The 115219-nt window shown below is 49.9% G+C and overlaps 1 protein-coding gene and 2 pseudogenes across 2 annotated transcripts; 2 read left to right on the top strand and 1 right to left on the bottom strand.

Annotated features, from left to right (window-relative positions):
* Positions 1-8634: 8634 nt before the first annotated feature.
* On the top strand, positions 8635-21942 carry ANHX (anomalous homeobox). 2 transcript variants are annotated; one of them, XM_060029322.1, is made up of 9 exons: positions 8635-8883; positions 11064-11191; positions 13143-13266; positions 14152-14365; positions 14787-14907; positions 16060-16352; positions 19701-19848; positions 21511-21595; positions 21856-21942. In XM_060029322.1, the coding sequence occupies exons 1-9, from the start codon at positions 8635-8637 to the stop codon at positions 21940-21942; spliced, it is 1449 nt and encodes a 482-aa protein (XP_059885305.1). The 2 variants fall into 2 exon arrangements, with proteins under 2 accessions (XP_059885305.1, XP_059885306.1); XM_060029323.1 differs by lacking the exon at positions 16060-16352 and having other exon boundaries at positions 19720-19848.
* Positions 21943-30883: 8941 nt separating this feature from the next.
* On the top strand, positions 30884-32251 carry LOC132436389 (zinc finger protein 384-like; annotated as a pseudogene).
* Positions 32252-32817: 566 nt separating this feature from the next.
* LOC138414251 (zinc finger protein ZFP2-like) lies at positions 32818-66211 on the bottom strand (annotated as a pseudogene).
* Between the last annotated feature and the right edge of the window lie 49008 nt (positions 66212-115219).

Raw genomic sequence — 115219 nt, 5'->3', positions numbered from 1 at the left:
TAATGTTAGATTGAGAAATTTCAGAAATTAGGAGATATTTTTACATAAATGATGGTAAAATACAATGGTAAAAAGTGAAGGAAAATGTATAGTTTTAATGTAATAAGAAAAAGGTTGAAAACCAATTATCTAGCCTTCTATTTCAGGAAGCCACAAAAGAAAAGCAAATTAAACTTAGAGAAAGTAGCAGGAAGGCAATAATGGAGAGCAGAAATTGATTAAATAGGAACCAAATGTACAAAAGAGAAATTGCCACTGAAAGTTGATTCTTTGATTAATAAAATTCACTTCTGATCAAGACAAAGCAAGACAGGGAAGCAGCCGCATAGCACAGGGAGATCAGCTCGGTGCTTTGTGATCACCTAGAGGGGTGGGATAGGGAGGATGGGAGGGAGATGCAAGAGGGCAATATGGGGATATATGTATATGTATAGCTGATGCACTTTGATATAAAGCAGAAGCTAACACACCATTGTAAAGCAATTTTACTCCAATAAAGATGTTAAAATAAAATACTGGGAAAAAAAAAGAAAAAGCAAGAAAGAGGAAAAAAAATACATTGCCAGTATCCAATATGAAATGGGATATCACAACAGATTTTACATGAAAGTAAATAAAGTAAACGTAAAAGAAGGTTATATAATAGGCAAACACATTTGACAGTTTAGATAGTAAGGACAAATTCCTTAGAAATCACAACTTAAATTCGATAAAAGAAGAAATAAAAAAACAAATCAGTCCTAAATCTATTGAAGAAATTGAATCCAAAATTAAAAACCTTTCCACAAAGAAAGCTTGAAGTCTAGATGTCTTCCCTAGTGAATTCTTCCGAAATGTAACGAAGAAATAATTCCAATTCTATAAAATTTTCCAGGGAATAGAAAAAGTGAGAGAATGCTTCCCAATACTTTTTTTGAGACCTGCATAACTTTGGTGCCAAAATTCAACAAACACACTAGAAAAAAAGAAAATGTAGACATTTATTTCTCATGAACAGAGATGCAAAAATCCTAAACAATGAATTAACAGATGGAATCTAGTGATATATAAAAATTATATCATGATCAAGTATGGTTTATTGTATCCATGCAAGGATGGTTTAATGTTACAAAAACAAACAAACCCAAAAAACAGGGGATTTCCCTGGTGGTCCAGTGGTTAAGACTCCATGCTTCCAGTGCAGGGGGCACGGGTTTGATCCCTGGTCAGGGAACTAAGATCCCACATGCCACGTGGTGCAGCTAAAACAAACAAACAAACAAACAACCCACACACACTGAGATCCATCACAGTTACAGAATAAGGGAGAAAAACCAACCCGAGACGCAGAATAAAAGTAAGTGATGAAATTAAACAGGTATTTACAGCAAAAGCTCTTAAATCTAGTAATAGAGAGGAACTTCCTTAATCTGATAAAGCATATTTACAAAAGAAATCTATCACAGACACTTCATGTTGCAGACATGAAATCATGATTTCATTTCAGGTGAAATAATGCTCTCTCCTTGCATATAAGAATAGAAAAAATTACACTATTACTTCTTTAATTCACCATTGGAAAGAAAGAAAGAAAACTTATCCATTCCTATACAATATGTTTATGTACTTAGAAAACCAAAAAAAAAAACCCCTGAAAATAAACTGTTAGAATTAAGTAAATTTAGCAGAGTTGCTAGGTAGAATGTCAGTATACAAAAGTCAACTGTATTTCTGTATATTACAAAACAATTAGATAATTGAACTAAAAGTACCATTGACAATAGCATCAAAAATATTGAATGATTAGAAATAAGTCTAAAGAAAGGTGTGAAAAGCCTCTATACAGAAAACTGCAAAATATTGCTTGAAATTTCATAAATAAGATCTATTTTGTATTTGTGGATTGGGAGACTCAATATTCTCAAACATTTCCCAGGGACTTCCCAGTGCAGTGGTTGAGAATCTGCCTGCCAATGCAGGGGACACGGTTTGAGCCCTGATCTGGGGAAATCCCACATGCTGCAGAGCAACTAAGCCCATGCACCACAACTACTGAGCCTGTGCTCTACAGCCCACGAGCCACAACTACTGAGCACGCGTGCCACAACTACTGAAGCCCACGTGCCTAGAACCCGTGTTCCACAAGAGAAACACCACAATGAGAAGCCCGCAGAGCACAACGAAGAGTAGCTCACGCTCGCTGCAACTAGAGAAAGCCCGCGCACAACAACGAAGAACCAAGGCAGCCAAAACTAACTAACTAAATTTATATTTAAAAAAATTCCCAAATTGACCTATAAATTCAGTGCCATCTCAAAGTCCTAGTATATGCATTTTTGTCAAAATTAACGAGCCAATTCTGAAATTCCTGTGAAGATGCAAAGGGTGAAGCATAGCAAAGACAAAGAGGAGGAAAATTGAAGGATACACACTGAATATCGACTTATCCCATGATTAAAATAGTATGGTTTTATGTAAAGCAAGACAAACAGAACAATGGAACAACAGATCAGAGAGCCGAGAAGCAGACCCACACATGTACCATCATCTGATTTAAGACAAAAAGTGCCACTGCAATGCAATGGTGAAGACTCTTCAATAAATCAGGTGAATTGGATGTCCTATGGGGTGTGTGTGGGGTTAACACACCCATACCTCGTACCATAAGTTAAAATTATTTCCAGATTAATTGTACACCTAAATGTAAAGGGGGAAAAAATAGACCTTCTAGGGTTACATGGGGGAAATTTTGTAGCATTTGAGAAGGCAGATCAAGTGCCAAAACAGGCAAAGCTAACATTTGGTGACAAGTCCAGGGTGGTCACCGTGGGGGGATAGTGACTGGAAACCAGCATGACAGAGCCTTGAAGCATGCTGGAAATGGTGAGGACACAGTATCTGCATGTATGGGAAAATCAGAGGAAAACCCTAAAGATCTGTGCACTTTATGTAACTTACAAGGATAGAAAATCAAAATCATCAAGAACTTTCACAATGTGCTTTCATTTTCTTGGACTTGTATGTTTGTTCAAGTTTTCACATGTAATATTATATTAATTTAAAATGCTTTAGGTTAAATATCTATTTAGGTTTTTTTCAATGACAAAAATAGATAAATAGATTGAGGTTTTTTCCTGCTCTGCATAGAGTAGGCAATCAACAGGTCCTGAGAGGATGGATCCCTCAAACGGAGGGACACTCACTCATCTGTGATGTCAGCGTCCAGCCTGGGCCTGGAGTGTAACAAGCATGGTTACTGAGTAACGAGAATGTAGTGCGCAGCGAGACCTCCCTCCTTCTCTCCCACCCTCTGAGTCACTGTGCTGCTGGGTGACGTGTAAACCAACACTTGGGGGCCAGATGGGAGCGGGCTAACCTCAAACCCACCCTCTACCAGTTCTGTGACTAGACCAGTGACTTAACCTCTCTGACGGGCATCTTGTCATATGGGAATGATGGCAAAATACCCACCTCACAGAGTGCCGCATGCTCAGTAAATAGACCCTGGGCTCTGAGTCCCTGTCCCCCCCCTGCACCTGACCTACCACCAGAGGGAACGAAGGTTTGTAGCAGGTGAAGTGGGTCTTGTTTGGGCACAGCACCACTGCCCAGCCACCTTTGAGCCTGAAGCAGAAGGAAAAATCGATAATACTCATCTCATCTTTAAAAAAATTTTTTTTAATATTTTCTCTAAAAAAAAAAAAAAAAAAAGCATTCCTAGTGCCTCTGGGTCAGTATGTTGGGAGGGTTTTCCTGTGCCCTGCCCCACCTGCATCTGCCATCTTCCAAGAAAGGAAGGACAGCTGAGCCACTCTTTCCAGCTCTTGTTTACGTTCCCTCTGTCCTTCTCATCACTCTACCCAAGACGTCACACATCCCCTCTCTTTTTCTGTCAGGCATCGGTTTCCCAAGGGTGTTCCCCAGACGGCCTGCTCCCCGTAGTTCTGTGAACCCACGAACGGCCCAAAGGACTGGTCTCCCATGGCTACAAGCACCCCAATATACAGACAGATTGGGCTTCGAGAAGGCTTCCTGGGGCAGTGCAGGTGGGCAAGCAGCTCCCTCAGGGGGACCTCTGGGAACGAAGGTAATTCCCTGGAGGGAAGAGGGGTTCAGGGTGAAGTAGAGGTTCTTAGCAGGCTGTATCTAGATGGGCTTGCAGCCTTCCGTGGATCAGGGATTTTTAAAAATGTGTTCAGCTACTCATTATGGGGGAAAGTACATGAGTGGCCAGGACATTTCTGAAAAGGAGAAGTCCTAAGGGGGAAGTTCCCAGATTTTGAACGTGTTAAAAGTGAACAACGCCGGTAAGAAACAAAATGGTAAAGAAGATAGCGCGTGCAGAGTACTGACTCATTTAATGATCTCAAACCAAAGAGGAAAGAGGGCCTGTTATTATTACAAATCATAAACTTTACCAAGAGGAGAGAAGGTACAGGATCAGTACCTTGTCCAAAGTCACACAGCTATTAAGCAATTAAACTGGGAGTCCGCCCCAGGTAGCCTGGGTCCAGAGAGAATAGAAAATCCGGAAATAGCAGGTAAGTATGCCTTAGGGTGCTTTATGTGGTAATGATTGCATTTCAGACTAGTGAGCATGGAAGAGAGAGGCAGCCTCTATTTACAGTGGGTGTTGGATAATTACCTTTTGGCCTACCTTTTGTTGGAAGATCAGACCTCTATTAAAAATGAAGCTTATGGGGCTTACCTGGTGGCGCAGTGGTTGAGAGTCTGCCTGCCGATTCAGGGGACACGGGTTCCTGCCCAGGTCTGGGAAGATCCCACATGCCGCGGAGCTTCTGGGCCCGTGGGCCATGGCTGCTGGGCCTGCGTGTTCGGAGCCTGTGCTCCACAACGGGAGGGGCTATGGCGGTGAGAGGCCCGCATACTGCAAAAAAAAAAATGAAGCTTATGAAGAGTTTCCCGATTTAGAATACTTGAAATTATTATGTGCTTACGTTAAGAACCTATGCTTTTGAGTCTGACAGTTCAAGGAGGCCACTTATTGGTTGGAAGTGTTTTAAATGCACTTGGACCTATTTCCTTTTTAGTAACAAGGGAACATAACTCGCTCAGAGGTGGCTTGGGAGGCTCAAATAAGACAATGTGTGTAAACAGTGACTTCTCACCTGGCAGCCAAAAAAAGTAACTGATTTTATAACAATGAACTAGAATCATAAAATTTGTTGAATTACATTTAAATTTAATAACGTAGGTACTTGGACATTTTGGTTTCCATTGAGGTTTTAACTTCATTGATGCTTCATGGGTGGAGTGCAACCAGGAATATTCTCACTGAGCACCAGCCGGTCCTGGAGAAAGGGCCTGTGATCACCTTCCCACAACAGGAGGGTTTCCTGCAGCAAATCTCCAATTTCCTCTCTGTTCACCCATATCCGCCTTAGTATACTTGGACGGTGGGGATTGCTTCCCCCAACCCTGTTGTCAATGTTTTTTCTCCCATTTCTTGAAAAGAACCTTAAAACGAGAAAAACAGAAGATTGTCTTTTTATAAAAATTAGGAAACATGGACAAGCAAAAGAAGAAAATTTTAAAGCCAAATAAAAGTAATACAACAATAATTTTGTCACCCGGTGGCAACCAGGGTTTAACGATGTGGCATACATCATTTTGTGTCTGTACTTTTCAAACGGGCTCGTCTCACTCACATTGCTTTGTAACAGCCGTTTTTATTGTACAATGTATCACTAGTCCGGTCAGGAAGCATTCTTTCTCCCGGCAACTACTAATCACCCTCCAGGAGCCCATCCTGTTTCTGAAGGGTGATGTGTTTAGCAATATTCCACCGGACTCTTGGGTCGTTTCCAGATTTTCAAGTGAACAAACGCTGAAATGTTTCTCTTTCTGCCTAAGTCTTTTGCATACGTTCAGGCATGAGCTTTGACGTCAGAGAATTTTTGCCCTGACCACCCTTTCAAAAGCAACTCGAAACCCTCCTGGTCTCCTCTCTAGAGCGCCTTCCGGCTCGCTGTGTGCAACATCTCCCCAAACTAAACTGCACAGGGGAGAGGCCAGACCGTGTCCGAGCCAGGACGGCGGCACTTCAGAGGCTTCCCCCGCGTGGCTGACCAGGGTCACCGAGAACTCGGGTCCCCAGGCCTCCACCGTCGCGAAGGCCTCTCCGCCGCGCGCAGCTGCGCCCCAGGGTCAGGCGGGGGTGGGATCACCGGGGGCCTCCGGCTGGGGCTGCGGGGGCACGGGAGGGGCGGGGGTGTCTGCCCCCTGGGCTACGACCCCAGCCGGGCTTTGTCTCCGCAGAGCTCCAGGGCGGTGGCGTGGGGTTAATCCAGGGTCACAGCTTCCTCCTGCTGCAGGGGCGGGGGTCGTGGCGCCCTCTCCTCCACCCCAGCCCAGGACCCCCAGGACCCCGGCTCTGCTCCTTCTGGGGCCTGAGGACGCGCAGAACCAGGCTGCATGGCGCCTCTGACGCCCCGCCCTCGCCCCCCAACCTGTCGGCTCCCGTGCAGCCCCCCGAATGCCACGGACCCCCGAGAACCTCTCGGCTCCCCAAGAACCACCGGAATGCCCCGAACCCAGGTGGGCGGAACCGCAGGCCCCGGGACTTAGGGGGCGCAGGGCACGGGCGGGGGTCATCGGGCGGGGCCCTTGCAGGGATTGGCGGAGGCCTGGATACTCTGTATCAACCGCGCCTTCCCGCCGCCTCCCCGGACGTGCGGGCGGAGCACGTGCGCGCCGAGCGCGGAAGCGGCCCCGGGCGCCTGGCTGGGGTGTGTTGGTGGCGTGCGGATGAAGGTGAGTGAACGAGGGGGTCGTCCGGGCGACGGTGACTGAGTCCGGCGTCCGGGGCCGGCCGCCGGGGAGGCTTCTCGGGCCCCGCGGGGAGAAGGGCGCCGGGAGAGGTCCGGTGGCGCAGGGCCACGGCCAGACGGAGGTGTCCGGGCAGGACGCAGGGCATAGCCGCCTGCCCCCCGCCCCCTCTGTCCCCGCCGGGCCGGGTCCCCTCAGTGTTCGGGGTGCCCCCCGAACCCACTTCCTTCCCGAACTCCAGGACCCTCTCCATGAGCTCGGCCCTTGGCCTCCTTCCCGCCCTTCCTGGAGCAGCGTGGGGCGGGGCTGTCGGCGCTGGGGGACACCCGGGTCGCTCGAAGGGTGCGGGGTCGCGGGCCTCCTGCCAGTCGCGACGGGAAGAAACGTGGGGCCCCGAGGCAGGAGCCCGTGACGAGGCGCTGAGGCTCGGAAGCGGCGGCGAGAGCGCGTCCCCTGGCGGGCGCCCTGGAAGCCCTGCCGGGAGGAAAGAGCTAGAAGCGGGCCAGACCCTCCGCCGGGAGCGCGGCAGTTCTCTGCAGGTTGTCTCAACCCTTGCGGACGGCGGTTTGGCAGCATCGACTGAAAACGCGCCCTTACCCTCGCCTCCAGGATCCTGTTCCACAGAAGTGAGGTAGTTGTGGACACAGGTCTGCACGTGCTGTTTGAAAAAGCGATCGCCAGCCGCCTCAGCGGCCGCGGCTGGCAAGCTGCCGGCGCCCGTTATGGCCGCGCCTCGCACGGGTGCTTTGCAGGACCCGGCGCAGACCGGGAGTCATGCCTGCGGTGCTGGCCCGACTGAGTATCGCCATAAAAAAAACTCCCAATGCTGTTAAAACTTGGTGTCAGTTTGCATAGTTAGACGGTAATTTTTTAGAACACTGCAAAGCCTTCGGTCCAGCTTGCCGTGGCTCACCTGTTTGTGTCGGGGTGGGAGGGCAGCAGAGCGGGCTTTCGGGGTGCAACGGGCCGCATGGAAGCCAGTCTGGCCAGGCCCCCGCCCTCGGGCCTTTGCAGGTTACCTCAGCACTCAGCCTGTGCCCTCACCGGGCAGAGCGGGAAGCTTGGTGCCCGAGGCGATGTGAGGGCAGGGAGCCCAAACTGCAGCAGGACTGTGCCGGAGGCCGGCACGTGTTCGTTTCTTTGTCTCGGTGCCTTCCCTCCCTCCATCCTTTTCTCTTTCTCTGTTTCCTTGTCTTCGTCCCTCCTTCTTTCCTTCCTCCCTTCTCTTTCTAATTTTATTAATTTTTCAGACTAGAGCAACCCTTAAATGTTTGTGGTTTTCAAATATAAGGGTTTTTTTCCCCCCAAATTAAAATAGTTAAAAGCGAATTTTGCTGGTCCCGCCTCAGCGGGCCTCTGACTCCCCTCCGAAGGAGCGCCTAGGGCGTCTGCACAACCCCTGGCCCGCGGCTCTGCCCACCCGCTCCGAGAGGCCTTGCTCTCCGTCTGGCAGATGCTGGGGGGATCTGATGACCCCAGTGCAGGTGGGCCTGTCCCCCATAGACCCTGGAGAAGGAAGGAGGAAATGCAGTGACAAGCGGTGTGAGAAGTGGGGGAAACAGAGAGGTGGCGCGGCGGGTGAGGGGCACGAGGGCACCAGATAGAGGTTCCAGGCGTGCGGAGTGAGAAGTCTGGCAGCGAGCTGGGCCTTGGTGCACCGCCAGGGTCTACGCTGTTGTGGGGACTACAAGGAAGGTCTGGCGGGCCCTGACGCGCCGCCCTCTCTCACTGCTGCCATGATACAAGTACCTGTGGCGGGAGAGGCCTCGCGTTGTTGGTCTGAGGATTGATGTGCAGTCAGCCCATCAGCGCTGGTGGTGGTCCTGACTTTCGTCTTGTTTTCAGAGGAGTCCAACCCGACTCGGGATGCAGAGCTTCCTGCAGCTGCTGAGGGGAAGCGGAGGTGCTGGCCTGCCCTTGGCGGACCTGGTGACCCTCGCAGGCAGGCTGTGCCGGGAGGTCCAGGACGATCCCGCCCAGGTGCAGACCTTGGTCACGGCCGTGCTGGACAGCCAGCTCCGCCTGTACCTCTTGGACAACGCGGATGTGGCCCTGGTGTGCGCCAGCATGCTGGCCCAGCAGGAGCAGAACCGGGCTGCCTGCCAGCTGCTAGAGGTAGGACCGGGGTGGGGCGGGGAGAGGGGCAGCAGCCCACAGCAGCCTGAAGATGACAGAAGTGCCCAGGAGTCAGCAGGAGCCTGGGGAGAGCTGCTATAAGCCGAGCCAGGGCCGTTCACTCTCACTGTACTAAGTTCTAACTTGCCTGCTAACCCGAGACAGAACTGACCATCTGTCGGATCCCTCTGGTCCTGGACCAGTGGTCCTGGCTTGGAAAGTTGGCACTCCGGTTAGTGAGGCAAGCAATCAAACAGACCCAGGACCGCAGTCCCTTAGCTGCGGGTCTGCATCCGGGAACTCTGAGACCACAAGTATCTTTGTCACTCCTCCGGTGGTACTTTGAACCTCAACTCAGTTGGCATCAAACCTGAGCTGCATTGATGGGAAACTATTTTTGTCTTTATTTATCCACTTAATGTTACTGCAGTACGTTTTGCTACCCAAATCCTGGGGTGTTTGCTTGCAGGATGCTTCCAGCCCTAGATCGTACTGGGATAGTGCAAATTATGTAGTATATGCCTGTGTTACTTCCTAAAGTGTGAGGAATTCTGAATTCCAAAATACATCTGGCTCGAAAGGTTTTAATAAGAGATTTGGGGGCCTGTTTTTCCCTTTTTCGCTCCATAATACAGTCCATAATACAGTCCATGCATAACTCATGCTGAGTTTACCTTCAAGATACTAAACTCTGCCCAGTTCTTTGTTTTTGCTCCCTCTCCCCCAAGCCCTGCGGCACCCTCCTGGCGCTCACGCCCCGCCACCGTGTCCTCTCCTGCCCCCTCTATTAGTCTTCACGCAGCAGCCAGAGGCAGTTTTAAAACTGCAGATGGGACCACGGTACGCACCGAGGCGCGGGCCCAGAGCCTGCCATCCCGTCCTGGCTCCCGCACAGTGGCTGTGCTGGCTGCTTGCCGTTCTCCTGGAGCTCCCGAGATCTTTGTCTTTTGACCTTTGCGCATGCCGTTCCCTCTGCCAGAGGCTGGACACCACTCTGTGTGGCTGGTGCCTTCCTACCTGTCTGGTTTCTGCTTTAAACGTCACCCCGTCGAGCTAGGACTTAAGGGAGCCCTCATCCCCCTCTGTGGCTCCTTCCTCAGCTCACGGTTAGAAACCTGTCTATTTCTCGATCTGTGATCCACCTCCCCTCCTGCACTGCAAGCCCCAGGAGCAGGGGCGTGTTAGTTCTGCCCATTAAAGGATCCCCAACACCCAGCATAACACCTGGAACATAAGAGGGCTCAGCCTTCCAAATGTCAGAATAAATGGGTGAACACACAGAGTTGAAGTAGCTGCCGGGAAGGCAGTCAGTGATGGAATGTGAGCGTGACATCAGTGATGAAAAACTCCCGGGATGGGAGTAACTCAGGATGGTCCAGAAATGTCTCTGAGGAAGTGATGTGTTCTGAGACCTGAGAGGAAGGATGGGGCTACCACATCAAGAAAGGGCATTTCCCGCCAAGGGCCACTCCTGCAGGTGGGGAGGCTCCAAGTGGGTTCCCTGTCTGACAGTTGTGCTGACGTCTGCATCCTGGCAGGAGACTGCAGGCCTCTCAGCCCAGCAAAATGGGCTTTTTCTGATGCTGTTGAGAGGAAGCTAAATGATTCTCAGCACCTCCCTCACCAAGATGGGCCTGAGAACACTGGGGTTAGAGGCACGAACCACATACTGACCACAGGGGCTGTGTCCAGGGGAGGCCCTCACTCAGCGTCCTTGGCCATCGCTAAAGTCTGCTTACATGACCAAGCCACACTGGGTTGGGGAGCTGTCACTGGCACAGACCGGGACCCCTTCGTCCCCCTCAGCTCAGATTGAACTCACTGAGCCCCAGGGGCCCGCCCTGCTGGTGGGAGAGAAAGGCCTTTCACGCAGGATGGGGATCAAGCCTCAGGCCGCTCAGACCTGACCACGTGGTTCTCAGCATGGCTCGGCCTCTGGGTGCTATGGCCACAGCCCGAAGTTGGCCTTCCCCTTGCCTGGCCCTCACCTGGGGGGCGAGGGAGAGCCGTGCCCACCTCCCATTCGTGGGAGGGCCTGCTGGGGACAGGAGCCCGGCCATGGGACTCGTGCCCTCGCCGCGGGGCACCAGCGAGCGGATGTTCTTAGCGGTCAGTCTGGGTCTACGGCGGGGCTCCGGAGCAGGCGAGCGTGCCGGGTCTCAGCAGGCTCTTGTCCACAGGGATGCCGGGTGCCGGGTGGCAGCCTGAAGCTGGTGCAGCTCTGGAATGACATCCACTACCGTCTGGTCATGAAGAGGCTCGGCGTGGCCACGCTGACCCCGGTGCAGAAGTTCCGGTGCAGGAAGAGGTATGCACCAGCCTTTACTGGTGCTTATTCCCCGGGGCTCCCAAGGGATTTGCCCTCCAAGACCACAGAAGGACTTAGGTGAGTAGAGGCAGGGAGATAAGAGGAAGCAGTGATAGACAGAGGGTAATAAGCTCCACAGCAGCAGGTGCCCTCCTCTCCACCGCTCAGCTGGCTGTGGGGACGCTTTCCGACCTGTGCCCGCAGGGCGAGGACGGGGAGCTGTTCCCAGGACCCAGGCCGAAAGCTGTAGCTGCAGCAGGAGCCACTGCCTGTCGGTGAGGGCCCTGCAGTGAGGGAGGCAGCAGGTGGGCACCCTGACCTCGCTCGCTTCCTGCAGGATGGGTGCCCCTCAGCTCAGCTAATGCCCATGGTCAGGCTCTGCAGGTGCCTGGCCCGGATCCCAGCACGGCCCCTCAGGGCTGCAGGACCATTAAAAGAGAGAGAAATGTGAGGGTCTGCAAGCACCACATGAGATACACATAGCGCTTAGAAGGCCGTCTGGTACACGGTGGCTGCTGGATGGATGTTGATAATAATTACCACGATGACCATTATCAGCACTAAGTACACGTTACGACTACTAGTTATCATCATTACCATCATCACCGTTCGTGGATGAGGACAGCAAAGCACAGAAAAGTCAGTCACTTGCCTGGTTACACACTACAGAGATGCAAAGGCAGGATTCCAGCCTAGACATCGAGACTGGAGAGCCTTTGTTCTTGACCTTGGGTGTCCCCCATTGGCCAGGAGGAGCTGCAGGTCTTGCTCTGAGCTCCTGAAAGCCCAAGTGACAGGAGTTTCTGAGCCATGGGCCTGGTTGATGGAAGAAGAGATGGATTCCTTTTGGATCAGACGGAATTTTTCTCACGGTGCGCGCCAGATATGCCCTCAAAGCCCAGCAGTTAGTCAGCCTTGAGGTCTTCAGGGATGCAGTCAGGTCCCTCCATATAGGCTCTGACAGCCTGCCAGAAGGTGGCTCAGCAAAGTAAATGCCTTGGGGACCAGCATGCAGTGTTTGTGAAGAGGCCCCTGGTTGCTGCGCGTTACTAGAGGTGCTGGGGCCCTGCTGTCCTGGAGCTGCCCGCGGGTGTGGATGATGGACAGTAGACCAGGAAACAAAGCAGATCCTGTAATTCAGAGCAAGGAATGCTAGACGGAACTCGTTCAGTAGAGGACTGTGACTCACTGGTCCTCTGCTTGTGGTCGGGCTGCAGCACAGGGCTGAGCCTGGGGGAGGCCTGAGCACAGGGAAGGCGTGCTCTGGGCATAAGGAGGGGTGACACTGGAGTCACAGCAGGTGGTTAGTGCAGGAGCAGAGGTGGGAGGTTCTTGGAGTTTCTGGGAGTGGCCATGGCTGGGGAAAGGGTTGTGTCAGGATTGACTCTAGAGGATTTAACGATAGGTTGAATGTACTGGAGAAGGTAAAGAGAATAAACCTGGCTGCAGGGCTCTTGGCCTGATTGGCAGGGACGTGGTGGTCTCTCACTGGGATGCGCAGGATGGGCTGGGGGACGGTGTGGGGAGCAGGAGATTGAGCTCCACTGGGATGTGTGGGGTGTGTTTTCGATGTTCATGGGGGTTTGTTCAATTGGCATTTGGCTAGCAAATCTTGTATAGACGGGTGCTGTTTGCTTATATGTCACTTTTTTCTTTTGGAAAAATTCCAGTATACACTCAGTAAAGAGGGTAGCATAACCAACCTCAGTACCCTCATCCCCCAGCTTTAACAGCCATGGCCACTGGTCAGTGAGTGGTACTGGAAACCCTGGTGAAAGTGTGGGGTGTGGGCCCAGGCGACACGAGACCCCACCCTTGTTCAGGGGATGGACCCGGGGACTGCAGCACAGAGTCCTGCAGGGGAGGCGGGTGGCCAGTGAAAGGACAGGAAGTCCAGGGGAGCACAGCAGGTACAACAGAAGAAGCCAGGGGTCTCACTGTTCTCATCCAGGAACCCACCGCCCGCCTCCCTCTGCCCTGACGGCCTCAAGAGCCGGAACTTCCCCAGAGAAGTTCGCCAGAAGCTGCAGGAGTTTGCTTCGGGTGTGAGCACCAACCCCAGCAAGGCCGAGCGGGTAAGAGCAGATGAGAGCGAGGCCCGGCAACCCTCCCCTTAGCCTACCCTCCCCGGTCCTTAGGGGACTCCCACCCTTAGGTGACATCACCACCCTTAGGGGATTGACCCGCATCCTCAGCCGCACCTCCCCGCCTCCCCAGTGGCCTATCTGCCAGGGCGCTGGCGCTCTCCGCCTGCCCTGAACTGCTCTGGGGACGGCGCTCTTTGGCTGGCAGCCGCCTGCACACGTGGCGGGGTTAGTTTCATCACGGGAGTCTTAATACCCCGTCATCCAGTGTGGCTTCAGCAGGTGCTCACTGAGCACTTACCGCGGCTGGGACTCCAGCCGGAGGGATGCACGGGTGAGCTCTCGGGAGCAGGTGGAGGGGGCAGCAGTAAGAGCCTTGCCGCTCATAAAGCTGGCGTGCTCCCTTCTCTCCCGGTCCAATCAGCGGGGCTCTCCCAATGATCGCCCCGCCCCCTCTCTCCCGGGTCCAATCATCAGCAGGGCTCTCCCAGTGATCGCCCCGCCCCTTCTCTCCGGGTCCAATCAGCGGAGCCCTACTGGAGCTCCGTGCTGTGGCCCGTGGTGGTTCGGATCTGGCTCCTGAGGAAGGACAGGTGCCTGATCACAGGGTCGGTCGAGGCCGACGCGCTCTCGCACCGGCCCGGCGGGCGGGCGGTCAGTGGTTTGGTGGCGCCTCGGGAGGGTCCGGTTTGCAAGCCCTGCCGAGCCCTCCCGGCTGCGAGTGGCTGTCGGCCGGGCGGCGGCTTGAGGAGGAACAAGGCCAGAGGCCACGGCGCCGGCCCGCATGATGCCCCGGCCGCCCTGTGTCCCGGCCCGCTGGTCCCGGCCCCGCGTCTCAGGAGCGGGCTGGGCAAGCGGCGTGTTGTTTCGGCGCAGGAGGACCTGGCTTCGGAGACGCGCTTGACCACTGAGCAGATCTACAACTGGTTCGCCAATTACCGGCGGCGCCAGAGGGCCCTTGTGCAGCGCGCGGCGCTAGCCCGGGACTCGGCGGAGGACCGCACCGCGAGGGAGGCCGGCCCGAGCCCCCCGCAGCCCACAGGCCAGCCCCACCTTGGCTCTGGGTGCGTGGACAGGCCTCAGTGGTCGGGTGAGTGACCCCTCTCCCAAAACCTGTGTCTAGGGCTAGGCCGAGGTAGGGTCACTGGTTACAGGACAGGGTCCTCTCCGCCAGCCCCAGCCTGCACGTTTGGTACTTCACCCTGTGGGAAGCGAGATCGCTGAAGCTGAGGGTCAGGTTGGACTCAGGATGGGCCCAGGTGGGGCTGCAGCAGCGTTTTGCGTTGAGAGGTTACTTTGCGGCCAGGGCCAGGAGTCAGTGGGAAGGGAGCCAAGCACTAGAATTTAGGGTGTTCTGGGTTCCTAATTACGGGTGTTGGTTCAGACCAAAGACAGATCAGGGGACAAACAAAGAATACTGGGCAGCCAGCGTGGCTGTTCTTAACCTGCTGGGAAGGAAGCTGGGACCCTGAGCATCACCCAGCTTCTCCTCCTGTCTGATCGGCTTTTAGCAGGACCTGAGGAAAGTGGGTCTGTACAGACCCAGGAGACCACCCAAGGGCCGTGGGAGCCACTGGTCCTGGCCCCAGACTTCTCTGGAGACGAGACCATGCCAAAGTCACTGGCTCCCAGGTACTGCCACCCACGTGGGCCATGGGACCGTTCCCTGTTCAATTCCCCATCTTCAGTGGGAGACCAGGCCTGGAGTGGGCGTAGGAATGCCTGCCGGGCACTGGGACCAGCTCAGTGATGGCGGAGGGCAGATTCAGCTGAGACCCCAGGTACAGGGGAGCCACTGGCAAGGAGCCCACGTCATGGACTCCAAACTTGTTCCCTGGAGCCTGACTCACAGCCTGACTTCACGTAAATTTTGGTGACTGGGGAAAACAGAAAGAAAAACGTGCAGACCTATCTCCTAAAGGCAAACCCGCTGTCCTCGTGGTCTGTGTCTCTCTAGCGTTTGGTATGGTTGGTATATCATTAGGTTAGTAACAGCCGACATTTCTTGAGTTCCTGCTACAGACCAGGCCCTGCCTAACCGCTTTCCCTCACCCTGCTGCCCCTGTGGTGCCGCACAAACTGCTGTGAAGAAAGTGCCGGCCGCAGCGGGACTGAGTCTGAGTGTGGGACCAGGTCCACGTCTGCGTAAACATCAAGCGGTGCCCACTTTTTCCATTTACACTTGTGTTTTAAGCATCTCTCCTGACACTACCTGGGCTGGCACCTCACGTCCAGGCTGGCACTACCCAGGTGTGTGGCCTTAGGCAGGTTCCCGTGACCTCTCAGTGTTGCTTTTTCTCACCTGTGAAATGGGGATAGTGATGGACCCTGCCACGCATGTCATTACACAGATTACAGGGGCGGGGGGTTGTTAACAAAAGCCCAGGAGCACCATCTGAGACACAGGGAGCATTTGGGGAATATTTTAATTCTTTAAATTATTGACTGCTGCCTAACACTCCTTTAAGATCCACCTTCATTTAATCATTCACCTATTAGGTTCTTGCTAATCATTTTCAGCCTTCAATATTGTGGAGCAATGTTTCATTGAAGGGCTTTGTAAATAAACTGCTAATGTATCTTAGGTTTCCAGGGATAGTATTTTTTGTGTCTCTGGAACCCTTGTAGCCCCAGGGAGAACTGTGGAGGCAGCGTGATTGGGGTAGACCCCACAGCCATCTGTGGCTGCGTTGAGTCCGGAGCCCAGATTCCCAAACTGGGCTGGAATCTCCTCCCAGGCCCCACTACCCCAGCCTGAGGGATGGTGTTCACTTTGCTCCCCAGGTCTCTGCAGGGTGGTGAGATGTACCAGGAGGGGCCTAGCCACGATCCTGCCACTCTTCCTCCCGTCTTCCCTGGCTCTGGTTTCTGCCCTCTGGCTGCTGGCAGCGACATGCTGGACCCCTCTCTGGGTGCCCCCGTGTCGTGGCTGACATCTCTTGCACTGGAATCCTCCAAGGAAGTTTCCTTCCAGACTAGGCCACTGATCCATAGTCACGGGCTGGACCTCACGATGCGCCCTGCAGATGCTCCTCTGGCTGTGTCCATCACCGCCCTTGGTGAGGCCAGCCCCACAGGTGGGTCTATGCTAGACAGACTATGTGTTTCTACATCAGATGCTTCAACTGCTTGTATGTTATTTGACGGGGAAGAATTTTGAGGGGCCAGGACTTTCTGCTTGAATCTCTTATATTTGATTAGACCCCAACCCAGGGCAGTTGGAACAGGCTCTTCCCACCAACAGCCTGGATAGTTTTCATTTTATTTTTGTTTTCAAAATAAAATGTGCATGTGACTAAAAAAATAAGATGGTGAGGAAAGAGTTAAAATGAAATGAAATGGCTGCCACCCCTGTACTCCAGTCCCTGTAACTAACCAGTCAACATCTGCTACAACGGAGGAGGGCTGAGCTGTTCAGACCTCTAGCTCTCTCTTCCTAGTTTCTTCCTTAGTTGTAACTGTCGCTATAAATACCTTTAAAGAATACGTATTCAGGTATATATTTCGTGCACCAAACACGATAGCATCTTGTGACATCCCAGCTTCTGAGGAGGATGTTGGCGCTGAACTCAGCCTGTCACCTAAATTTCTTAGTCTTCTGTGGTCCCATACAGGTCGTCTTGTAGTTTGTCATTGCCTCCCTTTTTTCTTACATTGTCTGCTTTTATCACATTCCTAACTTCTTGCAGTGTCTTAAGCATCCCCTTTGAAGACTTGCTGCCAGGGCCTCCTTCCTGCTCCCAGTCTGGTGTGGAGCCGTCATCCCAGGAGCACCTTTAACTGCTTCCCTGGGTTTGCTTCAGCGTTTCCTTAATTGCAAGGCTTGTTCTTTCTTTCTTGACTCTTGTTATGTTAGAGAATGTCTTTAATTAACTCTATAAGAAAGGGTGCCTGCAAGGTAGTGTCTGTTTCCTTGCATCTTCTGAAATTGTCTTTAATCCGCCCTCAAGTTTGATTAATGACTTGTCAGGGACAGAATTCTGAGTTTAAAATACTTTTTACCTTAGAAATTTGAAAGCAACATAGCATCCAATTATAGCATCCAATGTTGTCATTTTAAGTTAGATGTCATTCTGATGTTCACGTATTTTTCCTTTATTGGAGCTTTTTATTTTTGAAGTCTTGGTGTTCTGAAATTTCACAGTGATGGTCCCAGGTGTGAGTCTTTTGAATTCACTTTGTTGTTAAGCTTTTCGATTTAAAGAACCAGAGAACAAGGTATTCTTTAAGCTCTGGGCACTTTTTGTGATTTTCTTTGATAGTTTCCTCCTTCCAGTTCTCTCTTTAGAGCACAAATGTTATTTGGATGTTGGAAATCCTGGACCAATCTCCCAAAATGCTTACCTTTTTTAAAAAATTTCTTTTTTATTGTATGTGCTTTTGTCTTAAACTTTGTCTTCTGATATTTTGACAATTATACATTTTAAGAGAACTCCAACCTCTCTTTTCTTTTTTTTTAAATTTTATTTATTTATTTATTTGGCTGTGCCGTGTCTTAGTTGCGGCACGTGGGGTCTCTAGTTGTCGCCTACAGGCTCTTAGTTGAGGCATGAGGGATCTAGTTCCCTGACCAGGGATTGAACCTGGGCCCCCTGTATTGGGAGCATGGAGTCTTAATCACTGGACCACCAGGGAAGTTCCCCAAGCTCTCTTTTCTTATTTCTGATTTTCCTTTCTTCATAGATCATGTTACTTGTTTTTGTTTTTTTAATAAGTTTTTAAAAATAAATTTATTTATTTAGTTTTGGCTGTGTTGGGTCTTCGTTGCTGCACACGGGCTTTATCTAGTTGTGGCAAGCGGGGGCTACTCTTCGTTGTGTGCGGGCTTCTCGTTGAGGTTGCAGAGCATCTGCTCTCGGTGCGTGGGCTTCAGTAGTTGTGGCTCGCAGGCTCTAGAGCACAGGCTCAGTAGTTGTGGCGCACGGGCTTAGTTGCTCTGCAGCATGTGGGATCTTCCGGGACCAGGGCTCGAACCTGTGTCCCCTGCATTGGCAGGTGGATTCTTAACCACTGCACCACCAGGGAAGCCCCGATTATATTACTTTTTATAGATGCAGTATCTTATATTTCTCCGAGTATCCTAGTTAGTAGTTTCAGAAAATGTGCTTTCTTGCCTGAAGGGGGGAATGTTGGGGTTGTGGATTCAGGCCCTTCCTTGAACAGAGGAGGAAGAGGTGCCCCAAAGAGGAAGAGCCTGGAGACTCATTTCTCTGAGGCAGCTTTTCCATCTGATCTTTGGTCTTTGATTTCAGAGACCTTTTCCTGTCCATGTTTACTAACAAGGCTGGAGCTGGGATGGGCAGTGGCCAGCCTCATACTGGGAGGAGGGAAGCTGGTCTTCACACCGTGTCCAGCCTATGTGAGGGGTGTGTTCTCTGGGAATTGGAGAGCTCCCTGCTGGTTGCCTGAGCACCTTGCTTTCCCTCCCTCCCTGCAAACCTCTCAGGGTCCTTGGCCCCTGCTTATGCCCCAGCTTCCCTTCAGACAGCCCCCACCATGGGATAAGACCTGTGCCCTGCATCTGCAGAACATGGACATCTCCCACCTGCCAATTACCCTTCCCATGACACTCCCTTTGTTCTAGGCTTCGGGCTTTTTATTTCTGTTTTTCTTGGAGGAAGAAGATAAAACCCACTGATCTATTCTGTGTAAACTGGAAATGTTCAAATTAGCAGTTAACCATATTTCCTGGACCTCAGACTATCTGTAAAGTTCTGCAGGAAAGGGGAAACAGCAGAAGGCGGAGGTAGAGTCATGCACCAAATGGTTAGGAAGGTCTCGGCTCTGGCAGACAGGAGGGAGGACTGTTGTTTGGGGTCTGAGATCGGGGATGCATGCTAGTTTTACCACCTGGATAGACTTAGGGCAGCAATGGACCTTCCTTCTTACCTCACTTTGCTCCTAAACGTCTGTCGACCCAGAATTGATCACGTCCACAGGGGCTTGCCTTTTAGGGTGAAAGACAGACACGCTGAGAGATTTTCTACAATATTTTAAGTAGAGAGAAAAGGCAAGGGAAGGTAGTAACACCTGGCACTGCAGTGAAATCATGGTGAAACCCAAGGTGAAAGGGGGGGGCAACGGCCATGGGCTGGGCCAGCCTGTGGTGAACGGGGACCACCGCGGGGTCTCTCCTCAGACAGCCGTGGTGGGCGTAGGGTGGACTGGGGTGCTGAGCCTTTGTTTGGCACTGGGGCTGGCATGAGATCTAGAATGACAAAGAGAAATTTGAGGTCAGCAAAACTTGACCTTGTTTTGGTTTTTGGGAGCCTGCAGAGGCCACTGAGATCAGCAGTGGTGGCTGTTCTTCCCTCAGCGCAGGAGCCGAGGCTGGGGGCTGCCTCTCCACGGAGGCCTGTGTTGTGCTGCACGTAGACTGTGCTCCCTTCCCCCAGCACTGGGTTGTGGGATTGCTTCCCGTGCAGGATTAGCTGACCCTCCCAGCAGCAACGCCCGGAGCACATACCTGGAGGAGGGTCCAGGTACCAGCGGTGGCCAAGCGGAGCCACAGGCGAGCGGCTTCCTGGTGCCCCGGCTTCCACTGCAGGCTCCCGAGTTCACCCTCACCCAGAGGTAAGCTGCAGAGCCACAGGGCTCAGGTGACACTTCCTACGGGCCGTGGGCAGGATGCCTGGTGCACAGACTCACCATCTCCAACGGTGCAGAGTGCGTCCTTTCCTTATGGATTTCTGGAAACCTCAACAGTCCCCCATCCTACATCTACTGAAAGAAGGTGGTACTCTCTCCCTCAGACAAGCGTTGGAGCAGATACGGGCGTCCGTTCTGGGGTGGTGCTTAGGCCTTCACGCGTCCCCAGAGCTCTCCCTGGGCCCCAGCAGCCTCTTTCAGGCATTTTCTTTTCCCCAAAGGCTTTTAGCTTCTGGACAGCATCAAGATCCTGATTGTATATTCCAAATTGGAGTTTTAAAGGGGCTTGGGACAGCCATGGCAGCGTCCAGAGGCTTCACAGGAGGCGATGTCGGGCCAGGGGTCCTCCGGTGGAGAGGGAATCTACTATGGGGACCGCAGGACAGGGTCCCCAGGGTTTGGGGTCTCCCAAGTCTGGGAGCAGAAGGCCAGGTACCCAGTGAGGGAAGAATTACTGGGGGACATGGGAGAGAAGGGGAGGAGCCTCCCAAGTCAGAGGCTCTGCTTGTGGAAACAGCCAGATGGTGGGAAAATTCAGACCATGCTGATGGACTCACTTTTCCATTTATGACCGGGAGCCACACAGAGCAGCCACGGGGCCGCTCACGGCCTGCTGGGCCCCTCCACTGGCTGTATCACCCTTGGACTCCAGTGCCCCAGCTCATCCTTGCTTTGATCTGGTAACCTTGATTCCTTGTTTAAAAACTGCTTCATTGGGATGTAGTTGGCATAAAGTAAACCAACATGTTTAGACGGTGCACAGGACAGTTTTCCGAGCGTGACTTACGTATCCTACAAACCATAGCTGTGCTGCTAGTCATGGGTCACGGGGCTCTTCCCACCCCTGCCACCCCAGGACCGAGGGCCTGCTTTCTTTAGCTGCGTTTTCTAGAGCTCCGTATAAGTGAACTCATACAGCATAGACTCTTTTTTGGGGTCTGGCTTCTTCCACTCAGCCTGACTCCTGTGAGACCTGCCCCTGCTGCCGTGTGTGTCCGCACCCCTTCCTCTTCATGGCGGAGGCCGAGCCCTTGGTGTGGATTGTCGCCACCTGTTGGCGGGCATCTGGGAGCTCCTGGTTTGGGACTGCTGTGCACGTTCCCGACGCGTGGTGGCCTGCGTGTTTGCCCTCGTGTCTCTAGGGATGTGCACGTGGCGGTGGGATGAGTAGGTCACAGGGTGAGTGTGGTCTGACTTTGAGGGACCGCATGATATTGTCCCGAGCGGCTGCATCTGCGTCCCCTGCCGCCTCCCCGGATTTGGTCCTAAGGACCTCTGGGCTCCGTCACACCTCAGGCCTGTTCCTTTTCTTCCTTCACATCTCTGCTTACCATCCCGTCCTCCGTGAGCCTGCGCTGATGTGCTCTCTGACTACCTGAGCCACCTGCTCAAGGTGTCACACAGGCCCCTCCAGCACCCTGCACACCTGAGGGCCCTGCAGGAGGAGGCCGTTCCCAAAAGAGAGTCCGGCACCAGGAAGGGCTTCTGATGGGCAGAAAGCTCTCAGGGTGTGGCGCTCACAGTAAACAGTGTGAGCCTCAAACAGGGCCTGGAAAAGGGCCTGTCCTGACACTGTCCCTTTTCCAGCCCCCCGGAGCTGGCCCCGGCCCCGCCTGCCTTCCCTGGCCCCGTGCCAGCCATGGACCTGGGCCAGCCCATGCCCTCCAGCCAGGTGAGGCCTTCCTATGAGGTACCGTGGGTTTCCCTCCTAACTCCTGGGTCCTCAGCTTGGGACTTTGGAGTGAATAAAATGGACAGAGTTGAACATGGGGCAGGGATTCCTCGAGGCTGGACTTCGGTGGAATGAGAACTGGAGGCAGGTGCCATGGGGCGGAGTCCAGAGGGGACGGGTCCCAGGATCAGGGTGACCCGGATGGGAAGGCAGAGCCCACAGAGGGCACCTCCATGTGTGATGCTGTGTTGGCATTCCAGGTGCAGTGGCCCGATGGCCAGACCTCCAGCGACGCCTTCTGGGGAGCCAGGATGCTCCTTGAGCTTTCAGGGGGCAGCCTGGGCTGAGCTGCCCCTCGGGAGCCTGGCCAGCGCTCCAGGGGAGCAAGTGTGGAATCTGGTAACACAAGTTGCAGAGCTCTGTCCCTACAGAAGAAGGAGGCCCCCAGAGTTCCCTGGGGGTTCTGCTGAGAAGCACTAAGGGCTGCCATGTTTGAATAGTTTGGTTGGCAACTCCCTGTGCTGCAAGAAGCATCTGAGGAACATTTGTGAAGTCAGAAGTCCAAGGTGGGTCTGTTCTCCTCAGGCAGCAGCAGTTTGCAGTCAAGCTCCTGGGCAGGCAGGCCCCTCTCCAGAGAGGAGGGTGCGGCACTACAGCCACCCTCCCGCCCAGCCGCGTGGTGAGTGCGGCCCACAGGCACGCGCACCGCAGGAGAGTGCTGGGTGGGGCGCGGCGCCTCCCCTCGCTGTTGTGATCCGTTGTGTTTGCCGACCAAGTGTTCTGTTCAATTAAAGTTTATTGTTCTGACGCGCCCCTCCCCCATTCACTTAACTGTCCCGGACACCTGCCCCTGCCAGGCCTGGCCCCCATTGCACAGCGCGAGGGCACTACTCCACACATCAGGACCTGGTGAGGGATATTCGGCTCCTTTCCACCAGCTCCGTGTTATAAGCAGCGTCCCGTGGGCATCTCTGCGCTCTGCCCCTTGCCTGGTCATTTTGCCCCGGGAACGAGGAATTGCCCCCAAGGTGGAAGCGGTGTGCTGAGCGCACAGGCCAGGGGCTGAGCTTTGGCACCCGGGACTGTCCTCCCCGGGGATGGGCCCTTGACCCTCACCTCCCCATCCTGTTGGTCGACAAAAGTGGTACAGCGGGGAGCAAAGTCAGGTTTGTGCCCTCGGGGCTCACAGGAGAGTGGGGAGGGGCAGAGGACCACGGGGGCGCTTCCAGGTGCTTGCTGGGGAGTGGGATGAAGTGGGAGCAGCTGAGAGCCTGGGACGCCTGAGCGGACACTGAGAGCTCCCCGGGAGCGGTGTCTCAGCTGAGACCACCAGCACTCCTGCATCCCGTCACGCCCCACCTTCCTTGCCAGAACCACAAGCAGGGCCGAGCATCACGAGTGACAGGGGTGCCACGTGGACGGCCACTCACATTCCAGGTTCCCGGAAACTCGGACCTTTCAGTTTGAGAACATTTTCTTATTTTGAAACAATTGAAAACTGGCCAAAAGTTGAAAATGGGGTACAAAGATCTTTTTTCCCTTGAGCCATTTGAGAACAAGTTACTGACCTGCTGCCCCATCATATTCCCCTAATACTTTTATGTGCTTCCTTCAGATAAGGAATTCTACACGTGCACAGCACCTCCATGGAAATCAGGGAATCAGTCCTGGTGCTTTACTGCCTCCTAATTTGCCAGACCCCATGAGAGTTCAGGTCGTCATCCCAGTAATGCCCTGGATGTGAGAGAATCCAAATCTCCCCATAGCACTGGCTGCCTCTACTCAACAGGGCGTTCAGTGCCCTTCAGCCTGGGACAGTCCCTGGGTTTGCCTGGCCTTCCATGACCTCGGCTTGAGTATTGCAAGCTGGTTACTCTGCAGAACGTCCCCCAGAGTGGCCATGTCTGACGTTCCCTTGTGATTTGGGGTTTGCATTTGGACGGAAGATCCCAGAAGTGACGCTTGGTCCTTACTGCGTCTTCTGGGCGGCGCGTGTCCTTGTCACTCACCCCACTGCTGATGGTGCGCATCTCCATCACCTGGTTAGGGTGTTGCCGACCAAGCTTCTCCACTGTAAAGTTCCTCTTTTTCTCTTTGTGTAAGTATTTTAGGGGGTGGTTCTTTGAAGCTATGTAAATAGCCTGTTTCTCATCGAATTTTCTATTAACTAATTCATTGGTTTCCCTCATGTGCTTACCTAATTCTCAGAATTCGTGAACACTTTACTCTCCCTTTTACCCCAGGTGTGGGATCTCAGACGTCACCGACGTTCCCCGCACATGCACACAGTGTACACCTCGCCGCCAAGAGTCACTCTCCAACTTTATGACTCACCCTTCACCCAAAGGGTGATTGATGTAAATAACTGAGCTCCGCAGTGCGTTGTGCCCACTCTTCACCCGCGTGAAGCACGCTCTTCAGGCGCACTCGCCCTCGTTCAAATTCTGCACGACATGTCGGCACGATTAGTGAACGTGCTTTAGGGTTAGGGGTTAGGGGTTATGATGCCCTGGGCTGCTATAGGCTGTGCCCTCCTCGACCTTCCCAGGAAACATGTAGAGCTCTGGGCCTGTCCTGGTGTCCTGTGGCCAGCAGACCCTGGTTTCCCTGGGTGGGGACTGGTCACAGTCAGAGGCGGGACTCTGGTGAACGGGTCTCATGAGGACCCCCAGGGCATTTTCCTCCCTCCTACCCTTGGCAGACACTGGGCTCCATCCTGAAAGTCCCAGAGTCCTGACTCAGCCAGCTGCATCAGGTCTGCTTTGGAGGAAATGGACTAAAGTCTCTGGAGCTGACCCTTGACAGAGCGGACCTCCTGCGGAGGGCCACCCATGCCGCGTCAGATGTAGGGAAGGAGGCAAGAGGCTCGCCCCTCCTCCACAGAGCACCTGGAGGGAGGGGGCTCTGCCCTCCGCGTCCTGCCAATCAGGCCTCCTGCCCACCACTTCCCTTCCTGCTTCCTGGCTTGACCCCAGGCCCTTCCGAGAAGAGGGTGTTGGCCCACAGTCTGTCCTGCTTGCCCTTCCTGAAAGGGCCAGCCTAAGCCAGGGGACATTGGTGAGATGCAGTGACCAGGCAAGAGTGCCTCTTTCTGTGTCTCCCCTACTGAGATGAAGACGCAGATAGCGGCCATTCCAACCTGCTGATGGCTGGGGGAGGGGCCCAGAGGACGGTGAGGGGTGGGGTCTGGCTACTCCCGGGCTTTCTGGGCTCCAGGAACGGGGTGGGGGGGGGCGCAACCAGCTCCAGGGAGCCCCCTCATCCTCCCATGGCCCCCGGAGGCCGAGAGCTGTGTCCAGAGCTCCCAGACAGGGCCAGAGTGACCAGCCAGCAGTGGCCTTGGTCTGTCTGTGAAGGGCCCTGCCTCTACCCTCTACCCTCACTCACCATGGTCTGGAGAGAAAGGGACAGAGCAGAGGGTGCCTGTATCCGTCCCTTAGGGCTGTTGTAACAAAGTACCACAAGGGACTTCCTCGCGGTCCAGTGCTTAGGACTCCACACTGACTGCTGAGGGTGCGTGTTCAATCCCTGGTCGGGGAACTAAGATCCCACAAGCCGTGCGGTGCAGCCACAAAACAGAACAACGAGGTGTCACCAACCAGGTGGCTCAGAACAGCAGAAATCTGTCGTCTCACGGCCCTGCAGACTGGAAGTGTGACATCTGGGTGTTGGCAAGGCCTTGAGGGCACCAGGGGCAGGATCTGATTCAGGGCTCCCTCCAGCTTCTGGTAGCTCTTGTCTTGGGACAGCATAGCTGCGGTCCTCACTCACAAGGCATTTTCTGTGTGTGTGTGTGTTTGTGTGCGCGAGTGTAGTGTGGATCCGCTTCTGGAGCCGACCCCTGGGGAGCCCGGGCCTGTGTGTCTGTAACAGCATCCGCGGGGCTCGTGCGGCTTGACCTGGGCCCCTGCGGGATTACACAGCTGGGAGCCCTTCTGTGTGGCCGGACCGTGTTCATCTGAGTCACGCACTTGGTGCTGGTGGCGCCTGAGCGCCACGCCACTCCAAGGCTGTGTCGTTGTGGGTGAGCCATGCCTGCCCTCACTCGTGGTCCCGAAGACACCGCAGTGTCCTTCCCCTGAGCAAGATGCCACCCTCTGGTGGCCTGCGGAGCCCGTGCTGTCCCCAGCCGGGACTCGGGGGACAGGGTCCGGGAAGGCAGAGCGCGGGCGTCGGTCTTGGACACGGGCACGGAATCTCGTCCTCGGGGCTTTGCCCCAGGGTTTCTCTTTATTTTCTCACTAGAATTTCATCAGGGCTCCAGTCGACCCTTGAGCCAGCGGGGCTGGGGTGCCGACCCTCTGCCGTCAGAATGGAGTATGACTGACGGTCGCCCTCCATCACCCTGGTTTCGCGTTGGTGGATCCGGTCTGCAGCATTTTCTATTTAAAAAAATCCACACGTGAGTAGATCCGAGTGGTTCAAACCCGAGTTGTTCAAGGTTCAACGGTATTTTACGAAAGCATCCCCGCATTAAGGCACTGTCACTCAGGGCACACAGCATTTTTCGTACAGAAGAGGGTCATAGTGGTACTTCCGAAGGGCGGTGCGTGCTCCAGGGACCGGCCGGCCCCACCAGCCACCCGAGGGCCAGCGCCCCTGTGTTCTTGCCCTCGTGAGTGTTCTGATGGCCCTTTCTTGTTACAGTGTTGATGCCGTTGAACACGTTAATCGACACGTTGAAAAGGAGGTGTGTTAAAACTCACAACATTAAGTTTAAATACAGTCTTTACACCAAAACGAGAATATATGTACATTTTTCCTTTCTGGCTTTAATGGAAGTAAGCTCATTGACAACTTTTTCCTTTTGTTGAGAAAGTCAGTTTAATAGGCAGCATATTTGTAATATTACATAAAGTATGTCTGTTCTGTAAACAGTGACATCCTACACTAAATGAAATACGTAAGCATATCAGACTTTGTTATTAAAATCAGAATTTGTTAAAGGTCACTTAACACTCAGCTATTAACTGTGAACCCAAATGGTCCGGGGTCTTTGCTAGTGGGAGATTTCTAAGCACCATTCCTAGCTTTTCTATGCTAATTGGTCTGTTTACATTGTTCTTATTTTTGGGTCCATTTTGTTACTGTGTATTTTTACTAGGAAATCACCAATTTCTTTTAGGTTTCCAATCTGAAGCAACATTTCTTTTATTTAACTTTAATTTCCCCTCTCTTTCTAGTTTTCTACAGAATTGTCACAATTAATGAGCACTACTGAAACATTATTATTAACTGCAATCCATATTTTATTCTATTCAAGTTCCCTTCCTTCTACCTTTTTCTGTTCCAGAATCCCATCCAGGCACCACATGACATGTGATCATCATGTCTGTTTAGGCTCTTCTGGGCTTGGACAGGTTCTGAGACCCTCCTTGTTTCGATGACCATGACAGGGTGGAGGAGGGCTGGGCAGGTACTCTGTAGGCTGTCCCGCACTGGGAGTTACTTAGTGTTTTTCTCATGGTTAGAGAGGTGTTATGGGTTTTGTGGAAGCAGATCACAGAGGTCAGGGGCTTTCCCATCACTTTATATCAAGGCAGTAGGCTCTCGAGACACGTATCACTGTTACTGTTAACCTTGGTCACCTGGCTGAGGTAGTTTGTCAGGTTCCCGCTGCGTTTTGGAGCCTTTCCTGACAGCTCCAGCCCATCCTGACCACTCCCCTCTCTGAGTTTCTGTAGCTCTGATCTTCAAGTCACATGTTGCTGGTCTGCTTCCTTCCTGTAGTATCTGTTCTCTTGGAATCCCATGGCTGGGAGTCTCCAGAAAGTTGATAGTTTTCAGGAGGAGAGAATATTCTGCTGTACCCTCCTGTCCCTAGCTCGGTACTGGACTCATGGTAGGAAGGTGATGTATTTAAATCAAGCTTCTGATACCAAGTTCCCCTGCTGAGTTTATGATTAACCTTTCTTTACAAAAGTGTATCCCTTTTCTTGTCCTGCCCCTGTTCCCCTCAGGATTGAGGAGTATCAAAGAAAAGGGGTGGGGGGCGGGAACTGGTCAGGACCCTGCAGAGCCCTTCTGGGTTCAAAAGACCCTCCATGTCCCCCATTTCTTGTTTGCAGAGCAAGGCTTTACTCTCCTAGGCCTTTCCTGAGTTCTGAAGAGCGGACACATGTAGTTACTAATTAGGGAAGATAGGGAATGCAGAAACGAAGTTAAAGCAGGCCCAGATGGTGTCAGAGGAAACACCAGGGGCCAACCAGGAATTAAAATTGCTAAGCCATCACATAGGCTCTAAGTAAATAATAAAATGCCTCAACCGTGGCCTTTGTTCTCTCCTAGAAACAGGTTAAAGAACGACGAGACCATGGTTTTCTAGTTTGCTTTTCAGGGACATGAAGCTCAATCACAATCACCAATGACACATCGAGTCATAGGATGGCGCCGGGAAGCCTGCAACTGAGGTCTCATCAGGAAGCTGAAATCACCAAGACCCCCTCTCATTTACCCTTTTTGCCTTTAAAGACCTTGCACCTGGCTAGCCAGCAAGATGGACCTGAGACAAACCTGCATCCCCCATCTTCTGGACTGGTGCACAGCCCAGGTCTGGCCGCTTGTCAATATTCCAGAGGCAAGTGCTGATCGGAACAGAAAAGTTGCTTTAATAAGAAAGCCGGCAGTCTAGGGAGAAGGCAAACTCATATCCAAAACCAACTCCAAAGAGTTTGCTCAGCCACAAAAAAGGTGAAGTGATCTCAGTTAATCACTGAGGTAGGAGGTCCGAGTCAACCCACACCCCACTGTGTGCAGGCGTGTGGACTCCTTGTGACCTTTCTTTAGATGCTATCCTGCTCCGTTTGCTCGTGAGGTTACTGAAGGCCAAGCTGGGGAAAAGGTCCAATCATCTGTTGATTACTTATTTATTTATATTTCTTTAATCTAAGGAAAGAACCAACAGGTTAGGCAAAGTATTATGTGATCAAAACATTTGGAAGATGTGCTTGGGTTAGTGAGAATATAGCTTTGCTGAAGTGGTAGGACAAATGGGGCCTCCTGCAGAGAGCTCTTTCCTGACAAAAGCTGCTTAAGGTTAATAGAACTCTCTCTGCTCCAAACGCGGGTGTTCCCATTTGTTTGGCCTCATTTGCGCGTCAGGCACACGAAGTTGGGTCCAACACTTCTGGGTCAGTGGCTTTTGACTAGGAGATGGCACGCTTTTCTCATGTCATAATCCGAGGGCATGGAGCACGTCTGATAGGCCAGAGACCAAGAGGACAGATTGGGCAGGTCCCTTTGGCAGATGTCGTGCTTTGCTTTCTTTTAAGCAGAATCTCTTCCTGACCCTTAGCACCTTTACCCCACTTCGCTCACTCTGCCCGCAAAGGATCTGCCCGGTGAAATCTTTGATCAATTGTTTGGGGACAGAAGGGCGAGAACCTTCTCTTGGTGCACACGACCCCCCAAATGCTGATAATCCCAGAGCAGCTGTCTTTGAAGCAAGGGCATGAGGAAGGCCAGCCACAGAGGGCTTTGTTTTGTTGAGTGGAGTTGACGTGGCCCAGCAGTGGGCTCGTACGTCTGTGGCACAGAAAGCCCAACCCCTGCAGCGGGAGTTTGCAGCAAAGTAAGGGCTTATGGCACCAAGCAAGAGAGTGGGCGACAAGCCTCGGATCCACTCCAACTTGACCGTTTTTAAAGGGGAAGAAAGGGGGTTAATTATCATCTTGTGACACATTTTTAAAAAAATATTTTTTATTTAGCTGCTCTGGATCTTAGTTGCAGCACACGGGATCTTCGCTGCGGCCTGCGGGATCCTTAGTTGCGGCCTGCGGGCTCTAGTTCCCTAACCAAGGACCGAACCTGAGCCCCCTGCACTGGGAGTGTGGAGTCTTAACCACTGGACTACCAAGGAAGTCCCCTTGTGACAGTTCTTAGTCGTAGTTTCGGGGCTCAGGATGTCTCTGGTTTGCCACTCTGGAGATCCATGGCTTGGCCGTCCGTGAGCTCATCTTGCCCTGGAGAAAAACAACCACGACTTTGTATGTTGATGATGAGACCTCATCTGACTCTGGGGGGTGAGTGCTCAGTGAGCAAAGGATTAGGTCAGAGGGGACAAGAAAGGGAGTAAAGTTTTGGACAGAGAGGCTTATCATCAGCATGGCAGGGGAGCTCGGTTTTAGGGGGACTTGGTTTCACAGAGAGCTGCTTGTGAGAACAGAGATGAAGGGGGACTGCAGGGGAAGACAGAGGGAGACCCAGGGTTCTGGTAGTGGGAGAAGAACTTTTGCAGGTAAGACCTTGGAGAACTAAGGAGGAGAATCTGAAAGCTTCGCTGATGTTGTGGAGGGAGGAATTTCCCTCTACGCTTCTAGGTTCTTCTGGCTGGTCTAAGATTTAAACTGACATGAGACAGATTAACAGGAGGAAGTCACACAAAAGTTTAATAAAACGTATGCTTGGGAGAGACCCAAGAAAACTGAGTAACTCTCCAAAATGCTGGAAACCATCACCTTTTTTTTTCCCCCAGAAATAATGTATTTATAAACACAGAAATGGTTACAACAAAGATGGCCGTGACGAGTGGGTACGTGTGTATATATATATATATATATATTTATTTATAAATAAATCCTTGTCCAGCAACTGACTGTGGCACCTAAGGAGGTAAGTCCAGTCCTTGCATTTGCCCCAAACCCTCCCTTCTCTGCAGCCCCCCCGGTTGTGGGGTTTCACAAAAAACCCGCAGCTCCTCAGGCTGGGGACGGGGACACTTAGCACAGGGCCTCGGCTGGCAGAGAAGGGGAGGAGCTCCAAGGAGAACCATCACCCACACTTCTAAGCCACCCTTGACCAATTTGGGGATCTCCAGCCCTTGGGGACCACATCTCAGCCCTTGCCCCTTTAAGAATAAAGGCAGTCTGACTGCCTCCATGTCCTTCCAGCATTAGGTAGGAAGTGACTGGAGATCGCGAGGGGAAGGAAGCGGCTCCCAGGGACGGGCACAGCAAGAACACAACAGGAGGCTGCTTGCATTTAGGGCTCCCTCCTCTCTGACGTCTGGGAGTGCCAGCCTCTAGTCCTCCATCAGCCCGAGCTTGGAGGATTACGAGGGTGAGGAGAGAGAAAGCGCCCACGCTGGAAAAGTCTCTATGAGGTCACAGCAAACCCCTCCCCTGAGCACCAACCCCAATGTTAAAAGCCATGCTTGGGCGGGGAGGCTGCCGGATTTCCCTACCAGCTCAGTACTCCACAGCCATTCAGGAGGGCTGACGTTCCTTCTGAGAGAGGCTGAGAATAAGGATGGTATCCTGTGGGGGAAGGCCGTGCCTGAGGCCCAAGGAGATGGAGCCGTGGCCTGTCAAGGAAGAAGAGGACTTTTCCCACCGAGAGGAGCTGCAGAAAGAGGGGACCAGAATGGCTTTCCCCTCTACCTGGCGGACGCAGCACAGGTCTCCACGAGCTGGCCAGGTGCTCCAGCTGGACGGTGCTGCTGGTGACAATGAGGCAGAGGTCCTCGTGACGCTCCGCCGTCTTTAGGGGGTTGGGTCAAAGGAACACTGCGGGGAGGGTTGGGGGGCTGCGGCGCTGCGAAGCCTGGGGGGCCTGGGCCTCAGGGCAGGGCGAGAACAGATGTGCATCAACAAGGGCGAGGTCAGCTGTCCCCGGAGAAGGGCTGAGGGGCTGGCTCCACTCCCTGCCCCACCTCGCTGGCTGTGCGGCCTCGGCGCGCCTGCCCTCGGGCATCAGCGTGGACAGAGTCCAAGTCAGAGCAGCTGACCCCACAGAGCCAGGCGTCCGTTACCCAGAATATCACAGTGGTACCCGTGCCGTGGACAGGACTGCGGACTGCTGGAGTCTTCTGTTCTCAGAGGTGGAGGAGAGAAGGGGGTCAATCAAGGGCTCCCGGTTTGGTCATCACGTCCCTCTCAGGATCCCTGCGACAAAAGCCTCGTCAGCTCAGACCTCCCGAGCTTCAGCTCCCGTGAGTGTCTCAGCTCTTGCCCCGCTCACAAGCCCTGCAGGTGGTCCCTGACCTCTCTGAGAAGACAGCATTGACCCTCACAGAGGAAGGAGGTGGTGGTGGCTATTGAGGTGGCCCCTGGGGCCGAGAAAAGAAGCGGATGCTGGAACCAGGGCTCCCTCTGTCCTCTCCCCGGACGATGACGACGACCGTCAGAGACAGCCGGATGTGCTCCCCGACGTTCTACTCGAAGGCAGAGATGCGGGTGCCCTCCAAGTCACACACCGAGACCAAGCCCCACAAGTGCCCATGCTGTTGCAGCCCCTCGCCAGGAGCTGCTACCTGGCTCAGCACGCGTGTATCCACTCAGGGACCAAGCCCAGGGGTGTCACTTCCGTGAGAAGTCCTTCCCGCAGCCCTCTCACTCCAGCCGCACGCCCGCAGGTGTGCACACCCAGGTGTGCACTGCCAGGATGTGAGAACACCTCCACACAGCTCGAACCTGCAGTCCCACGGGCCGCGGCGCGACAAAGGTAAACCCTGCCAGGGCCACAGCTGTCACCGGGCGCGCTCGGACACAGCCTTGCTGGAGACACCCCCGTCCACGCACACCGTGAAGCAAGGTGTACACCTGCGCCGTCTGCAGCCGGGCCTACACGCTGGAACCACACCTGACGCAACACATGATGCGCAAACACATCCCTCCTGATTTCCTCCAGCGGTGGCCCAGGCCCAGGCCCTCACCCTAAATACCATCCTCGGCTAAAGACCAGAGAGCCCGTGGGAGAGGGTGATTCGCGACCTCGAAAGGGAGGAAGGCAATTCACACGGAGATAGAAAAGCAAACGCTTTGTAAACAAACCGCTGGGCTGCACTCCGCAGGCCTGCAAGCCTTGGGCCTGCCCAGCCTCAAGACCAAAGAGCGAGCCTGGAGTCAGCGACCACCGCGGAGACTTCAGTGGTTTACTGGCTGGGGGATCTCACACGTGCAAAGCAAAGTCCGGGAGCGACACCCCTCCGTGTGCAGCAGGCGGCGGGCAGGACAGGCACCAAGCTTCCCGCTCTGCCCGGTGAGGGCACAGGCTGAGTGCTGAGGTAACCTGCAAAGGCCCGAGGGCGGGGGCCTGGCCAGACTGGCTTCCGTGCGGCCCGTTGCACCCCGAAAGCCCGCTCTGCCGCCCTCCCACCCCGACACAAACAGGTGAGCCACGGCAAGCTGGACCGAAGGCTTTGCAGTGTTCTAAAAAATTACCGTCAAACTATGCAAACTGACACCAAGTTTTAACAGCAGAGGGAGTTTTTTTTATGGCGATACTCAGTCGGGCCAGCACCGCAGGCATGACTCCCGGTCTGCGCCGGGTCCTGCAAAGCACCCGTGCGAGGCGCGGCCATAACGGGCGCCGGCAGCTTGCCAGCCGCGGCCGCTGAGGCGGCTGGCGATCGCTTTTTCAAACAGCACGTGCAGACCTGTGTCCACAACTACCTCACTTCTGTGGAACAGGATCCTGGAGGCGAGGGTAAGGGCGCGTTTTCGGTCGATGCTGCCAAACCGCCGTCCGCAAGGGTTGAGACAACCTGCAGAGAACTGCCGCGCTCCCGGCGGAGGGTCTGGCCCGCTTCTAGCTCTTTCCTCCCGGCAGGGCTTCCAGGGCGCCCGCCAGGGGACGCGCTCTCGCCGCCGCTTCCGGGCTTCAGCGCCTCGTCACGGGCTGCTGCCTCGGGGCCCCACGTTTCTTCCCGTCGCGACTGGCAGGAGGCCCGCGACCCCGCACCCTTCGAGGGACCCGGGTGTCCCCCAGCGCCGACAGCCCCGCCCCACGCTGCTCCAGGAAGGGCGGGAAGGAGGCCAAGGGCCGAGCTCATGGAGAGGGTCCTGGAGTTCGGGAAGGAAGTGGGTTCGGGGGGCACCCCGAACACTGAGGGGACCCGGCCCGGCGGGGACAGAGGGGGCGGGGGGCAGGCGGCTATGCCCTGCGTCCTGCCCGGACACCTCCGTCTGGCCGTGGCCCTGCGCCGCCGGACCTCTCCCGGCGGCCTTCTCCCCGCGGGGCCCGAGAAGCCTCCCCGGCGGCCGGCCCCGGACGCCGGACTCAGTCACCGTCGCCCGGACGACCCCCTCGTTCACTCACCTTCATCCGCACGCCACCAACACACCCCAGCCAGGCGCCCGGGGCCGCTTCCGCGCTCGGCGCGCACGTGCTCCGCCCGCACGTCCGGGGAGGCGGCGGGAAGGCGCGGTTGATACAGAGTATCCAGGCCTCCGCCAATCCCTGCAAGGGCCCCGCCCGATGACCCCCGCCCGTGCCCTGCGCCCCCTAAGTCCCGGGGCCTGCGGTTCCGCCCACCTGGGTTCGGGGCATTCCGGTGGTTCTTGGGGAGCCGAGAGGTTCTCGGGGGTCCGTGGCATTCGGGGGGCTGCACGGGAGCCGACAGGTTGGGGGGCGAGGGCGGGGCGTCAGAGGCGCCATGCAGCCTGGTTCTGCGCGTCCTCAGGCCCCAGAAGGAGCAGAGCCGGGGTCCTGGGGGTCCTGGGCTGGGGTGGAGGAGAGGGCGCCACGACCCCCGCCCCTGCAGCAGGAGGAAGCTGTGACCCTGGATTAACTCCACGCCACCGCCCTGGAGCTCTGCGGAGACAAAGCCCGGCTGGGGTCGTAGCCCAGGGGGCAGACACCCCCGCCCCTCCCGTGCCCCCGCAGCCCCAGCCGGAGGCCCCCGGTGATCCCACCCCCGCCTGACCCTGGGGCGCAGCTGCGCGCGGCGGAGAGGCTTTCGCGACGGTGGAGGCCTGGGGACCCGAGTTCTCGGTGACCCTGGTCAGCCACGCGGGGGAAGCCTCTGAAGTGCCGCCGTCCTGGCTCGGACACGGTCTGGCCTCTCCCCTGTGCAGTTTAGTTTGGGGAGATGTTGCACACAGCGAGCCGGAAGGCGCTCTAGAGAGGAGACCAGGAGGGTTTCGAGTTGCTTTTGAAAGGGTGGTCAGGGCAAAAATTCTCTGACGTCAAAGCTCATGCCTGAACGTATGCAAAAGACTTAGGCAGAAAGAGAAACATTTCAGCGTTTGTTCACTTGAAAATCTGGAAACGACCCAAGAGTCCGGTGGAATATTGCTAAACACATCACCCTTCAGAAACAGGATGGGCTCCTGGAGGGTGATTAGTAGTTGCCGGGAGAAAGAATGCTTCCTGACGGGACTAGTGATACATTGTACAATAAAAACGGCTGTTACAAAGCAATGTGAGTGAGACGAGCCCGTTTGAAAAGTACAGACACAAAATGATGTATGCCACATCGTTAAACCCTGGTTGCCACCGGGTGACAAAATTATTGTTGTATTACTTTTATTTGGCTTTAAAATTTTCTTCTTTTGCTTATCCATGTTTCCTAATTTTTATAAAAAGACAATCTTCTGTTTTTCTCGTTTTAAGGTTCTTTTCAAGAAGTGGGAGAAAAAACATTGACAACAGGGTTGGGGGAAGCAATCCCCACCGTCCAAGTATACTAAGGCGGATATGGGTGAACAGAGAGGAAATTGGAGATTTGCTGCAGGAAACCCTCCTGTTGTGGGAAGGTGATCACAGGCCCTTTCTCCAGGACCGGCTGGTGCTCAGTGAGAATATTCCTGGTTGCGCTCCACCCATGAAGCATCAATGAAGTTAAAACCTCAATGGAAACCAAAATGTCCAAGTACCTACGTTATTAAATTTAAATGTAATTCAACAAATTTTATGATTCTAGTTCATTGTTATAAAATCAGTTACTTTTTTTGGCTGCCAGGTGAGAAGTCACTGTTTACACACATTGTCTTATTTGAGCCTCCCAAGCCACCTCTGAGCGAGTTATGTTCCCTTGTTACTAAAAAGGAAATAGGTCCAAGTGCATTTAAAACACTTCCAACCAATAAGTGGCCTCCTTGAACTGTCAGACTCAAAAGCATAGGTTCTTAACGTAAGCACATAATAATTTCAAGTATTCTAAATCGGGAAACTCTTCATAAGCTTCATTTTTTTTTTTGCAGTATGCGGGCCTCTCACCGCCATAGCCCCTCCCGTTGTGGAGCACAGGCTCCGAACACGCAGGCCCAGCAGCCATGGCCCACGGGCCCAGAAGCTCCGCGGCATGTGGGATCTTCCCAGACCTGGGCAGGAACCCGTGTCCCCTGAATCGGCAGGCAGACTCTCAACCACTGCGCCACCAGGTAAGCCCCATAAGCTTCATTTTTAATAGAGGTCTGATCTTCCAACAAAAGGTAGGCCAAAAGGTAATTATCCAACACCCACTGTAAATAGAGGCTGCCTCTCTCTTCCATGCTCACTAGTCTGAAATGCAATCATTACCACATAAAGCACCCTAAGGCATACTTACCTGCTATTTCCGGATTTTCTATTCTCTCTGGACCCAGGCTACCTGGGGCGGACTCCCAGTTTAATTGCTTAATAGCTGTGTGACTTTGGACAAGGTACTGATCCTGTACCTTCTCTCCTCTTGGTAAAGTTTATGATTTGTAATAATAACAGGCCCTCTTTCCTCTTTGGTTTGAGATCATTAAATGAGTCAGTACTCTGCACGCGCTATCTTCTTTACCATTTTGTTTCTTACCGGCGTTGTTCACTTTTAACACGTTCAAAATCTGGGAACTTCCCCCTTAGGACTTCTCCTTTTCAGAAATGTCCTGGCCACTCATGTACTTTCCCCCATAATGAGTAGCTGAACACATTTTTAAAAATCCCTGATCCACGGAAGGCTGCAAGCCCATCTAGATACAGCCTGCTAAGAACCTCTACTTCACCCTGAACCCCTCTTCCCTCCAGGGAATTACCTTCGTTCCCAGAGGTCCCCCTGAGGGAGCTGCTTGCCCACCTGCACTGCCCCAGGAAGCCTTCTCGAAGCCCAATCTGTCTGTATATTGGGGTGCTTGTAGCCATGGGAGACCAGTCCTTTGGGCCGTTCGTGGGTTCACAGAACTACGGGGAGCAGGCCGTCTGGGGAACACCCTTGGGAAACCGATGCCTGACAGAAAAAGAGAGGGGATGTGTGACATCTTGGGTAGAGTGATGAGAAGGACAGAGGGAACGTAAACAAGAGCTGGAAAGAGTGGCTCAGCTGTCCTTCCTTTCTTGGAAGATGGCAGATGCAGGTGGGGCAGGGCACAGGAAAACCCTCCCAACATACTGACCCAGAGGCACTAGGAATGCTTTTTTTTTTTTTTTTTTTTTTAGAGAAAATATTAAAAAAAATTTTTTTAAAGATGAGATGAGTATTATCGATTTTTCCTTCTGCTTCAGGCTCAAAGGTGGCTGGGCAGTGGTGCTGTGCCCAAACAAGACCCACTTCACCTGCTACAAACCTTCGTTCCCTCTGGTGGTAGGTCAGGTGCAGGGAGGGGGACAGGGACTCAGAGCCCAGGGTCTATTTACTGAGCATGCGGCACTCTGTGAGGTGGGTATTTTGCCATCATTCCCATATGACAAGATGCCCGTCAGAGAGGTTAAGTCACTGGTCTAGTCACAGAACTGGTAGAGGGTGGGTTTGAGGTTAGCCCGCTCCCATCTGGCCCCCAAGTGTTGGTTTACACGTCACCCAGCAGCACACTGACTCGGAGGGTGGGAGAGGAGGGAGGTCTCGCTGCGCACTACATTCTCGTTACTCAGTAAGCATGCTTGTTACACTCCAGGCCCAGGCTGCACACTGACATCACAGATGAGTGAGTGTCCCTCCGTTTGAGGGATCCATCCTCTCAGGACCTGTTGATTGCCTACTCTGTGCAGAGCAGGAAAAAACCTCAATCTATTTATCTATTTTTGTCATTGAAAAAAACCTAAATAGATATTTAACCTAAAGCATTTTAAATTAATATAATATTACATGTGAAAACTTGAACAAACATACAAGTCCAAGAAAATGAAAGCACATTGTGAAAGTTCTTGATGATTTTGATTTTCTATCCTTGTAAGTTACATAAAGTGCACAGATCTTTAGGGTTTACCTCTGATTTTCCCATACATGCAGATACTGTGTCCTCACCATTTCCAGCATGCTTCAAGGCTCTGTCATGCTGGTTTCCAGTCACTATCCCCCCACGGTGACCACCCTGGACTTGTCACCAAATGTTAGCTTTGCCTGTTTTGGCACTTGATCTGCCTTCTCAAATGCTACAAAATTTCCCCCATGTAACCCTAGAAGGTCTATTTTTTCCCCCTTTACATTTAGGTGTACAATTAATCTGGAAATAATTTTAACTTATGGTACGAGGTATGGGTGTGTCAACCCCCCACACACCCCATAGGACATCCAATTTATCTGATTTATTGAAGAATCTTCACCATTGCATTGCAGTGGCACTTTTTGTCTTAAATCAGATGATGGTACATGTGTGGATCTGCTTCTGGGCTCTCTGATCTGTTGTTTCATTGGTCTGTTTGTCCAACTTTACACAAAACCATACTATTTTAATCATGGGATAAGTTGATATTCAGTGTGTATCCTTCAGTTTTCCTCCTCTTTGTCTTTGGTATACTTCACCCTTTGCACTTTTACATGAATTTCAGAATCAGCTGGTTAATTTTGACAAAAGTGCATACTAGGACTCTGAGACGACACTGAATTTATACATCAACTTGGGAAACATTTGAGAACAATATTGAGTCTCCCAATTCTCAAATATAAAATAGATCTCATTTATTTAATATCAAGCAGTATTTTGTAGTTTTCTGTATAGAGACTTTTCTTTAGTCTTATTTCTGATATTTATGATGCTATTGTCAATGATACTTTAATTCCATTATCTAATTTTTTTGTAATATATGGAAATACCATTGACTTTTGTATATTGACATTTTATCAGTATCTAGCAACTCTGCTAAATTCACATAATTCTAACAGATTCTGTAGATTTTTTTGGGGTTTCTAGGTACATAAACATATTGTGTAGGAATGACAAGTTTTCTTTCATTCTTTCTAATCTTCACACTTAAAAAAAAACTTACTGCACTGGTTAGGACCACCAATATTCAGTGTTGAATTAAAGAGATAATAGTTGGGACTTCCCTGGTGGTCCAGTGGTTAAGACTCCACGCTCCCAATGCAGGGGGCCCAGGTTTGATCCCTGGTCAGGGAACTAGATCCTGTATGCTGCAACTAAGACCTAGTGCAGCCAAATAAATAAATATTTTTTTAAAAAGTAACACTATTAGTTAAAAATTGTATTTTGCTATCTTGCTAAATTGACTTGTTAAGTGGCTTTAAAAATTCTTTTTATTGGAGCACCGTTGATTTACAGTATTGTGTTAGTTTCTGCTGTACAGCAAAGTGAATCAGTTATACATATATCCACTCTTTTTAGAGTCTTTTGCCATATAGGTCATTACACAGTATTGAGTAGAGTTCCCTGTGCTATACAGTAGGTCCTTATTAGTTACCTATTTTATACATAATATGGTATATATGTCAATCCCAATCTCCCAATTTTTCCTCCACCTGCCCTCCCCAAGGTGCCTTTTTTGGGGGTAAAGTTTTAAAAGGAGTTTCAGTGAAGGCAATCATGCTGTCTCTGAATAAAGTTGTCATTCTTCCTTTCCAATCTGTATCCTTTTTTATTTTGGCCATGCCACGTGGCTTGCGGGATCTTAGCTCCCCAACCAGGGACTGAACCCTCGCCCTCAGCAGTGACAGCACGGAGTCCTAACCACTGGACTGCCACGGAATTCCCACCAATCTCTATCTTTTTAATTTCTTTGTCTTGCCTTATGTAGTCAGCTAAATCTTCCAGTACAGTGTTGAAAGAGAGTGGTGAGAGTGGATATATTTCACTTGTTCTCAATCTTAGGGGAATCTATTCACTCTTTGACCGTTACGACATTAACTGTAGACATTTTTCAGATGTGCTTTATTAGTTTCAGGAAGATACTTCCTATTCCTAGTTTGCTGAGGTTTTTAATCATGAATGTTATGGAATTTGAACAAATGCTTTTACTATGCCTGTTGATGTGACCATATGATTTTTATTTTTTAGTTGGTCAGGTATGAATTAGTGATTGGATTTTGAATATCAAATCAGCCTCAGCTTTGTATTCCCAAGATAAACTCCAATTTGCCTTCATGTATTACCCTTTTATATATTGCTGGATTAAATTAACTAGTTTTGAGGACTTTTACATCTATGTTCATGAGGAACATTTGTAGTTTTTTAAACAATTTGTAATCCTTTTTTTAAAAAAAAATCAGGGTAATACTGACTTCATGAGTTAAGAATTTGTCATCTATTTTCTGGAAGAGTTTGTATAGAATCGGTATTACTTCTTTCTTAAATATTTGCTAGAAATCATCAGTGAAATTATCTGAGCCTGGATTTTTCTTTGTTTGGAGATTTTTAACTGAATTTAATTTCTTTAAGAACTGTAATAGGTTACCCTTTCTTGAGTAAGCTTTGGTAGTTTGTGTCTTTCAAGAATTTAGTCCATCAAAATTGTCAAATCTGTGTTTTGTGATGCTTACCCCTTCCACTGTTTTTGTTTCACTGGTTTCTGGTCTTATCCTTACTATTTCATTCCTATTTACATTGGGCTTTACTCTTCTTCTCCTAGTTCCTTAAGGTAGGACTTTATATTATTGATGTGAGACCCTTATTCTTTTCTAACATAAGCATTTCGTGCTATTAATTTCCCTCTACACACTGCTTTTTCTGCATCTCAAAAATTTTGATATATGTTGTATTTTAATTTGTACACATCATATATAATAATAATTCAAAATATTTTCCATATTATGCTTGAAATTTCTTGGACCCATGAGTTATTTAGAATTGTGTTGCTTAATTTCCAAGTGTTTGGAGACTTCTCTGTTCTTGCTGCAATTGGTTTCTTGTTAAACTGTACTATAGATGGGAGAAATTTTGCATGGTTTCAATTATTTAAAAAATTTTAGGATTAATGACTTAGGACATGATCTGTAATGGTGAATGCTTCACATGTAATTGAAAAGAATGTGTATTCTGCTGTTGGATGTTCTAGACATGTCTACCAGGTCCAGCTTGTTGATGGCATTATTCAGTGCTTCTATAGCCTTGCTGATTTTTGGTCTCCAACTTATATTACTGAGAAATAACTGTTGAAGTGTCCAACTAAAATGGTAGAGTATATTTCTCATTTCACCTCTGTTTTTGCATGATTTTGAAGCTTTCTTGTTAAGTGCATGTACATTTAGAATTGTCTTTTTGGTAAAATGATGCTTTTCATTATATAAGGTACCTATACATTCCTGATAATTTTCTTTGCTCTGAATATATATTTTCTTCCATAAAAGGGCACATATTTTCTAATGTCAGCTCTTAGGCTGGGAGATAGGGTGGGGCTGAATCAATCTGATCTGTATTTCAGCTGTCTGAGCTTTGTTGAAGCTTTTGGTTGATTTAGTGCAAAACTGCCTTCAGATATTTTGAGGGCAAATCAGAATGTTTCCCTCGGCAGGGCCTGGAATCTGAGTGTGGAGACGTTGTAAAGATTTGCTTGTGCTCACAGCCAAGCTGCCAGCTCTCAGAGCTGTGCAAAACATCTCCTTGCCTTACAGCCTGTAGCTTATTTTGGTTTTTCTAAATAGACAATCACATCTCCAAACAAAAGGATTTTTGTTTCAGCCCCAACCCCCAAGTCCTTACAACTTTTTCTTCTCACACATTGGCTAGAATTGCCATTACACTGCTATAATTAAAATGATGAGAATTCTGTAATTTGATAATTTGATTAAAAAGTGGCAATAACTAAAGCTATTCTGGGTAATCTATGTAGAAGGAACTAATTAATAATGGCAGCAGACTGCACAAAGCATATTTTACAGTACAGAGAAAGATAACACCTAAACATCCTAGGTCTTATGATGTAATCCTTATTGTTTTCCTGGTTATTACATTTACTTACACACTTTAAAAAATCTTTATGTTCTATTATGAACATGCATATCATTGACATTTAAACATTTTCTCCATCTTTTCCTAAAAGTTTGGAACATCTTTACAACTTTTTTTTTTTTTTTTTTTTTTTTTGTGGTACGCGGGCCTCTCACTGTTGTGGCCTCTCCCATTGTGGAGCACAGGCTCCGGACGCGCAGGCTCAGCGGCCATGGCTCACGGGCCCAGCCGCTCCGCGGCATGTGGGATCTTCCCAGACCGGGGCATGAACCCGTGTCCCCTGCATCAGCAGGCAGACTCTCAACCACTGCGCCACCAGGGAAGCCCCATCTTTACAACTTTTAAGTAATTTGTAAAGGAAATTATTTTTTCTAAGTGAACCAAAATAATAGTGAAGTAAACTTTTCTGCTGAGGCTTATCCCATTTGAAACATTCATAAAATCTTCTTTTCTTGTATTTTTTTTTCTAGCTTGGTTTCTCCAAGGTATGAGCTTCCAATACGTGCAATTCATTCGTTTTATATTTTCTCTCATTAAAATCCTAATTCTTATTAAATTATGAATTTCAAAGGATTGTATTCTATATTCATTTGCATTATGGGATTCCTCTTTGTGGATGTTAGCATATTAGAAAATGACTTCCTGACATTCATTTCATTCATATTGTTCCTCACCTGCACAAACTTAAAGAAATGGTATGACTTCTTGCTGAGAACTTTCATAGGGTTCACTGAATTGATAGGGTTCCTGTGTACATTTACTGATATTTTTTGGTGTACATAAAAAACAGTGTTCTTTGGATGCCCCTCCACATGCTATACATACACGGTGTACCATGAGATTTTTCCATTTATAGAGTTTCTCTCCTGTACGAATTTTCTGGGAATTCCTGTGAATTGACTTTTTTTAAAAAAATTATTTATTTATTTATTTTTGGCTGCATTGGGTCGTCATTGCTATGCGCGGGCTTTCTCTAGTTGCATCAAGTGGGGGCTGCTCTTCATTGTGGTGCGTGGACTTCTCATTGTGGTGGCTTCTCATGTTGCAAAGGATGGGCTCTAGGCACGTGGACTTCAGTAGTCGTGGCACATGAGCTCAATAGTTGTGGCTTACGGGCTCTAGAGCACAGGCTCAGTAGTTGTGGTGCACGGGCTTAGTTGCTCCACAGCATGTGTGATCTTCCTGGACCAGGGCTCGAACCCGTATCCCCTGCATTGGCAGACGGATTCTTAACCACTGTGCCACCAGGAAAGCCCTGAATTGACTTTTGAGAGAAAGTTTCTTACATTTACTTCACCAATATGTTTCTCATCTGTATGAGTTCTCTGATGCATAATGAGCTGTGACTTGCAACAAAAGGCTTTCCCACATTCGCTGCACTTACAGGGTTTTTCTCCTGTATGAGTTCTCTGATGTGCACTGAGAATTGATTTCTGAGAGGTTTTTCCACATTCACTGCACCCATAAGGTTTCTCCCCTAATCAGTTCTCTGATGTACAATGAGCTGAGATTTCCTAATGAAGGATTTTTCATACTCATTGCATTGAGAGGGCTTCTCTCTTGTGTTCATTCTGATGTATAATGAGCCGTAATTTTTCACTGAAGGATTTCTGACATCGACTGCATTTATAAGGGTTTTCCCCTGCATGAGTTCACTCATGTACAATGAGAAGTGACTTCCAAATGAAGGCTTTCGTGCATTTGTGACATTCGTATGGTTTGTCTCCTGAATGAGTTCTCATGTGTATAATGAGGTATGACTTGCTACTAAAGACTTCCCTACGCTCACTGCACCTATAAGGCTTTTCCCCAACATGAGTTCGCTGATATGAGATGAGCTGATCTTTTCTGTTAAAGGCTTTCTCACATTCACTGCATTCATGGAGTTTCTCTCCTGTGTGAGTCCTCTGATGTATAATGAGGTAGGACTTTATCCTAAAAGCTTTCCCACATTCATTGCATCCATAGGGTTTCCCTCCTATGTGACTTATCTGATGTACAATGAGCTGTGACTTCAAATTGAACGCTTTTACACACTGATTACAGCCATAGGGTTTTACCCCAGTGTGTGCTCCCTGATGTACAATGAGCTGTGACTTGAAAGTAAAGGCTTTCCCACATTCACTATAACCATAAGGTTTCTCTCCCATATAGGTTCTCTGATGTACCATGAGGTTTGAGTTTGTATTAAAGGCTTTTTGACAATCACTGCATTCATAGGTTTCTCTCCTGTATGAATTCTTTGATGTATAATGAGTTGTGGTGATTTCAAACCAAAAGCTTTCCCACGTTCATGACACCAATAGGGTTTCTGACCTGAATGAGTTCTCTGGTGTGAAACAAGCTGGTCTTTCCTACTGAAGACTTTCCCACATTAACAGCATTCACAGGTATTCTCCCGCATGTGAATTCTCTAATGTGTAACAAGTTGTGAATTGAAACTGAAAGTTTTTTGGCAAACACTGCATTCATGTAGTTTCTCTCCTGTGTGAGCTCTTTGATGAACAATGAGGTAGGACTTGCTGCTGAAGTCTTTTCCACATCTACTACCTTTGTAGCGTTTTTCTTCTGAATGAGTTTGCTGATGCACCACAGGGTATGACTTGCTGCTGAAGGCCTTCCCACAGTAACTGCATTCAAAGGGTTTTCCTCCCATACGTATTTGTTGGCATATGAGCTGTGACTTTCTGTTGGCAGTTTTTCCAGATTCATTACTTTCACACTATTTTATTCCAGTAAGAGCTTGCTCATGTTTAGAATGGAAGGATGATTCCCTATGTGCATGAAACCCATTAGGATTCTTTCCAACATTATTATTACTAAAATCTATATTATATTTCAAACTCTTTCCATTTGTGACACATTTATGAAGTTTTTGTCTTTAAAAAATTTCTTTTTTTGGTTGTGTTTGATCTTTGCTGCTGTACATGGACTTTCTCTAGTTGTGGTGCATGGGCTTCTCATTGTTGTGGCTTCTCTTGTTGCAGAGCTTGGGCTCTAGGCATGCAGGCTTCAGAAGTTGTGGCACATGTGCTCAGTAGTTGTGGCTTGCAGGGTCTAGAGCTCAGGCTCAGTAGTTGTGGTGCACAGGCTTAGTTGCTCCACGGCATGTGGGATCTTCCCAGGCCAGGGCTCGAACCCATGTCCCCTGCATTGGCAGGCAGACTCTTAACCACTGCACCACCAGGGAAGCCCTAAAGTTTTTGTCTTGAAGAAACATAATCTGTACGAAGAAGACATAGTTTTCCAAATGCAGTACACTGATAGCATTTTGACATACTTCTCAGCTTGCCTTGATTTTCCTGATGCCATTCCATACAACCATCAATTTCCCAGACTTCATCTAGAAATGAAAATACTCACGATATAAATAGTAACATGATCCTAGTACAGCATAAAATTGCCTTATAAATGTCATGTCCTGATGTTTTTCTTAGTTTCTGAAATCAATTCTGAATGTAAATAAAATCTCAAATGTAAATATACCCAGACTCCTGGGCTCTGGGGAAAACAAAGGAAAACAAAACATGAAAATAGGCAAAGGGAACTGGCAATAAATAAAGGTAGTCTTGAGTTTCAAAATTTTGCATAATGTTTTCTTTAGAAAGAACAAGGAAAAATGAGCAAAATCTAAAGAAGTGGGAAGGGATCTCTGAGCATAGGCTTCATTCGACAAATAATTGTTAAATACCTATTATGTGCCAAACACTGTCTAAGCTCAGGAGAAAGAGCAGAACCATTGCAGATTTGTTTACAGTCCTCCTGGGAATAAAGTTCCACTGAATACTCAAAGAGATGAAAATAAATTCACAAGAAATATCACTGAGATGTTTCAGTACACTGACAGCACCAGCTAATAAAGCTTCCAGAGAAACGAAAAAAGTTTCACATAATGGATCAAAATTTAGAATGGATCTGACTTCTCAGTAGCATCACTAGAAGAGAAAAAACAGAGGATTCAGGAGTAAATTAGAGGCACAGGTCGCAAAATCTATATCAAATGCACCCTTTCAAAGGAAGCTACCGTGAGAGGTGTTCCAACAAAAGAAACCAAGAAAAAAGGTGACACAATAAAAATAGAAAAGAAAATCTAAAAGGAGATTCCAGGTTAAAAACTGTACAACCAGTTCTTGAGAAAAATCAGGTTACACTGGGGCAAGTCAAATAACGTGGGAGTGATGTCACTAGGAAGATGAAATTGACAGAGTCACTAATTTAGCTGAATGTACCAAAAGAATATTTAGACATGTGAAGACGAGTCTGGGGTTAAATTAATTATAAATACATTAATGATAACATAGAAAACTTTGTAGGACAATAAAACAACTCGAGAAAAAACGAGTTATGAACAAAACTAACCATTGTATACTCGCACGATTTGCCCAGGAAAAGAAATTACATGGTCGTAAAGATACAAAAACTGAAGACTGATCTAAGTATGAAATAGCTTGATTAGGATGATGGAGGTATGGGAAGAGAGTGTGTGTATATTGGAGAAGAGGAAATCTTTACCCTTCATACTAAATAATTAGAGGAGAAAATCAAGGTGTAAGAGAATAAGTCGTTTATTTAGAAAACATGGAGGTAAATACCATAAGAAAGAGCTAAAAGAGATGAAATTGTTTTTCTCGGGGTGGGGAGAAATGAAAAACAGAAGGGGCAGGGTGGACAGAATGCTGTTTAAACATAAAAAATCTCCAAAATCCAAAAATACAAAGTGAATAGGGAACTAGACAGAGGACTAAGTCCTCAGTCATAATCACAAATATTTGGAGGTTGAATAGAAGAGAGAATGGGTAGACTTGGCCTAGGTGTCCCAAAGTAATATGCTGACCAAGGCAATGGACAGAAAAGGGTATTAAGAGAACATAGAAGAAGGTCAGGTTTGAAGATAGCAACATCACAGGATCTTAATACCTCATTTCAGGTTTCCCTATATCCTAAATCTGAACCGTCTTATTCATTTTGTACACAACCTCCAAATTATATTTTCCCAAACATCAATTCCCAACTGGGACAGTACCCACACCCATGCAGTGAGAAATGAACATGAGCATGTCTGACCATTACAGTGGCTTTGGAGGGAGTATTACTGGCTATTACTGGATTGGCCAAAAAGTTCCTTCGGTTTTAAAGTAAATATAGAAGATACATTTTTCATTTTCACCAAGAACTTTACTGAACAACATATTCACCATTTTGTTCCACTACCTTCTGCCATTTTTCAGGCAACTTCATAATTCCATCTTCCCAAAACTTTTTATCTTTTTGAGCAAAGAACTGTTCCAGGTGCCTTTTACAGTCTTCCAGGTAATTGAATTTTTTTTCCATTAAGAGAATCTTGTAAAGACCGAAATAAATGGAAATCCAAAGGTGCAGTGTCTGGTGAATATGGCAGATGAATCAGAACTTCCCGGCCAAGATGTAACAGTTTTTGCCTGGTCATCAAAAAAAACATATGGTCTTGGGCTTCCCTGGTGGCGCAGTGGTTGAGAGTCCGCCTGCCGATGCAGGGGACACGGGTTCGTGCCCCGGTCCAGGAAGATCCCACGTGCCGCGGAGCGGCTGGGCCCGTGAGCCATGGCTGCTGAGCCTGCGCGTCTGGAGCCTGTGCTCCGCAACGGAAGAGGCCACAACAGTGAGAGGCCCGCGTATTGAAAAAAAAAAAAAAAAAAAAAAAACCCAAAACATACGGTCTTGCATTATCCTCATGGAAGATTATGTGTTTTCTGTTGACTAATTCTGGATGCTTTTTGTCGAGTGCTGCTTTCAGTTGGTCTAATTGGGAGGAGTACTTGTTGGAAGTAATCATTTGGTTTGAAGAAGAAGAAGCTCATGATAGAGGCCTCCCTTCCAATCCCACCATATACACAACATTATCTTCTTTGGATGAAGACCAGCCTTTGGTGTGGTTGGTGGTGATTCATTTCGCTTGCTCCACGATCTCTTCCTTTCCACATTATTGTACAGTATCCACTTTTCATTCGCCCGTCACAATTCGTTTTAAAACTGGAACGTTTTCATTACGTTTAAGTAGAGAATCGCATTTGGAAATATAGTCAAGAAGGTTTTTTTCCCTTAACTTATATGGAACACAAACATCAAAGCAATTAATATAATCAAGCTGGTGCAAATGGTTTTCAATGTTTGATTTGGATATTTTGAGTATTTTGGCTATCTCCCTTGTGATATAACATTAATTTTCTCAATTAATGTCTCAATTTGATTGCTATCAACTTCAACTGGTCTACCTGGCAGTGGAGCATCATCCAGAGAGAAATTTTCAGCATGAAACTTCACAAACCACTTTTGACATGTTAGATCAGTCACAGCCCCTTCTCCATATACTGCACAAATCCCTTTCTGCATTTCAGTTGCAGTTTTGCCTTTCTTGAAATAATACAGTATAATAGGCCAAAAGTGTTGCTTTCTTCCATCTTCAATATTAAAATGGCTACACAAAAATTCACCAATTTTGATGTTATTTTTTAATGCATGCTGATACGACAGCTGTCACAATACAATCTAACAAAACTGTTTTGAATGAAGTTAAAGACAACTAAGTGCTACTAGAGCCATCTTATGGAAAAAACTGAATGAACCTTTGGCCAACCCAATACATGGTCTTAAAGTCAGAAGTGTTTCCATCAAGAAGAAAACAGGCCAGTGAGTAATTAACCTTTGCCCTCAAATCATATTTGCTCATGTTTGGCTGTCAGTGTTGTCCCTGTAGACTCTGAAAGTTCATGGATACTGAATCTGTCAGTTTCTGTACTTCACCCTTCCAATCCTTCTGTTGCTGGCACCACACTCCTGCTGATTTTCCCTTGGTTCCCACATCTCTGGCTTCCTTCATTTGATTTCCCAGGAAATCTAATGAATTTGCTGTTGAGCATTTTCTTTGCAAAAATAATTGTGAAAAATTAGATCATTGCTGGTATCTCAAGGAAGAGCACAAAGAATTCAAGAAATAAGGACAGAATACCAGAGCCAGTGAGTAGAAGAGAGGAATTCACAAGATTAAAGATTATTTAAATATGATTCAAGACTGTATTAAACATGATTACTGGCTGTGGCCCATCTTGAGTTTAGCCACAGAAGACAATGGAAGAGGAAATCATGCTAAGCCAGCAGAACCCGGGCTCACCAGGCCACGGCCACAGCAGGAAGCCCCGGCACAGCCTGCCCAGCCCGGGTTCCAATGCTTCTCTGTTGTGCCACTCCTGCTGCTCTCCCAGAACGAGGTTCCTGTTGTACCCACCCTGTACTTCTCTCTGCCACTCTACCTGTCTGGCTGGTTGTACGTGGATAACTTATCTTTAATTATAGATCACCAGACCATGAAGAACCACCACGTCTGATTAGAAATAAGGATCCTAGACTTCCATTAATATACTAGAAGAATGACAAGAGGGGTGACAGAATATTTTTGAAGATGAATGGATGGAAAGAAGGGTACGACTGGATGATGCCTAACCAGAGAGGTAGATGGAGGTGGACAGTGCTGCCTACCCAGCCGTTCTGCTGCCCTTTTCCTGGCTGGCAGAAACCTGATCTTATTTCCTACTTCCATTTGTAAGGCCATGTGCTGCAGTTAGGAAAATGGGACCCACTTCCATACCCCTGCCGAGAGTGAAGCATGATATAGCTGAGCCGACAGTGATGGCCCCGTTTCCCTCACCAGAGTCTTCTTTACACAGGGATATGTGATAAAAATCTAGCCTGCTCAACATGTGAAGTCTGCTGGGGCTTCCTGAAATAGACTTTAATGCCTGATTAAAAGGGCCATGTGGAAAGAAACAGTCTTTCTTATTCCACTGCCCACTGGTATATCTGCAGGTGTTGGCTGGAACTGTAAGAGGCATCTGGTGACCATGAGGGGAGGAAATCTGAGAAATACTGACATAGTTAGAATGGCGAGGCAGAGATAGACGTTTGGGGATTTAGTAAGTCAAGCAGTCCCACATCAGGACATTTTGTGATGTGTGGTAATAAATCACTTCTGCCTAAATAGTTTGATTTTGGACTAATCAAAAATTATAGCTGAAACAATCCTAATAATACAAAGATTAACTGTTGATTCATCCTGCCACACTTATGACAGAATATGTAGTTGCTTAGGGAAATATATCTGACAGTAACATCAGGATGAACTCACAGTATAAAAAGAGTAAAAGGTATAAATTTTGCTAATAAGTAGAATAAGCAAGAAATGAAATAATGGAATTCCCTGGCGGTTCAGTAGTTAGGACTCCATGCTTTTACTGCCAAGGGCCCGGGTTCAATCTCTGGTCAGGAACTAAGATTCCATAAGCCGTGTGGTGTAGCCAAAAAAAAAAAAAAAAAAAAAAAGGAAAGAAAAGAAAAAAAAAAGATAATATTGGGAATTATCTCATTCCCAATGAGAAGGAGGTGGGAATTGAGAAGATGGAGGCCTTAAAATACTTATTTTTGAAGGACCAAGATACTAACAGATTATAGCAAGACTAGTGAAGAGAACTGCATAAAAAGGATATTTAGGCTCACGCCCCAGTGCCAGGAAGAACCAGGAGCACAGCAGAACTAACAACCAGGAAGGTGAGAAGTTATCATACAGCTATGGGGCAGCAGAAGAGACATTCCAATTCCAGTTTCTGAAAAATGAGACAAGGGAGTGGCCCATGCAGGGAAGATGCCCGGTGGAACAATCAAACCCAGTACCAAAGGGCAGATGAAGGAGGGATGGGGCTGTCAGTCACCAATACAGAAAGAAAAAGCGTAAATCTTCAGAGTGGAAGTCTTTTAAAACTTACAATATACGAGGAAAGTAGGGAATATAAGAAAGACCCCTTTGGACTCAGAGGAAAGAGCATGCGAGGGCAGTAAAGCATGAGGAGAATAAGCACTGTGTCGTGCAGTGTGAGAGTGGGTTCCATGTGGTTCACTTGGGTAAGGCGTGGGGGAAAGGCTTCAGGCAAGAGAACTGATATTATCAAATGATGCAGGAATACACTCAGAAAGAACAGTGATGACAAAGCCATTAGGAAGGAGAAGCAGAAAGGGTAGAATCTCCTAACACGTAGGTTTCAAGGAGAAGGAAATTGGAACTGTGTTGAATATGAATGTAAGTAATTTTAGAAAAATAGAAAAAAAGTAGAAGGGGTGTGAAAGTCACATGAAAAGAGGTAAAGAGGAAAAGCTTGCTTAAATGCGTAATGAAATGAATCTATCACCACGGGAAAGTAAGAAGGAAGCTGAGAATGCCACAGAGGAGATTAACTAAGAGACAATGGTTACAAATGACCCAAAAGTACAAACACAAAGGGAACATCCCATCAGAACTCACACCAATTCTGAGTAAGGAGGAAAAGATCTAAATGTCCTGACGACTCACCCAGATGGCCCTGAGTTGGGATTTGCATCATCCACAGCTCTTCTTGTTCCAACTGGAAAATGATATTTAGTTTGGTGAGTTGATACCCCGTGAACGGAAAATCACAGACAACCTGGCCCAAAACTGCCTAGGACCCAGGGATTCAGCAGAATGGGGAAGACTCTGTTTTAGAGGCGGCGTGATGAAGCTGCCCTTTTGCACTTTGGCAAAGTAAACACCATTCAACCAGCAGCTTCTGATGCCAAAGGGAGAATAAGAAAATCTGGCCTCTAAATATAAGCCGCAAATCACCAAGCATTTTACGAAAGTGCCCCAGCTTTCAGCACCCAAGAAGGGGAAGCCTGGAGATGACACACACTCCTTTCAGGGAGGTGGTACATACCCAGGGACACCAGGTTGCTATAGTTCTCCAACATCACACTCCTGTACAGGCGCTTCTGAGCTGGGTCCAGCAGCTGCCACTCCTCCCAGGTAAAGTCCACAAACACATCCATGAATGACAATGGTCCCTGAAACAGCATATCTCCATTCAATTGCAAATCATTTTACTGAGTTTGTAGTAAACAAAAGGCTGCTAAGGGTGTCCATTATTTACATTCTACTTTGGGAGAAAAGCAAACGTTTACTGAAAATATCCCATCAATATGCCTTAAATCAGTTAACCTGTCTTTCAGCATATAAGAATACCATGTGCCAGGTATTCAACTAGGAGCAGGTAATATAAAATGGATGAAAGACAGAAGTGTTCAGCATTGCAGAGAACAGCAAAGATTAAACCCATAAAAATGTAACAGGCAGTCAAAGATGCTATGACAAAAGAACATGCAGAGAACATGGGCACAAAGGGGGAAGCAAGCAATGCTGCTTGAATGCACCAGGAGGTACCACTGAGGAGAAGACATTAACATTTGGTGTAATAAAAAAGGCAACAGCTCTAAGTAGCAGCGACTTTGTGGGTGATGGATATGTCCATGAAGATACACAGGTGGTAAATCAGCATATGTAAAGATGCTCAACATTATATATCATTAGTGAATTGCAAATTAAAATAGTGAGATACCATTACACATCTAGAATGGCTACAATTTTCAAAAATGGACACCAAACTTGAAAATGAAATTTCAAATTTATTTTTTTTTAATTTACTTATTTCTATTTTTAAAATTTGGAGTATAATTGCTTCACAATGTTGTGTTAGTTTCTGCTGTACAACAAAGTGAATCAACCATATGTATACATATACCCCCTCCCTCTTGGAGCTCCCTCCAACTGCCACCCCCTTCCACCCAGCTAGGTCACCACAGAGCACTGAGCTGAGCTCCTGTGCTTTATAGCATGTCCCCACGAGCTATCTGTTTTACACATGGTAGTGTATTTATGTCAAACCTGATCTCCCAATTCATCCTACCCTCCCTTTTCTCCCATGTGCACACATCCATTCTCTATGTTTACATCTCTGTTCTGCCCTGGGACTAGGTTCATGTGTACCATTTTTCTAGATTCCACATATCAATACATGCGTTAATATACGTTATTTGTTTTTCTGTTTCTGACTTACTTCACTCTGTATGACAGACTCTAGGTCCATCCACATCTCTACAAATGACCCAATTTCGTTCTTTTTCATGGCTGAGTAATATTCCATTGTATATATGTGCCACATCTTCCTTATCCATTTATCTGTCGTTGGACACTTAGGTTGCTTCCATGTCCTGGCTATTGTAACTAGTGCTTCAATGAACATTGTGGTACGTGTCTCTTTTTGAATTATGGTTTTCTCAGGGTATATGCCCAGTAGTGGGATTGCTGGGTCATATGGTAGTTCTATTTCTAGTTTTTTAAGGGACCTCCATACTGTTCTTCTCCATAGTGGCTGTATCAACTTACATTCCCATCAACAGTTCAAGAGGGTTCTCTTTTCTCCACACTCTCTCCAGCATTTATTGTTTGTAGATTTTTTGATGATGGCATTCTGACCGGTGTGAGGTGATACGTTATTGTAGTCCTGATTTGCATTTCTCTAATAATTAGTGACGTTAAGCATCTTTTCATTGTCTCTTGGCCATGTGTATGTCTTTTTTGGAGAAATGTCTATTTAAGTCTCCTACCCATTTTTTGACTGCGTTGTTTGTTTTTTCGATATTGAGCTCATGAGCTGTTCGTATATTTTAGAGATTAATCCTTTGTACCTTGCTTCATTTGCAAATATTTTCTCTCATTCTGAGGTTTGTCTTTTTGTTTTGTTTATGGTTTCCTTTGGTGTGCAAAAACTTTTAAGTTTAATCAGGTCCCACTTGTTTACTTTTGTTTTTATTTTCATTACTCTAGGAGGTGGGTCAAAAAAGATCTTGCTGTGATTGATGTCAAAGAGTGTTCTTCCTGTTTTACTCTAAGAGTTTTATAGCGTCTGGTCTTACATTTAGGTCTTTAATCCATTTTGAGTTTATTTTTGTGTATGGTGTTAGGTAGTGTTCTAATTACATTCTTTTAGCTGTCCAGTTTTCCCAGCACCACTTATTGAAGAGACTCTCTTTTTCTCCACTGTATGTTCTTGCTTCCTTTGTCATAGAGTAAGGTGACCACAGGTGTGTGGGTTTAGATGTGGGCTTTCTCTCCTGTTCCATCAATCTATATTTCTGTTTTTGTGCGAGTACCATACTGTCTTGTTGGCTGTAGCTTTGTAGTGTAGTCAGAAGTTGGGGAGCCTGATTCTCCCTACTCCGTTTTTCTTTCTCAAGATTGCTTCAAGATATTACCTAGTGTTCTTTTATTTCACCTGCATGACTCCCTTGAACATCTCTTGCCAAGCAAGGTGTAGTGGTAGCAAACTCCCTTTTGTTTTCTGTGAATGTCTTCATTTCTACCTCACTTTTGAAGCACAGTTTTGTCAGATATAGGATTCTTGGCTGGTAGTTTGTTTTTTTTATTTTAGCTCTTTGAATATATGGGTTCATTGCCTTTTGGTCTCCAAAGGTTCTGATGAGAAATCTGCTTATCATCTTACTGAGGAGCCCTTGTATGAAACAAGTCATTTCTTTCTTGATGCTCTCAAGGTTCTCTCCTTGTCTCTGTCTATTGAAAATTTGAGTGTGTGTGTTTCTTTGAGTTCATCGTTTTTGGAGTCTGTTGAGCTTCTTTGATGTTTATATTCATGTCTTTCATCAAATTATCTATGTATAGTATCATGATATCTGTAAAGAGTGACAGTTTTACTTTTTCTTTTCCAATTTGTATTCTTTTTAGTGTATAGGAATGCAAGAGATTTCTGTGCATTTTGTATCCTGCAACTTTGCCATTCTTCTCAAGTACACATGAGACATTTCCAGGGTAATCCACAAATTAAGTCTCAATAGATTCAAAAGACAAATATCATTCAAAATATCTTCTCTGACTACACAGGATGAAGCTAAAAATCACTATAAATGGGGAAAAAATGAAAAATGCACAAATTTGTGGGAATTAAAACAACACAGTCCAAAACAACCAATGGATCAAAGAAAACAAAAGGGAAATTAGTAAATACTTAGACTTGAATGGAAACAAAACACATCATAAAGCCGATGGGATGCAGCAAAAGCAGTGTTGAGGGTAAAATTGACAATTATAAACACTTATATTTAAAACAAGAAACATCGGGCTTCCCTGGTGGCGCAGTGGTTGAGAGTCTGCCTGCTGATGCAGGGGACACGGGTTCATGCCCCGGTCCAGGAAGATCCCACATGCTGCGGAGCGGCTGGGCCTGTGAGCCATGACCGCTGAGCCTGCACGTCCAGAGCCTGTGCTCCGCAACAGGAGAGGCCACAATAGTGAGAGGCCTACGTACCGCAAAACAAAACAAAACAAAACAAACACAAGAAACATCAACAATCTAACTTTACAACTTAAGGGAATAGAAAAAGAAGAACAAACTAAACACAAAGATAGCAAAAAGAAGGAAATAAAAAGATTAGAACACAGATAAACAAAATAGAGACTAGTAAAACAATAGAAAAAAAATCAATGAAACCAAAGCTTGGTTCTTTGAAAAGATCAACAAAATGGATAAAGCTTTAGGTAGATGGACTAAGAAAAAAAAGAAGACTTGAATTACCAAACTCAGAAATGAAAGTGGGGAAATTAGTACTGATTCTACAGAGACAAAAATGATTATTGGAAAATACTATGAACAACTGTATGCCAACAAATTGGATGACCTAGTTGAAATGGATACAATTCCATCTTCGTTTGTATCAAGATTAAATCACAAAGAAATAGAAAATTTGAAAAGATCTATAACTAATAAGGAGATTGAGTCTGTAATCAAAAGTCTCCCCCAAAAATAAAAGCCCAGGCTTCACTGGTGAATTTTACCAAATATTTAAAGGAGTTATAACATCAATCTTTCTCAAGTTTTTCCAAAAACCTGAAGAGGAGGGAACACTTCCTAACTCATTCTATAAGGCCAGCATTACTCTGTTACCAAAGCCATACAAAAACACTATAAGAAAACTACAGACTAGTATCCCTTATAAACAGAGATGCAAAAATCCTCAATAAACTAATAGGAAGTCAAATTCAGCAGCTTATTACAAAGATTATACACCATGACCAATGGGATTTATTCTTGGAATGCAAGGATGGTTCCACATTTGAAAACTGCTCAATGTAGTGCATCATGTTAACAGAATGACATTTAAAAATGATTATCTCGATGCAGAAAAAGCATTTGATAAAATTCCACCCTTTCATGATAAAAACACTCGACAAAGTAGGAATAGTAGGAAAGTATCTCAACATAAAAGCTGTATCTTAACAACCCACGGTGAACATCATTGTCAGTGGTCAAAGACTGAAACTTTTCCTCTAAGGTGAGGAACAAGGCAAGGATGTTGGCTTTCACCACTTCTATTCAACATAGCACTGGAAGTTCTAGCCAGAGCAGTAGAAGTAAATTTATCTCTATTCACGGCCAATATGATCCTATATGTAGAAAACCTTAAAGATTCAAAAAACAAAGCAATCCAACAAAAACAGATGAGTTCAGCAAATAGCAGGATACAAAGTCAAAGCATGAAAATCATCTGCCTGCCTTTCTTCCCTCCCTCCCTCCCTCCCTCCCTCCCTCCCTTCCTTTCTGGCTGCATTGGGTCTTTGGTGCTGCACGTGGGCTTTCTCTAGTTGCGGCGAGTGGGGGCTACTCTTCGTTGTGGTGCACGGACTTCTCATTGCAGTGGCTTCTCTTGTTGCAGAGCTCAGCCTTTAGGTGTGTGGACTGCAGTAGTTGTGGCACACGGGCTCAGTAGTGGTGGTGCGTGGGCTCTAGAGCGCAGGCTCAGTAGTTGTGGCACACGGGATTAGTTGCTCTGTGGCATGTGGGATCTTCCCAGACCACGGACCGAACCTGTGTCCCCTGCATTGGCAGGTGGATTCTTAACCACTGAGCAACCAGGGAAGTCCCCAGTTGCATTTCTATACAGTAACAATGATCAATCTAAAAAGCAAATTATGAAAAAGATTCCACTTATAATAGCATCAAAAAGAAGTAATAACTTAACCAAGGAGGTAAATGACTTGTAGAATGAAAACTAAAAGCCTTGCTGAAAGAAATTAAAGAAGACATAAATAAATAGAAACATACCCGGTGTTCCTTAATATTAAGATGTTAATACTACCCAAAGTGATCTACATATTCAAAGCAATCTCTAATAAAATCCCAATGACGTTTTTTGCAGAAATAGAAAAACCCATCCTAAAATTCATATGGAAGCTCAAGGGACCCTGAATAGCCAAAATAATCTCGAAAAAGAACAAAGCTGGAAGACTCATACTTCCTGATTTCAAAATGTACTACAAAACTACAGTAACCAAAACAATGTGGTACTGACATGCAACAATGTGGTACTGGCATAAAAGTGACAACAAAATAGAACAGAGTCCAGAAATAAACCCTTGTGTATATGGTCAAATGATTGTTGACAATCGTTCCAAGGCCATTTATGGGGAAATAAAACTCTTTCTAACAAACGCTGCTGCAAAAACTGGATATACACATGAAAAAGAATTAAGTTGGCCCTGTACCTAACACCATATATAAAATTTAACTCAAAATGGATCAAAGACCTAAATGTAAAACCTTAAACTACATAAAGCTCGTAGAAGAAAACAGGGCAAAAGCTTTACGATGTTAGATTCGGCAGTGATTTCTTGAATATGACACAAAAGAAAAAAGTCAACCTATTGGACTTCATGAAAATTAAAAAAAAATTTTGCATCAGGGACTTCCCTGGTGGCACAGTGGTGAAGACTCTGGGCTCCCAATGCAGGGGGCCAGGGTTTGATCCCTGGTCAGGGAACTAGATCCCACATGCATGCTGCAACTAAGGAGCCTGCCTACCGCAACCAAAAAAAATTTTTTTTGCATCAAAACACAAGATCAACAGGGTAAAAAGGCAACTCACAGAATGGGAGAAAATATCTGAAAGGCATATATCTTAAAAGGTATGAATATCCAGAATATATAGAGAACTAAAACTCAACAACAACAAAACAACCTATTCAAAAGTGGTCAAAGGACTTGAATAGACATTTCTCCAAAGAAGATACAAATGGCCAATAGCACATGAAGGTGGTGAACATCACTAATCATAAGGAAAATGCAAATCAAAACTATGAGATTCCACCTCACACTCACTAGGATGGCTATCAAAAAAGCATGAAAATAACAAAGGTTGGCGAGGATGTGGAATAAATGGAACACGTACAATGCTGGTGGGGATATAACGTGGTGTAGCTGCTATGGAAAACAGTTTGGTGGCTCCTCAAAAAATTAAAAATTAGAATTACCATATGGTCCAGCAATTCCACTTCTGAATATATACCCAAAGGAAGTGAAAGCAGGGTCTAAAAGAGATATTTCTACATCCATGTTCACAGCAGCATTATTATTCACAGTAGCCAAAACGTGAAAGCAATCCAAGTGTCCATGGATGGATGAATGGAGAAGCAAAATGTGATACATACATACAAATTATTATTCAGCCTTAAAAGGAAGAGAGTTCTGCAGTATGCTATAACAAGGATGAACCTTATGTCAAGGGAGATAAGCCAGTCACAGAAAGACAATTACTGTATGATAACACTTATATGAGGTAACTAGCGTAGTCAAAATCATAGAGACAGAAAGTAGAATGGTGCTTGCCAGGGGTTATGGGGAGGGAGGAATTGGGCGTTAATGTTTAATGGTATAGAGCTTCAGTTTTTCAAGAAGAAGAGTGTTGTGGAGACGGATGGTGGTTATGATTGCCAATGTTATGAATGTATTTAATACCACTGAATTGTCACTTAAAATGGTTACGATGATAAAAGAAAATATGTGTGCAGAAATAAGTATGCTCCAAAATAAAAACGGTGCTTTAAAAAATCAAGGATCTAAAAAAATGGAAAGATACAGGGTGTTCATGGATTGGAAAACTCAGTATTGTTAAGATGTAAATTCTCCCTAATTTGATTCATAGATTCACTGTAATTCCAACTGAAGTCCTAACAAGCTTTTTTGTAGCTATTCACAAGCTCTTCCATAATTAATATGGAAAAGCAAAAAACTAGAACAGCCAAAACAATTCTGAAGAACAAAGGTTAAGCACTCCCACTAGCCCACTTTAAGACTTCCTATAAAATCAAGATAGCATGATACTGGTGAAAGGTAAGACACAAAAATCAATGGAACAGAAAAGGCAGCCTAGAAATGAACCCACATAAACACTGTCTCAAATTTTTCCTTCTTTCTTTTTTTTAACAAAGACACAAAAGCAGTTCAATGGAGAAAGGATAATCTTTTCAACAAATGGTGCTGGAACACCTGCGCATCCATAGAGATTAAAAAATGAACCTCGGAGGGTGGGAGGGAGGGAGACGCAACAGGGAAGAGATATGGGAACATATGTTTATGTATGACTGATTCACTTAGTTATAAAGCAGAAACTAACACACCATTGTAAAGCAATTATACCCCAATAAAGATGTTAAAAAAAAAATGAACCTCAACACATACCCATACCCTATACAAAAATTAACTAAAAATGGATCATTAACTGTGAAAGCTAAAATTACACAAGTTCCAGAGAAAAATTTTAAAATATTTGTGCACTTTAGTTTGGGCAATGAGACTTTAAACATGACACCAAAAGCAAAACCCACTTTAAAAAATTAAAATTGAGAAATGGACTTTATCAAAATTAAAATATTTTGCTCTGTGAAAGCTGGTGTCATGGAAATGGAAGGACAAACCAGAGACTGGGAGAAAATATTTGCAAAGCATTTTTCTTACAAGGGACTTTAATATAGAACAACAAAGAACCCTTAAAAAATCAATGAAGGCGGAGTCAAAATGGAGGACAAGGAGGACGCGGAATTCGCGTCTCCGCACACGTAGGGCACATGCCAGGCCCCGGTGGGGGACCACGGACACCTAAGGGGACGGAGGAACCCCCAGCGACCGGGTAGGACGTGGGGAATGGGGGGAGTGAGGGGGGAGGAGAAGTGGAGGTGGGACGGGACTGGTGCCCCTGAGGGGCGGCTGGGGGAGGGGAAGGCATCCCACGCCCGAAGGGGGAAATTGGGGGACCTTTGGAAGGGCAGAGGATCAAAAGAGAGTATGGCCAGGTTTCCCCTGCCCACTTGGGTCCCCAGGAGCCTGCTGAGATCCCAGGCCTGATCCTCTGCCCACCAGGTCCCCCCAGCCAGGCGGATCCTGAGGGAGTGGGAGGGAGGGACGGGGGAGCAAAAGTAAAGGCCAGACTCAGGGACCGGCACACATGAGGGGCGGCTGGGGGAGGGGAGGAGTTCTTAAACTGAGCAGGACCCACCCGTGGTTAGGGGTCCAGCAGCGATGGGGGAGACCCGGGGGCGCAGTTAGGGTTAGGGTTAGCATTTTAGGGTTAGGGTTTGCGTTTTAGGGTTAGGGTTAAAGTTAGGGGTTAGGGTTAGGGGTTAGAGGTTAGGGTTAGTGTTTAAGGTTAGGGTTTAGGGTTAGTGGTTAGGGGTTAGGGTTAGGGTTAGGGGTTAGGTTTAGGGTTAGGGTTGGGTTAGGTTTAGGGTTTAGGGTTTAGGGGTAGGGTGTCCAACCTTATGTCCCATCCAGCTGCGGGTCTAGATGTGGTCAGTCTGTTGCATCACAGCACCTGATCGAATTTTGTAAGAATTCCTCTCTCAAAAAAAAAAAAAAAAAAAAAAAAGAATTCCTCTCTCTCACTGTCTTTTTTTTTTCCGTAATTTATTTTTATAATGGAGTGTAGCTGATCTTCAATGCTGTGTTTCTTGCTGCTGTACAACCACTTGATTCACTTACAGAGAGACATCAATAAATTCTTTTCCAGTTTCTAGTAGTCAGATATATTTTTTTTCTGTGAATAGAGTGTGCTGAGTTCAGTTCCTTGAGCAGTGAGTAGGTCTTGGCGATTACATTATTGGTTTATGGAACGGTATCTGTGCCAATTTCAACCTCCTGGTTTATGCATCACCCCACTCCACACCTTTCCCCTTAAGCAGCCATAAGTGTGTTTTGTAAATGTGTGACCGTGTTCTGTTTGTAATTCAGTTCATGTGTGGCGATTTTTAGATTCCCCCATAAGTGATATCTTATGATAAGTTTCTTTTGCTGTCTAACTTATTTCACTCTCAATGACTGTACATAAGTCCCCCCGAGTTGCTGCAACTGGCCTTATTTCATTGATTTCAGGGCTGAGTAATATTCCGTTGTGCATAAGTACCAAATCTTTATCCATTTTTTCCTTCCAAGGACTTTTAAGTTGTACCCAAGTCGAGGCTTTTGTAAACATAGCAGCAGTAAACGTTGGGGTGCCTGCGTCCTGTGGATTTTTGGTTTTTCCAAGATATACGCCCACGAGTGGAAGTCCCGTATGCTTTGTTGGCAATTTACATTGCTTCCATCAGCGTAACAGGGCTCCTTTTTCTCCAACACCCTGTCCTGCATATCTGGTTTTTACCCTTTGTGAGGATGGCCCTTTTTTCTGATTCGAAGTGATACCTCTTTGTAGTGTTGATTTGCATCGCCTGCTTGTTTGGTTGGTCTAAAAGGGCGTATGCGTTTTTCCTGAATATATTCAGGAAAAACGCATACGCCCTTTTAGGCCAACTGCATCCTTGGCGAGGTTCAGCCGATTTTCATGTGCTTTAAGGGCAAGTCCAATCTACCTGTTGAAATCCCTTTCCTGCAGTTCTGCCTTGCTTTCAAATCCTTTTCGTTGACTTACCTCAAGATATTTTTCAATGATCGGTATCATTTACAACCCTGCTGGTTTGTGAATTACAGTGCCCCTGAGCTCCATTTTTCAACTTGCTTTCTTGGGAACTGGCCACAAAACAGCAGGATTGCTTCAAACCCTATTCTGGTTCCGGGGGCAAGCTGAGCCTTTGGGCAATTCGTCCTCCTGATTAGAAATTAGAGTGACACGTGCCTGTGCAAACACCTAGGGCTGGTCTCTCATTGGTTCCCCCCCTTCCTCTTCGTCCACCAGACAAATTCGAACTGTTTGAAACAGGATATTGAAGGTGCTGTTTCCCCAAGTGGGGAGGTTGTTAGGAAAGAGGCTGGAGGTGGGAACCCGAGGACCAGGAGATGAGGAGATGAGGTGCCTTTTCCAAACTCTTCCCGAACCGATGGCGTGCCATCCTCTGCGTGTCCCATGCATGTTTTAGCTGTACGAAGGGTCCCCTGCATCTGGTGATTTGGGACCCATGGAATCAGGACCAGGCAGTATTACTCTAAAGGGCCTGCATTTGCTGACTTATCCTCACCAAGCCTCTCAGCCCAATGAGTGTCCAGCCTTAGGTCTCATCCAGCTGTGGGTCTAGATGTGGTCAATCCAGGTTGCATCACAGCCCCTGAACAAATTTTGTAATAATTTCTCTCTCTCTCTCTGTTTTTGTTTTTGGAATTTATCTATATAATGAGGTGTAGGTGATTTTCAGTGCTGTATTTCTTGCTGCTGTACATCCACTTGATTCAGTTACAGAGAGACATCAATAAATTCTTTTTCATATTCTTACCAGTCGTATATATTCTTTTCCGGTGTCTAGAGTGTGCTGAGTCCAGTTCTTTGAGCTTTAGAGCATGTATTGTTGATTCGCTATTTGGTCTATGGAACAGTACCTGTGCTCATTTCAACCTCCTGTTTTATGCCTCACCTCACCCGACCTTTCCCCTTTAGCAGTCGTAAGTGTGTTTTCTAAATGTGTGACTCTGCTTCTGTTTTGTCATTTAGTTCATGTGTCGTCATCTTTAGATTTCACCTATAAGTGATATGGTAAGTCTCTTTTTCTGTCTGACTTATGTCACTTAGAATGATCGTATGTATGTCCACCCGAGTTCCTGCAACTGACCTTATTTCATTGATTTCATGGCTGAGTAATATTCCATTGTACTGAAGTACCACATCTTCTTTATCCATTTTTTCCTTTTAAGGACATTTAGGTTGTATCCAAGTCGAGGCTCTTGTAAACAGAGCAGCATTAAACGTTGGGTTGCCTGTGTCTTGTCGAATTTTGGTTTTCCCAAATATATGCCTATGAGTGGAAGTACCTTATGCTCTGTAGCTCTGTTTCTTAGATGTTTCAGGAAACACAATACACTTCTCCAGAGTGCCCTCGGCAGTTTACATTCCCACAATCAGCGTAACGGGTCTCCCTTTTCTCCACGTCCTATCCTGCATTTCTTCTTTTTACACTTTGTGAGGCGGCCCTTCTGATTGATACGAAGTCATACCTCTTTGGATTGTTGATTTTCACTGCGCACCTGTTTGGTTGGCCAAAAAGGGCGTATGCGTTTTTCCTGAATATATTCTGGAAAAAACGCATAAACGCATACGCCCTATTTGGCCAACTGCATCGTTGGCGAAGTTCAGCCCATTTTCATGAGTTTTAATGGCGAGTCCAATCTACCTCTTTAAATTCCGTTCCTGCAATTCTGCCTTGCTTTCAAGTCCCGTTTCATGACTTACCTCAAGGCATTTTTCGAAGTTAGGAATCTTTTACAACCCTGCAGGATTGTGAATTGCAGTGCCCCTGAGCTCCATTTTTCAACTTGTTTCTTTGGGATCTGTCCACAAAACAGCAGGATTGCTTCAAGCCCTATTCTGGTTCCGGGGGCAAGGTGGGCCTTTGGTCAATTCCTCTTCCTAATTGGAAATTAGAGTGACATGTGCCTGTCCAAACACCTAGGGCTTGTCTCTCATTGTTTTCCCCCCCTTCCGCTTCATCCTCTGGACAAATTCCAAACTGTGCGAAACAGGATGTTGAAGGTGCTGACTTCCCCAAGTGGGGAGATTGTTAGGAAAGAGGCTGGAGGTGGGAACCCGAGCACCAGGAGATGAGGAGATGAGATGCCTTTCCCAAACTCTTCCTGATCCGATGCTATACCATCTTCTGTGCGTCCCATCCATGTTTTAGCTGTACGAAGGGTTGCCTGCATCTGGAGGTTTGCGACCCATGGAATCAGGACCAGACAGTATTACTCTAAAGGGGCTGCATTTGCTGACTTATCCTCACCCAGCCTCTCAGCCCCACGAGTGTCCAGCCTTAGGGCCCATCCATCTGTGGGTCTAGATGTGGTCAATCCAGGGTGCATCACAGCCCCTGAACGAATTTTGTAAGTTTTTGGGGTTTTTTTTGTAATTTATTTTTATAATGGGGTATATCTGATTTTCAATGCTGTCTTTCTTGCTGTTGCACATCCACTTGATTCACTTACAGAGAGACATCCATAAATTCTTTTTCGGATTCTTACCAGTCGTATATATTCTTTTCTGGTGACTAGGGTATGCTGAGTCCAGTTCTTTGAGCTATAGAGTAGGTCTTGTCGATTACCTATTTGGTCTTTGGAACGGTATCTGTGCTAATTTCAACACTCTGGTTTATGCTTCGCCCCACCCCACCTTTCCCCTTTAGCAGCCATAAATATGTTTTCTAAATGTGTGACTCTGCTTCTGTTTTGTAACTTAGTTCACGTGTAACCATTTTTAGATTCCAACTATAAGTGATATCTTATGCTAAGTGTCTAACTTATGTCACTTAGAATGATCGTACCTAAGGCCACCTGAGTTGCTGCAACTGGCCTTATTTCATTGATTTCATGGCTGAGTAATATTCCATTGTACAGAAGTACCATATCTTCTTTATCCATTTTTTCCTTCCGAGGACATTTACATTGTTTCCAAGTCGAGGCTCCTGCAAAAGGGCTGCACTAATACTTGAAGTTCCTGTGTCCTATGGGTTTATGGTTATCCCGAGATACACACCCAGGAGTGGAGGTGCTGTATGCTCTGTAGCTCTATTTTTAAAAATTAATTAATTAATTTTTTTTGCCTGTGTTGGGTCTCTGTTATTGCACGTGGGCTTTCTCTAGTTGCAGCAAGTTGGGGCTACTCTTCATTGAAGTGCGTGGGCTTCTTATTGCAGTGGCTTCTCTCCTTGCAGAGCATGGGCTCTAGGCGTCAGGCTTCAGTAGTTGTGGCACACGGGCTCAGTAGTTGTGGCTCATGGGCTCTAGAGCGCAGGCTCAGTAGTCGTGACGCACGGGCTTAGTTGCTCCGCGGCATGTGTTATCTTTCCGCACCAGGGCTCGAACCCGTGTCCTCTGCATTGGCAGTTGGATTCTTAACCACTGCGCCACCAGGGAAGTCCCTATAGCTCTGTGTTTTAGAATTTTTAGGAAACGTCGTACCCTTCTGCAGCGTGGCTGTTAGCAGTTGACATTCCCACCATCAGCGCAGCAGGGTTCCCTTTTCTCCACGTCCTCGCCTCCATGTCTGGTTTTTACACTGTGAGGGTGGCCATTGTGACTGGGCAAAGCGACGCATCTCTGTAGTGTTGATTTGTTTTTCCCGCGTGTTTGGTTGGCACAAGGCCGTATGGATTTACACCTTTACGCCCTTTTTGGCCAACTGACCCGTAGGCAATGTTGAGCAGCTTTCATGTGCTTTAACGGCGAGTCCAGTCTACGTCATGCAAGCCGGTTCCTGCAATTCTGCCTTGTTTTCAAGTCCTTTTCAGTTACTTACCCCAAGACATTTTCCCACCATAGTTGTCATTTACAACCCTGCAGGCGTTGTGGATTACAGTGCCCCTGAGAAACTGTCTTCAACTTGTTTCCGGAACCGGCCACAAAGTGGCAGAATTGATTCAAGCCCCATTCTGGCTACAGGGACAGCCTGAGCCTTTGGGAAATTCCTCTTCCTGGTTGGAAATTAGAGTGGCATGTGCTGTCCAAACATGTAGAGCTTGTTTCTCATTCTTTCCCCCGCTTCCCCTTCATCCTCCGGACAAATTGCAAGCCGTGCACGACCGGCTGTTGAGTGTGCTGACTCCCAAGGTGGGGAGACTCTAAGGAATGAGGCTGGAGCGGGGACCCCTCCCCCAGGACATGTGGAGATAAGGTGACTTTTCCAAACTCTTCCCGCCCATCCGGCTCCCCATCCTCTGGGGTTCTGTCCGGACACCGCGGGGTTTCCAGGGGTGCGGGACTCTGGCGCCGCCCTGCAGGGAGCAGCCCTGCTACCCGCGCCTACAGTGCCGCCTGCTGGTCTCTCCGTCCTCCCATCGGGCACAGTCTTCCACCTTACCCGCTGCCTCGGATGCTCTGTCTCCTCGCTGTCCTGTGATCAGCCCCTCGTCCCCACCGCCATCACCCCCAGCTCCACACCCCTCCTCCAGCCTCAGGGATGACCCAGGACTGGGCTCCCCACCTTCCCACCCTCGGTCTGTGTCTTCAGTCCACCTGTGCAGACAGGTGAGGATCCCCTCCAGAGGCTCCCAAACGCTTCACCCCTACCTCCTCCCCGGGGTCGGCCCATGTCCTGTCGGGATGTTCCACCCTCACCAAGCCCCCAAGTACATGGCAAGGGCAGGCATCAGGCCTGCTGCATGCATTGCTGTGCATCCTGCTATATACACAGGCATGACCCTGCCCCAGGGTGCAGGAAAGGCAGCCTTACCTCGGGACGTGGGGAGAGGGGCTACCCACAGGGTGGACGTCAGCTCTCGGCTCACCAGGCAAGGGCAGCCGGGTTCTCGCTCCTTGGACCCTTTCTCACCCAGCCGGACCCGGCTTTGTTCCCACCCCCGTTGTCCCTCCATTGGCCTCGCTCTTGTGAGCAGAGCAGGACAGTGTGGTCTGTGGTCACAGGCTGAGACACACAGAAACTGGCTGACCTGTGTGCACCCATGCTGACCACGCGGAACGGGCACTGCACCAGGGCCCATGCGGTGTGGGTTCACCTGCCCACAGAGAGGCCGGGCCTCTGTCCTGGCTCCAGAGGTCACCTTGAGTCTGATGGGAGTCTCCGTGCACCGTGGGTCTCGCTCCAGGCTGGTCTGTGCTGACGGCGTGATACACAGTGGGGCTTCCTGGGTCTCCCGGGGGCTGGAGGCCAAGGTCAGGCACATGGCGGTCCCCACACTGACGTGATAGACCCCAATAAACCCTGAACTTCAGGACTCAGGTGGGCTTCCCTGGGCTGCCACAGCCGAGGAGGCTGGACCCTGCTCGTCCCCCTGTCCTCGCTGATTTTAACTTGCATCCTTCACCATAATAAATGCTGAGTATAACAGCTTCAGGGAATTCTGGGAGCCTCCAAGGAAAAAGAAGCCGGGGAGGGGTCTCTGGGTCCCCAGCCCTGCAGTTGGGGGCAGAAGTCGGTGGGGAGGATCTTGGGGCCCTGGAATCTGAAGGGCCCCCCCTACCAGGGGAGGGGTAGGAGACCCTGGGTGGTAGTTACGCTGAGTCCAAAGCCCTCCTGCGTAGGAGGCTTCCTAGCCCCGGGGATCCTGAAGAGGCCGGCTCCCTCCTCCCCTCCGCCTGCAGGCCTGGTCCCTGCTCTTGAGAGATTCCCTAGGGTGGGGTCCTGGTGCTGGAGGTGCCCCGACGCTGTGGCCTCCTGAGTCTCCAGTGAGGATAATGTGAGTGGGGGAAGACCTGTTCACAGAAAGGGAGCTTCTGCCGGAACAGAGCCTGGGTCTGCTGCCCCCTACCCCAGGTGCACTGGGGCAGGAATGTGAGAGCGAGGCTCCCTCCCCTCCCAAGACACACAGGACACATGGGTGCTGGTCACTGGACTCCCGCACAATATTAAAATCTCCCACACAGGCCTGATGGGTGAGAGACACTATTTAAAGACTATTAATGGGTCCAGGGGTGCCCAGAGGGTGAAGCTGGGGGTGGGGAGAGTTGGAAAATCACCCAAGGACACGCTCTCCCTGCAGCGACCCCCCAGGTGAGCTCAGGCGGAGGTGGACCCATCAAGTCAGAGCCCACATCCTGGGTCTTTTGGGGACAAATAGCCAAGCACCCCCAGTCCTTGCCTTCACCTGCTGCAGTTAGGGCCTGCCCTGTCTTCTTCATGGTCAAGTTCTCACCCCTCCCAGAAGCCCTCTTGGGGGTTAATGCGATGGGGATGTCCATGGCAGGACTGGAGGGTCTGTGGTGGGCTGGAGGCCATGTGGCAGGCAGGCGGGCTCCCACCGATCCTGCCGGTCCACACCTCCTGGTCATAGGCCCGCAGAGTCCACCAGGCTGTGGATGTGGTAGAAGGTGCCAGGGACCAGTCCAGCCCATGCAGGTGTCTGACCACCGAGCGGTCTGTGTGGAGTATTCCCAGGGAGCCCTGGCCATGCTCGCATCCTCCTGGGAAGGACACGTCAGCGTGGTCCCTGGAATGACCGGGAGGTCAGCCGGCAGTGCCACCCACCCAACCTCACTGTTACCACAAGAAACAAGAGACAACTCCGTGCAGAAAGACAGAACATCACCAGCCTGATGCTGTCCTGAGGAAGGTCGGCTGGCATCTGGGAACTGGGTGCTATGGTGGGTTGAATGGGGAGGTCCCCCCAAAAGTTATGTCCATGTCATGTCCCCCAGAATATGAGAATGGAACCTTATTTGGAGGTAGGGTCTCTGCAGGTATAATTAGTTACGGATCTGGAGATGAGGTCATCCTGGATGCGGGTGGTCCTGAATCAGTGACAGTGTCCTTCTAAGAGACTAGAGGAGAGACATAGACACATAGGAGACACCATGTGAAGATGGAGGCAGAGACGGGAGGGATGAGGCCACAAGGCCTGGGATGCCTGGAGCCCCCAGAAGCTGGAAGAGGTGGGAAGCACCCTCCCCTGGAGCCTCCGGAGGGAGCGCGGCCCTGGGACACCTTGACCTCAGACGTCTGGTCTCCGGGACTGAGAGAGGACAGGTTTCTGTTGCTCTGAGCCTCCGTTTGTGGTCGTTCGTCACAGCTGCCCCGGGAAGCTAATGCAGCTGGTGAGCAGCTCCCTGGCCTGATCTAAACCCTCCCGCCTCCCGTTAGGGGCAGCCCCCTGCGCCTGTGCTGTTTGCACAAACCATGTGGCTCATGCTGAACCCCGGCTCCCCTTCTGGGCACCGGCATTTTGGAGGGTGAGGGCAGACAACACCAGGTGACAAGCCCCCGCCGGGTACCAAGCCTCTAATGAGCTTCCCTGGGGGGACAGGGGTGTGGGTAACTGTCATGGTTCTGCCCTTCCTCGCTGGGGGAACAGACACCCTAGAGACCCTCAAGGGAAGGAGGGGGCATGAAGGGTCACGAGGTGACCAGAGCCGGGGCCCTCCCTCCCGTGCATCCCTACTGCGTGCTGTGACCCATCTCAGCTGTGAGAACACAAGCCACAAGTATGTGCCGGGTCCTGTGAGCCTCCCAGCCAGTCCCTGAAGGTGAGGGCGGCCCTGCAGACCCCAGCCCTCTCCTGCACGTCTAGTAGGTGGAAGACCCACTTCTCCTTGTCATTCCAGAAGCGGTTCTGGAGCTGTCCTGGAGGGCTTCTGGGGTTATGCAGGCTGAGCCCCTGTTGCTAAGTCCCCACTTCCCCACAAGAGCCTCCAGAGCAAGCTGTTTGCCCTGTTGCCTGAATGACCGCCCACCAGTTTTCTGAGGAAAGAATCAGGGGTTTCTGTAGCAGCGTCTGCAGGCAGCTCTGCATCTGGGCCCACGTTCACATCTTCTGTGTAAACACCGAGAACCTTCTCTGACACGTGCCCCCGGCTGACCCCCTCCACATGCTGACCACAGGCCCCAGTGTGGACGTCAGACTGACCGCCCGTCTCAGCCTCCTGTTGTTGTCAGAGCTGCTCCAGGCCCTGCTCAAGCCCCGTGCACCCACCTTTCACAGGGCTGTCCTGCACCCCCACTTTCAGCAGGAGTTCACCTAAGTATTTAAGTGAAGGGGTCCAGAGATAAGAAAGGACGCTACAAACAAACAAACAGATGGAACCAGCTGGGACCAGGATGGCAACGAGTGTGACCTCCAACAGACAAAGTCTCATCATATGTTGAATTTACTATATCTGCATATTAAGTGACACACCCACCGGCGGCCATGGCTGGACATGAAGGACCAGAAATGGGTAAAAGGAGGTGGTACCCCAGCCCCTTGGAAGAAGCCCCGCCCCTTCCCCGGAAGGCCTCTTCATCCCATCACTAGCCTCCCTCCTCCTCCCTTTGCCTTTACTCTTTAAAATTAAACCACTCTCTCCAGGAGGGCCAGAAGGTGATCTGTGAGCTCAGTTCCCGCTTCTCCACTCTTTGGCCACTGAGTAGAGCCTGTGCTGTGTTGGTCTCGGCTTTGGTTCTGTTCTTTGCCTACTGGAACCCACGTGGGAAAAGGAAACCTTCCCCGCTGAGGCAGAGCGACTCGCGGGCTGGCGCCCGAGCAGGGTCCACATGACTTCACTTGATAACAGTCTGTAAGGGGACGGTGGTCTCTGCCCACGGGGTGGGGAGGGAACGCCTACAGCCACAGCACCGGCTCCGTGGACGGCACGGCGCCTCATGGGCCTGGACCGTGTGCTCTCGTCCCCCCACGCCTGACACCCCCTGACAGTCGTGACGTGGTGACACTGGCTGCTGGGCGTCCAGTCAGGGGGGACCAGAGGCAGCACCTGGTGCCAGGTGAGACTTGCCTTTTCACGGGCAGGGGACATAGGAGATATTAGGACTTTGTGTCTAGAAAACAAACCAAGCGGCCAGAAGGTGATCTGTGCCGTGGACTTGAAACCCACGTGCGAGGTGAGGGCTCCCACTGGACACTGGCTCGGGGGCTTCCGCACAGGCGAGACCACACCCGTGCTTCCCGCCCGACCCCTCCAGGCCTCCCTGTGGGCAGAGCTGGGCCTGCACCCCTTAGGCTCCCCAACCCAGAACCTGGAGGGCTGATGCTGCCAGGGTCTGAGGATACGAGGGGTCCCTCCACCAACGCTGCTCGGCCCCTCCTGCCCAGTGAACAGTGGAGGGAAGCCCCGTGGAGTGTGAGGCCCGGCACAGGCGAAGCTCGCACCCCCTCCCAGGACCCCCGGCCCCGCCCTGCTTCCTCAGGCCCACCGCCTGCCCCTTCCTGTGCCCGCGTCCCACTGACCCCCATTCCCGGTGTGGACGTCCACGTGCACAAGGTGTCCCGTGTCCTGTTCTCACATGGGACACCCCCATCCCTGCTTCTCCCTAATGACGGCCCGGACCCCGAATGTTCTGGGCAGGAAGAGGGCCGAGGAGGACGGCGGGACAGCGCCTGCCTCCCGGGGGCCCAGACACAGGGCTCGAGGCTGCTGGGCCTTGAGGTCTGGATGCTGCCAGGTGTGGGATGAAGCTGCCACTGCCCGCTGGATCTGCCCCTTCCGAGACTCAGGAAAAAGGACGACCCACCAAACGGAGCCCGTCCCCAGGCTCTGCTGCAAGTCTGCTTGGATTTGCTCTCCCGATCCTGAAGACAGACCTGCGGGAAACAGGGCCTGCGATTCCCACACTGACGGTGTTCCGTGAAATTTCCACTAGACCCCTTCCTACCCTGTTCTGAGCGAATTACTAGTCAGTCCATGCTACCATCACCCCACGAGCAGACCAGGAAGCTGAGGCTCCGAGAAGCCAAGTAATCCAGCCGGAAGCACAGTTGTGGGACCACGGAGTGGGGTCTGCACCCGCCGCCCGCCCAGGGGGACTGCCCACTCCCCGCAGCTTCCACGCCTGTTCCCTTCACCCCCTCCCGGGGCCAGCTCACAGAGCCTCCTCTTGGGGGGACTCACTTACCTTCTTCTAACAGGATCCGTCTCACTATCCTGTTCTGGGATCACCCGGAAGTTTGTCACTGAAGCACGATCAGCCTCACGTCACCAGGGCAGCTTTCCTGGATCACAAGCACCACCTGCACGTCCACTCTCAGCTCAGACCCAGAAAGGTCCCCTCGGCCCCGAGCCCCATGGCTCTGCCTGGGCTCCCACCTCCTCCTGCCTGGTCCGTCCCTCTCATGTCCTCTGCAGCAACACCAGGAGCTCCCACCTGTCCCAGACAGGCTGTCTGCTCTATCCAGGGGAAGCCTCCGTAGTGTCAGGTGGAAGACACAAGAGGTACCCGTGGGGCCTCCCTCATGCAGCACAGTGGCCAGCACCTGCCTACTGACCTCATCACTCTAGATGGACAGGGGTTCAGGGGGCCCGTGGCATCTCCCGGTTCTCATTTCATCCCAGCACTGCCCACAGGGAAGTTGCTAAGCAACTCTGTGCCGGCTGCACAGAGAGGACGCTCATACACACGCCCCCCTCCCCCAGCACACAGGGCTCTCGTGGCCAGGCCCCTCTCAGGATATGGGGCTCATCTGGGCAGGAACCCAGCAGCACACGTGGCCCTCGTGGTCAGGCCCCTCCCAGGATATGGAGCTCACCTGGGCCGGCACCCAGCAGCCCACGGGGCTCTCGTGGTCAGGCCCCTCCCAGGATACGGAGCCCCCCTGGGCAGGTACCCTGGCAGGGCTGGACACACAGGAACCGTGCACGTAGCCCTCATTGCAGAGCACCCCCAGCCCACCTGTCGGTCAGAGCTGACACAGAGCACCTCAGAGCAGGACCTGAACTAACAAACAGCAGCTCCGGGACACATCTGTGACCCTGGGCTTCACTCTGTGTGGCCTCCTTCTGCCTGGTCTTCCAGAGGTTTCCACTGCAGCCGGGGCACCAGGCCTCTGTCTCCACCCACCACCCCTCCTCTCCCTGACTCCTGGGTTCCTCTCATTAGGAGAGGGTCTTCTTGAAGTTGTCTCCCACTCATGGGCCAGATAAAATGATTAGAAAACAAGCCAGAGCTGCAGCCCCTTGTCTATCCTGACTCTCAGGAGCCCACACCTGTTCCTTGGACATGGCCGGTTCAGCAAGGTCCATTTTCTGCAACTGTGAGCCCCTGAGGGGCGAGGATTGGCTGACCTGGGCAGCCTTACCGTGCCGGCCAGCCCTCCCCAGGTGTGCCTGGGTTGAGGTCAATATAAACATTGCTCCAGGCAGCAAGAGCCCCTGCAGCTGTGCCTGACGCCATATTCTCTGCCCCGTCAGCAGTGTCGGGCTGGGCTGGTGGGAGGGAGTGAGGGGCCACGGCTTTGTGGGTGGCCTGGTGTGAGTGGGCTCTGCTGGACTTTCTGCAGGAGTTGCCAAGCTGCTACCTGCTAAAGAAGAGGATGTGTCACCCGTAACTGCCGCTGGAATCTCTCCCCGGGCAGAGGTGAGGAAGGAGAAAAGCAGTGGGGGCCGGGACAGGAGGGGTACCTCAGGCAGGGAAATGGAAAGCTTCCAGAATAGCGCCCGGGGCCAGGACCATCCTGGCTGCCCTGCAGGCACCAAGTAGGCCAGCGTGCTGTCACTGGGGTGGCTCCACGGCTCTTTCTGTAGGCTTTCAAGTCCTTGCACACATTCAGGTTTTACCTGGGAAGGGTGGAAGCAGTTCAGCAGCAGCTGGCCTGGGGCTCAGCTCACGTTTACTCACAGACGCCTCAGCTCGGTCCCCCAGCTTTGCAATGAGGACGCTCCTTGCGGGGTGGGGGGCTGCTAGCTGCATGCGAGACGATTCCCCACCTCTGACCAACTTCAGAATTGTTTACCGCTGGAGCAAGTGCCCTGATAGTGTTTTCCTCTGTATAACTGGTGGGTTCTGTTTTTTTTTTCCTTTTTTGGTTCAAGGTAGATTTTATTCCCTTTTTTTGTATTTATAGATATAAGCCTGGAAATAATTCATTCATATAAATACATGTATGTGAAAGGAATAACTTTCTTCCGTTTTTTAAAAAATTTTATTTTTCATTTTATTTTATTTTTTATACAGCAAGTTCTTACTGGTTATGTATTTTATACATATAAATGTATACATGTCAATCCCAATCTCCCAACTCCTCCCACCGCCACCCCTCCACGGCTTTCCCCTCTTGGTGTCCATACATTTGTTCTCTACATCTGTGTCTCTATTTCTGCTCTGCAAACCGGTTCATCTGTACCATTTTTCTAGGTTCCACATATATGCATTAATATACAATATTTGTTTTTCTCTTTCTGACTTACTTCACTCTGTATGACAGTCTCTAGATCCATCGACGTCTCTACAAATGACCCAATTTCATTCCTTTTTATGGCTGAGTAATAGTCCATTTTATATATGTACCACATCTTTATCCATTCGTCTGTCTGTGGGCATTTAGGTTGCTTCCATGACCTGGCTATTGTAAATAGTGCTGCAATGAACATTGTGGTGAATGTGTCTTTTTGATTTATGGTTTTGTCTGGGTATATGCCCAGTAGTGGGATTGCTGGATCATATGGTAATTCTATTTTTAGTTTTTTAATGAACCTCCATACTGTTCTACATAGTGACTGTATCAATTTACATTCCCACCAATAGTGGAAGAGGGTTCCTTTTCTCCACATCCTCTCCAGCATTTGTTGTTTGTAGATTTTCTGATGATTCCCATTCTAACAGGTGCGAGGTGATACCTCATTGCAGTTTTGATTTGCATTTCTCTAATAATTAATGATGTTGAGCAGCTTTTCATGTGCGTCTTGGCCATCTTATGTCTTCTTGGAAGAAATGTCTATTTAGATCTTCTGCCCATTTTTGTATTGGGTTGTTTGTTTTTTAATATTGAGCTGCATGAGCTGTTTATATATATTGGAGATTAATCCTTTGTCCATTGATTCGTTTGCAAATATTTTCTCCCATTCTGAGGGTTGTCTTTTCGTCTTGTTTGTAGTTTCCATTGCTTTGCAAAAGCTTTTACGTTTCATTAGGTCCCATTTGTTTAGTTTTCTTTTTTATGGCATTACTCTAGGAGGTGGATCAAAAAAGATCTTGCTGTGATTTATGTTAGAGTATTCTTCCTATGTTTTCCTCTAAGAGTTTTATACTGTCCGGTCTTACATTAAGGTCTCTAATCCATTTTGAATTTATTTTCCTGTATGGTGTTAGGGGGTGTTCTAATTTCATTCTTTTACATGTAGCTGTCCATTTTTCCCAGCACCAATGATTGAAGACACTGTCTTTTCTCCATTGTATAGTCTTGTCTACTTTTTCATAGATTAGTTGACCATAGGTGTGTAGGTTTATCTCTGGGCTTTCTTTCTTTCTTTTTTTTTTTTTTTTGCCTTTTACACCTTTATTGGAGTATAATTGCTTTACAATGGAGTGTTAGTTTCTGCTGTATAACAAAGTGAATCAATTATACATATACATATATCACCATATCCCCTCCCTCTTGCATCTCCCTCCCACCCTCCGTATCCCACCCCTTTAGGTGGTCACAAAGCACCAAGCTGATCTCCCTGTGCTATCTGGCTTCTTCCCAGTAGCTATCGATGTTACACTTGGTGATGTATATATGTCCATGGCACTCTCTCACTTCGTCCCAGCTTACCCTTTCCCTTCCCCGTGTCCTCAAGTCCTTTCTCTACGTCTGTGTCCTTAATCCTGTCCTGCCCCTAGGTTCTTCAGAAACTTTTTTTCTTTAGATTCCATATATCTCTGTTAGCATACGGTATTTATTTTTCTCTTTCTGACTTACTTCACTGTGTAGGACAGACTCTAAGTCCATCCACCTCACTACAAATAACTCAGTTTTTTTCTTTTTATGGCTGAGTAATATTCCATTGTATATATGTGCCAGATCTTCTTTACCCATTCATCTGTCGATGGACACTTAGGTTGCTTCCATGTCCCGGCTATTGTAAATAGAGCTGCAGTGAACATTTTGGTACATGACTCTTTTTGAATTATGGTTTTCTCAGGGCAAATGCCCAGTAGTTGGATTGCCGGGTCGTATGGTACTTCTATTTTTAGTTTTTTAAGGGACCTCCATACTGTTATCCCTAGTGGCTACAGCAATTTACATTCCCAGCAACAGTGCAAGAGCGTTCCCTTTTCTCCAGTAAATGCCTCTCCAGCATGTATTGTTTGTAGATGTTTTGATGGTGCCATTCTGACTGCTGGGAGGTGATACCTCACTGTAGTTTTGATTTGCATTTCTCTAATGATTAGTGATGTTCAGCATGCTTTCATGTGTTTGTTGGCAATCTGTATGTCTTCTTTGGAGAAATGTCTATTTAGGTCTTCTGCCCATTTTTGGATTGTGTTGTTTGTTTTTGTGATATTGAGCTACACGAGCTGCTTGTAAATTTTGGAGATTAATCTTTTGTCGTTTGCTTCATTTGAAAACATTTTCTCCCATTCTGAGGGTTGTCTTTTCGTCTTGTTTATGTTTTCCTTTGCTGTGCAAAAGCTTTGAAGTTTCATTAGGTCCCATTTGTTTATTTTTGTTTTTATTTCCACTTCTCTAGGAGGTGGGTCAAAAAGGATCTTGCTGTGATTTATGTCATAGAGTGTTCTGCCTATGTTTTCCTCTAATAATTTTATAGTGTCTGGTCTAACATTTAGATCTCTAATCCATTTTGAGTTTATTTTTGTGTATGGTGTTATGGAGTGTTCTAATTTCATTCTTTTACGTGTAGTTGTCCAGTTTTCCCAGCACCACTTACTGAAGAGACTGTCTTTTCTTCATTGTATATCTTTGCCTCCTTTGTCATAGATGAGTTAGCCATAGGTACGTAGGTTTATCTCTGGGCTTTCTATCTTGTTCAATTGATCTATATTTCTGTTTTTGTGCCAGTACCATATAGTCTTGATTAATGTAGGTTTGTAGTATAGTCTGAAGTCAGGAAGTCTGATTCCTCCAGCTCTTTTAATTTCCCTCAAGACTGCTTTGGCTATTCGGGGTCTTTTGTGTCTCCATACAAATTTTAAGATTTTTTTGTTCTAGTTCTGTAGAAAATGCCAGTGGTATTTGATAGGGATTGCATTGAATCTGTAGCTTGCTTTGGGTACTATAGTCATTTTCACAATATTGATTCTTCTAATCCAAGAACATGGTTTATACCTCCATATGTTTATATCATCTTTGATTTCTTTCAGCAGTGTCTTATAGTTTTCTGAGTACAGGTCTTTTACCTCCTTATGTAGGTTCATTCCTCCATATTTTATTCTTTTTGTTGCAATGGTGAATGAGATTGTTTCCTTAATTTCTCTTTCTGATCTTTCATTGTTAGTGTATAGGAATGCAAGAGATTTCTGTGCATTAATTTTGTATCCTGCAACTTTACCAAATTCGTTGATTAGCTCTAGTAGTTTTCTGGTGGCATCTTTAGGATTCACTATGTGTAGTATCATGTCATTTGCAAACAGTGACAATTTTACTTCTTCTTTTCCAATTTGTATTCCTTTTATTTCTTTTTCTTCTCTGATTACTGTGTCTAAGACTTCCAAAACTATGTTGAGTAATAGTGGTGAGAGTGGACATCCTTGTCTTGTTCCTGATCTTAGAGGAAATGCTTTTAGTTTTTCACTATTGAGAATGATGTTTGCTGTGGGTTTGTCATATACTGCTTTTATTATGTTGCGGTAGATTCCCTCTATGCCCACTTTTTGGAGACTTTTAATCATAAATTGGTGTTGAATTTTGTCGAAAGCTTTTCCTGCATCTATTGGGATGATCATATTTTTATTCCACAATTTGTTAATATGGTGTATCACATTGATTGATTTGTGTATATTGAAGAATTCTTGCATCCCTGGGATAAACCCCACCTGATCATGGTGCATGATCCTTTTAATGTGTTGTTCAATTCTGTTTCCTAGTATTTTGTTGAGGATTTTTACATCTATATTAATCAGTGATATTGGTCTCTAGTTTTCTTTTTCTGTAGTATCTTTGTCTGGTTTTGGTATCACGGTGATGGTGGCCTCATATAATGAGTTTGGGAGTGTTCCTTCCCCTGAAAAGTTCTGAAGAGTTTGAGAAGATTGGGTGTTAGCTCTTGTCTAAATGTTTGATAGAATTCACCTCTGATGCCATCTCGTTCTGGACTTTTGTTTGTTGGAAGATTTTTAATCACACTTTCAATTTCGTTACTTGTGATTGGTCTGTTCATATTTTTTATTTCTTCCCGGTTCAGTCTTGGAAGGTTATACCTTTCTAAGAATTTGTCCATTTCTTCCAGGTTGTCCATTTTATTGGCATAGAGTTGCTTGTAGAGGTCTCTTAGGATGCTTTGTATTTCTGTGGTGTCTGTTACAACTTCTTCTTTTTCATTTCTAATTTTATTGATTTGAGTCCTCTCCCTCTTTTACTTGAGTCTGGCTAAAGGTTTATCATTTTTGTTTATCTTCTCAAAGAACCAGCTTTTAGTTTTATTGATCTTTGCTATTGTTTTTATTTCATTTATTTCTGCTCTGATCTTTATGATTTCTTTCCTTCTATTAACTTTGGGTTTTGTTCTTCGTTCTCTAGTTCCTTTAGGTGTAGGGTTAGATTGTTTATTTGAGATTTTTCTGGTTTCTTGAGGTAGGCTTTTATTGCTATAAACTTCCCTCTTAGAACTGTTTTTGCTGCATCCCATAGGTTTTGGATCATCGTGTTTTTGTTGTCATTTGTCTCTAGGTAATTTTTGATTTCCTCTTTTGTTTCTTCAGTGATCTCTTGGTTATTTAGAAACGTATTGTTTAGCCTCCATGTGTTTGTTTTTTACGTTATTTTCCCTGTAATTGATTTCTAATCTCATAGCATTGTGGTCGGAACAGCTGCTTGATATGATTTCAGTTTTCTTAAATTTACTGAGGCTTTATTTGTGACCCAAGATGTGATCTATCCCGGAGAATGTTCCGTGTGCCATTGAGAAGAACTTGTAGTCTGCTGTTTTTGGATGGAATGTCCTATAAATATCCATTAAATCTATCTGGTCTATTGTGTCATTTAAAGCTTGTGTTTCCTTATTAATTTTCTGTCTGGATGATCTCCATTGGTGTAAGTGAGGTGTTAAAGTCCCTTGCTATTATTGTGTTACTGTTGATTTCCTCTTTTATAGCTGTTAGCAGTTGCCTTATGTATTGAGGTGTTCCTGTGTTGGGTACATATATATTTATAATTGTTATATCTTGGATTGATCCCTTGATCATTATGTAGTGTCCTTCCTTGTCTCTTGTAACATTCTTTATTTTAAAATCTATTTTATCTGATATGAGTATTGCTACTCCAGCTTTCTTTTGATTTTCATTTGCATGGAATATATTTTTCCATCCTCTCACTTTCAGTCTGTATGTGTCCCTAGGTCTGAAATGGGTCTCTTGTAGACAGCATATATATGGATCTTGTTTTTGTATCCATTCAGTGAGCCTGTGTCATTTGGTTGGAGCATTTAATCCATTCACGTTTAAGGTAATTATCAATATGTATGTTCCTATTATTATTTTCTTAATTGTTATGGGTTTGTCTTAGTGGGTCCTTTTCTTCTCTTGTGTTTCCCACTTAGAGAAGTTCCTTTAGCATTTGTTGTAGAGCTGGTTTCGTGGTGCTGAATTCTCTTAGCTTTTGCTTGTCTGTAAAGCTTTTGATTTCTCCATCAAATCTGAATGAGATACTTGCTGAGTGGAGTACTCTTGGTGGTAGGTTCTTCCCTTTCATCACGTTAAATTTATCATGCCACTCCCTTCTGGCTTGTAGATTTTCTGCTGAGAAATCAGCTGTTAACCTTATGGGAATTCCGTTGTATGTTGTCATTTTTCCCTTGTTGCTTTCAATAATTTTTCTTTGTCTTTAATTTTTTCAATTTGATTACTGTGTGTCTCGGCATTTTTCTCCTTTGGTTTATCCTGCCTGGGACTCTCTGCGCTTCGTGGACTTCGGTGGCTATTTCTTTTCCCATGCTAGGGAAGTTTTCAACTATAATCTCTTCAGATATTTTCTCGAGTCCTTTCTCTCTCTGTTCTCCATCTGGGACCCCTATAATGCGAATGTTGTTGCATTTAATGTTGTCCCAGAAGTCTCTTAGGTTGTCTTCATTTATTTTCATTCTTTTTCTTTATTTTGTTCCATGGCAGTGATTTCCACCTTTCTGTCTTCCAGGTCACTTATCCGTTCTTCTGTCACAGTTATTCTGCTACTGATTCCTTCTAGTGTATTTTTCATTTCAGTTATTGTATTGTTCATCTCTGTTTGTTTGTTCTTTAATTCTTCTAGGTGTTTGTTCCTTAATTCTTCTAGGTCTTTGTTAAGCATTTCTTGCATCTTCTCGATCTTTGCCTCCATTATTTTTCTAAGGTCTTGGATCATCTTCACTATCATTATTCTGAATTCTTTTACTGGAAGGTTACCTATCCCTACTTCATTTCGTTGTTTTTCTGAGGATTTATCTTGTTCCTTGATCTGGTATAAAGTCCTCTGCCTTTTCATTTTCTCTATCTTTCTGTGAATGTGGTTTTCCTTCCACAGGCTGCAGAATTGTAGTTCTTCTTGCTTCTGCTGTCTGCTCTCCAGTGATTGAGTCTATCTGAGAGGCTTGTGCAAGCTTCCTTATGCGAGGGACTGGTGGTGGGTAGAGCTGGGTGTTGTTCTGGTGGGCAGAGCTTTAATCTGCTTGTCTGTGGATTAAATAAAAGTTTAATAAAAAGTTTAATCCACTTGTCTGCTGATGCATGGGGCTGGGTTCCCTCCCTGTTGGTTGTTTGGACTGAGGCGACCCAGCACTGGAGCCTACCTTGCTCTTGGTGGGGCTAATGGTGGACTCTGGGAGAGTTCACGCCAAGGAGTATTTCCCAGAACTTCTGCTGTCAGTGTCATTGTCCCCATGGTGAGCTGCAGCCACACCCCACCTCTGCAGGAGACCCTCTAAAACTAGCAGCTAGGTATGATCATTCACCTACGGGGTGACTGCTCCTTCCCTTGGGTCCTGATGTGCACACTACTTTGTGTGTGTCCTCCAAGAGTGGAGTCTCTGTTGAGACTCTGAGTCTCTGAATGCAGTTGAGACTCTGAGTGGAGTCGCACAGACTCTGGGTCCTGTGAAGCTTCGATGTTTTGTGGTTCTAGAAATCCTATAGGAGACAGTCCACAGCAGGTGAAGCTAATGCTGTCATAGAGGTGGTGAAACCAAAGATCTGCAGTTCCGACTAGAGGTGCTGATGTACAAACAGGACAAAATCATCTCATGTGAATGTAGTTCAGGCACGTTTAAAATGAATGCAGTCATGTTAATGCCTAACATCTTCTATCTTGTGCCTCTCCTCAAGGACTCCCTCCTCAGTTCCTGAGGCTCCTGTAAGTCATGTACAGGGGAATGGAGAGTGGGCTCTGTCCAGTCTGAGCCCTGAGTTACCCTGTGTGTATCTTAGGATACTTTGTATTTCTGTGGTGGCTCTTGTAACATCATCTCTTTCAGTTCTGATTTATTTGGCCCCTCTCTTTAAAAAAAAATACTACTGTTGTCTTTTATTCTTTACAGAAGTTTAATAAGTGTTTGATCTACTACCCTTACTCTATGTATACTTTTTGCCATGAGATTTTTACTTTTGTTTGTTTTCTTGTTACTGTCAATAATTAGTGAGAATTCTTTTAAGCTACCTTCAACATTGCTTATAAAGCTGCTTTATTAGTGATGACAGAGCTTTAATGGAAGTCGTGTTCTGGTTGTAAATTAGAATGCAATGTGCCAGCAAAAAGCCCCTTAAGTGTATGTCTCATTACCTCTCGTTCTTTTTTTCCCCTTTTTTTCTCTCTTTTTTTTCTTGTTCTTTTTTTAATGTTTATTTTTTATCAGAGCAAATTTGATTAAAATGTTTTGTTTGTTCTAGGTGTGTAAGATGTGGTTCTTTTACACATATACATGTATCTATACTTCTTCAGATCGTTTTCTCATGTAGCTTGTGACACAATGTTGAGTAGTCTTCTCTTGGTATTCCATAGGTCTTTGGTGATTATATATTTCACATGTGTTTCTATATCTATGTTAACCCCAATATCCTAATGTATCCAGTCCTCACACCTTTCCATTTGGTGAACCATAACTTTGTTTAATGAATCTGTGATTGCCTTTCTCTGTGGAAATATCTTCATTGGTATCAATTTTTAGCTAACACCTATAAGTGATATTATAGGATATGTGTCTTTTGCTGTCTGACTTAGTACAATTTGCCTGATTACCTCTAGAATCATCTACGGTGCTGCAAATGGCATTGTTTCATTTTTTTCCCTAGATAATATTCCATCTGTACATGTACCAGTTCTTCTTTGTCCACTCACCTGTTGATGGACTTTTTGGTTGCCTCCATGTCTTGGCTATTGTAATACTGCTGCACTGCACATTTGCCTGCCTGTGTCTTTACAATTCTGTCTTCTTATGTTATAGGCCCAGGAGTGGGCATCCTGTATCATATGGTATCTCGGGGTTTACCGTTTAAATGCACCACGATTCTGTGCTCATTATTGGCTCTTTCCAGGTTACATCCCACTTAAAGTTGAGGGTATGCATTTCTCCACAACACCTTCAGCATTTATTTATTTATTTATTTTTAATATCTTTATTGAAGTATAATTGCTTTACAATGGTGTGCTAGCTTGTGCTTTACAACAAAATGAATCAGTTATACATATACATATGTTCCCATATCACTTCCCTCTTGCGTCTCCCTCCCTCCCACCCTCCCTCCCCTCCAGGCGGTCACAAAGCACCGAGCTGATCTCCCTGTGCCATGCTGCTGCTTCCCACTAGCTATCTACCTTACGTTTGGTAGTGTATATATGTCCATGCCTCTCTCTCCCTTTGTCACAGCTTACCCTTCCCCCTCCCCATATCCTCAAGTCCATTCTCTAGTAGATCTCTGTCTTTATTCCTGTTTTACCCCTAGGTTCTTCATGACATTTTTTTCCCTTAAATTCCAGGTATATGTGTTAGCATACGGTATTTGTCTCTCTCTTTCTGACTTACTTCACTGTGTATGACAGACTCTAGGTCTATCCACCTCATTACAAATAGCTCAATTTCGTTTCTTTTTATGGCTTCAGCATTTATTGTTTGTAGTTTTCTTGCTGATGGATATTCTGACTGGTGTGAGCTGATACCTCTTTGTGGTTGAATTTGCATATGACTCATAATCCTTTGAAATTGAGCTTTAAGTCATGTCCTTTTTATTTTTCAAACTGTGATTACAGCTTAGCTCTTCAAAGTGTTTTCTAAAGTATGTGTTACATTTTGAAATTTATTGGCCATTACCTCCCTCAAAACATTTTGAGGGCAGGTTTCATTTACAGCCCTGCAGTACTTGTTCACATGAAGTGACCATTAGCACAGGCTTTAAAGCTGCTTTTGCAGGTAACGGCCAGATTGCGGCAGCCTTTCTTTGTTCCCCATGCTGGTACTAGGGAAACAGAGCTTCCGGCCGGTGGTCTTCCTCGGTTATAAATTAGAGTGGAATGTGCCCGGATAAACCCCCAAAGGCTGATGTCTCCTTACTTTTGTTTGTTTTTTTAATTTAATTTATATTTTTATCGGAATAATATTCCATTTTGTATATGGACCACTTCTTGGTGCATTGCTCTGTTGAGGGACATTTTCGTTGCTTCCAAGTGTTGGCTATATTAAATATTGCTGAAGTGCAAGATTGCCAGCTTGTGACTTTTTGATTCTCATTTTCTCAGGTGATAGTCCCAGCAGTGGGTATGACTGATTGACTAGTAGCTCAATGTTTACCTTTTCAAAGCACCTCCATTGTGTTTTCATTAGTGGCTCTTACCATGTCTCCCTTAGAGCCGAGGGTACGAACTTCTCCACAATCCCTTCAGCATTTATAGTTTGCAGCATTTTTGCTAATGGCCAATCTGACTGTTGTGACCTGATAGGTTTTTGTAATTTGGGTTTGCATGACTTTAAAAATTCCTAAAATTCATCATTTTCCACGCCTTTTTCCTTTCTGTTAAAAATCAAGTGTGAGTACAATCTATCTCTTGAAGCTGTCTTCTTGGAAGGTTGCCCTCTTTTGAATTTTTGGTGGATATTCGACCCCAGGATTTTTTTGGAGGGCAGATGTCATTACAGAACTGCAAGTTTGGTGAATATTTAGTGACCATTAGCACTGGGTTTAAAGCTGCTGTTGTGGGAAACGGCCACAAGGAGGCAGCATTTGTCCTTTCCCAAATCTGGGTACTAGGGCAGCAGAGCCTTTCTGGAAGTCGTGGTCCTAGGTTTTAAGTTAGAATGGAATGTGCCAGGAGGAACGCCCATAAGTTTATGTCTCATTACATCTTGGTTTTTAAAATTTATTTAATCGGGGTAATGATTAGATATTGTTTGTCCAGATGTACACAATCTGGTTCATTTGTACAATATATATGTCTATTCATGTTCAGATCCTCTTCCCATGTAAAATATTACAGTGTTCCATAGACCTCCCTTGCTATATGGTCCGTCTTTTTGATATATGTTTATTATATGTATTTGTATACGTATGGTAACGTTAATCTTAATTTATCCATTCTGCCCACCTTTCCTTTTAGATAAGCATACTTAATTTCTAAGTCTGTGAGTGTCTTTCTCTGTGGAAATATGTTCATTTGTGTTAGTTATTAGATAACGCCTATAAGTGATATCATAGGATATAGGTCTTTTGCTTTCTGACTTACCTCATATTCTGTGATTATCTCCAAGCTCATCTATGACACCTCAAATAGCAGTGTTTCATTGTTTTCCATGGCTAATATTCTATTGTGAACGTGGACCACTTCTTCTTCATCCATACATCTGTTGATGGACATTTTGGTGGCTTCACTGTCTTGGCTATTGTGAATAAGGCTGCAGTGCAGCTTTTGCAGCCCGCGTCTTCTCGATTCTGGTCTTCTCAGGTGAGAGGCCCAGTGGTGTGACTGCTGCATCGAATGGTACCTCAACTTTTACTTTTAATCGTAGCTCCTTTCTGTTCTCATTATTGGCTCTTACCACGTTACATCTCACCAGCAGCTAGAGGGTACACAGTTCTCTAAAACCCCTTCAGAATTTATTGTTTGTAGACCTTTTGCTGATGGTCAGTCGACTGGTGTGAGTTGAAACCTTTTTGTACATTAGATTTGCATGAGTCTAATAATTCCTGAGGTTGAGCTTTCACCCATTTTCCTTTTTTTAAACAAGAGAGTGAGTCAAACTTACCTCTTCATACTATCGTCTTGAAAAATTTGCCAGTTTTGAATTTTATTGTCCATTCCCTACCTCAGCACAGTTGTTTAGGGCAGGTGTCCTTTGCAGCCCTGAGTCCTTGTGAATGTTAAGAGAACATTAGCTGTGGGCTTAACGCCGCTCTTGCGGAAAACGGCCACAAGGCAGCAGAATTTCTACATTTCCAACTCTGGGTTTTTGGGCAGCAGAGCCTTCCTGGAAATCGTGTTAGTAGGCTGCAAATTAGAGTGGAATGTGCCAGAACACATCCCCAAGAGCTTATATCTCCTTACTTCTTGTTTGTTTTATAAATTTAATTTTTATTAATTATCAGAGCAAACTTGATAAAAATATTTTGTTTCTCCTAGGTGTACAGAATCTCGTTCATTATATCAATGTATCTGTCATTTATCTTTGCATTCTTTACCATGTAGGTTATTACAGAGTGTTGCCTAGACCTCTCTTGGTATTCCATAGGTATTTTGTGATTATATATTTCATATGTATTAGTACATGTCTGTTAACCCTCATATCCTAATTCACACATTCCTTACACTTTTCCATTGGTTAAACATAATTTTTTTTTCTTAATCCATGCTTTTCCTTCTCTTGGAAATAAGTTCATGAGTATCAACTTTTAGGTAACACCTAGAAGTGATGTCATAGGATATCTGTCTTTCACTTTCTTTCTTTAATTTGAGTGATTATCTCTAGGTCCTTATATGGTGGTGCAAACGGCACTGTTTCATTGTTTTCCATGGCTTATATTCCATTGTTTACATGGACCACTTCCTCTTTGTGCATTTTTCTGTTGATGGACATTTTGGTTTCTTCCCAGTCTTGGTTATGTTAAATATTCCTGCAGTGCAGGATTGCCAGTCTGTGTCTTTTCCATTCTGCTCTGCTCAGGTGATAGGCACATCAAAGGACCTACCAGATCACATGGTAGCTCAATTTTTACCCTTAAACGCACCTCCATTATGTTCTCACTACTGGCTGTTACCAGTTTACATCCCCCCAGCAGCTGGAGGGTACACAGTTCTCTGAAACCCCTTCAGCATTTATTCTTTGTAGACTTTTTGCTGAAGAACATTCTGACGGCTGTGAGGTGAACATTTCTGTAATTGGATTTGCATGGCTTTATTCATTGCTGATGTTGCGCATTTTTCAATTCCCTTTTATTTTAAAGAGAAAAAAAAGAAAAGACAAAATGTGCATAAAATATACCTCTTGACATTGTCTTCTTGAAATGTTGACGTCTTTTGAATTTTCTGGTCGATTACGACCCCAGGACATTTTTGAGGCCCGGTGTCCTTTACAGTGCTGCACATATTTTGAATATTAAGTGACCATTACCTCTTGGTTTAAAGCTGCTGTTGTGTGAAACAGTCACAAGGCGGCAGCATTTCTCCTTTACCAAATCTGGTTACCAGGGCAACAGAGCCTTAATGGAAGTCCTGTTCTAGGTTGAAAATTAGAATGGGATGTGCCAGGAAAAATTCCTTTCAGTTTATGTCTCATTATTTCTTGTTCATATTTTTAATTTAATTTTTATTTTTTATCGCAGCAAATTTGATTACAATGTTGTTTTTTTTTGTTCTAGGTGTGCAAGATGTGGTTCTTTCACACACATACATATATCTATTCTTCTTCGGAACCTTTTCCCAGGTAGGTTATGACACAATGTTGAGTAGTCTTCTCTTGGTATTCCGTAGGTCTTTGGTGATTATATATTTCACATGTGTTTCTATATCTATGTTAACCCCAATATCGTAATGTATCCAATCCTCACACCTTTCGATTTGGGGAACCATAAGTTTGTTTAATGAATCTGTGATTGCCTTTCTCTGTGGAAATATCTTCATTGTTATCAATTTTCAGGTAACACCTATAAGTGATATACGTTAGGTGTCTTTCGCTTTCTCACTTACTACAAGTTGCATGGTTACCTCTAGACTCATCTATGGTGCTGCAAATGGCATTGTTTCACTTTTTTCCCGAGCTAATATTCCATCTCTACATGTAACAGTTCCTCTTTGTCCACTCATCTGTTGATGGACTTTTGGTTGCTTCCATGTCTTGGCTATTGTAATACTGCTGCAGTGCAGATTTGCCTGCCTGTGTCTTTCCAATTCTGTCTTCTTATGTTATAGGCCCAGGAGTGGGCCTGCTGGATCATATAATAGCTCAATATTTACCTTTTAAAGGCACCTCCACCCTGTTCCCATTAGTGACTCTTACCAGGTTACGTCCCACTTCAAATTAAGGGTATGCATTTCTCCACAACCTCTTCAGCATTGATCGTTTGTAGTTTCTTTCCTGATGGTTATTCTGAATGGTGTGAGCTGATACCTCTGTGTGGTTGGATTTGCATGTGTCTCATAATCCTTTGAAACTGAGCTTTCAGGCATGTCCTTTTATTTTTCAAACGGTTATTACAGCTTAGTTCTTCAAATGGTTTTCTTGAAATATGTGCCACATTTTGAAATACTTTGGCCTTTACCTCCCGCAAGACATGATGAAGGCAGGTTTCCTTTACAGCCCTGCAGGACTTGTTCATATGAAGTGACAATTAGCATAGGTTTTAAAGCTGTTTTTTCAGGTAATGGCCAGAGGGTGGAGCATTTCATAATTCTATGAAACGTAACTGAACATACAATATATATTTTTTCTTTTAAATTTCCATTGTTACTTTTTTAAAGTACAATTATAATTGAAGTTCTTTGTAACAAGTGAAATTTAAAAAATTAAAGGAAAAGATAATATTTTACCACTTGCCATCCTTTCCCATTTACTGAAACGACCAGCATAATGTGTAGATTTCTCATTTTATCCAGGTGTTCTATACATCTGGAATATCATGCTTCTCACTGTAGAAAAACAGATTTAGCTCTCACACTTTTTATAGGCTACATAACATTCCATAGAACAGAAGTACCAACTATTTCAGACTTAGCTTTTTGAGGGACACTCAGGTTACTTTCTGTTTTATTTTGTTGTTCTTTTTTTTGGGGGGGGTAGGAGTTTATTATTTATTTATTTATTTTTGTTGTGTTGGGTCTGAGTTTCCGTGTGAGGGCTTTCTCTAGTTGTGGCAAGTGGGGGGCCACTCTTGATCTCGGTGCGCGGGCCTCTCACTATTGCGGCCTCTCTTGTTGCAGAGCACAGGCTCCAGATGCGAGGGCTCACTGGTTGTGGCTTATGGGCCTAGTTGCTCCATGGCATGTGGGATCCTCCCAGACCAGGGCTCGAACCTGTGTCCCCTGCATTAGCAGGCAGATTCTAACCACCGCACCACCAGCGAAGCCCTCTATTTTGTTGTTCTGCTAGTTTGTTTTAACTCAAGAAAATATTTTTTTAAATACAAAAAAACAAAATTAAGCTAGGGGTAAGGATTAGGGTTTAGGGTAAGATTTAGGGTTAGGGTACGGGTTAGGATTATTGTATGGCTTAGAGTATGGTTTAGGGTTATGGTTATGGTATGGGTTAGTGTTAGGGTACAGTTTAGGGTATGGCTATGGTTTAGTGTTAGGGTACGGGTTAAGGTATGGGTTAGGATTCAGGTACGGTTTACGTTCAGGGTTATGGTTAGGTTTAGTGTATGGGTTAGTGTTAGGTACGGGTTAGGGTTAGGTTTAGTGTTAAGGAAGGGGTAGAGTTTAGGGTACAGGATAGGGAACAACAAAGGGTTAGGGTTAGGGTACGTGTTAGGGTACAGTTTAGTGTTAGTGTACGGGTTAGGATTAGGGTACGGTTTAGGGTAAGGTTTAGGGTTAGGGTTAGGGGACGGGTATGGTTTGGGGTACAGTTTAGGGTATGACCACGGGTTAGGAGTAGGGTAAGTGTTAGGGTACGGTTTAGTGTTAGTATACAGGTTAGGATTATGGTACGGGATAGTGTAAGGGTTAGGGTTAGGGAATGGGTACAGATTAGGTTGCAGGTTAGGGTATGACAACGGGTTAAGGTTAGGGTACGTGTTAGTGTATGGGTTAGGATTAGGGTACGGGTTAGGTTATGGGTTAGTGTTAGGGGATGGGTTAGGATTAGGATACGGGTTATGGTACGGTTTAGGGAAAGGGTTAGGATACGGGGTAGGGTTAGGATAAAGTTTAGTGTATGGCTATGTGTTACTGTTAGGGTACATGTTAGCATACGGGTTAGTGTTCGTGTACAGCTTAGGGTAAGGGTTAGGGTTAGGGAACGGGTACGGTCTCAGGTACAGGTTAGGGTATGGTAGCGGGATAGGGTTAGGGTACGTGTTAGGATGAGACTTCTTTGTAGTGCAGATTTGAATTTCCCGCTTGCTTGGTGGGCCAAAAAGTGTGTATGCATTTTATCCTGAATATACTCAGGAAAAAACGTATACGCCCTTTTTGGCCAAGTGCATCGCTGCCAAACGATGTGCCAAACAGGAGGTTACAAGCACTGACTCTCCAAGTGGGGAGATTGTTAGTAAAGCGTCTGGAATGGCGAACCCGAGTACCAGAGGACGAATAATGAGATGCGTTTTAGAAACCTTGCCCGATCACACTGTGGACCATCCTCTGGGTTTCCCACGCATGTTTTAGCTGTAGGAAGAATCCCTTAAACCTGGAGGGTGGGGACCCATGGAATGGGTAGCACGCAGTACCACTTCAAAGGGTCTGCATTTGCTCACCGAACCTCACCAATCCTCACAGAACCAAGTGTCCAGCCTTATGCCTCACTCAGCTGTGGGTGTAGATGTGGTAAATCCAGGTTTCATCACAAGCCTGAACGAGTTATTTAAGAATTTCTCTCTCTTTCACTGTCTTTGTGTTTTGATTTTGAAATTTATTTTTATAATGGGGTTTAGCTGATTTGCACTGCTGTGTTTATGCCGCTCGATGCACACTTGATTCTCTTACGGAGACATATAAATACATAGGTTTTAAGATTCTTACTACTCAGATATATTCCTCTGCGGTGAATAGGGGGTGTTGAGTCCACTTCGTTGAACAAGGAGTATATCTTGTCTATTACTGGCTTATGGAACGGTATCTGTGCTCATTTCAATCTCTGGATTTATGCAGCACCCCAACTCACCTTTCCCCTTAAGCAAGCATAAGTTGGTTTTCTAAATGTGAGACTCTGTTCTGTTTTGTAATTCAGTTCATGTGTAGCCAAGTTTACATTCCCTCTATAAGTGTTATCTTATGACTAGTTTCTTTTTCTGTGTGACTTATTTCACTCAGAATCATCGAACCTAAATCCACTCATTATGCTGCTACGGGCCTGATGACATTGGTTTCATTGCGGAGTGATATTCCATTGTATGTAAGTACCACAACTTCTTTATCCATTTTTCTCTTTCTGGGATATTTAAATTGTACCGTAGTCGAGGTTCTTGTAAACACAGCAGCCCTAAACTTTGGGGTGGCTGTGTCTTGTTGATTTTAATTTCCCTAAGCTATAGGACCATAAGTGGAAGCAACCTAGGCTCTGTAGCTTTGTTTTTTAGAGGTTTCAGGAAACACCATACACTTCTCCAGAGTGTCTGTTGGCAATTTACATCCCGCCCATCAGCATAACAAGGCTCCCAGTTCTCCATGGCCTGTCCTGCCTTTCTGGTTTTTACACTTTTTTCAGATGGCCCTTTTGACCGGTGGGAAGTGAGACTTCATTGTAGTGCAGATCTCCGTTGCAGGCTTGCTTATTTGGACAAAAAGAGCATATGCGTTTTTTCCTGCATGTATTCAGGAAAAAAACGCATACGCCCTTTTTGGCCAAGTGCATCATTGTCAAAGTTCTGCCGCTTTTCATATGCTTTAAATGCAGTTTCCATCTACCTCCTGAAATATATTTCCTGCAATTGTGCCATGCTTTCAAGTCCTCTTCGCAGCCTTACCTCAATATATTTTTGGACGATAGCTGTCATTTATAACTCTGCAGGTTTATGAATTACAGTGCCCCTGAGGTCCTTTCTTCAACTCGCTTTCTTGTGCGCTGGCCGCAGAACTGCAGGATTGCTTCAGGCCCTAATCTTGTTTCATCACGGCACGCTGAGCCTTTTGTTAATTCCTCTTCCTGGTGGGAAATTATAGTGAAATGTGACCGTCCAAACACCTACAGCTAGTCTCTCATTGGTTCTCCCTATTCCCGTTCAACCTCCGCAGAAATTGCTAACTGTGCCAAACAGGAGTTTTAAGGCACTGACTCTCCACGTGGGGAGATGTTTAGTAAAGCGTCTGGAATGGCGAACCCGTGTACCAGGGGACAAAAAATGAGATGGGTTTTAGAAACGTTGCCCGATCACATGGTGTACAATCCTCTGGGTTTCCCATGCATGTTTTAGCTGTAGGAAGAATCCCTTAAACCAGGAGAGTTGGGACCCAGGGAATGGGTAGCATACAGTATTACTTCAAAGGGTCTGCATTTGCTCACCGAACCTCACCAATCCTCTCAGCCCCAAATGTCCTGCCTTATGTCTCACCCAGCTGTGGGTGTAGATGTGGTAAATCCAAGTTTCATCACAAGCCCTGAACGAATTATTTAAGAACTTTCTCTCCTTCACTGTCTTTGTTTTTGAAATTTATTTTAATAATGGGGTTTAGTTGATTTTTCACGGCTGTGTATACTGCTCTACACACACTTGATTCTCTTACGGAGACATATAGATACATATGTTTTAATATTCTTATTGTCAGATATATTCCTCTGCGGTGAATAGGTGGTGTTGAGTCTAATTCGTTGAGCAAGGAGTATATCTTGTCTATTATATATTTGGCTTATGGAATAGTATCTGTGCTCATTTCAATCTCTGGTTTTACGCAGCACCCCAACTCACCATTCCCCTTAAGAAAGCATAAGTTTGTTTTCTAAATGTGAGACTCTGTTCTGTTTTGTAATTCAGTTCATGTGTAGCCAAGTTTACATTCCCTCTATAAGTGATATCGTATGATAAGTTTCTTTTTCTGTGTGACTTATTTCCTTTGAATCATCGTACCTAAATCCATTCATTATGCTTGTACGGGCCTGACGACATTGATTTCATTGTTGAGTGATATTCCATTGTACGTAAGTACGAAAACTTCTTTATCCATTTCTCTCTTTCAAGGATATTTAATTTGTACCGTAGTTGAGGCTCTTGTAAACAGAGCAGCCCTAAACTTTGCGGTGGTTGTTTCTTGTTATTTTAATTTTCCTGAGCTATAGTGCTATAAGTGGGTTTAGGGTTAGAGTTAAGGTTAGCATTAGGGAACGGGTATGGTTTAGGATGCGACAATGGTTTAGGGTGAGCGAAAGTGTTAGGGTACAGGTCAGTGTTAGTGTACCGTTTAGGATAAGGGTAAGTGTTAGGGTAATGCTTCGGGTTAGGGTTACGGTTAGGGAACGGGGACGGTTTAGGGTACAGGTTAGGGTACGACAACGGTTTAGGGATAGCGTACATGTAAGGGTAAGATTTAGTGTTAGCGTACGGGTAAGGATTAGGGGACGGGTGAGGGTAAGGCTTCAGGTAAGGGTTAGGGTTAGGGTTAGGGTTAGGGGAGAGGGACAGTTTAGGGTACAGGTTAGGGTGCGACAATGGTTTAGGATGAGCGTACGTGTTAGGATACGGGTTAGTGTTAGCGTATTGGCTAGGATTAGGTGACGGGTTACAGTAAGGCTTCGGGTAAGGGTTAGGGTTAAGGTTAAGGGACGGGGACGGTATAGGGTACAGGTTAGGGTACGACAACGGTTTAGGGTGAGCATACGTGTGAGGGCACGGGTTAGTGTTAGCGTACAGGTTAGGATTAGGAGAGGGGTTAGGGTAAGGCTTCGGGTAAGGGTTAGGGTTAGGGTTAGGGGACGATTTAGGGTACAGGTTAGGGTACGACAATGGTATAGTGTGAGCGTAAGTGTGAGGGCATGGGTGTCAGCGTACGGGTTAGGATTAGGGGACGGGTTAGGGTAAGGCTTCAGGTAAGGGATAGGGTTAGGGTTAGGGTTAGGGGACAGGGACGGTTTAGGGTCCAGGTGAGGGTACGACAACGCTTTAGGGGGAGCGTAGGTGTGAGGGCGCGGGTTAGTGTTAGCGTACGGGTTAGGATTAGGGGACGGGTGAGGGTCAGGCTTCGGGGAAGGGTTAGGGTTAGGGTTCGGGCTAGGGTTAGGGGACGGGGACGGTTTAGGGTCCAGGGGAGGATACGGCAACGCTTTAGGGGGAGCGTACGTGTGAGGGCGCGGGTTAGTGTTAGCGTACGGGTTAGGATTAGGGGACGGGTGAGGGTCAGGCTTCGGGGAAGGCTTAGGCTTAGGGTTCGGGCTAGGGTTAGGGTTAGGGGACAGGGAAGGTTTAGGGTCCAGGGGAGGCTGCGACAACGCTTTAGGGGGAGTGTACGTGTGAGGGCGTGGGTTAGTGTTCGCGTACGGGTTAGGGGACGGGTGACGGTCAGGCTTCGGGGAAGGGTTAGGGTTAGGGTTCGGGCTAGGGTTAGGGTTAGGGGACGGGGACGGTTTTGGGTCCAGGGGAGGGTATGGCAACGCTTTAGGGGGCGCGTACGTGTGAGGGCGCGGGTTAGTGTTAGCGTACGGGTTAGGATTAGGGGACGGGTGAGGGTCAGGCTTCGGGGAAGGGTTAGGGTTAGGGTTCGGGCTAGGGTTAGGGTTAGGGGACGGGGGCGGTTTAGGGTCCAGGTGAGGGTACGGCAACGCTTTAGGGGGAGAGTGCGTGTGAGGGCGTGGGTTAGTGTTAGCGTACGGGTTAGGATTAGGGGACGGGTGAGGGTCAGGCTTCGGGGAAGGGTTAGGGTTAGGGTTCGGGCTAGGGTTAGGGTTAGGGGACGGGGACGGTTTAGGGTCCAGGTGAGTTTACGGAAACGTTTTAGGGGGAGCGTGCGTGTGAGGGCGCGGGTTAGTGTTAGCGTACGGGTTAGGATTAGGGGATGGGTGAGGGTCAGGCTTCGGGGAAGGCTTAGGCTTAGGGTTCGGGCTAGGGTTAGGGTTAGGGGACAGGGAAGGTTTAGGGTCCAGGGGAGGCTGTGACAACGCTTTAGGGGGAGCGTACGTGTGAGGGCGTGGGTTAGTGTTCGCGTACGGGTTAGGGGACGGGTGACGGTCAGGCTTCGGGGAAGGGTTAGGGTTAGGGTTCGGGCTAGGGTTAGGGTTAGGGGACGGGGACGGTTTAGGGTCCAGGGGAGGGTACGGCAACGCTTTAGGGGGAGCGTACGTGTGAGCGCGCGGGTTAGTTTTAGCGTACGGGTTAGGATTAGGGGCCGGGTGAGGGTCAGGCTTCGGGGAAGGGTTAGGGTTAGGGTTCGGGCTAGGGTTAGGGTTAGGGGGATGGGGACGGTTTAGGGTCCAGGGGAGGGTACGGTAACGCTTTAGGGGGAGCGTACGTGTAAGGGCACGAGTTAGTGTTAGCGTACGGATTAGGATTAGGGACGGGTGAGGGTCAGGCTTCGGGGAAGGGTTAGGGTTAGGGTTCGGGCTAGGGTTAGGGTTAGGGGACGGGGACGGTTTAGGGTCCAGGGGAGGGTACGGCAACGCTTTAGGGGGAGCGTACGTGTTAGGGCAGAGGTTAGTGTTAGCGTACGGTTTAGGATTAGGGGACAGGTGAGGGTCAGGTTTCGGGGAAGGGTTAGGGTTTGGGTTCGGGCTAGGGTTAGGGTTAGGGGACGGGGGCGGTTTAGGGTCCAGGGGAGGGTACGGCAATGCTTTAGGGGGAGCGTACGTATGAGGGCGTGGGTTAGTGTTAGCGTACGTGTTAGGATTAGGGGACGGGTGAGGTTCAGGCTTCGGGGAAGTGTTAGTGTTAGGGTTCGGGCTAGGGTTAGGGGACGGGGACGCTTTAGGGTCCAGGTGAGGGTACGGCAACGCTTTGGGGGGAGTGTACGTGTGAGGGTTAGGGTTACTGTTAGCATACGGGTTAGGATTAGGGGACGGGTGAGGGTCAGGCTTCGGGGAAGGGGTAGGGTTAGGGTTCGGGCTAGGGTTAGTGTTAGGGGACGGGGACGGTTTAGGGTCCAGGTGAGGGTACGACAACGCTTTAGGGGGAGCGTACGTGTGAGGGCGCGCATTACAGTTAGCGTACGGGTTAGGATTAGGGGATGGGTGAGGGTCAGGCTTCGGGGAAGTGTTAGGGTTAGGGTTCGGGCTAGGGTTAGGGTTAGGGGATGGGGACGGTTTAGGGTCCAGGGGAGGGTACGGCAACGCTTTACGGGGAGCATAGGTGTGAGGGCGCGGGTTAGTGTTAGCGTACGGGTTAGGATTAGGGGACGGGTGAGGGTCAGGCTTCGGGGAAGGGTTAGGGTTAGGGTTCGGGCTAGGGTTAGGGATAGGGGACGGGGACAGTTTAGGGTCCAGGTAAGAGTACGGCAACGCTTTAAGGGGAGCGTGTGTGTGAGGGCAAGGGTTAGTGTTAGCGTACGTGTTAGGATTAGGGGACGGGTGAGGGTCAGGCTTCGGGGAAGGGTTAGGGTTAGGGTTCGGGCTAGGGTTAGGGTTAGGGGACGGGGACGGTTTAGGGTCCAGGTGAGGGTACGGCAACGCTTTAGGGGGAGCGTGCGTGTGAGGGCGCGGGTTAGTGTTAGCGTACGGGTTAGGATTAGGGGACGGGTGAGGGTCAGGCTTCGGGGAAGGGTTAGGGTTAGGGTTCGGGCTAGGGTTAGGGTAAGGGGACGGGGACGGTTTAGGGTCCAGGTGAGGGTACGGCAACGCTTTAGGGGGAGCGTGCGTGTGAGGGCGCGGGTTAGTGTTAGCGTACGGGTTAGGATTAGGGGACGGGTGAGGGTCAGGCTTCGGGGAAGGGTTAGGGTTAGGGTTCGGGCTAGGGTTAAGGTTAGGGGACGGGGACGGTTTAGGGTTCAGGTGAGGGTACGGCAACGCTTTAGGGGGAGCGTGCGTGTGAGGGCGCGGGTTAGTGTTAGCGTACGGCTTAGGATTAGGGGACGGGTGAGGGTCAGGCTTCGGGGAAGGGTTAGGGTTAGGGTTCGGGCTAAGGTTAGGGTTAGGGGACGGGGACGGTTTAGGGTCCAGGTGAGGGTACGATAACGCTTTAGGGGGAGCGTGCGTGTGAGGGCGCGGGTTAGTGTTAGCGTACGGCTTAGGATTAGGGGACGGTTGAGGGTCAGGCTTCGGGGAAGGGTTAGGGTTAGGGTTCGGGCTAGGGTTAGGGTTAGGGGAAGGGGATGGTTTAGGGTCCAGGTGAGGGTATGGCAACGCTTTAGGGGGAGCGTGCGTGTGAGGGCGCGGGTTAGTGTTAGCGTACGGGTTAGGATTAGGGGACGGGTGAGGGTCAGGCTTCGGGGAAGGGTTAGGGTTAGGGTTCGGGCTAGGGTTAGGGTTGGGGACGGGGACGGTTTAGGGTCCAGGTGAGGGTACGGCAACGCTTTAGGGGGAGCGTGCGTGTGAGGGCGCGGGTTAGTGTTAGCGTACGGGTTAGGATTAGGGGACGGGTGAGGGTCAGGCTTCGGGGAAGGGTTAGGGTTAGGGTTCGGGCTAGGGTTAGGGTTAGGGGACGGGGACGGTTTAGGGTCCAGGTGAGGGTACGGCAACGCTTTAGGGGGAGCGTGCGTGTGAGGGCGCGGGTTAGTGTTAGCGTACGGGTTAGGATTAGGGGACGGGTGAGGGTCAGGCTTCGGGGAAGGGTTAGGGTTAGGGTTCGGGCTAGGGTTAGGGTTAGGGGACGGGGACGGTTTAGGGTCCAGGTGAGGGTACGGCAACGCTTTAGGGGGAGCGTGCGTGTGAGGGCGCGGGTTACTGTTAGCGTACGGGTTAGGATTAGGGGACGGGTGAGGGTCAGGCTTCGGGGAAGGGTTAGGGTTAGGGTTCGGGCTAGGGTTAGGGTTAGGGGACGGGGACGGTTTACAGTCCAGGTGAGGGTATGGCAACGCTTTAGGGGGAGCGTGCGTGTGAGGGCGCGGGTTAGTGTTAGCGTACGGGTTAGGATTAGGGGACGGGTGAGGGTCAGGCTTCGGGGAAGGGTTAGGGTTAGGGTTCGGGCTAGGGTGAGGGTTAGGGGACGGGGACGGTTTAGGGTCCAGGTGAGGGTACGGCAACGCTTTAGGGGCAGCGTGCGTGTGAGGGCGTGGGTTACTGTTAGCGTAGGGGTTAGGATTATGGGACGGGTGAGGGTCAGGCTTCGGGGAAATGTTAGGGTTAGGGTTCGGGCTAGGGTTAGGGTTAGGGGACGGGGACGGTTTAGGGTCCAGGTGAGGGTACGGCAACGCTTTAGGGGCAGCGTGCATGTGAGGGCGCGGGTTAGTGTTAGCGTACGGGTTAGGGTTAGGGGACGGGTGAGGGTCAGGCTTCGGGGAAGGGTTAGGGTTAGGGTTCGGGCTAGTTTTAGGATTAGGGGACGGGGACGGTTTAGGGTCCAGGTGAGGGTACGGCAACGCTTTAGGGGCAGCGTGTGTGTGAGGGCGCGGGTTAGTGTTAGTGTACGGGTTAGGATTATGGGACGGGTGAGGGTCAGCCTTCGGGGAAGGGTTAGGGTTAGGGTTCGGGCTAGGGTTAGGGTTAGGGGACGGGGACGGTTTAGGGTCCAGGTGAGGGTACGGCACCGCTTTAGGGGCAGCGTGCGTGTGAGGGCGCGGGTTAGTGTTAGCGTACGGGTTAGGATTAGGGGACGGGTGAGGGTCAGGCTTCGGGGAAGGGTTAGGGTTAGGGTTCGGGCTAGGGTTAGGGTTACGGGACGGGGACGGTTTAGGGTCCAGGTGAGGGTACGGCAACGCTTTAGGGGGAGCGTGCGTGTGAGGGCGCAGGTTAGTGTTAGCGTACGGGTTAGGATTAGGGGACGGGTGAGGGTCAGGCTTCGGGGAAGGTTTAGGGTTAGGGTTCGGGCTAGGGTTAGGGTTAGGGGACGGGGACGGTTTACAGTCCAGGTGAGGGTACGGCAACGCTTTAGGGGGAGCGTGCGTGTGAGGGCGCGGGTTAGTGTTAGCGTACGGGTTAGGATTAGGGGACGGGTGAGGGTCAGGCTTCGGGGAAGGGTTAGGGTTAGGGTTCGGGCTAGGGTTAGGGTTAGGGGACGGGGACGGTTTAGGGTCCAGGTGAGGGTACGGCAACGCTTTAGGGGGAGCGTGCGTGTGAGGGCGCGGGTTAGTGTTAGCGTATGGGTTAGGATTAGGGGACAGGCGAGGGTCAGGCTTCGGGGAAGGGTTAGGGTTAGGGTTCGGGTTAGGGTTAGGGTTAGGGGACGGGGACGGTTTAGGGTCCAGGTGAGGGTACGGCAACGCTTTAGGGGGAGTGTGCGTGTGAGGGCATGGGTTAGTGTTAGCGTACGGGTTAGGATTAGGGGACGGGTGAGGGTCAGGCTTCGGGGAAGTGTTAGGGCTAGGGTTCGGGCTAGGGTTAGGGTTAGGGGACGGGGACGGTTTAGGGTCCAGGTGAGGGTACTGCAACGCTTTAAGGGGAGCGTGCGTGTGAAGGCGCGGGTTAGTGTTAGCGTACAGGTTAGGATTAGGGGACGGTTGAGGGTCAGGCTTCGGGGAATGGTTAGGGTTAGGGTTCGGGCTAGGGTTAGGGTTAGGGGACGGGGACGGTTTAGGGTCCTGGTGAGGGTACGGCAACGCTTTAGGGGCAGCGTGCTTGTGAGGGCGCGGGTTAGTGTTAGCGTACGGGTTAGGATTAGGGGACGGGTGAGGGTCAGGCTTCGGGGAAGAGTTAGGGTTAGGATTCGGGCTAGGGTTAGGGTTAGGGGACGGGGACGGTTTAGGGTCCAGGGGAGGGTACGGCATCGCTTTAGGGGCAGCGTGCGTGTGACGGTGCGGGTTAGTGTTAGCGTACGGGTTAGGATTAGGGGACGGGTGAGGGTCAGGCTTCGGGGAAGGGTTAGGGTTAGGGTTCGGGCTAGGGTTAGGGTTAGGGGACGGGGACGGTTTAGGGTCCAGGTGAGGGTACGGCAACGCTTTAGGGGGAGCGTGCATGTGAGGGCGCGGGTTAGTGTTAGCGTACGGGTTAGGATTAGGGGACGGGTGAGGGTCAGGCTTCGGGGAAGGGTTAGGGTTAGGGTTCGGGCTAGGGTTAGGGTTAGGGGACGGGGACGGTTTAGGGTCCAGGTGAGGGTACGGCAACGCTTTAGGGGGACGGTGCGTGTGAGGGCGCGGGTTAGTGTTTGCGTATGGGTTAGGATTAGGGGACGGGTGAGGGTCAGGTTTCGGGGAAGGGTTAGGTTTCGGGCAAGGGTTAGGGTTAGTGGACGGGGACGGTTTAGGGTCCAGGTGAGGGTACGGCAACGCTTTAGAGGGAGCGTGAGTGTGAGGGCGTGGGTTAGTGTTAGCGTATGGGTTAGGATTAGGGGACGGGTGAGGGTCTGGCTTCGGGGAAGGGTTAGGATGAGGGTTCGGGCTAGGGTTAGGGTTAGGGGACGGGGACGGTTTAAGGTCCAGGTGAGTGTACGGCAACGCTTTAGGGGGAGCGTGCGTGTGAGGGTGCGGGTTAGTGTTAGCGTACGGGTTAGGATTAGGGGACGGCTGAGGGTCAGGCTTCGGGGAAGGGTTAGGGTTAGTGTTCGGGCTAGGGTTAGGGTTAGGGGACGGGGACGGTTTAGGGTCCAGGTGAGGGTACGGCACCGCTTTAGGGGCAGCGTGCGTGTGAGGGCGCGGGTTAGTGTTAGCGTACGGGTTAGGATTAGGGGACGGGTGAGGGTCAGGCTTCGGGGAAGGGTTAGGGTTAGGGTTCGGGCTAGGGTTAGGGTTAGGGGACGGGGACGGTTTAGGGTCCAGGTGAGGGTACGGCAACGCTTTAGGGGGAGCGTGCGTGTGAGGGCGCGGGTTAGTGTTAGCGTACGGGTTAGGATTAGGGGACGGGTGAGGGTCAGGCTTCGGGGAAGGGTTAGGGTTAGGGTTCGGGCTAGGGTTAGGGTTAGGGGACGGGGACGGTTTAGGGTCCAGGTGAGGGTACAGCAGCGCTTTAGGGGCAGCGTGCGTGTGAGGGCGCGGGTTAGTGTTAGCGTACGGGTTAGGATTAGGGGACGGGTGAGGGTCAGGCTTCGGGGAAGGGTTAGGGTTAGGGTTCGGGCTAGGGTTAGGGTTACGGGACGGGGACGGTTTAGGGTCCAGGTGAGGGTACGGCAACGCTTTAGGGGGATCGTGCGTGTGAGGGCGCAGGTTAGTGTTAGCGTACGGGTTAAGATTAGGGGACAGGTGAGGGTCAGGCTTCGGGGAAGGGTTAGGGTTAGGGTTCGGGCTAGGGTTAGGGTTAGGGGACGGGGACGGTTTACAGTCCAGGTGAGGGTACGGCAACGCTTTAGGGGGAGCGTGCGTGTGAGGGCGCGTGTTAGTGTTACCGTACGGGTTAGGATTCGGGGACGGGTGAGGGTCAGGCTTCGGGGAAGGGTTAGGGTTAGGGTTCGGGCTAGGGTTAGGGTTAGGGGACGGGGACGGTTTAGGGTCCAGGTGAGGGTACGGCAACGCTTTAGGGGGAGCGTGCGTGTGAGGGCATGGGTTAGTGTTAGCGTACGGGTTAGGATTAGGGGGCGGGTGAGGGTCAGGCTTCGGGGAAGTGTTAGGGCTACGGTTCGGGCTAGGGTTAGGGTTAGGGGACGGGGACGGTTTAGGGTCCAGGTGAGGGTACTGTAACGCTTTAGGGGGAGCGTGCGTGTGAAGGCGCGGGTTAGTGTTAGCGTACGGGTTAGGATTAGGGGACGGTTGAGGGTCAGCCTTCGGGGAAGGGTTAGGGTTAGGGTTCGGGCTAGGGTTAGGGTTAGGGGACGGGGACGGTTTAGGGTCCAGGTGAGGGTACGACAACGCTTTAGGGGCAGCGTGCTTGTGAGGGCGCGGGTTAGTGTTAGCGTACGGGTTAGGATTAGGGGACGGGTGAGGGTCAGGCTTTGGGGAAGAGTTAGGGTTAGGGTTCGGGCTAGGGTTAGGGTTAGGGGACGGGGACGGTTTAAGGTCCAGGTGAGGGTACGGCAACGCTTTAGGGGCAGCGTGCGTGTGAGGGTGCGGGTTAGTGTTAGCGTACGGGTTAGGATTAGGGGACGGGTGAGGGTCAGGCTTCGGGGAAGGGTTAGGGTTAGGGTTCGGGCTAGGGTTAGGGTTAGGGGATGGGGACGGTTTAGGGTCCAGGTGAGGGTACGGCAACGCTTTAGGGGGAGAGTGCATGTGAGGGCGCGGGTTAGTGTTAGCGTACGGGTTAGGATTAGGGGACGGGTGAGGGTCAGGCTTCGGGGAAGGGTTAGGGTTAGGGTTCGGGCTAGGGTTAGGGTTAGGGGACGGGGACGGTTTAGGGTCCAGGTGAGGGTACGGCAACGCTTTAGGGGGACAGTGCGTGTGAGGGCGTGGGTTAGTGTTTGCGTACGGGTTAGGATTAGGGGACGGGTGAGGGTCAGGTTTCGGGGAAGGGTTAGGTTTCGGGCAAGGGTTAGGGTTAGTGGACGGGGACGGTTTAAGGTCCAGGTGAGGGTACGGCAACGCTTTAGAGGGAGCGTGAGTGTGAGGGCGTGGGTTAGTGTTGGCGTATGGGTTAGGATTAGGGGACGGGTGAGGGTCAGGCTTCGGGGAAGGGTTAGGATTAGGGTTCGGGCTAGGTTTAGGGTTAGGGGACGGGGACGGTTTAAGGTCCAGGTGAGTGTACGGCAACGCTTTAGGAGGAGCGTGCGTGTGAGGGCGCGGGTTAGTGTTAGCGTACGGGTTAGGATTAGGGGACGGGTGAGGGTCAGGCTTCGGGGAAGGGTTAGGGTTAGGGTTCGGCTAGGGTTAGGGTTAGGGGACGGGGACGGTTTAGGGTCCAGGTGAGGGTACGGCAACGCTTTAGGGGGAGCGTGCGTGTGAGGGCACGGGTTAGTGTTAGCGTACGGGTTAGGATTAGGGGACGGGTGAGGGTCAGGCTTCGGGGAAGGGATAGGGTTAGGGTTAGGGTTCGGGCTAGGGTTAGGGTTAGGGGACGGGGACGGTTTAGGGTCCAGGTGAGGGTACGGCAACGCTTTAGGGGGAGCGTGCGTGTGAGGGCGCGGGTTAGTGTTAGCGTACGGGTTAGGATTAAGGGACTGGTGAGGGTCAGGCTTCGGGAAGGGTTAGGGTAAGGGTTCCGGCTAGGGTTAGGGTTAGGGGACGGGGACGGTTTAGGGTCCAGGTGAGGGTACGGCAACGCTTTAGGGGGAGCGTGCGTGTGAGGGCACGGGTTAGTGTTAGCGTACGGGTTAGGATTTTAGGACGGGTAAGGGTCAGGCTTCGGGGAAAGGTTAGGGTTAGGGTTAGGGTTCTGGCTAGGGTTAGGGTTAGGGGACGGGGCCGGTTTAGGGTCCAGGTGAGGGTACGGCAACGCTTTTTGGGGGAGCGTGCGTGTGAGGGCGCCGGTTAGTGTTAACGTACGGGTTAGGATTAGGGGACGGGTGAGGGTCAGGCTTCGGGGAAAGGTTAGGGTTAGGGTTAGGGTTCGGGCTAGGGTTAGGGTTAGGGTTAGGGGACGGTTTAGGGTCCAGGTGAGGGTACGGCAATGCTTTAGTGGGAGCGTGCGTTTGAGGGCGCGGGTTAGTGTTAGCGTACGGGTTAGGATTAGGGGACGGGTGAGGGTCAGGCTTCGGGGAAGGGTTAGGGTTAGGGTTCGGGCTAGGGTTAGGGGACGGGGACGGGGACGGTTTAGGGTCCAGGTGAGGGTACGGCAACGCTTTAGGGGGAGCGTGCGTGTGAGGGCGCGGGTTAGTGTTAGCGTACGGGTTAGGATTAGGGGACGGGTGAGGGTCAGGCTTCGGGGAAGGGTTAGGGTTAGGGTTCGGGCTAGGGTTAGGGTTAGGGGACGGGGACGGTTTAGGGTCCAGGTGAGGGTACGGCAACGCTTTAGGGGGAGCGTGCGTGTGAGGGCGCGGGTTAGTGTTAGCGTACGGGTTAGGATTAGGGGACAGGTGAAGGTCAGGCTTCGGGGAAGGGTTAGGGTTAGGGTTCGGGCTAGGGTTAGGGTTAGGGGACGGGGACGGTTTAGGGTCCAGGTGAGGGTACGGCAACGCTTTTTGGGGGAGCGTGCGTGTGAGGGCGCCGGTTAGTGTTAACGTATGGGTTAGGATTAGGGGACGGGTGAGGGTCAGGCTTCGGGGAAAGGTTAGGGTTAGGGTTAGGGTTCGGGCTAGGGTTAGGGTTAGGGGACGGGGACGGTTTAGGGTCCAGGTGAGGGTACGGCAACGCTTTACGGGGAGCGTGCGTTTGAGGGCGCGGGTTAGTGTTAGCGTACGGGTTAGGATTAGGGGACGGGTGATGGTCAGGCTTCGGGGAAGGGTTAGGGTTAGGGTTCGGGCTAGGGTTAGGGTTAGGGGACGGGGACGGTTTAGGGTCCAGGTGCGGGTACGGCAACGCTTTAGGGGGAGCGTGCGTGTGAGGGCGCGGGTTAGTGTTAGCGTACGGGTTAGGATTAGGGGACGGGTGAGGGTCAGGCTTCGGGGAAGGGTTAGGGTTAGGGTTCGGGCTAGGGTTAGGGTTAGGGGACGGGGACGGTTTAGGGTCCAGGTGAGGGTACGGCAACGCTTTAGGGGGAGCGTGCGTGTGAGGGCGCGGGTTAGTGTTAGCGTACGGGTTAGGATTAGGGGACGGGTGAGGGTCAGGCTTCGGGGATGGGTTAGGGTTAGGGTTCGGGCTAGGGTTAGGGTTAGGGGACGGGGACGGTTTAGGGTCCAGGTGAGGGTACGGCAACGCTTTAGGGGGAGCGTGCGTGTGAGGGCGCGGGTTAGTGTTAGCGTACGGGTTAGGATTAGGGGACGGGTGAGGGTCAGGCTTCGGGGAAGGGTTAGGGTTAGGGTTCGGGCTAGGGTTAGGGTTAGGGGACGGGGACGGTTTAGGGTCCAGGTGAGGGTACGGCAACGCTTTAGGGGGAGCGTGCGTGTGAGGGCGCGGGTTAGTGTTAGCGTACGGGTTAGGATTAGGGGACGGGTGAGGGTCAGGCTTCGGGGAAGGGTTAGGGTTAGGGTTCTGGCTAGGGTTAGGGTTAGGGGACGGGGACGGTTTAGGGTACAGGTGAGGGTACGGCAACGCTTTAGGGGGAGCGTGCGTGTGAGGGCGCGGGTTAGTGTTAGCGTACGGGTTAGGATTAAGGGACGGGTGAGGGTCAGGCTTCGGGAAGGGTTAGGGTTAGGGTTCGGGCTAGGGTTAGGGTTAGGGGACGGGGCCGGTTTAGGGTCCAGGTGAGGGTACGGCAACGCTTTAGGGTGAGCGTGCGTGTGAGGGCGCGGGTTAGTGTTAACGTTCGGGTTAGGATTAGGGGACGGGTGAGGGTCAGGCTTCGGGGAAAGGTTAGGGTTAGGGTTAGGGTTCGGGCTAGGGTTAGGGTTAGGGGACGGGGACGGTTTAGGGTCCAGGTGAGGGTACGGAAACGCTTTAGGGGGAGCGTGCGTGTGAGGGCGCGGGTTAGTGTTAGCGTACGGGTTAGGATTAGGGGACGGGTGAGGGTCAGGGTTCGGGGAAGGGTTAGGGTTAGGGTTCGGGCTAGGGTTAGGGTTAGGGGACGGGGACGGTTTAGGGTCCAGGTGAGGGTACGGCAACGCTTTAGGGGAAGCGTGCGTGTGAGGGCGCGGGTTAGTGTTAGCGTACGGGTTAGGTTTAGGGGACGGGTGTGGGTCAGGCTTCGGGGAAGGGTTAGGGTTCGGGCTAGGGTTAGGGTTAGGGGACGGGGACGGTTTAGGGTCCAAGTGAGGGTACGGCAACGCTTTAGGGGGAGCGTGCGTTTGAGGGCGCGGGTTAGTGTTAGCGTACGGGTTAGGATTAGGGGACGGGTGAGGGTCAGGCTTCGGGGAAGGGTTAGGGTTAGGGTTCGGGCTAGGGTTAGGGTTAGGGGACGGGGACGGTTTAGGGTCCAGGTGAGGATACGGCAACGCTTTAGGGGGAGCATGCGTGTGAGGGCGCGGGTTAGTGCTAGCGTACGGGTTAGGATTAGGGGACGGGTGAGGGTCAGGCTTCGGGGAAGGGTTAGGGTTAGGGTTCGGGCTAGGGTTAGGGTTAGGGGACGGGGACGGTTTAGGGTACAGGTGAGTGTACGGCAACGCTTTAGGGGGAGCGTGCGTGTGAGGGCGCGGGTTAGTGTTAGCGTACGGGTTAGGATTAGGGGACGGGTGAGGGTCAGGCTTCGGGAAGGGTTAGGGTAAGGGTTCGGGCTAGGGTTAGGGTTAGGGGACGGGGACGGTTTAGGGTCCAGGTGAGGGTGCGGCAACGCTTTACGGGGAGCGTGCGTGTGAGGGCGCGGGTTAGTGTTAGCGTACGGGTTAGGATTAGGGGACGGGTAAGGGTCAGGCTTCGGGGGAAGGTTAGGGTTAGGGTTAGGGTTCGGGCTAGGGTTAGGGTTAGGGGACGGGGACGGTTTAGGGTCCAGGTGAGGGTACGGCAACGCTTTAGGGGGAGCGTGCGTGTGAGGGCGCGGGTTAGTGTTAACGTACGGGTTAGCATTAGGGGACGGGTGAGGGTCAGGCTTCTTGGAAGGGTTAGGGTTAGGGTTCGGGCTAGGGTTAGGGTTAGGGGACGGGGACGGTTTAGGGTACAGGTGAGGGTACGGCAACGCTTTAGGGGGAGCGTGCGTGTGAGGGCGCGGGTTAGTGTTAGCGTACGGGTTAGGATTAAGGGACGGGTGAGGGTCTGGCTTCGGGAAGGGTTAGGGTTAGGGTTCGGGCTAGGGTTAGGGTTAGGGCACGGGGACGGTTTAGGGTACAGGTGAGGGTACGGCAACGCTTTAGGGGGAGCGTGCGTGTGAGGGCGCGGGTTAGTGTTAGCGTACGGGTTAGGATTCAGGGACGGGTAAAGGTCAGGCTTCGGGGAAAGGTTAGGGTTAGGGTTAGGGTTCGGGCTAGGGTTAGGGTTAGGGGATGGGGACGGTTTAGGGTCCAGGTGAGGGTACGGCAACGCTTTAGAGGGAGCGTGCGTGTGAGGGCGCGGGTTAGTGTTAACGTACGGGTTAGGATTAGGTGACGGTTGAGGGTCAGGCTTCGGGGAAAGGTTAAGGTTAGGGTTAGGGTTCGGGCTAGGGTTAGGGTTAGGGGACGGGGACGGTTTAGGGTCCAGGTGAGGGTACGGCAACGCTTTAGGGGGAGCGTGCGTGTGAGGGCGCGGGTTAGTGTTAGCGTATGGGTTAGGATTAGGGGACGGGTGAGGGTCAGGCTTCGGGGAAGTGTTAGGGTTAGGGTTCGGGCTAGGGTTAGGGTTAGGGGACGGGGACGGTTTAGGGTCCAGGTGAGGGTACGGCAACGCTTTAGGGGGAGCGTGCGTGTGAGGGCGTGGGTTAGTGTTAGCGTACGGGTTAGGATTAAGGGACGGGTGAGGGTCAGGCTTCGGGAAGGGTTAGGGTAAGGGTTCCGGCTAGGGTTACGGTTAGGGGACAGGGACGGTTTAGGGTCCAGGTGAGGGTACGGCAACGATTTAGGGGGAGCGTGCGTGTGAGGGCACGGGTTAGTGTTAGCGTACGGGTTAGGATTAGAGGACGGGTAAGGGTCAGGCTTCGGGGAAAGGTTAGGGTTAGGGTTAGGGTTCTGGCTAGGGTTAGGGTTAGGGGACGGGGCCGGTTTAGGGTCCAGGTGAGGGTACGGCAACGCTTTTTGGGGGAGCGTGCGTGTGAGGGCGCCGGTTAGTGTTAACGTACGGGTTAGGATTAGGGGACGGGTGAGTGTCAGGATTCGGGGAAAGGTTAGGGTTAGGGTTCGGGCTAGGGTTAGGGTTAGGGGACGGGGACGGTTTAGGGTCCAGGTGAGGGTACGGCAACGCTTTAGGGGGAGCGTGCGTGTGAGGGCGCGGGTTAGTGTTAGCGTACGGGTTAGGATTAGGGGACGGGTGAGGGTCAGGCTTCGGGGAAGGGTTAGGGTTAGGGTTCGGGCTAGGGTTAGGGTTAGGGGACGGGGACGGTTTAGGGTCCAGGTGAGGGTACGGCAACGCTTTAGGGGGAGCGTGCGTGTGAGGGCGCGGGTTAGTGTTAGCGTACGGGTTAGGATTAGGGGACGGGTGAGGGTCAGGCTTCGGGGATGGGTTAGGGTTAGGGTTCGGGCTAGGGTTAGGGTTAGGGGACGGGGACGGTTTAGGGTCCAGGTGAGGGTACGGCAACGCTTTAGGGGGAGCGTGCGTGTGAGGGCGCGGGTTAGTGTTAGCGTACGGGTTAGGATTAGGGGACGGGTGAGGGTCAGGCTTCGGGGAAGGGTTAGGGTTAGGGTTCGGGCTAGGGTTAGGGTTAGGGGACGGGGACGGTTTAGGGTCCAGGTGAGGGTACGGCAACGCTTTAGGGGGAGCGTGCGTGTGAGGGCGCGGGTTAGTGTTAGCGTACGGGTTAGGATTAGGGGACGGGTGAGGGTCAGGCTTCGGGGAAGGGTTAGGGTTAGGGTTCTGGCTAGGGTTAGGGTTAGGGGACGGGGACGGTTTAGGGTACAGGTGAGGGTACGGCAACGCCTTAGGGGGAGCGTGCGTGTGAGGGCGCGGGTTAGTGTTAGCGTACGGGTTAGGATTAAGGGACGGGTGAGGGTCAGGCTTCGGGAAGGGTTAGGGTTAGGGTTCGGGCTAGGGTTACGGTTAGGGGACGGGGCCGGTTTAGGGTCCAGGTGAGGGTACGGCAACGCTTTAGGGTGAGCGTGCGTGTGAGGGCGCGGGTTAGTGTTAACGTACGGGTTAGGATTAGGGGACGGGTGAGGGTCAGGCTTCGGGGAAAGGTTAGGGTTAGGGTTAGGGTTCGGGCTAGGGTTAGGGTTAGGGGACGGGGACGGTTTAGGGTCCAGGTGAGGGTACGGAAACGCTTTAGGGGGAGCGTGCGTGTGAGGGCGCGGGTTAGTGTTAGCGTACGGGTTAGGTTTAGGGGACGGGTGAGGGTCAGGCTTCGGGGAAGGGTTAGGGTTAGGGTTCGGGCTAGGGTTAGGGTTAGGGGACGGGGACGGTTTAGGGTCCAAGTGAGGGTACGGCAACGCTTTAGGGGGAGCGTGCGTTTGAGGGCGCGGGTTAGTGTTAGCGTACGGGTTAGGATTAGGGGACGGGTGAGGGTCAGGCTTCGGGGAAGGGTTAGGGTTAGGGTTCGGGCTAGGTTTAGGGTTAGGGGACGGGGACGGTTTAAGGTCCAGGTGAGTGTACGGCAACGCTTTAGGAGGAGCGTGCGTGTGAGGGCGCGGGTTAGTGTTAGCGTACGGGTTAGGATTAGGGGACGGGTGAGGGTCAGGCTTCGGGGAAGGGTTAGGGTTAGGGTTCGGCTAGGGTTAGGGTTAGGGGACGGGGACGGTTTAGGGTCCAGGTGAGGGTACGGCAACGCTTTAGGGGGAGCGTGCGTGTGAGGGCACGGGTTAGTGTTAGCGTACGGGTTAGGATTAGGGGACGGGTGAGGGTCAGGCTTCGGGGAAGGGATAGGGTTAGGGTTAGGGTTCGGGCTAGGGTTAGGGTTAGGGGACGGGGACGGTTTAGGGTCCAGGTGAGGGTACGGCAACGCTTTAGGGGGAGCGTGCGTGTGAGGGCGCGGGTTAGTGTTAGCGTACGGGTTAGGATTAAGGGACTGGTGAGGGTCAGGCTTCGGGAAGGGTTAGGGTAAGGGTTCCGGCTAGGGTTAGGGTTAGGGGACGGGGACGGTTTAGGGTCCAGGTGAGGGTACGGCAACGCTTTAGGGGGAGCGTGCGTGTGAGGGCACGGGTTAGTGTTAGCGTACGGGTTAGGATTTTAGGACGGGTAAGGGTCAGGCTTCGGGGAAAGGTTAGGGTTAGGGTTAGGGTTCTGGCTAGGGTTAGGGTTAGGGGACGGGGCCGGTTTAGGGTCCAGGTGAGGGTACGGCAACGCTTTTTGGGGGAGCGTGCGTGTGAGGGCGCCGGTTAGTGTTAACGTACGGGTTAGGATTAGGGGACGGGTGAGGGTCAGGCTTCGGGGAAAGGTTAGGGTTAGGGTTAGGGTTCGGGCTAGGGTTAGGGTTAGGGTTAGGGGACGGTTTAGGGTCCAGGTGAGGGTACGGCAACGCTTTAGTGGGAGCGTGCGTTTGAGGGCGCGGGTTAGTGTTAGCGTACGGGTTAGGATTAGGGGACGGGTGAGGGTCAGGCTTCGGGGAAGGGTTAGGGTTAGGGTTCGGGCTAGGGTTAGGGGACGGGGACGGGGACGGTTTAGGGTCCAGGTGAGGGTACGGCAACGCTTTAGGGGGAGCGTGCGTGTGAGGGCGCGGGTTAGTGTTAGCGTACGGGTTAGGATTAGGGGACGGGTGAGGGTCAGGCTTCGGGGAAGGGTTAGGGTTAGGGTTCGGGCTAGGGTTAGGGTTAGGGGACGGGGACGGTTTAGGGTCCAGGTGAGGGTACGGCAACGCTTTAGGGGGAGCGTGCGTGTGAGGGCGCGGGTTAGTGTTAGCGTACGGGTTAGGATTAGGGGACAGGTGAAGGTCAGGCTTCGGGGAAGGGTTAGGGTTAGGGTTCGGGCTAGGGTTAGGGTTAGGGGACGGGGACGGTTTAGGGTCCAGGTGAGGGTACGGCAACGCTTTTTGGGGGAGCGTGCGTGTGAGGGCGCCGGTTAGTGTTAACGTATGGGTTAGGATTAGGGGACGGGTGAGGGTCAGGCTTCGGGGAAAGGTTAGGGTCAGGGTTAGGGTTCGGGCTAGGGTTAGGGTTAGGGGACGGGGACGGTTTAGGGTCCAGGTGAGGGTACGGCAACGCTTTACGGGGAGCGTGCGTTTGAGGGCGCGGGTTAGTGTTAGCGTACGGGTTAGGATTAGGGGACGGGTGATGGTCAGGCTTCGGGGAAGGGTTAGGGTTAGGGTTCGGGCTAGGGTTAGGGTTAGGGGACGGGGACGGTTTAGGGTCCAGGTGAGGGTACGGCAACGCTTTAGGGGGAGCGTGCGTGTGAGGGCGCGGGTTAGTGTTAGCGTACGGGTTAGGATTAGGGGACGGGTGAGGGTCAGGCTTCGGGGAAGGGTTAGGGTTAGGGTTCGGGCTAGGGTTAGGGTTAGGGGACGGGGACGGTTTAGGGTCCAGGTGAGGGTACGGCAACGCTTTAGGGGGAGCGTGCGTGTGAGGGCGCGGGTTAGTGTTAGCGTACGGGTTAGGATTAGGGGACGGGTGAGGGTCAGGCTTCGGGGATGGGTTAGGGTTAGGGTTCGGGCTAGGGTTAGGGTTAGGGGACGGGGACGGTTTAGGGTCCAGGTGAGGGTACGGCAACGCTTTAGGGGGAGCGTGCGTGTGAGGGCGCGGGTTAGTGTTAGCGTACGGGTTAGGATTAGGGGACGGGTGAGGGTCAGGCTTCGGGGAAGGGTTAGGGTTAGGGTTCGGGCTAGGGTTAGGGTTAGGGGACGGGGACGGTTTAGGGTCCAGGTGAGGGTACGGCAACGCTTTAGGGGGAGCGTGCGTGTGAGGGCGCGGGTTAGTGTTAGCGTACGGGTTAGGATTAGGGGACGGGTGAGGGTCAGGCTTCGGGGAAGGGTTAGGGTTAGGGTTCTGGCTAGGGTTAGGGTTAGGGGACGGGGACGGTTTAGGGTACAGGTGAGGGTACGGCAACGCTTTAGGGGGAGCGTGCGTGTGAGGGCGCGGGTTAGTGTTAGCGTACGGGTTAGGATTAAGGGACGGGTGAGGGTCAGGCTTCGGGAAGGGTTAGGGTTAGGGTTCGGGCTAGGGTTAGGGTTAGGGGACGGGGCCGGTTTAGGGTCCAGGTGAGGGTACGGCAACGCTTTAGGGTGAGCGTGCGTGTGAGGGCGCGGGTTAGTGTTAACGTTCGGGTTAGGATTAGGGGACGGGTGAGGGTCAGGCTTCGGGGAAAGGTTAGGGTTAGGGTTAGGGTTCGGGCTAGGGTTAGGGTTAGGGGACGGGGACGGTTTAGGGTCCAGGTGAGGGTACGGAAACGCTTTAGGGGGAGCGTGCGTGTGAGGGCGCGGGTTAGTGTTAGCGTACGGGTTAGGATTAGGGGACGGGTGAGGGTCAGGGTTCGGGGAAGGGTTAGGGTTAGGGTTCGGGCTAGGGTTAGGGTTAGGGGATGGGGACGGTTTAGGGTCCAGGTGAGGGTACGGCAACGCTTTAGGGGGAGCGTGCGTGTGAGGGCGCGGGTTAGTGTTAGCGTACGGGTTAGGTTTAGGGGACGGGTGTGGGTCAGGCTTCGGGGAAGGGTTAGGGTTAGGGTTCGGGCTAGGGTTAGGGTTAGGGGACGGGGACGGTTTAGGGTCCAAGTGAGGGTACGGCAACGCTTTAGGGGGAGCGTGCGTTTGAGGGCGCGGGTTAGTGTTAGCGTACGGGTTAGGATTAGGGGACGGGTGAGGGTCAGGCTTCGGGGAAGGGTTAGGGTTAGGGTTCGGGCTAGGGTTAGGGTTAGGGGACGGGGACGGTTTAGGGTCCAGGTGAGGATACGGCAACGCTTTAGGGGGAGCATGCGTGTGAGGGCGCGGGTTAGTGCTAGCGTACGGGTTAGGATTAGGGGACGGGTGAGGGTCAGGCTTCGGGGAAGGGTTAGGGTTAGGGTTCGGGCTAGGGTTAGGGTTAGGGGACGGGGACGGTTTAGGGTACAGGTGAGTGTACGGCAACGCTTTAGGGGGAGCGTGCGTGTGAGGGCGCGGGTTAGTGTTAGCGTACGGGTTAGGATTAGGGGACGGGTGAGGGTCAGGCTTCGGGAAGGGTTAGGGTAAGGGTTCGGGCTAGGGTTAGGGTTAGGGGACGGGGACGGTTTAGGGTCCAGGTGAGGGTGCGGCAACGCTTTACGGGGAGCGTGCGTGTGAGGGCGCGGGTTAGTGTTAGCGTACGGGTTAGGATTAGGGGACGGGTAAGGGTCAGGCTTCGGGGGAAGGTTAGGGTTAGGGTTAGGGTTCGGGCTAGGGTTAGGGTTAGGGGACGGGGACGGTTTAGGGTCCAGGTGAGGGTACGGCAACGCTTTAGGGGGAGCGTGCGTGTGAGGGCGCGGGTTAGTGTTAACGTACGGGTTAGCATTAGGGGACGGGTGAGGGTCAGGCTTCTTGGAAGGGTTAGGGTTAGGGTTCGGGCTAGGGTTAGGGTTAGGGGACGGGGACGGTTTAGGGTACAGGTGAGGGTACGGCAACGCTTTAGGGGGAGCGTGCGTGTGAGGGCGCGGGTTAGTGTTAGCGTACGGGTTAGGATTAAGGGACGGGTGAGGGTCTGGCTTCGGGAAGGGTTAGGGTTAGGGTTCGGGCTAGGGTTAGGGTTAGGGCACGGGGACGGTTTAGGGTACAGGTGAGGGTACGGCAACGCTTTAGGGGGAGCGTGCGTGTGAGGGCGCGGGTTAGTGTTAGCGTACGGGTTAGGATTCAGGGACGGGTAAAGGTCAGGCTTCGGGGAAAGGTTAGGGTTAGGGTTAGGGTTCGGGCTAGGGTTAGGGTTAGGGGATGGGGACGGTTTAGGGTCCAGGTGAGGGTACGGCAACGCTTTAGAGGGAGCGTGCGTGTGAGGGCGCGGGTTAGTGTTAACGTACGGGTTAGGATTAGGTGACGGTTGAGGGTCAGGCTTCGGGGAAAGGTTAAGGTTAGGGTTAGGGTTCGGGCTAGGGTTAGGGTTAGGGGACGGGGACGGTTTAGGGTCCAGGTGAGGGTACGGCAACGCTTTAGGGGGAGCGTGCGTGTGAGGGCGCGGGTTAGTGTTAGCGTATGGGTTAGGATTATGGGACGGGTGAGGGTCAGGCTTCGGGGAAGTGTTAGGGTTAGGGTTCGGGCTAGGGTTAGGGTTAGGGGACGGGGACGGTTTAGGGTCCAGGTGAGGGTACGGCAACGCTTTAGGGGGAGCGTGCGTGTGAGGGCGTGGGTTAGTGTTAGCGTACGGGTTAGGATTAAGGGACGGGTGAGGGTCAGGCTTCGGGAAGGGTTAGGGTAAGGGTTCCGGCTAGGGTTACGGTTAGGGGACAGGGACGGTTTAGGGTCCAGGTGAGGGTACGGCAACGCTTTAGGGGGAGCGTGCGTGTGAGGGCACGGGTTAGTGTTAGCGTACGGGTTAGGATTAGAGGACGGGTAAGGGTCAGGCTTCGGGGAAAGGTTAGGGTTAGGGTTAGGGTTCTGGCTAGGGTTAGGGTTAGGGGACGGGGCCGGTTTAGGGTCCAGGTGAGGGTACGGCAACGCTTTTTGGGGGAGCGTGCGTGTGAGGGCGCCGGTTACTGTTAACGTACGGGTTAGGATTAGGGGACGGGTGAGTGTCAGGATTCGGGGAAAGGTTAGGGTTAGGGTTCGGGCTAGGGTTACGGTTAGGGGACGGGGCCGGTTTAGGGTCCAGGTGAGGGTACGGCAACGCTTTAGGGTGAGCGTGCGTGTGAGGGCGCGGGTTAGTGTTAACGTACGGGTTAGGATTAGGGGACGGGTGAGGGTCAGGCTTCGGGGAAAGGTTAGGGTTAGGGTTAGGGTTCGGGCTAGGGTTAGGGTTAGGGGACGGGGACGGTTTAGGGTCCAGGTGAGGGTACGGAAACGCTTTAGGGGGAGCGTGCGTGTGAGGGCGCGGGTTAGTGTTAGCGTACGGGTTAGGTTTAGGGGACGGGTGAGGGTCAGGCTTCGGGGAAGGGTTAGGGTTAGGGTTCGGGCTAGGGTTAGGGTTAGGGGACGGGGACGGTTTAGGGTCCAAGTGAGGGTACGGCAACGCTTTAGGGGGAGCGTGCGTTTGAGGGCGCGGGTTAGTGTTAGCGTACGGGTTAGGATTAGGGGACGGGTGAGGGTCAGGCTTCGGGGAAGGGTTAGGGTTAGGGTTCGGGCTAGGTTTAGGGTTAGGGGACGGGGACGGTTTAAGGTCCAGGTGCGTGTACGGCAACGCTTTAGGAGGAGCGTGCGTGTGAGGGCGCGGGTTAGTGTTAGCGTACGGGTTAGGATTAGGGGACGGGTGAGGGTCAGGCTTCGGGGAAGGGTTAGGGTTAGGGTTCGGCTAGGGTTAGGGTTAGGGGACGGGGACGGTTTAGGGTCCAGGTGAGGGTACGGCAACGCTTTAGGGGGAGCGTGCGTGTGAGGGCACGGGTTAGTGTTAGCGTACGGGTTAGGATTAGGGGACGGGTGAGGGTCAGGCTTCGGGGAAGGGATAGGGTTAGGGTTAGGGTTCGGGCTAGGGTTAGGGTTAGGGGACGGGGACGGTTTAGGGTCCAGGTGAGGGTACGGCAACGCTTTAGGGGGAGCGTGCGTGTGAGGGCGCGGGTTAGTGTTAGCGTACGGGTTAGGATTAAGGGACTGGTGAGGGTCAGGCTTCGGGAAGGGTTAGGGTAAGGGTTCCGGCTAGGGTTAGGGTTAGGGGACGGGGACGGTTTAGGGTCCAGGTGAGGGTACGGCAACGCTTTAGGGGGAGCGTGCGTGTGAGGGCACGGGTTAGTGTTAGCGTACGGGTTAGGATTTTAGGACGGGTAAGGGTCAGGCTTCGGGGAAAGGTTAGGGTTAGGGTTAGGGTTCTGGCTAGGGTTAGGGTTAGGGGACGGGGCCGGTTTAGGGTCCAGGTGAGGGTACGGCAACGCTTTTTGGGGGAGCGTGCGTGTGAGGGCGCCGGTTAGTGTTAACGTACGGGTTAGGATTAGGGGACGGGTGAGGGTCAGGCTTCGGGGAAAGGTTAGGGTTAGGGTTAGGGTTCGGGCTAGGGTTAGGGTTAGGGTTAGGGGACGGTTTAGGGTCCAGGTGAGGGTACGGCAACGCTTTAGTGGGAGCGTGCGTTTGAGGGCGCGGGTTAGTGTTAGCGTACGGGTTAGGATTAGGGGACGGGTGAGGGTCAGGCTTCGGGGAAGGGTTAGGGTTAGGGTTCGGGCTAGGGTTAGGGGACGGGGACGGGGACGGTTTAGGGTCCAGGTGAGGGTACGGCAACGCTTTAGGGGGAGCGTGCGTGTGAGGGCGCGGGTTAGTGTTAGCGTACGGGTTAGGATTAGGGGACGGGTGAGGGTCAGGCTTCGGGGAAGGGTTAGGGTTAGGGTTCGGGCTAGGGTTAGGGTTAGGGGACGGGGACGGTTTAGGGTCCAGGTGAGGGTACGGCAACGCTTTAGGGGGAGCGTGCGTGTGAGGGCGCGGGTTAGTGTTAGCGTACGGGTTAGGATTAGGGGACAGGTGAAGGTCAGGCTTCGGGGAAGGGTTAGGGTTAGGGTTCGGGCTAGGGTTAGGGTTAGGGGACGGGGACGGTTTAGGGTCCAGGTGAGGGTACGGCAACGCTTTTTGGGGGAGCGTGCGTGTGAGGGCGCCGGTTAGTGTTAACGTATGGGTTAGGATTAGGGGACGGGTGAGGGTCAGGCTTCGGGGAAAGGTTAGGGTCAGGGTTAGGGTTCGGGCTAGGGTTAGGGTTAGGGGACGGGGACGGTTTAGGGTCCAGGTGAGGGTACGGCAACGCTTTACGGGGAGCGTGCGTTTGAGGGCGCGGGTTAGTGTTAGCGTACGGGTTAGGATTAGGGGACGGGTGATGGTCAGGCTTCGGGGAAGGGTTAGGGTTAGGGTTCGGGCTAGGGTTAGGGTTAGGGGACGGGGACGGTTTAGGGTCCAGGTGAGGGTACGGCAACGCTTTAGGGGGAGCGTGCGTGTGAGGGCGCGGGTTAGTGTTAGCGTACGGGTTAGGATTAGGGGACGGGTGAGGGTCAGGCTTCGGGGAAGGGTTAGGGTTAGGGTTCGGGCTAGGGTTAGGGTTAGGGGACGGGGACGGTTTAGGGTCCAGGTGAGGGTACGGCAACGCTTTAGGGGGAGCGTGCGTGTGAGGGCGCGGGTTAGTGTTAGCGTACGGGTTAGGATTAGGGGACGGGTGAGGGTCAGGCTTCGGGGATGGGTTAGGGTTAGGGTTCGGGCTAGGGTTAGGGTTAGGGGACGGGGACGGTTTAGGGTCCAGGTGAGGGTACGGCAACGCTTTAGGGGGAGCGTGCGTGTGAGGGCGCGGGTTAGTGTTAGCGTACGGGTTAGGATTAGGGGACGGGTGAGGGTCAGGCTTCGGGGAAGGGTTAGGGTTAGGGTTCGGGCTAGGGTTAGGGTTAGGGGACGGGGACGGTTTAGGGTCCAGGTGAGGGTACGGCAACGCTTTAGGGGGAGCGTGCGTGTGAGGGCGCGGGTTAGTGTTAGCGTACGGGTTAGGATTAGGGGACGGGTGAGGGTCAGGCTTCGGGGAAGGGTTAGGGTTAGGGTTCTGGCTAGGGTTAGGGTTAGGGGACGGGGACGGTTTAGGGTACAGGTGAGGGTACGGCAACGCTTTAGGGGGAGCGTGCGTGTGAGGGCGCGGGTTAGTGTTAGCGTACGGGTTAGGATTAAGGGACGGGTGAGGGTCAGGCTTCGGGAAGGGTTAGGGTTAGGGTTCGGGCTAGGGTTAGGGTTAGGGGACGGGGCCGGTTTAGGGTCCAGGTGAGGGTACGGCAACGCTTTAG

The sequence above is a fragment of the Delphinus delphis genome, chromosome 13 (genome assembly GCF_949987515.2).
Source record: "Delphinus delphis chromosome 13, mDelDel1.2, whole genome shotgun sequence".
NCBI lineage: Eukaryota > Metazoa > Chordata > Mammalia > Artiodactyla > Delphinidae > Delphinus > Delphinus delphis.
Note: the sequence above shows the minus strand (reverse complement) of the source record. Positions and strands in the feature narration are given on the sequence as shown.

What these genes read in the sequence shown, in the direction of transcription:
- ANHX (XM_060029322.1), top strand. Translation starts at nt 8,635, where the DNA reads ATGCAGAGCTTCCTGCAGCTGCTGAGGGGAAGCGGAGGTGCTGGCCTG. An exon ending in ACCCCAGCAAGGCCGAGCGG is followed by an intron (nt 13,267 to 14,151) that starts GTAAGAGCAGAT and finishes GTTTCGGCGCAG; the next exon opens with GAGGACCTGGCTTCGGAGAC. An exon ending in AGCCCATGCCCTCCAGCCAG is followed by an intron (nt 21,596 to 21,855) that starts GTGAGGCCTTCC and finishes TTGGCATTCCAG; the next exon opens with GTGCAGTGGCCCGATGGCCA.